This window comes from Mercenaria mercenaria, chromosome 15 (assembly GCF_021730395.1).
Source record: "Mercenaria mercenaria strain notata chromosome 15, MADL_Memer_1, whole genome shotgun sequence".
In the NCBI taxonomy this organism is placed as follows: domain Eukaryota; kingdom Metazoa; phylum Mollusca; class Bivalvia; order Venerida; family Veneridae; genus Mercenaria; species Mercenaria mercenaria.
In genome coordinates this window covers 41874975-42019153 of record NC_069375.1, presented here as the reverse complement: position 1 = coordinate 42019153, position 144179 = coordinate 41874975, and the positions used below count along the sequence as shown (strand labels likewise).

Genomic DNA, 144179 nt, shown 5'->3' with positions numbered 1-144179 from the left:
TAGTGGCCACTGTGAAACTATACAACGCAAGTAATAAATAATTCATCATTATTATTAACCTATACCGGGCCAAGGAACTTCAAAAAGTAAATCTTGAAAATATCAGAATGTATAGTCAGCGTCAGGACAAAATATGTCTACGTCTAGATTTTAAATATATTACGTCAAGTTATTTAAAATGTGTTATTGTCAGCATCTTTCGGTGATATTCTTTTGACAAGGCTTATTATAAAATTAAAAAAAAAAAATAACATCAATTTTCAAAGTCAATAGAAAAAAGTGGACACTCTTTGGTTTTATCAACAATAGGTGCATAGAGTATCTGCGTTTCACATTTTTCTCTGTAACAGTCTGAAATATAGGTATTGTTTCACTAAAAAATATTGTTATACAAGTAAATACCGTTACATTATTTGCCCAAACGGTCATTTAAAGTTATTAATTGTAGCCCTGGTTATATTATGTGATAGAACTTTGTTCTTAATGGTAGATCAAACATTATATTCTTTTAGATATATGCAATGCAGCGCACCATCCTACATCCGTCCCTGTAAATATTGTGGTGTCCTTTTTATTGAACTGTGACGTGATATGTAATTGTCTGCCTAACTGTTGTATTTGCCAGTGTTATTGTTATCAGGGTGTGAAAGAAAGGAATTGTGAGTGAGAGTTCACTAAATTTCACGTGCCTGACCCCACATAACCTTGCTAACCCCGCGAAATATCTAATTCCCGCCATACTAACATCTTTTGGGCATTCTTCTCCAGCTGACTGATTTCAGAATCAGTCCGATTAAATAAAAAGATATAAGTTTTACAACTTATTTAATTGTTATAAAGTGCCTACTTGGATACAGGATTTTGGCAATTATTGTTATGTCTTTATTCTCGAATCAGTTGTTTTAATTTCGATTTCGTGTAATGGTTATCGAATGTATGCATTTAGAATTTTTCATGAGTATTGTGTTCATATTTTTATAAGTTTTAGTATTGTTAAAGGCTCTTACAGTAATCTTTCACTGTCTACCACCATGATAAAATAAAGAAATACCAGAACTCCTAAGGCTGTATCGTTTATAAATGATTCCGGACAACCTTTCTCATAACACCAAGAAATAAAGTAAAATGTCAATGAAAAACAATTAAATATCCAAACTTAGAAAAAGCTGCTTCGTCAAAAACTTACTGGATGTACCATTTTGTGCAAACGTATGGATTTTAATTGAAAGCTGGAAAATATTACACACTGTCTGTTTCAATACACTTTCTTCAAATTCTTTTTATAATTCTTCAGTTAAATGGGTTTCTTCTAACATATTTCTGTGATAAACCATATTTTTGTCTGTGATATCTGCTTTCATTTCAGAAAATTGCACTTGGAAAATTGACAGAAGAAAGAAAATTAAGGAAATATATTAACAAGCTTCGGCGCTCAATGATTGCAGTTTTTCTTCCATACTTTAAGCCCATGAAATCGACAATGCAGTTTCGATAGCTTTAAGCAACAACGCACTTAAATTCCACAAATGGAATGTTTTGAATGTTTTCCTCTTACAGATTTTATTACATCCATGTGTTTTATTATATGTTGATCCTTAACAGTTTCTGCGGTGTAATCAAATTTTTTCTATATGATGCAACTTCCGCCGTAATTTTTGTAAAACGTCACTGTCAATTGAATTGTTCCTTGCTGTTAAAACAATTATCTTTATTAAGCTCCTGTTCTGGCCGAACATTACATTCATTATATTGATACTGAATGATGGGTCTGTTTTTACGGCAGTGCAGACATAGTTGATATTAGGGAAGCAATGCTGAGAAGTTTTGATTAAAATAAAATCTCCGAGGTCTAGTTTAATGATATTGCCAGAAAATTGAAACGCAAAATCGGAAAAGATTTTAGGATTTTTTAAATCTTGAGCATATGTCAACTAAGAAATAAAATCGCTTGTCTCTTATACGATTTTCAATACTACTTAATCACTCGTTCTCTGCTGAAGGATCTTTTACAATATTCATACCGAAAGAATTGCCTTACATTTCGGACAACGATACGTCGCCGCGGAACACAGTCTCAAGCCGGTGATAGGAACGTTAATTATGTTGCAATTTTCATAAACTCTTGTCAAACCGATTCTGCTATTATATTGTTCTGTTGCATTCCATGTTTCATAAGGATCTTCTGACAGCTTTTGTGAAGGTAATGTTTCTTACACTCGCCAAAGTTTATAGGTCACCCAAGCAGAGACAGATTATATCATTCTCAGGCTAAAGTAAAATATGTACAGTTTGGCCGGGACAGCAAACATTTGCTTATATCATAATGTTTTGTTCTTGATAAATAATCAGTTTGAATTTATGCTCCCTAATATATATAATAGAAACGGAAACCACCATATCCGGACTTTTTTAAAACGTTCGGTAAAGTTTTGACATAAGATAACATATGTAACAGGAACAGATGCTGTTTGGATTTGTAATTTGCCGTTACAATATAAGATAAATATTGATGACAAAAAAGATGGGAATGTATAAATATAAGAATCAAGGAAATAAACTTTATTATTGAATTGCTTCAATGGCTTTTGTGGGTCAAAAAAGTAACAAAGTAAATCTCATGGGAAATCAAAGTCGAACTAGCAAAGCAAATGTATAGCCAAAACATAAGCAAGACAAATGAGAAACTTGTATAGTAAGCTTAATCAAGCAATGGTTATAAAGTAACATAAAAAGCTTCAATTTGTGAATTATTTGATTTTGTTTCTAATCAGTGAACGACGCTATTACATTATGACAACTCTAAGTTATGATCTATGTATAACTGAACGATTGTATCATTGCAACAAACGATATACATTGCATTTCACATAAAACCCTATAAATATTTACAGTGTTCATGCATTTAAGAGCCGTCTCTATAACAGTAACACCGCCTTAAACCTTTTTTCTAGTAATTAAAACCTTCCTTGATCAGTAACTCCTTATTTTCCAGTAGACTTGTTTATGGTAATATATTCCATAGAAACATTTTGTTTGAACAAGTGGACAAAAAACTAATGAAAGTAGAAAATGTAGATAATGCGGGACAGAACATATGCCGATGATATAATGGAAATACAAATTGCAATTTGATGTTTGAACTTTTCAGTTCTTCATTGAAATCCAAGATACGTGTCACAAGTGCAAATAAGAACCATTGCGTCCAATTAGTAAATACATTTTGAACCAAAATACAGAATATATAACAAGATTCTCAAAAATCTGTTTTTCACTGTAACACTCGGGAATGTATTCTAAAAAAGAACAGAGTGGGAAATCTTATATGTAGAAAACGTGTCTTAAAATCGCAATGCAGAGTACTTTAGACCATCTCTCAAGTGATATTATTATTTCGATCCAGCTTGTAATAGCTGGAACAAAATCTAAAGTTCAAAGTTAATCCTACATCGTTTATTTGATTAGTAAAAGATATTTTGAAGATTTTTAATGCCTTAACTCCACCGAGGTTATTTACATACCAGTTTTACTTGAAACAAATAAAATACTGTTGATACTGTGAAACATAATTCCAAATGATTCCAAATAATATGTTTATGAAGATATCTACCCTGAAATTCCAAAACTAGGCCGCAGCTTATTTTAAATTTTCGTAAGGATTTGGTGGCTTATTATCGAGACCGACTTATTTTTAACTGCAGCGAACTTTTGAGTACATATATCCGGTAATGGTTTAAAGGCCGGTGTATTTTCGAGTACCAAATTACTGCAGATACGAATGTCATATATCTCTCTTTTTAGTAAAAACACTGACGTATTTCTGACATACCTGTTTTGCCATAAACATAATGAAAATAATCCGATGCTAACAGATAAATACCCATTAAAATGTTTCGTCGGGTCTAACAAACAAATACACTTATGATTTAATCGCCAAACGGGTATAAATAACTTAAACTATATGTAATAAACACCGCATTGTCATGGATACTATTTCTGATACAAAAATGTGAACGGCCTATTTTTGAGTGCGGCTTTTTTGCCTGTAGTGAAATGGTGGCTTTTTTCGAGACCGTCTTATTTTCAAAACCGGCTTATTTTCGGGATTTCATGGTATATTAACTGTATAACTAATCCAATGTTTTACAAAACGCCATCCAGTATTTAGGCAAAAGAGTAGCAACGATTATGTATGCAACTAAACAAAATGCAATTCAAATAGAAAAAAAACTTACGGCTAAGTAAAGTTTATGAACTGTACTGAAAATGCTTCGGTAAGCAAACTTGACGATTAATTCTTCTGAAAAGAAAATGTCCGTCGTTAGTAGATGAATTATCCAAAAGTTTTTACGGTTATGACGACATTTGCTTAACTGTGATCAAGGTTTAGCAAACAACATACGCGTGCATTAATGCTGTCAAATGAAGCATGTTAATTTAAATCATTAATTTTTGTTATCGTGCAGGAACTGCGGTTTAAATTCGGTCTTTGATGTTTTGTAGTGTAATGATAACTAAAGTGACAGGAAATGAATTGAATGTTTATTTATTTAAATGCACTTGCAAAATAGTTTCAGATAAAATGATAAAGGTTTTGTTCACCACTAACCAACAACTGAAATATGATTAAAAGTAAATTTTCTAATCTACAAAATCTGATCGAAATTATTTTTCCAGGTTAGTTTATTTACCGATTGCATGTGTTTCAATTTGTAGAGGAAACTTGTGGGTAGATATTAAAACAATGCAGACCTTTATTTTATCTGGGGACCATATGCCGCTTTTCATGGAATGTGCATCATTGAAGGTTCCTGGCATGTGTAAATATTGAGTTATGCTCAACCCGGGGCGAGGGAGCGTGGACGGTAGCTTGCATTTCCACTATCTCCACGAACAGACTTAATCAAACCGAGCATGCAACATTTTCATTTATGTGTGTTGAGCGACCTGTGTTTTTCCACGTTTTTATTTTATCGACCTCAAAGAGATTTCAAAACACAAAAGATTGCTACCTCAACACCCTATTTAGGGAAGATGACCACAAGAAGAGCCACATTTCTACATATGGACAGGTTGTACGAGTTTTAGGAGAAATAATCGCAAAGAAGTTAACGAATTGTGACTGAAGATGGGTATGATGTGAATGAACAGTGAAATGATTACTTGAAAACTGGGGAAAAAAGTAGTGTATCGTGATCCGATGAAACAAATGCTTACCTTGAACACCCATGATAATTAGCATAACCACAACTTCCACGCATTTCTATCATAATCTTAATTATGTCTTGTATTTAACAAATTGTAGCAAAACCAAAACGCTCTTCTGGTAAACCGAGATTGCTTGCAGGTCATATGAATAACTGCATTTTTGGGACTATATGTACCTGCCCTTCCCGATTACAAAATCTTAAATCGTCTTGTAGTATAAATTCTGATTTTCTAGTTGAATTATTTTGTGATTTATATTTCACAGTAAATTTCCTCTTGAATCTTTGGGCCAAGAATTGATCAAATAAGAGTACATAAATAATGATTACAATTCGGCGAGAGAGAATATTTCCTTTGGGATCAAATACATGCCGATGATGTAATTATTAATTCATTGATACTTTGATATATCACTTTTCCATTTTTTACTTGGAGCCTTGTTCACTTTTATTAATGCAAATATGAACGAAAGATTTCATTCAATGAGAAAAGTTATAAGACGCAAGTTTTTCATATTTGCTCGAGGGTTTCATATATCGAGACATCGAGACGTCCTTTAGACCGTTGAGGCCGTTGAGGCACATGGTATTGGATAAGAAAATTAGCCTATGGGGTATATTTTACTCGTTTATAAATGAAGAAATATCAAACTCTCTGAATTCGGAAAAAGAAATATGCGAAATTGAAGCATTTCTCATATCTGTTGCGAAATCACTCAATGCATTGTCAGCTAAAGTCGTTTGACGGGAAGTATGCATGTGTTGGTACTGACACTTTTAATATTACATAATGGCTCTATCATATGATATAATTACTTCGCTGTGTATTAAACGTTAGCCTTTGAATATGCAAACACAGTGAAATAAAAGTTAGAAACAAATACATAAAAGTACGTCATATTCCAAGGAAGTCCAAGGGGACTAAATGTATCAGCTGCTTTTTAGTAGAATAGTCATATATATATATATATATATATATATTCAGCAATACAGTTATTTATGCACACACATATAATTATAAAAACAATGTGTACATGTATTTGTAAAATACAAAAAAAAACACAAATAATATATATCTGACATATAAATTTTAGAATGTTAGCAGTATATTGTGATGTAAGAAGTTCGGTACAAGTCCAGTATTAAGGATCCAGAGCGCTTGCGTTACATGTCATTAAATAAACCGTAAGTGTTTCACCAAGATAATTAACCAGCTGCCCAAGTAAACAATCGTAGCAATGAAACCCTGAAATAAGAAACTGCCCTATCGTAAGTATATAACCTATCAATTATATGCTACAATGGAGATAATTAAAGCTTCAAACAACCTGATACATATATCTGTAAAGAATTACAGTTTCTGTAGAAAAGAAAAAAAAAAGTTACCAATTACCATCTTATTGAAAAACATAATTAGAACATTTGAACAAAACGACATTTCAAGAACTGCTAATTGCCAATGAAAATAGCATAACGTTGTTTGAATATATGGTAGGAAGATAAAAGTTAAATAGATTTCTTCTTTTTATCTATAAAATGTGTTGAAATAATAACAAATGGAATTCTAAAACGTTCGACTAATATTTTAATATCACAAAAGCAACGAAGACGAAGTTACGTTAGCAATATTCACAACAGCGAATCGAAAATCTGAAGTTTGAAAAGTTTGCTACATTCAAAGTTGGATGAGTTCAAATGATTCTCAAGAAAGCAAATAAAAGGATATCTTCATATTGGGTCTCTTGTACAATTGTACATTGGTGTAAGGATGCAGCACTCTTAGCTTTTATTTTTTTGTCCTTAGCACTGTCAGCCCTGTATAAAATACAGAATCATTTGAACTATCTATGCAAAATGCTACAGACAACTTTTGAAGAAAGCCCAGGTACATTCAAAGAGCTATAAAAATAAATATGTATTTTATACTTCTTTGGTACATTGTACATATTTTGTTTCCACGTTTTACTGTCGTAGCGATATCCCTTAGCAAAGAGAACGACGTAATTTGACACCATTTTGAATAGATACTAGCATTAGGTCATTCCCAAAACGTAGGGAATCAAATAAAACACGAATAGCCCAAAGTTTGTTTATCTAAAGTTTTAATACCACTGTGTTATTCAATATCAGGAGTACGTTATAAAAGCTTTTTATTTTCGTGGTTTGAATTATTCTTCCGTATTCCGGATTCGGGTTTTATAAAATGACGCTACACCATCACTTTCTGTGTTATAAACATTCAGAACTACCTTAATGACAATTACCAATTAGAATTAGAAGTAAATGCAACTGCTTATTTAGTGTATATTTTTTTATAATTTCTGCAGCTTTTTAACGAACACTGATTGTTTTTATGGAACGAGTTTAGTGAACAATGAAATCAGTTCATCAAGCGTTTCATAATGTGAATTTTCCAACTTCATTTTATAGGACATGCTCAATTTTCTTTCTTATTATAAACCAGAAAATCTGTGGAAATGAATATTTAATGCGAAATGCTAAAAGGAGATTAATATGATAACAAAAAACATCACTTTGTATCAATAAAAGATTCAAATGGAAAATTTTGCTACGATATTTCCCGAATGTCATGTAAAATTTATAGATATTATATTCCAAATCTGTTTCAAACGTAAATTAGCCTGTATTGATAAAACATTTAAAGGTCATATTTCTTTTAAATTGAAAAGGAAAGGTGCAGAAGCCTTACTTTTGGTTATTCAAAATATAAATTACATAATAAAGGCCAAAGAGAACTTTCCTTAAAACAAAAACAATATTTGGGTTTCAATTTTAAAGATCGCCATGTCAAAAGTCACTCGCATCCTTTTCTTTAGATACATGAATAACATAGCTTTTCCTTCTTACGTTGAGCATTTCACTAACGACCGATATTCAGGATAAGTGTGTCTAGGACAGGAATTTACTGTGCTGTTCTACTCTGCATATACATCAAAATAGTCAGGTTAAAAGTGCAGTCTGGAGCTTTGTTACTTTTTGTATTAAATTTCATAACATTATCTGTTGAAGATACTTGTACTTTTATATCATTATATTATCAGTTCAAAATGGATTACTAATATATATCAACAAAGGGTAAAACATTTAGCGGCATTTAACAGTAAATATGAAGACATATTATCTGTGACCCCTTTAACCTAAAGAGTGATGCTCTCGTTAGGAGGATGGATGGAAGGATGGCGGGAAGGACTGGCGATGTCACACCCATCATGTCCGCCCAATACCTTAAACATCAAGGATAGATATCAAACAGGGAATGCCGGCTTTCAAAAGCGCAGCCTCTCCCAATCGCAACTCCCAGCACCCGAACGTGCACACGACCAACACACACACACACACGCTCGCACACAACACAAATACACACAAACACGCGCGCGCGCGAGTACATTCACATCATACACATACAAAGCAAACACGCAGACAAAACGAACAAATAAAGGAACACAGTGGGGCATCGCCTTGGAACGGTCAATGATAAAAACACCACTGGGGAGCATAAACCGGTTTATGGTGCATACCTAACCTCAGTCTTATCCTCACTTTGTTCCAAGTCACGGGACAGTGTAAAAAAGTATTCCCCGCCAGGTAAATCCCTAACACACGCAATGGCAATTGAAGGCGTGGCATGTAAATCATAAAAAATTGCTCTTGTAAATATATATAAAAAGTAAAAACGCATGTCCGCAATGCTTTTGCAGAAGACATAGCATCAAGAGAAACATCCTCAAGGGCCTGAAAGCCTGGATTGAGATATTGAAATAAGCGTTTGCCTATTGGTTGCTTGTAGTACGACCTCGGTCAGGATTTCATACAAGGCATGCGATTTTAAAGCCAAGGTAACTGTTACAAGAAAAGACAACGGTGTTTTTTATAAGTGTTTCAATTCTATAGGGTAGCGGTTTAAACCCCTATGGTTGTGGCCATATTTTTGCAAGAAGAGTATAAACCATTTAATCCGAGTCAATGCCTTCGTAATTAAATTTTGGGGGAAACAAATTGTTTAGAAATTTAGTATTTCCTGGTTAAATATTTTGTGAAAGTTCACTTTTTTTAACACAATAAGGTTTAAGTTTTAAACTCTGGACACTTGTTAATATTATTTGGTTAGTGAGTGGACCAGGAATCACAACTATCTACTGCATGTCGGAACCATGTCTATTTCTGTAGTCAAAAATTATTTTAGTTTCTTTTTGTATGTGGTCGCTTTTCTTTCACACTAAAAGAACTACATAATAACTTTTAAATTTTGTACACTTTGGAGTGAAATGGTTTAAAAACCATAACCCTTTCAAAACCCTTTTTTGTATTGGAATGTCATAATAAAATGTTTTGAAAGTAAACCAAAACAAAATTTAGTCAGTATTTGTCAGACGGGCCTTGAGGCGATACTTTTTTTTAATATTTACTATAAGAAAACACAGTTTTGTCAAAGTCAATGTAACTAAATTTGCTGTTTGGAATGGTCTGTGGTTGTAAATACATTCTTCCGTTGAATTTACAAGTTTCTTGTTCTTCAAATAAACCAGTGTTCAAGCTTAATATAACCCAAATAAATTCTGAAAATCATGGTTTTCTTTTATTAAGTTTAACTCAAACGATTCGGACTTCTAATACAATATAATCACAACATAATCAGCTTTTGTTAAACTGAAAACGTAATCTTTACTTGATTGACCTACACCATTTTCTTCCCGAAATGTTGGCATAGACAAAGAGCTCCAAGAAAGCTTACTTTTGGTGACTAGTGACAGATAACAAATCTGATGAAATTACAAAAGTGAATCTTATTAGCACAGTTTCTTGCAAACGACAGTAATTCGGCGATGCTAATTCCAAGAAATAATTCCTTTCTGATTAAATCATACAGTTTTGCATGGTCACTGTTGCGGACGTCTCCACGTTCCTAATACAAAATTGATTGAAAATAGATAGCTTTGGAAAAGTTGGACTCAACATCGAGAAACAACAATTGAACCAGATTAGGGTTTGTTTAGGATCAGAAATTATCAAATCATTTTTCTGTGAAGAACTCCGACAAAGAGCTGTATTATTCATGATATTTATCAATACTTTTGATAAAGAGTTTTCATAAGTTGTACGATAACGGTTGTATAAATATAAGTTTACCATACTGTTTCGCCAGATAAAAACGTAACATTGTTATTAATCGATGCATTCTAAAAATCAAGGTTTTCGACAAGAAACTCTAAAGCTTATAAAAAAGACTTTTTAGAATATAATGTGTTTTCAGCAACTTAAAAATTTTTGTTTACCAAATTGGCCGTCAAATTTCCGAAGGATTCCGCTTCAAGAACGCACGCGCAAGCAACTGTCGTGTGAGAAAGTCCATGCTTTTTTTTTGTGTTGTTTTTTTTGTTTTGTTTTATATTTTTTTTTGGATGGGGGTATAAATGTGCTTCCGATTTTGCAAGCAGCCATTAAGCATAGGAGTTGTAAGAAAGAAGCGCAGTAATAATTTAAGTGATACCTTCTAATTTTGAAAGCGAGTTACTGCTTCTTTTACATGTAATACACTTACTGAAGACTGAGAAGATAAACCAGCAATATTGAGAGACTATTTATAAGCCTAGATTACAAACCTGTTCAAAAATATACAAATAGTCCCTATAGTTTTCATTAATTTTTCTCAAGGTATTTTTAAGTTAATCTTCCCTGTGATAAATTTTTGCAAATCAGAAGAAATACATTTCAATAAATCTTACCTTACAGTGTCAGGGTAGAAAAGCTTACCATATTTCAAGATTGCAAATTTTGCAACTGGAATAAATTGCCTATACGAAAACTTTGAAAGCAAGGACTGCATAAAAATAAGAAACACCGTTATCTTTATCTTTAAACTTATAGACAAGCAAAGACAAAATAACCAAAATGACTTTTGGAAGAATGGATCGCGTCAGTTAAGCTTCTGAGCGAATGTAATTCTGATTGTTAATTGTTTGGTAGAACCGTAATAACGACCGGAAATTTCCATTCTATTACGTATTTTTTCTTATGTGATTTCTGCATTCTCCTGCTTGACGCAAAGCCAGATGCTCGTATCAGCTACATTATAGTCCGAAGTATGTCAATCCACTAAACTAGAATATTTAGTCTCACGGACATTACCGATTGCCATTATATATAGTCTCACGGACATTACCGATTGCCATTATATATAGTCTCACGGACATTACCGAATGCCATAACGGGTCCACTGCCTAACAATGTACATTTTGATGTGTACACCACGGAAGAAATTAATTACAAATCGACGAATAACAATGGAACACAAGGGTTACAAAGAAACTTTTATTGAATTTAAATACGTCTTGTTTTAGATTAAGATGTTACCAGAAGATTTTCTCCAAGGAAAAAACAAGAAAGCAGAAGCCTTTAACATTTTATTGTACTTGACAAGACAAAAGGATAGCTTGATTCGACATTCAGAACAGCTTAAGAATATAAATACGAATGAGAATACGAATTTCATTAAGTATAAAATTTGATACAATCTTTAACGCCAATAATATACAATACATATTATATTTAAGTATAAAATTTGATACAATCTTTAACGCCAATAATATACAATACATATTATATTTAAGCTGTGTCAGCAAATTGTTATTTTTAATGAAGAAGGCAGTGGAGTTAAAAATACAAATTTCAAGTAGGGACTATCTATTTTAGATATATGTGTAGTTTACTGCATCAAAGAATGTAGACTGAAAAAAATATTAAAATATCATTTTCTGAAAACGTTATTTGACCTGAAAAAAATGATCCCGGGTAAAAATGTTTGAAAAAAAATGGAGACAACTCCGCTGAGACTTTACGGTAGGTTTAGGTGGCTATTGACCTAGTAGCTCATGCAAACTATGCACTTTTTACATCTAGGCAGGAAAAAAGCATGCATAATTGCCTCAATGATTAACAATCTGAATAGAAAACTGTGTAAAGATCAAATAAGATAACGTCCTGGGGAAATTGTGACATTTTCTGTGGTGAAATTTGTCAACAAACAGACGAATTTTTTGAAAAAGTCAAAACCTACAGAATTTTACAAGGTAAAATATGTTGAAAAGGTTACTGCTGGAAAGAGAACAATCTCTACTACCCATATATATGCGTCAAAGTATGAGAAAACTATCTAGAAATATGAGAAAATCAAAGAAATCAATTTCATGACTGTTAGATGCATGACTGTCTTATCATGCATAGCATTTAACAGGTTAGATAGGTTTCTTTTCCATTGCACTGATATAACTTGGACAGGATTAGGATTTACAAACGGTGTTCACTCAACAATTTCTCTATATAAACAGAGTGTTTCCCTTGTGTAAAGAGGGCTTAAGCTAAGTCTCTAAATGTAGTGTTTTATAATAAACCAGTGCAAGCGACTGGCAGAGAATTATTTTATTATTTTAGAGGTCAATATCTGAGATCATGTATCTCTTAATTTACTTCGCATTAAACATCGTTTTGTAACACTTCCAAGTGTTGTAGTAGCCTACAAGTAACAACTTCCTGATAAAACCTACATCCAGCACCGCACATACTAACCTGCCAGGGTTTCAAATGGCCGGGATAGCCGTTTTATTGTAAACTAATGCATTATTAGGTCACTCCCATTCTAAATGTCAAGCTTCAACATTTTACAGAGGTTACAAAGCTTTATGCAGTATAAATTATTGAAATTATTGAAGATTCTAACACCGAGATGTTTACATATTGCTTTTTATCTTGCCTCCTACAAGTTTCTTGCATTTCTATTGGTCAATAGACGTCACGTGGAGACAGGATATATTCCAGATATGAATTTTGATTAAATCAAAATGGCTGCCGCATCGCTGGCGTAATTAACTCAAGTCAGATGATTAATTAGTTCCAGCAATAGTATCGTTTCTGAGAGTAAATTTAGTGTTTTCTTGCCGATTTAATTCTATCTAAGTAGAGGCTCATGAAGTTTGACAAAAGTTAGCCGCAAAAGCGGAATAACTCTGTACGGGAGACACGGACGTGAAATACTGTTTTAAGTTAAATCATCGTAAAATAAAGAAATTGACATGTTTGTTACTTAGCAGTTTGTTTTAGGATTTATTAATTTACGTGCAAGATAAATGATATAACAGGGAATGCGATGAAAGCCAAAGTATCAAGACATTTGTGACATTGTGAAATCTGGTGATTTTCGAAGGGATGGAACAAGAAGTCCTTTTGTGTTTCTGATCTAAACCAGTTCATAACCTGTGTAAATGAGCTTTTGTGTTTTGTGCTTTAACCAAAATACAGGTCATTGTGTATTTTATGGCTGGTGTAAATCAACTATAAACAAAAACATGATGACTAAACAAATGATTGCAGAATTCCAGTCTTCACTGTAAGTAGCTTTGTTAATTTACAAAATGTGTCGATTATAGCATGTGAGTAAAGGGTAGTCGGCTTCGCTCTCGCCTGATATGGATTTCCTTGACAGCGTATATCCCGTATCATGTCACCAACAAGCTGTGTAATTAATAATATTCTGTTGTGATTCAAATGAGTCACACAAGTTCTGATCAAAGTGGTGTTTTCCATCAACTGTTACAGAATATTCTTAGGTTAGTATGATAGCAAATTTTGAATTTTTTTCTTATCAATCGAAAGTTCTGTTCTGTTCTGTTCTGTTAACGATGCTATGGGTATCATTGAAGAAATATGATAATGTAAATGACAAGTATTGTCAAAACTTGTAAATCTAGTGCTTTGAGTATATTTAAGATTCCTTTTGTCTGGACATTTAAATGAAATGTGACACTTAATGGAGTTTTGACATTAAGAACATGGAACAATGGAAAATTCTTGTATTCACCTACTTTCACATTAAATTTGATTAACATGAACATGAAAACATTTCTTCAAGTCAGCCGTTCAAGATTTTTCTTTGAATTAATTAGATATTTCTCCGATTAAATTAGATTTTTTTTAACAAAATTCAATAAAGAAAAGCATTACAGTCTCCCCGATCTGCTTTAATAGCGTAATATAGGATACTTTAGTGTACTAATTTTCATCACACTAGTTAACAAAAAATCATAAATCCTACTACAACATAACTTGTATAAATGCACATCCTATATTGCCATCCGTCCATGCGTTACTATGCTATATTGATGCTTTGTCAATGTCCATATTGGGGGTTTTGGTACAATTAAACGTTCTTCTTCATATATAAACTACAGACACTATTCCTATAGGGAGTTTAGTTCTCTTATATTTTGCTGAAATGTGAACTTATTTGTCTTTGGAAATGTTATATTAAAGGTATTTATTTCTTCTAATTTCCTAAGTGTTTCGTTTCAAGAAATGCCAGTAGATATGCCATAGATCTACAGGCTATTGATAATTAACATGAAATAAACCTGAAAATAATTGCTGAATAAGCAAAACAAACATTTCAAGGACTTGATAAAGCTTATTTCCAGCAATGAAATACATATACTACTAACCAGGTGCTAGGTAGTTGACCAGTCAATATTGTAATTTCACAATAATAATGATTATTGTATTTCAATCGGTATGCTACTTTAAACTGCTTTTGATTATTATCTTTTTGTGACCGATGGATAAGTAGGTGTTACTAAAATTCACTATATAAAAGAACATCTCGTCTTTAAGAATTAACCTTGAGCTCAATATACAGGCAGGATTACTAGTATAGCCAAACTAAAGAATAAATCATATCAAACCTTCATGCGTAGGAGTTCAATAAACAGGATTATTATCACATGTTTGACGTCATGGGAGAGAAATAAAGCCATCACATAATTTTGGTATTACAATGGTAATAAAGCTTCAACGTTGACGTCTTTTTAAGTATTGGGGGACGTTGGTCTATAATAGAAAAAAAAAGAACATGTTTCAGTAGGAAAAGCTAACATGTGTTAAAGAGAATATTACAATTATGTTTTTTCTCGCATTTTATTATTTCATTGAACTAATTGAACTAACTGATTAATAAATTCAATATGAAAGGCATTCATATATTATCCTCTATTTACTAAACCAAATCATCTTCATTATCACACTTTCAGGAGAGAACTATGACTTCAATATAAAAGAATATCACCAAACCCAAAACAGCTCATATATCAGAACTTTAAGAGTTAAGTATGAGTTTATAATACATGAATATTATAAATAAAAACCAAAAATAATCTCATATCATGATATCAAGATTTAACTATGATCTCAATACACAATGATATTGACTTTAGTAAAGTGTTACAGTTTATTATGAGCTCAGTGTGCCGGACCATTATCAACCTAAAGAACTTGTCAAATCAGATATTCAAGAGTTAACCAGGTGTTCAACAATATTCAGAAATGTTACTAAAAGACGAAATATCTCGTGTGAAACTTCAGGAATTGTTTAGGAGCTCAATACGTAAAAATATAATTTCAGAAAAAGAAAGGGTACCAGTTATTTAACATTTAACATATGTATTATTTGTCATCAGAAATTCGTAAAAATCTGAATTTATTCTTGATATAATTCACCCTCCCATTTACAAATCCATAAATCATCTTCAAGTAACATCATTCGTTTAGTTAGTTTAAATTAGAACATACCAGTAAGCGTATTTGTGATACATATTTCACAGAGAATTCACGCTTGAGCTTGACAACAAAGAGTTTATCAAAAATGAAAATATAGTTACTGATAACTAGTGATTACTGTGAATAGTATTAAAATTCAAATATATTTTTTTATCTTTTAAAAGTCAAAATATATATATATAAATACCAAAACCATATGCAGGTCCGTTACAAAATGTTTTAGCATGAATCTATGTTTCTTAGTTTTTCGCATGCCCCTCATATCGACTACATTACTATCACATTGAAGGACATAATAATGATATCTTCGCAAAAGAAATAATATTTTATTGTCTGGATTCTTTAAGATGAGTTAAAGGGATAAATCTTTAACAAAGACCATTATCTGACATGATTTATCTATTTTTAAATTGCAAGAAACGAATATAACTCGTTTTGCTTGTGACTGATGAACAGAATACTGATCAATGAATGGGGTTGTAATAAGTAGGAAAAACTTGTCTTGATTTTCAAGAAAAAAGTCTGTGTTTTCCATAAATATTAAAATGTTGATCTGAAGGTGAAAATGTCGTGAACAACGGAAAATCAGACAAAGTTATGTCCTTAAACAATTTAATGAATTTTGTAACAATTCAGCGTATATAAGCAAAGTTTTTGTTTTATACTATCAGTCATATTTTCACGAACATGCAACACAAAATCTTGAGTACATTTTCCTCGACAATGAAAATATGTTTTATTTACTTTATATGATATGAGTTTTACTATATTTACTGCTATGTTTGTATTTCTAATATAGGGTATATTATATAAAATATTGGCCATCTTGATATGATTAACCTCTTTAACTCCTCTTACATAATCACTCAATCACATGCATGAGAAAAAAACAACATATATTGGTACAGATAATACATAAAATTTCAGGTTATGCAAAACAATTGAAAATTAATGCTGGTTGCTGATATGTAACATTTAAGACTGAATATAATAAATTACTTAAGTCTTTATTTGATCAATTTTCAGCATATTATTTACGATTTTCTGAAACATCATATAGAATTTCCATGAAGCTGCTCTTGCAGATAGTCCAACCTATCCAGTCATTGATAAAATTTAATCCCCAATTATACTTGGAACTTATCTCAATGCAAAACAGTTGTCAAATACACGATTATTGTGTGATGTCAGAAAATGTTTTAAGTCTAATAAAATAAATTTAGACCCAGCTGAAACTTTAACATAATGTTATTTGTACCACATCACACATATCATCATATATAGAAATTATTTGTCAGGAAATTGAATTACTTACGTGGTAAACTTGAAAATATGAAGTCTCTAAATCGGAGTCATTCCTATTTTGACTCGTTACAAATCTATTCATTTGTATTGTGTAAATTCTGTGTCATTACTTATGTCTTTATCGGTTGTTTTGTCTGTGTTCTGCAGGACTACATATACGTACAAAAGGACTAAATGTACTCCAGACAAGTCAGCCATGACAGTGTATGAAAATGTGAACAGTGCCTAATATAAATATTGATGGATATCAAACATCGTTCCTGACAGTTGGTTTTTAGTCTTGATTGACATTAATTTTGTGACTTGCTTGCAAAATAATTATCATCATAAAAGCGCATTTACTTGTCGAAATATTGCATTAGTCAAGTTTTCATTGTCCTTAAATAACGAGACATTTACGATTTGTCTGGAAACTTTCTACGTTTACTTAAAGACACATCTGACAGTTTCCTATATGTATATAGGCAAAACTTTTCCTACGGACAGAATTTCTTTAAACTTTGTGTACTGACTGAGAATCAAGTTTAAATCGGAAATATGTATTAAAAACAATAGGTACCAGGGCTTGATCTTGAATTACCTACCCTTGAAAATAGATTTTCAGTATTTTATGACTTTCAAGGGCAGACAATTTATGACCAAGGCTGGGTACCTATGATTTGCTTTATTTCATATTTCTGTTTTCGATTTGATTCTCTGTCAGTAAACACGGTTTAAACAAGAAATTCTGCCCGTAAGAAAAATTTGCCCCATGTCAATATAGACACTGTGGCAAACATGATAAAATGATACCTCAAAGTCCTGGTCTTTCCCATGACCGGATTTCTTTAAACTTTGAATACTGAATACAAATGCTGACTTAAACAGAAATATGAATTCAAATGCACAGTTCCTTAATCTTGAATTATATGCCATTGCAATTGCATTTTTCTAATTTTCAAGGGCAGAAAATTCATAATCAAGCACCGGTACCAATGCATTTTATTACGTATTTCTGTTTTAAACTTGATTCTTAGTCAGTACATAAAGTTTAAAGAAATTCTGTCCGTAGGACAATTTTTGCCTATATACATAAGGAAACTGTCAGATCAGATGTGTCTTTAAAGAAGAAGACAAATGAAGTCATAGATCACAACATAATCTCTGGATGTTACTTAATCGATGCGTAAATAAAATTAAAGAGAAAATCGCAAAAGCTATTCCAGTTCGAGCATTTAATACACTTAACCATATATCATTCAAGATTTTGATGTGCTTCATTACAGAGAGCATTTAGTTATTTTTTCTGATGTCAGTTTTTAATAATTTTAAGATAGGTATATCGAACAATAAAATGAAAAACAAAAGTGTTCTTCAGAAGGACCAAGTCTTTAGAGTGTATAATACAATATTGATAAACATGTCTTCCGGCCTATTTCCGTGTATGACTTATATGACAGACGTTGGATCTATCACTTTGCCTTGTGGAAAACAAATGTTTTTACAAGTGTAATATATGGACACTTTGAAATATCTAATCAATAAATGATCTCACTAGCCTGATAACATACATTATGCGTTTGTTTTCTAACTTTAGCCGTAGAAATTGCAAGTTGTAAATATACAATGCAATAAGAGTAGAACTCGAGTGCTAGTCTCGCAAATAATGTCTATACAGGAATAATAATGCATGAGAGGCAAGGGCCGTGATATGGCCTAATTATTGGTGTGTGGGAATTTCGCCAGAGCAACCAAAGTACCTAGAAACTGACCCTAACCCTAACCCAAACCCTGGCTACTCTGGCTGCTCTGGCTAAGTTCATGCAAGTTAATTGTTGTCGTCATGTAACAATACAGTGCAAGAAAATTTTATATTATGCTGTTCTAAACTAAACTCGAATGACCCAATTTGTGTGTAATACGACTGTGCTTTTCAATATCGTCATTTAATTGACAATTACTTGTTTGAATTTGGAGTAAATGCAGCAGCTAATTTGATTCAACTTCTCCTAGTTTCCATAGCTTTTCAACGAACACTGATTTTTCCAAATAGTGACTGAAATAAAACGAGTTTAATGAATGATAAAAGCGGTTCACTAGGCGTTTTATATTATGGCTTTTGCACGTAAATGACTTAAAGAACCGCATTGAATTTCTAAATATACGTTTTAAAGAAAGTTCTACATGTTCGGGTCAATTTTTGCTCTATAATGTAGGATTTGATTAAACACTGACTTTTTAAAATTCCGAAGTTGTTTAGGTTTTTGGAAATTCTGATTTTAAAAACTTGGACCTAACACAAGGTTTAAAATAGAAGCATATAGTTCTATAACAATTTTGATGACATATTCGCGAATAAAATATTTCTACAATGTAGATTTTAATGAAAATTTTCAAAAAAGTAAATAATCATATTGTCTATTTTAATATAATGTACAGGTCCATGTGCTTATATTTAGATGAATTTTAAGCACGTTTGACGGCAGTATTTGTAATCATTTTACATATTGACATTTTTGTAAACCATTAGAAAGATATTTATGTTGCTATTTTCAAATAGACATTTATATACACAATGAGTTTTCCTTTCCGTTCACTGAGTTAAACGCTTCATTCTATATTATCCGGAAGAAAGGTATTCCGGCTTGACTTCCGGTTTATCAAATCAGATGTGAAGAACTTCAAATTTCGTTTTTTATAGATCACAACTCTCCAAAGTTTCCGAAATATTAAGTCTGGATACAACCACAAGGACTTCTATATATATTTATATTTACAAGTGTAAACAGATCTTTACACTAGAAACGTACGCTTAATGTGATTGACCATTGCCCATTTTATCTCGAAAGAATGGCATAGACTAAGGAACGCAGTAATAATTGCTTTTGATGATCAGTGACAGATCTCAGATCTGATAAAAATTACAGAAATTAATCTGATTAGCTAAGCTTCTTGTGAACGACAGTAACTCGGCGACACTAATTCCAAGGAAGAATTCCTCTCATAATTAAATCCTGGAGTTTGGCATGAACACCACTGCGGGATTTCTCGTTGTCTTTGATTATACAAAATTGATAAAAACACACAGTTTTGGAACAAATTTAAGGCTCAGAATCGAGAAACAGTTATTGATTCTGATTAACATGAGTGTATGATCAGAAATTATTTAAATATTTCCTCAATGGAACACAGAACAGAAAGAAACTTTATTCTATATCATAATTATTTGTCGGGATTATTTTCAATAGCAAAGATTTTCATACAATTTTCATTGCCATTTGTAAAAGAATAAGTTGACCAAAGCACATATCCGTGGTTATTTGACATATTAAATATTACTTCTGTGGAAGAAATACGAGCCATTGTTTAACTCGTTTTTCTAGGGCTTGACCTGTATGTCACTTTAGGTTATTGTACGAAAAATACAAAACATAATATTTCTATCTCTCTTCTAACATCAAATATCCGTTAACTGTGATATTTCATTCAAAGTTTTTAGTTTTGATCAAATAATTTGCTCCACGTCACATAATGGCATCATTGGACAACAAATTGTCTCTTTCTTTAACTCTTAGCCTGCTAAATTTCTAAAATGGACTTGTCCATCGTTCAATTAGGATAATGCCATTATTATTAAAAGAGGTGTTCACTGAATATTTACTGACTGAATAGAACAGATGCGCAGGCTGATCTTGGTCTGCACTAGTCGGAAAGGCAGAATCACTTGCCGCCAGCAGGTTAAGGGTTAAATACAGCTGTAGAAAAGTGTAACTATAACTTAAATGGAGTAGAATTAATAATATCTTAGCAAGGTACAAAATACTTCTTAAGGAAACACAAGATGAAAAAAGGCAATTAAATTGTTTTTGCAAGAACTGGCAACATGTGAAAGTAAAAATTAATACATTCCTAAATGTTGTATAAGAACGTGCACAACTCTTTTGACAAAAACTAAAATACAGCTTCAAGTTCGTTGAATTTAACAATAAAAGTGAACTGGTCAAATGCCTAATCTAATTTCAGGCGAATATTAACTTAGGGGTGTTGCATCTTACATTACCGCACATGAAGAGACTCAATCAAACCGAGTCTGCTATTATTTTGCTTGGTGGCACTCTATGCTTTCAAAGGATCTCTTTACAGAGTTTACTAACTAACGTAACAGCAATCTTTAAGTGCCGTGTGGCGGCTTTAAAAAATATCTCCCCGTACTTGGATTCAGTGCTAATTAATTTCCTGGTCCTTTGGGATCAAGGAATGCATTCATTTTTATTGTATTAGAATCCCGCTTAGGCCGGTGCTTGGGGGTGAGGGGGGCGTGAGGGGTGTTGCACCTTACATTACCTCTCACGAACAGCCTCAATCAAACCGAGTCTGCTATTATTTTGCTTGGTTGCATTCTAAGCTTCATAAGGATCTCTTTACAGATTTTATTAACATACAGAAAGTACGATGTATGATATTTTTCATCTTTAATATTCGAAGAGATCGAATACCATTTTATCGATGGGAATTTGAATGCCCAACACTACCGAGATGAGATTTTTGCAAGGCACGTCATCCCACTGTATCAAAATAATGCCAATATAACTCAACAGGATAATGCCACATGCCTCACAGCTAGAGATACTGCGAATTTCCTCAGGACGAATAACATTGCATTTATTAATGACTGGCCTGCCAAAAGTCCAGATCTGAATCCCAGCGTACACCTGTGGGATAATTTGGACAAGGGTGTTAGACGTCGCCCTATCCCACCGTTGAATGTCAATTAACTTACACAAGCTGATTTCAGGGGTGGATCAACATTCCACATGAAGAAATCAACACATTTGTCAGTTCTATGCGCCAAGTATGCCGGACAGTCCTCGATACTCAAGGTGGCCATACCCGGTATTAATATGTGATATTAGTGTACGACCCCTACCACATTAAATCAATCATTTCATCAGTTTTCTGTTAACGTAGAGTGATAAAATTTTACACACAAATTCGCTTTGAAATACTCAGGCAATACATTTTAAAAAATAACTTTGCTACAAGAAGTCAGGTTTCCATCAATTTACTCAAGTTGAATAACAATTGTTTAACATGCAGAGTGCACCAACAAAAACAGTCTGGTGGATTTAGTATAACAAAAGCTATTTGTAAAACACATATGCCTCCGTCATAAGTGGTGTAAAGCGATAGAAATTCTATGTACAGTTACTAGAAAAAATGCTATATTTCTGCTATAGTTTCAATATATGAACTGTGAAATTTAATATATGTAATGATTTTAATGACACAAAGTTCCGTATCAACAAATTCTTCATCTAACAGACACACGTTAAAGCATTAAACATTTTCATTCGATAAATGTATAATTTAAACATTCTTGTGGTCTAATTTTAGTGTTAATTCAGATAGATACACAGAGCAGGTTTAGCAATTTGATGCTGTACAATGAGTAATTGATAATTTCACACCCAACATCCATATAATCAAACGCATGATGAGCCGATTTTGCCGTTCATTAATCTCATTTTATTAAAACGATCAGTGTTTGTTGAAGAATTGCATAACATATGAGAAGTTAAAGTAAAGGAACTGGAGCATTTACTCCAAATTCTAGCTCTAATAATTTTCAAATAAACGATGCTATAAAAGTGCACAGTGATATAAAATCTTAAGATCAACAACAATTGATTCAGCACTGCTAACTGAATTTGAACAAGAGGGTCATGATGACCCTGGATCGCTCACCTGAGTAATATGAGCTACATGTTTCAAATGTCAAAATGATGATAAAATATTAAGAAAGTCAGTAGGCCACATTCACGGCCAATGAAATTCAGTTTTACGATTTGTGTGCAAAATTGTGTATGTCATCTAAATTTCAAGGCTGAATCTTAAAAAACAAGAAAATAGGTCAGTAGGTCAAGGTCACAGTCAATTGACATCATATTACTTGGGGTCATCAGGTAATTATAATTAAACAGTCTTGAAAATAGGATCAGATGACAATTTAAGTATTTTCCCTATATAACTCACATAATAACTAAGTGACCCCAGGGCGGGGCCTCTTTTAACCCCAGGGGCATAATTTGAACAATTTTGGTAGAGGACTACTAGGTCGTATGGTTTCAGACAAGAAGATTTTTAAAGCTTTTTCCTAGATAAGTCTATATAAAATTTGGGACCCCCAGGACAGGGCCTCTTTTCACCTAAGGGGTACAATTTGAGTAATTTTGGTTGAGGACCATAAGACAATGCTACAAACCAAATATCAAAGGTCTAAGTGTTGTGGTTTCAGAAAAGAAGATTTTAAAACTTTTTTCCCTATATAAGTCTATGTTAAACTTGGGACCCCCGGGGCGGGGCCATATTTGACCCTAGGAGGATAATTTGAACAATCTTGGTAGAGGACCACTAGATGATGCTACATACCAAATATCAAAGCCCTAGGTCATGTGGTTTTGTACAAGAAGATTTTCAAAAGTTGTCCCTATATAAGTCTATATAAATCATGTGACCCCGGTGCGGGGCCATATTTGTTTCTAGGGGGATAATTTGAATAATTATGGTAGAGGACCACTAGATGATGCTACACACCAGATATCAAAGCCCTAGGCCCTGTGGTTTTGGACAAGAATATTTTCAAAGTTTTTCCTTTCAGTTGCCATGGCAACCAGAGTTCTGCATGGAATTCAATTCTTTGAACAATTTTAAAAGGGAGCACTCAAAGATCATTCCTGTGAAGTTTGGTGTAATTCTGCCATGTGGTTTTCAAGAAGAAGATTTTTTTAAGAAATTGTTTACCGCTGACGCACGACGCAAGACGGACGACGGACATCAAGCGGTCAAAATAGCTCACCTTGTCACTTCGTGACAGGTGAGCTAAAAAAAATACCTATGAAGTACAAATTTAAACTAGACTTTACACACGATTTAACTTTTCCCCATTTATAGTATTTGTCATCATTTACATGAAAGACTTATGCTGGAGGGAGTCCCCAGAAGCCCCTCCTTGTATTGTTTTTGCACGGACGGGCTCCTAGGTGGGAAACAACGACTTGGACTTCCGTAAGCCAGCTGGATGACTTACTCGCATGAAATTATTCTACACCCCAAAAAAACTGTTGACTCATCAAACGTAGTAGACAAGTTATTCGAAGCTAGTGACCATGACCACTGTAACAGGGTGACGCTACTAAACTGAGTTGGAAGCAGTTTAGGTTCGTTGAAATGTGCATACGTATAGCTCTAGCATTGCTCCTTGTTACATTTGCGCCCTGAATCCATATGTCTGGACTGAAACCTGACCTTTCACAATTCATTGCATACATTTTCAGATGTTTCTTTACTTTCATCTGAAATATTGACTGCATATAAAGTAACTGCTGGCAATATCTACCGATGCTTTCATTCCATTCATGCAGAGAATAGAGTTAGGTTTCCCTAAACGCGCACAGACAAAACCCCAACTCTGATGTTACTGCAGGACTGATCCTATAGCTTCTTCATTACAGACAAGTTCGGTCACAAACTGCCTTTATAGATCTTCCAAGAGACTGACTTGGTAATGTATGACATAAACATGTTACAAGAATCTGTCTAAGTAGTAACTGATCCGATTTCCTAGTTACTATTCATACATGGTGCTTTTGTCGTTCGACGCAAAGATAATAATTGTTCCTTTCTCTCCTATCTTTTATTGTTAAAAAGTTAAGGTTTCCACGATTTCTGTCAAGGATTTGATAGGCTTTCGATGTCTATTGATAGTTAATAATATAAGGGTTATAATCATTTGGCATCATAGAAAAGCCAACAGTTTAGTATAGTTTCTTTTAAATAGTCTTCTTAATAGATGTTAAGTCAAAAGTTTATATCGAGAAAAATCTAAGGTTACAACACACCAAACAGCTGTTCTTCTTTATTCTATATAAAATTGATATATTTCCAATGGCTGCAGCTTACATCAGACAGCGTTTTATATATGAAGTGGAAAAACACAAACACTATTGGGGGATCCGAAACGGAACAACGTTTTGTATATGCAGATCTTTTGGAACCTCGCAAAATCGTTCTAAATGCCCTTTTTGATGCTGTCTAAAAGTGTCAGTTTATGCCTCATGTGTCAGATGTTCCTGTATGCCAGAGCATTCTACCTAGACATTTCAGCTATATTTTGTTAAACCTATGGGTGCGTGGAAGGGCCATCAGTCGCTTATATGTTTTCTTTTTGATTTTTACGTTACAGAGGCGGAATGATATCACGCTCACGCATATATGCTGTCAGTTAGTCTTGATACCGATAGAATAATAATAGTTTATTTTTTTCTTCTAAATTTCTACCTTTTCTTCTTTTTGTTTCATTTTTACCATCTCCGCAAATTCCTTCTTAGGTCTGATTGTCTATGGCTTGAAAAGAAAAGGGATATAATCATACAAAATTTAAAAAGTCTCAGGAGATATGTCACATAAACAGAACGTACGGTTTCTATACAGACTAGCAATAAGTGTATACTGACATGTCTGGTGTATGCCTTGTTCTGTACAAATGCTGTTCAATAAACACAACGTACGTTCTCTATACAGACTAGTAACAAGTGTATACTGATACCTGGTTCTATACCAATGTTGTTCAATAAAAAAGATTTTAACCCTTACCCTGCTAAATTTCTATAATGAATTTGTCCATCTTTCAATTTGGATAGAACCATTAACTGTTAAAAGAGGTGCATACCAAAAAGATACTGACTGAATGGCGGACAGTGCAGATCATACACTGGTCGCAAAGGCAGAATCATTCGTTCGTGTCCAGCATGTCACAAACACTGCAGAAGGAATGACGTTTGTTCTAAATCTCATTTTATTTAGTAAATCAAACCGTATTTCCCTTTGACAATCGATGGAAAAGTGCACAGAAAGAAACTCCGACGCTCGCATGTTTCTGTATGTTGCAGTCACTCGTCCTATAGTTCCTTCGTTACAGGTAAGTTTTGGCAAGAATTGAAATTTTTCTAAAAAATTGAATTCATGATGTATAGAATAAACACGGAAATCTGTAGGCGATATTTTGAAATTACCTACCGGTCCGATTTCCAGAAGTTACGATCAGACACGGTGTTTTTGTCGTTGGACGCAGGGATAAGAAATTTTCTTTACTAGTTTTTTCAGAAATTAATTAGTTCACTAAGTTTAATACTACCATTCAATACTAAGCCAGGTTCCTCAGTCAAACTTCACATATTTATAATTATTTGAAACCTCATTCTCTCAATGGTATATATAATGTCTAGAAGCCTCGATACATGACAAATACATGTACCTTCAAGTATGAAGAGTTTCATTACATGAAATGCAAGTAATAAAATGGGGAAATGATATAACAAGGTACAAAGGAACTAATGATTAAATAATCTGCACAGGAAATTTCTCCAATCGGATGATTATCATTATCTCTATTTTCTACTTCGATCAATTCTGTGTTCAAGAAGAAAATTTCTGTGAAATATAAATCAGGAATAAATCTACTGGAAAATTAAAGTTTACTGATCACGCGATGGGCTAATTACAGGAAGAAGATTTAAGATTTCGTGATTGTGTCTCTAAATAAACTGGAAATGTCACAGATTTCTGAGTACGTAGGATAAATAGTGTAATATTTTACAAGTTATTTATGTGATCTATACAAAGCCGATCAATTATTAAAAAAAATGTTTTTTGACACAAACTTCAGATTGATAATATGAGCCGCACCATGAGAAAACCAAATAATGCCAAAGTAATTATATTGTGTGTCTTCTTTTTTATGATGCTAACTAATTAGAACTTTAATGCTATTAGCTAACTTTTGAAAAAAAAAATCAATAGTTATCGAAAACCTATCAAATCCTGGTCAGACAAAAGTGAATAGTCCTTGACCAACAGTTATGTGTTTTTCAAATATACCGCATTCCATAAACAATCAAGTGGCAATTTCACTTACATATGCCATGACTAAATGCCTAGACAAGCATATTGCCTTACCGGTCAGAAAACTATACACAACTATGTGCGATATTTATTTCCAGACATATATCTACCATAGTGCTTGAAATTATTCAACGTACAAGCAATGTCTGGCTTACAACTAGATGGTCTTTTTGATAGTTTAAAAATAATTTTCTTTTTTTTTCTATTTTTTTTCTTTGCATTTACCATCTCCGCAAATTCCCTCTTACCCCTGATTATGTATGGTTTGAAAAGAAAATGGGCAATATTATATGAACAGAGCAATTATATACGGTATGCAAACAGACTAGCGATAAGTATGTCCTGACATGTCTGATTAATGTCCTGGTCTATATCACTGTATCAAAGTGTTTGTTTTTTTATTTTCAGGAAATTGGGATTTACAATGATGCATTTATGTCATAAAGACTGCAAAAGTTTTGCGTCTGGTGAGAAAAAAAATACATTGCTTCTTTCAGATGTTGCTTTTTTCAGATGTTAATCCATTTTTATCCACTACCATTAGCAATTTGTTAAGTCAATATAATATACAATATACGCACAAATACTACCTAAAATCCATAAAATATTAACAGTGTTACCTGAAGTACGGGCAAACGCTCCCAAATCATATTTTTCATTAATGTGTTAATTTTAGTTTATAGGTATTATGAATCTACTCTCTAATTTTCACCTTATCCTCCCATTTGAGAGATAATTAATCTTCATATCTCCACACGAAAGTTCCATTTCAGTCGAAGAGGATCGCATGAAATCGGTATATGATTAAATATGTTGGAGTAGCAATTGTCATAAAAATCGCGAATGAAGATGCTGTATATGTGGACCATTTTCTGTTATTTAGGAGTGAATAGTTAATTGGATTGTTTCATCTTAACCTACCGTTCAGAGGCGCTTAAAGCATTTACCCCATTCCTGTCGCTTTGAGTTGCCAAAGAGTATGACGTGTGTTATGTCACATAGAATCTTCCTCTCCATCACATATGACAAAGCAGTTCATACACAGACTTATCGGAAATGATAATTCAAACGCGTATTTGTCAGATTACCATTTGAATATCATGTACATAACTCACATGCATACAATAAGGTTTAAAGTCGAAGTAATGTAAATAATCTGAAAACAATCTTTCATTGGAAACTATTACTAATTATTTTCCTTGACAGCAAAACATGTTATAAGGAAAGGGTGTGACAAAAGTATCTTTTGTGTCTAGATATTTGTTAGTTTAAGCTCGTTTCATAGTTTTCAGCTAGATAAAAATAAACATTTTCATATTAGTTGAGAAATGCAGGCGCCAATGGTTACCCGCGCGCATTGGCGCGCGAATACGGAGAACGATAAATTGATGCACATTAGCGAAAATCTGTAAATTGATCCTTTGGAAGCTTAGAATGCAACAAGCAACGAAGACGGATATATTCTTAGTCTTTAGTTAAATGTTATCAAATTATCAATGGTGGGTGCACAAGGTAAGTCATTTAGGTGCTATTGTCTTTCTGGTGTATGAATTGGACATGATAAAAGCTAGTGATTTGTTGTTTCTATTTCACTGCATGTAAAATAAGAATTATTTGAAATTGATTTACGATAAAGGTCAAAATTTAGGGAACTTCAGCCAAAATGATACGAAAAGCGGCGTGGTGGGGGGGGGGGGGGGGGGTAGATTCTTTGTTATTTAAGCATTTCTTAGATATTGCTAAGGAAACACTTGCTTCGATATCTTTGGATATCGCGTTCCGTTCACGAAACACGGAGAGAGTAAATGAATCTCGTATAATTGTGTCCGACAACATGATAAGGGTATAGTGTTTCCAGTTTTAGGCTGGTATACTGGTTGTTACTGTTACAAAGCTTCGTCACGCCAGTAAGAATTCTCCTCGCAGTTTTAGTTTGAATTGCTTCCAGCTTCCGTTCAAGTTTTTTCGTAAACTTATCCCAAAAGACGTCACTGTGCTCAAGAAGTGGTCTTATAGAAGATACATAAATGCGTTCGACCGATTGTCTCTTGATGATAATTTTCACTGATCTTAATATTTCTATTTCCTGCCACGATCGAATAAAAATGGATGATATGCGAGGGCGCCATTTACCATCAGATGATAATATAGTTCCTAAATGTTTATGTTTTTCTACTGCTTTTATACGAATATTGTTCATGAATAGGTAAGGGCTGTGCGGTTTATTAGGTTTTCTACAAATGAAAAGAGTTTCCGTTTTAGTCGCATTAAATTCAACTAGCCATGTTTTAACTCAATACTGTACTTGCCGAGGTCACAGTTAAGTTGAACTTTGGATCGTCTTCTACCATATATAAATTTGTGACACCGACGTATAATCGAATGTTTTATTTAATGTCTTTCACTATGTCATTTATGTAAATGAGAAAAAGAAGAGGTCCGTGGATTATGTATGTATTAATCCGTGAGACCAAGCATGGTCAAACGATTTTGAAATACCACAGAAAACTACCTTTCCTTGCCATCATTCAAGTACATTATAGTTATAAAACTAGAGCCACAATCTCACTGTCATAGTTTGGTCTCCCGGTAAATCCCGGTTCAGTAATTCGGGATAAACCTTGTTCAACCTTGTAGATCCGGCGTACAACCTTGACGAATCTTTAAACGTCCGGCAAGATCCTTGAATTGATTTGTTGTAGAGTCTCCAGAAATGAAATTCGAACTGAATGGACTAAAGAGATTTTGATCTATTTAGATGACTTACCATGCTTGTGCACGCAATGTTCCATTTATTTACCAACACAAATTAATAGACATATAGGTCGATAATTTCCAGGATGATAGTTATCTGATTTTTGTTTAGAATTGGCCCTTTTCCATTTGTCTTGGCAGAAGGATTCGCTAAAGGAATGTTAAAATATCGCGACAGAGACTTTTGAAAGTTTCATGAAACATCTTTTAACAGTTGTGGGCTTACCTGATCTTGGTCAGAAAACCAGTTGTTTTCCTTTTTAATGGCGTCGATAACATTTTGCCTAAATATCTGCGAGTAGATAAAAGTGTTTAAAGGTTGTTCAATATTTGACAAAGTTTTATTTGACCGAATATCATATATTTGACTGACTACAAGAAATACTTTTTTTTCAGTATTTGTTGAAGCAGTCAAATCTTAGGTTATTAATGATGGGATTTCTGGTTCTGATATTTTTTGGCAGTTTTAAACCTCTCCTTGACAGTCAAGTAGTTATCATTAATCCTGCTCTAAGTCCAACTTTGCTTTTTGTATGTATTTTGTTGCCTCATATCGAACTTTTCGAAATTTTAAAAATAATATAAAATATCTAATACTATTCAGCATATTTTACCAACCTGTTTTATGAGGTCTGTTTCGTTTTCTGATATGTTAACTGATCTTGCTCTGAGCCAAGGAACGTCGTTTGGAGGGATAGTTACTATTTATTCGGATTGATTTCTTTGCGAGTCTGTAATGGTTTTGTTTATATTTATTATAATGCTTTATTTTGCATATTATCATTTGTAAGAATAGAATCCCAGTGAACACTTCCTAGAATAGAACTGAATTCACTAAAATCCCTCAGGCCGTATGTCCAAATATTTCTCTTTAAGCTGTCATCCTTTCATTGTTTACGTTTTAAGACTAGAGCAATGGGTCAGTCATATCTAGAAAGGTCATGAATAAATGAGTAATTTACAAAATAAGCACTGTTACTGATTTACCAATAATTAAGCTATTACAGTGTACGAATTTTCGTATAATGGGTCAGTTCAGTAATTAATTGGACAAAATAATAAGACGAAACTGATTTGTCGATTTCATGTCAATAAATGCCGGACAGATAGGTTCATACTCACATCGCATGCCGTTATTATATGTACAAATTTGGTGTTATATGCCCTGTCAAAACTCTCTTATATGAGTAACTATCAAATTTCATCTTTGAGCTCAATTTGTGACCTTGACCTTTGATCTTCAGAGCCGGTTTAAGTGCTCTCCATCTACGAACATGCCAAGTTTGAAATCAATACCTTGCATGGTTATTTAGCTATGCTCCGGACACGACATATGATGGTCAGTTTTGACCTTTTAGCGCAGTTTTTGACCTTGACATTTAACCTACCGAGCCGTTACAAGTGCTCTGCACATCATCCTATCGCCATCTTTCTATATGCCGAGTCTAAAGTCAATACCTTTAATGTTTATAAAGTTATGATGCGGACATAAATTATTACGGACGGACGAAAAGACGTACAGACGCACGCAACAGCACATAATACGTCCGTGATTGTTTTGATTTTTTTTCAAAATTGGCGTATTAATAAAATTTGCCGCAGTTGGCCGCAGATTGACCACAAAATAGCAATTTACCCAGAATTCTTTCAGACAAATATTTTAAACAGATTGAATAAATATTTACGTTTCACTCAAAATTATTATTGTTGCACTGAACAAAATTTTGTAAGATTGAACAAAAATATTTTTACTTTGCAATAAATATAAATTGAAGAATAAATAAATAATTTAAAAACATTGAATAGATATTTTGTCGCATTGCAGATCTTTTTTTAATTTTACGATAAATATTTCAAAAGATAGAAAAAATATATGAAAAAATCTGTTTTACAATAAATATTTTATGACATTGAATAAGTACATAAAGAAAGGCAATAATTATAGAAGATATAATATTGCAACACATTACACGCCATACCCGAGGGTGAAATCACGCACAGGAAAATTAAAATAAGAAAACATTGTCTTAATCAATATTTCGTAATATCGCCGTCGTATTCCTTTACTAATTCAAATATTTATTCAATTCCGATAGAAGTTGACAGCTTACTTTTATTTTTGATTAATTTTGGTAATTAGGATGGGTGACGTAATGGACTGGTAATAAAACTCGATAATGCGGTATCGGTAATGTACGGAAATTATTCACTTTTGCGGTACACAGTCAACCACGCGATTTTGATGTCACATGTTTTGTCTGCAACAAAATGGCTGCGCAGCGAAAAATTTCCGACATGTTTATAACTGCGGGTGGTGGCGATGTGCAACATTCGTCCACACAGCCCAAACAACATGAAACTGACAACCCCTCGGCCCTGTTCCCATTGCCCCAGGGTGTAAAGCGTCCAGCAGGTAGGCTGGACACTGTAGCCCATGGTAATGATTCCTTTCAGAGTGTGTTGGAATTTTATGAGTTGTTAGGCATAATTGATGGTAACAGAGCCCGTACATCCTTTTTGCAATACAAATATCTTGTAAATGTTAACAGGCGGAAGTCAATGAGTGAGCCTTCTACTACTAAGTGAATACACTAATGACATTCCAGACTTCTGTGTAATGGCTCAACTGCTGCTCACAATACCAATGACTTCTGTGCCCTGTGAGAGAGGATTCTCATAGCAGAATAGACACGTTACAACATTTACAAACAGAAGGAATGAAAAAAACAACAGAAAACAGAATGATTATTGCTCATGCTGCCAGGAGACCTGACTTCGATGAAAAGGAGGTCATTGCAAGAGCATACCTGCTATCAAAGTCTTCTGTTATGAAATAACCTCTCTTTCATCGAAGTCTGGTCAGTGATTTAAAACACTCATTACACAATGCCATTATTTTAAGAAAGAACAAATAATAAGAAACTTGTTTATTTCTTTTATTTGATCACTTTACTTTTGTCACCCCCACTTTTCATGTTTCACCCCCGGTTTTGTTTGGCTGGAGGTGAAAACCCCCCTAGCCAAAAAATGTAGTGGGAACACTGATATTAAGTCCAAGTTTAAGAACATTTAAGAACAAGGGGACATTTAGAATTGAAACATCTTTTTATCTTGTATCTCCATTTTGAATTATTAGGCTTATTCGTCTTGTTTACCAGTTGATTATGATAACAACAAACTTTCATTAGAAGCACGTGAAAACCATTTAATAAGGATCCACAAGAAACATTTATATGTTTCTCATTACGTTTACAAAAAGTATAATCGTTCTTGATTATTCAAAAGTAAACTTAATTAATAATAGATTATATTTTATTTTGCATTTGTTATAAGGACTATGGAAAGTACACAATATACATCTAAATATGACAAATAAAATTTATATAGTAAAACAATATAAACATGACATTTTTATCGTGAAAGTTCGATCCAAATTTTTGAAGAAAAGTAACTGTCGCGTTCTACCTGCCCAAACTCGTCCTGTGATTGTAGACTACAGGTGGACTAGGTAAATCCTTACTCTCTGAAATGTTAAGAGTAAGTTTATAATAAATACATGCAAGGAAGATGCGATGATATGACGGCAAAAATAGAGCTTGTACGATGCTACAACAACGCAATACCCATTTCATGCCTTTGTTCCATTTCCATTGTGATATCGTACCATCGTCATCATCTAACATCATCCTGTCCTAGCTTGCAAACCATTACATTGCCTTCCTATTTGACATGCGCCATAACGAATTTTAAGAATATTTTCTTTTAACATAAGGGTCAGATGTCAGTGTAATGGTACGACTACAGGCTTCTATAAATACCAAGACTCTAACCATAAAGTTTCTTATTTATTAGCTTATATCATATACACGTCACACCCATGGGCATGGCTTAATTTGAATAATTGCAGTAGACAAACAAACCCTAATATTACGCAAAACATTTATGTTTTAAAATTGTACCTGCTGTTAATCCCTTTCTTTACATATAAGTTAAACTCACCATGACCCCTCTGGCGGCCAAGTGTTTTGACGAATGAAAATATGTTGAACAATCTTCGTAGAAGGTCATTCAATGACCATTTGTTTGGAATTATTTAAAAACGGCAAGACGTTTCACATAGGAAGATCTCCACTATAGACACATGACGAAAGAGACCAAGCCATATGGCGGCCATGTTTTTAATAAATAGAAATAAATTGAACACTCTTGGTAGAGGGTCACGCAAGGACCATTTGTGTTGAATTATTTTTTATATAAATCGGGCCAGCACTAAATACATATAAGGAAAAGATGCCACCTCCCTTGACGGCTATGGTTTTTAGACGAATTGGAATAATTTGAAAAATCTTGATGGAAGATTACATAAGGACCATTTCAGTGATATTATATAAAAATTGCTTAAGAAGAAGATGCCGTTCGAATACTTTTTTTCATTTTTTCGCTCTGATGGCCCCGGTGTGCAAAGAAGCAGACTCGTTTGAAGAAATTCGGTAGATGACTACCAAAGGAATATCTTAGCTCCGTTTAGTGGATTTTGAGATGTCATTTCAAGAAGTTGTTGATGACGGACGGACGCACACACGCACGCGCGAAGACGACTGACACAGCATAATCACAATATGTAACAACGGGCACTTAGTGCTCAGGTGACCTGGAAATTATCATTTCCAAAAATAAATTACGAATAATACAATTGACAGTTTATTATTTCTCTTATCAGGTCTGAGAGCAAATGGATAGGCGTTTGTAAAAGAAATACACACATACATACACACGCATACACACGCACACATACACACACACTTCTTTCGTTTTGCCTAACATTAAGTTCTGTAAACCTTATCAATCAAATACAGTCGGGACTGTCATGTGTGACAGTCAGTCAAAACTTTGAAAGAGGTCACAGATGTCAGGTAGTCTATTTGAACACATGCACTACAAACTGAATAACTAACTGCATAAGTTCAGAGGCATATTTCACGTTAAGGCTTAAGATTCAGACAATGTCCGACCTAATACTATCCCTAATATTGCACTGAAATTAGATTATGAGCTCATCTGATTTTTTGGAAAAAAATGATGAGTTATTGTCAACACTTGATCGGCGTCGGCGTCGGCGTTGCCTGGTTAAGTTTTATGTTTAGGTCAGCTTTTCTCCTAAACTATCAAAGCTATTGCTTTGAAACTTGCAACACTTGTTCACCGTAATAAGCTGACCCTGTACAGCAAGAAACATAACTCCATCCTGCTTTTTACAAGATTTATGCCCCCTTTTGTACTTAGAAAATATTATATTTCTTGGCTGAGTTTTATGTTTAGGTCAGCTTTTCTCATAAACTATTAAAGCTATTGCTTTAAAGCTTGCAACACTTGTTCACCATCATAAGCTGACCACGTAAAACAAGAAACATAACTCTGTCCACCTTTGTGCAAGACTTATGGCCCCTTTTGGACTTAGAAAATATCAGATTTCTTAGTTAAGTTTTATGTTTAGGTTAGCCTTTCCTCTTAAACTATCAAAGCTATTGCTTTGAAACTTGCAACACTTGTTCACCATAATAAGCTGACCCTGTACATGCTAAATACTACCTCTAGCATGCGACCTAGTTGCAAAGATCATAGTTTAACATAGTTTAGTTTTCTATGTTAATACATCTAAGTAGATAAATAAGCTGTGAGTAAGACCACTTGAAAAAAAAAGACTATCAAAATGGTCTTTATACACATCTACACATCTTGATACTTCGTTCAAATGTATGAAATTAGACAAATTGAAAATTAAAAAAATATATATATATTATGTTAAAATATTGTAAAAATAATAAATTCTAATTGCATTACATATTAAAAAGTTTTGCCTTACCACATTTCCTACATTTGCAACAGCAGCAGTACCTAAAACATGAACAAGATAATTATAAGAAACTTTAATGTAAGGCGAATTGCTAATTTGTTAAGTAAAATTATTTTCTGTAACACACACACACACACGCACGCACGAATACACGCACAGACCATTGAGTGAAAAACCTTCAAAACTCTCGGTTAAAATGTATTTTTAGTGTGGAGCCTTCATTTATCAAACATTGTTCAAAAGGCGTTTTCATAAATAAAAGTGAAAACATTAGGAATGACATATATCGCACAACAGAAATATCAGGCAGACTGACATTCAACCGTCTTGTTCTTTCACCAAAACTTGAAGTCAAATAAAAATCTTCAAAACAATGCTACGAATATGATTTGAAAAAGACATTGAAATAAGGACTTTAAGAATGCGAAGATAAGTCATCTCCTTACAGAAATCTGACCCGTGATAAATCTTTCATTCATTTCAAAGGTCTTGGTCAAGGTTGTTGATGTCCCTTTAGAGCGGCATTTAGATATAAAAAAAAAGATAAAAGAGGACCTGTAATCTGCATACAAAACGTTTCATTGAACGGATCTAATGAAAGTTCCGAATGACATCATCCAGTCTCTAAACTAAAACTGCTTTTATATGCTCAGGCTTCTGGAGTTGTCGGCACCACAGATAACAAATAATGATACAACTTGAACACGAGTACTGAGTAATTGAGTAACCATACGTACTTGTATCTCATATCCAAGTGACAGAATGACAGCTACAAAATGGTATATTTTGCTTATATATTTGTGAAGATGATTCACTGCTGAACAGATTATCATATAGTATCTTACTAGTAATGAAAGAAAATCACGATTATACTTTTGTAACGCGTTGCTGAGTCATAATTTGTTGGATAAACTGCAACGCAGCTCTTATTTCAGTTAGGATGTCCCACCACTGTAAACTTACTTCAGCGCGAACTGTAGGCAATGGACTGCAGACGAATACACTAAGGGTCTTCTCAAAATACTAAAGGGCAAGAAAAACAGTATACGAAATGAATGTATACTCAACAACTTCACACTTGTTTCTTTTTGTTTATATCTGCTTTGTTTAATGATTACTTCAGTTAAATAAAAAAATAAAATGATAAATTAGCCGTACAGGGCGCAATAAAATACCCCCCCCCCCCCCACCACTTCCGCCAAAACAAAGATACAAAATGAATGCATCATAATCTGAATTTCATTATCGTTTTTTTAGTTATTGTCGCCTATTTTCGCAACTTTCTTTTCAAACATGAACAATAGCTACACTAAGGAATATTTCACATAGTCGGGCTCATCTGGTATCAAAATATCTTTTGTCAATTTTTAGCCAACCTGAATACGGTGTACTCAATATGATTTTTAAGATGTACGTCAATCCGTCGTCCAAAACTGGCTTTTTATACCTTAGCATCCGCACTTTAGAAACAGTCTTAACCAAACTTATATATAATGTTCATGGTCAAATGTCATGTTAATGTAAAGAAGGCGTAGTGAGCGGGAATTTCAAAATCAGGTTGCATCCTTGATAACATGTTTAAATAATAGCAAAGGCTGATCTATATCCCAGTATAGTATTAAAAAAAGGTCAAATGCACACTTTTTACGCACATGGCGTCGAAAAATCACGTTTTAACCAAGCCCTAAATAGTTGTGACGTTGTCGTTTTTACGGCGATTAATTTAGTTTCTGGGCATCCATTAAATTCATAAAGTACTCATTTTTCATTTAATATAACAGGTCTGTTGAAACCTATACGATGATGTAATTTTTGAATATGTACTCCGACTATTTGACGAAGGAATGCCTTCTATATGCAAAAAAAAAAACAACGCCATAATCAATCTTTCTACAAAATTATTGTTTTCGAGCGGAATGACTAAGAAGTATGTAAAAACTGTCCAATAGATTTCTTTTAAAAACTAAAATGATCATAAATATTTATTTTACTGAAAAATGAGCTGTATTGTCTTAAATTAAATTTTCCCCTATCCCCCTTTTCACGCGAATATTTTGTATATTAAAATTTCGGAAATAACTGTTTGTATTTTAGGAAAAAATAAGTTAATTACAAAAAGTTTACAACAACATCAATTTCAGTTTCAACTTATTCTAATTTTGGAAGCCATTTTCCGATTTCTTTCCGATTTTTATTGTCACATTTGTATATTTGAATGCATGTAACACACATAAAAAACGTAATGAAACAAATCTTATTAACATTCACTGCACTTCCTTTCCTCCGTACTTTTTTTAATTTTCTGAAAATGTTCCTGAAACGCTTTTAAAATAAGATAATAAAATTCCATAGCTACCGGGTTCATTTTCACGCTACACTGCTATGAAAATTGGGAAATTTAAGCAGCACAGTTAAATAATTACGTCTTTTTCCCGCGTTTTTCGACAAAGTTCACATAGTTTGATTGTATAATTTATTGTAGCCTGTATTTTTAGGCTTGTTGCATTAATAAATAATTTTTCGTATACAAATGTTCCCGGAATCCGGAATGTTAGTTCGAGCCCCGACTACCTACAACGCTCCATGAAGTGGGAAAGTTGCCAAATGCCTACGAAGAGTGCTTGCTGGTTAGAAACTTTAGATACAGGTTGTGTAAGCAAACGGTCGTGACATTATTGGAAGGCTGGTGAGAAACGGCGTAAACCCAAAACAATGGATATCAAATGCATATGTGCAATAATTGATTTATTTCATGTCCATTCACTTTTAACGTTTAACGTCATGTCGTTTTGACTGTGCATATTTCGACCAGCATAAAATACGCCCGTGTTCGTCAACATTTTATATTTTTACAAGCACTTAACTTTTTTCTTGTTCTGTGTTAAAAAGATATACTTGTATCAGTTTATGCATGAAACAAAGAACAATTAATTATGAAAACAAAAAAGCTAAAATTCATTGTTATCACTGGTCTTCTGTTTATTCGCATTTTTTTTTGACAGTGCCTTTTTAAAATGGAATCTGAGATGTCATGTTTCGGTGGACCCGCGTTCTAAATATTTGCGCAAAATTTTGGGAACGGCATCGATCTTTCATATTTTATACTTCAGTTCATTCACATCAACCGGGTTCGTTTCATCCTTAAGTTGAAAATGACAGCGATTTAGCGGCTATACCCAGCTATAATATTCACATTTTATAAAAAAAATAAACATACTGATGTAATTGATGGAAGTTTTTATCAGTGTTAAATATGAGTACTGTCAAATGCTAACAAAATCTTAGCCATATCATTACTCTAATCATAAATAAATATTGTTTTTCTTTGCTCAAATGCGTTCATTCTAGCTTTGATGGAAAGAATATATCAGGAAATATATTTAAAGTAGGCAGTAGTTATATCCACTAGGAACTACAAGTAAATATTTTATTGTATAAATATGACGAAAGACTGGATGTGAAATGAAATCTTTAGCATACAAGCTGTTTACCGTCAAGCGTTGTAAGCGTTGATGAAATTCGCATGCGGTTTTAAGTTCATCACGAATGCCTAATATTTGTTAAAGTGAATTGATTATATGAATATTCGTACAAAGACTATACTGATTTTCCTGTTATAGTGTTTGTGCATTCCTTTAGGATACGTTAGTCTTCGGCATAAAAGTGCATGTGCCATGCTAGATATGTAATATAATTACATAAAACGCAACTGCGTGTAAAAAGACAAATAATTCAATGCTATTCGCCTTAAAACTTATTTAATAATCTTGCGCCAAAAGACAGTTAAATTCGTATAAATTGATACATGTATACGTACGTTGTCACAGCGCCTATAATGGGTGTCACTATTCCTGTCACTATACCTACAATAGTACCAGCATCTGAAATGTACACATGATTATTAATAAGAATTTACACTTCAAATTAGCCACATAAAAACAATATCTATAAATAGTCTATGGCTATCTCATATGAATTTTCTGGGACAGGCCCATGTCTGTTACTATTTTTAGTGTCCATTCCAGGTAGGTTTTTACGATGATTTTATTTTTCGTGGCCGGATTAAAAAAAAGTATGTCACAGATAAGAATAAATTGTAGGCATTTTTTGGACATAACATTGTTTATGCATGGATTTTTAATATTCAAAATTAACATTTTGAAACTACGCTGACAGATAATTAAATGCATACGACTATCTTATAAAGTTACATTTTCAGAAATATACAAACCTTACCATTGTCGTTAATGTATAGAAGATATCGAAAAAATACTTATATATTACATTTTTGTATTCATTGACATAGGTGATTACACAGATTCACCCAATTTCAAAGGGGAGATCGAAAGTGTACGAGTCACTGGCTTTAAAATGTGTAAGATAAATGAGCACAAAAATGTAGCAATCATATCGGATTCTGAAAAGCAAGTGAAATAATCTTATAAATAATCATGGAATAACCTGAGACAAAACAGATATTAGAAGTACATTCTCTTCTAATAGGTCCGTTCTGTAGATCGTTGAGAAGCTGGACGCTTGTATAGTAAAATAGTTTGTTTTATCATGTTGACAAAGGAAATCAGAAGTCACCTTAAATTCACAGTTTTCAGACAATGTGAAAGCTTTTGCAGGACCATAGCCTGACATAGTTTTTAACACTGTGGCGAAGCCATTCGTGTCGTGTGCAAGTAGCTATTAATTTTAAGTGAAATCCAACCTGTTAATGCGCTATCCTCAGAGTCTACGATAACTGTAATGGTACCAATTTTGTAGTCTGCAAAAATAAAACTCTAGCTTACAAGCATTACACCAATAACGTAGTAGATTTTTTCACGAGCTTATTTCATTGAGGATCTATCTTGATTCTTATACAGAGGGTCCTCTCAACTTTGTGAAATCGTTAAATAAGGTATTTTAGCGGTCTTTTTCAAATTGTATCCTGTACTGTATAAAAGTTATCATATATGTTTCTATGATGAACAATCATATAAATATGTTCTTTATATTTCTATATAGTATTGATATCATATTGGCATAAATGTGTTACAAAGTAAGATACTGAATGTAAAATGTCGTCTAAATGTACACAGTTGTTGGTTGTTTATTAACATTTTAGAAACCGGAACGTACTTTCTTTACACCATTTATTAACGCCTGTCAACTTATTCGTCATTTTCAAAAAGTCCTAAATTGTTTTGCACTGGTTAAAAGGGGAAATTTTGTTACGTTAATATTTCAATTGTGTTTTGTTAGGTCGCTGATAGGTGTGACAAGAATCATTAAATCATTTAAAGAATTTGTTCTAGAAAGACGTTACTGATGTGCAGTAAAACCTCGTTATTGCAACTGTCTACATTTCTGTTAAAAACTGGTCGTAACTATGGTGGCTGATTTCTGCCATTTCGCGTTTTCGCCCCGCGACCCCGCCGAGCGAAAACACGAGAATTAACAAGTTAAAATGGCGGGGGCGCGGGGCGAAAACTCGCTATTTAGCGGGGGCGCGGAGCGAAAACACGATAATTAGTGGGGTCGCGGGGCGAGAGATAGTAACTGGTATGTCGGGGGCGCGTGGCGAAAACACGATAATTAGCGCTGCTTAAACGCCGAGTTTTCGCACCGCACCCCCGACATTCCAGTTCCTAAATCTCGCCCCTCGACACCGCTAATTATCGTGTTTTCGCTTCGCGCCCCTACTAAATAGCGAGTTTTCGCCCCGCGACCCCACCAAGCGAAAACACGAAAATTAACAAGATAAAATGGCGGGGGCGCCAGGCGAAAACTCGCTATTTAGCGGGGTCGCGAAGCGAAAACACGATGATTAGCGGGGGCGCGGGGCGAGATTTAGTAACTGGATGTCGGGGCGCGGTGCGAAAACTCGACGTTTAAGCAGCGCTAATTATCGTGTTTTCGTCTCGCGCCCCCGACATACCAGTTACTAAATCTCGCCCCGCGACCCCGCTAAACAGCGAGTTTTCGCTCTGCGCCCACGCTAAATAGCGAGTTTTGCCCCGCGCCCCGCCATTTTAACTTGTTAATTCTCGTGTTTTCGCTCGGCTGGGTCGCGGGGCGAAAACGCGAAATGGCAGAAATCAGCCACCATACGTAACAGAGGGGTTGTTTTATTACCAGGTTTGATTTATGCATGATATGGGAAATTTTAGAATCGTAATCTACTCAAATTTCTGTCTTAGTGTAAAACTAAATAGTGTCTTATTGTTTTGCTCAATATATTCAGTTACCTAATGAAAGAAGAATGTTTCATACAGTGATAATTGTTGGGCAGGACAGATTTCTCCGCCAATGCAAATGTTTTGGGTAGAAAGTGGCCAAAAATATAGACATCTTAAATGCACAGAGAAAGCTTGTTATCAACAACAACTGTTTTTGACATGTATGCATGAGTTATGGTTAACATACTTCACCACACTCGTGAGGTTTAAATAAATTCACTTCAAACATTTCAAATTACTGTACTAAGGGAAATAATTAAAACGATAAGCAAAGAAAAATTAAGCATTTTGTCCACTACAATTCCTCTCAATGTCCTGCGTCATTAACTAAAATTTTAACAAATTTGAAAACCCTTTGATAGTTTTGGAAGTATGCCCTGGAATAAGTGTTATAGGAAAAATAAAACATGGGAGAGAACTAAAAATAATCAAGAAAGTATTACAGTTCATGTATATTGAACTGCTTAATATCTTCCATCTTTGAAGGAAGTTTCGGCACTTAGAGTATTAGACCCCAGGGCGCAAGTAAATTTGATAAAGGGATATACAAAAATGAAAGAAAGTTAGAGTTAATATTTTTGTACCTCGCACTTAACCTCATTGTTCTCCATTTTTGTTTACAAGGAATTATATCCCTAAAACTCTTGAGGGCTAGGCCATTTTAACAATTAAATGCATGTTTCAGTTACGTACGTTGTGTAAAAGTCGTCGATTATATGACTGAAAAATTGTTGAAAAAGACGTTAAACCCGAACACACACACGCACGCGCACGCGCACGCGCACGCACACGCACACGCACACGCACACACACACAATTGCATTGAAAAATCTACAATTAACACTTTATATGCCATGGGTTCTGGGGCTATATTCATAAAGCATCTTAAGTATAAGTTTTGACTCAAGTTGAAGATTTTCAGTCATAAAACAGCTAAAACTTAAGATACGTAAGAAATGACTTAAGTCAGAAAATAAAATAGCGTGGTGAGTACAATTAAAGTGTTGTTTTGAGATAAAAGCACTTTAAACATACTTGTGCATGTTGTATCTGTCTGAAATTAATGTTGTTTTTTTAATGTTTTCATCCACAGTAAAAAACAAGAATTACTTATTAAGTTGTTTTATGAATAACAAATATACTTAAGTAAAATAATTTTCTAACCTAAGTAATACTAAAGTAAATAATCAATTTCTTATACTTATACTTAAGACGCTTTATGAATACGGCCCCTGATGTCATCGTTAGTGTATTATCATTAAATTTTGCCTGTAAGCTAGTCTCTGGAGTATATACCCGTCTTTCAAACATATGTAACTATTGGTGTTTTATTTAGTGGTTGGATTTGCTCAAACGTTTTACCTGCATTTCAAAAAGGTGATGCACATCTCGCGTAAATATATTTATATGTTGCCCGTACATCAATATTTTCTCTCGTTTTAATATATCCCCAACGTATTTCACTTGGATTATCAGTTACATTTTATTTGGACTTAATAATACACTCTTTGTTTCACAAAGTTCAGCCAGTATCGACTCAATAAAATATTAAAGACAGTAAAAGATGTTTGCAAATTGCTCCGTATAACCAGAATGGATAATGGCAGGTATAGGTGTAAGGTTGGACAGACTATGCATTTCCATGTATAAAACGCATTGCAATTGCCGACACTATTGTGTAAAGTTTTATCAAAGTCATTTCAACAGTTTGCAGTCTTTTGTCAGTAAATAAAAAGGGAGATATTCTTTTTTAAAGCAAGTAGGTAGAGAGTTTTTTTTTTTGTACAATTACTTGTCATTATATGAAGTTATAAAAATAGTTATAAACGTGTTTGAGTTAAACTCCGGGCAGAAATTATGTGGACTGACGGACTGAAACTATTCCCTTTTCAGCCGCGAAATAAAAATGATTTCATTAAATTTGAAAAATACCCTTGTATAAGAATTTATGCAAGATGATCGATGCTGTATGAAAATGATAAAAGTTTTAAATGGTAAGTATTTTAAACTACATCAGTACATGTACAAGTGTTTTTTAAACATATACATTTGTCTATTTATCAGTTTGAGAAAGATTGACAGAATTTCTTTAGTTTTTAATGTTTAGCTTAAAACATAAAGTTTCACTAAACACAAAATACGTCACGTGGATAGTTTTTTATCTGTACTGCCGACATCCGCAATAAATAGATCTAAAATATATGCAGTTAGCCACTAACATAATTTATAATTTGTACAAAGTCTGTTCTGATTGCGATACTATGTATATGAAATGAGACCTACTGCATTGCGCTATATCATATGATCCAATACTTTCTGTGGTAAGGTCTGGTGGACAAATGTTACATGTTGTTTGTCCGCCATATGGCTGAAATGTGCCCCTGATGCAAAAATAACAGTTTCCATTACTTGCGTATGTTCCAGGAGGACATGTAACTGCAACGGAAATGACGACGACTTGAATTATAAATAAAGAATTGAAACAATTACATAAGACAAATAATTCAAATTGTATTCAAAAGTAACATCATCGATGCCCGTTTCGCGAATAATTTATATATTAAAAATTAAAAAAGCTTCCACCATGGTTTAAAACTATTCAATAAAGAGATACACATTAAAAACTGATGTATCATATGTAAATGAGCTAAATGTAAAGCTTTTATCTATCATTATAACTTCGTAACCATTTGTTCGATTAGAGTCTGTAATGCGACCCTATGTTTTGTTCACATGTGATAACTCAGGAGACCGTTCAAATTTTGTTTAACTTGTTCCCTTTCTTCTCAAAACATACATAATTACAGCAAGGAAAGAATTTGCTGAGATTGTAAAAGTGAAAATGTAGACATGTAGAAAAGATATTATAAAGAATTATAAAAGATTATGTAGTCGGTCGCCATGCTAATTTAATCAAGGCGTACGCAGCCTGAGTCAGGGAAGCATATTTCTGAAGAAAACACATTAAGTAAGATATTCATTGGTATATGATGCCTTATTGTCATAATCAGTCTATAACTATTGTCTGGTAAGATTTTGTTGTTTGTGTTCCCGTGTTTATAATTTTTTTATTACAATTATATAAGTATTTTAATATGTAATTTGTAAACGCCTTTCTGTGACAGACGCTGAGGATAGAGAGTCAGAATAATTTGTATATTTGATATATTAATAACGCAACACATAAGGTGCTTGACTCCCGTTTCATGCTAACATTGCTATAATTTAAGTTAATTACGGCAATAGCTGGATCCCAATATCACATATTATGTTATATATAATAGTAAATGGGAACCAATTATTTGTTAGAACAAGTACTCGTTGTAGAAAACTTTGTTCGAATTTGGACAGTAAGAAACAAGTTCTGTAAATAGCAACAATCAAAGCGCACTTCTGTTAGGGTATTGATAGGTAGACGGATGCCAGCCGAAGATTCAACTTACAATTTATTTAAGTACCTTGATAAGTGAGCTATTGCAGCTACACAGTCAGGGCGGATAAAGAAGACGTTTTGACACTAAAGAAGAGTTGCAGTATTGTAACTAAAAGGCGAGATTTAAAATGTCAGCACTTCTTCTCCACGCCCTTGTTCTCCAATAAAATCCTTTGTAACTTTAAAAGTTATGCCTCTGCTAATTCAATAAAGGGGCATAATTACAAAAGTAAGCAAGCTACAATTACGGTTCTTGTACACTTCACTACGTAACGGAATCTGTCATGGTGTAAACTGTTACAAAACTATCAATAGATTTCAGTAATGCTCTAGTCAAAGGTGTTATGAGTAAATAACAACAGCTGTCGGGACAGTGCGCCCGACCAAAATGTTTACCGTAATATTATCAATTATAAAAATGAGTACTGAATGTAAACCGCTTGTTATTAACTTTTAGAGGCGGGTATAGTTATCGGAGTTAGACTAGAAACTGGGGTAAGATATAAGGAAGCGTGAGAAATGTAAAGGGAGAGGTTAGGCAATATGTTATAGGAAATCAAAGAAAAATAAGAAATTCATGTTAGTATGAGGAATAATAAAAAGTTTTTTTTTATAGTTTAGGCGGAGTGTGCAGTTGAGACGTACTATAGAAGCATAAGAGATAAATGATATGATAAGTAAGTGTAAGAAATGTAAAAAAACAATTATTTTGGTGGAGATTGGAGTAAGGAAAAGGGAGATGATGCGGAAAAAGGGAAAAATATTGTATAAAATTTAGTGTAAGAAACGTAAACGTATTTTTGTGTGGCTTTGTGAGTATGGGGGATTTAGAAACCGTAAGAGATATAATAATATGATTTTAGTAAATGTATAAAATTGATGTAGAAAACATTCTGGGTGCTGGGAAAAGGGGGTGAATAAGGACTGTTGGTGACAGCATCTTATAAACAATATGAGATGTAAGCTAGTGTGAGGAGTTTACTGGGTGGGAAGGTGGAGGTAGAAAAAGTGTAGTTAGGAGTTAGATCTAGAGTAAGAGGGATACCGACGAAACTAAGAAATACTACGAGCTATAAGAAGCGTGCCATAAAACTTCAACCAACTTTATTAATAATTTACTTCAGTGACCTTGACTTATGAGGTACCTGGCCCTTACCAAAAATATGTTTATATACTTTGATTAAACTTAACTTCTACGGAAGCGTGCGGGTTTCATCTTTTTAAAATGGCCATCGTACAACAGCCCGCCTTATTTTTCTATTAGTTAAACTAAAAGGAGAATATTAAAATAAGCAGGATTGTTCTTGATTACTGTTCTGTCTCTCAATGGTCTCTGTTATTAAGGAAAAATTTAACAAAAATCCCTTAAAGAGTTTGGCGCTAAACTCGGGACAAGTGTTAGGAGTAAATCATAGAAAGAGAGGAAACTCCAAAGTAAGTAAGATAGAATTATGAATATTATACGCTTTACAAACACTACCAGTATGACAAAATATTTCTAGTAATAATTCTAGTTATGCTCCGAACAAAATCGGTCGGAGAAAATCAAGAAGAGAGTTAATATGAAAGGCGGGCAAGATAGATCTATGCAGAAAATGCAGTTTTCTGCCAATGAATTCCGTCATTGAGAGAAGTTTTAACAAATTCCTTTAAAAGTTTGGTAGTTATTCATCAAACAAAAGCGTCATGAGAAAATAAAAATTAAGAGATTATTTATAAAGTGAGCACTCGTTTTCCTGTCAACAGAGAATTTCACTTGATCTTGAATAGTGACCTTGACTTTTGACTGACAACCATGGGGCATGTGCGCAATACAAAGTCTAATCATGGGGAATATTCCTGTATAGTAATGAAAAAAATGCGCCAATGCAATTAAAATTTATGGAGTGGAAATAAATGTTAACTTGACCTTTATTAGTGACCTTGACCTTTAACCGACAAGCATAGATCACGAGGACTCAGATGGAGAACATTTGTGTTTAGTATATAAAAGTTACAGAACTGAAAAAAAATCACGTGACTTTTAATAGCGACATTGACCTTTGATTTTGTGTTTGTTGTTTTGTGTTTAACGTCCCACCGGCACAATTATAGGTCATATGGCGACTTTCCAGAGCTTTGGTGGTGGAGGAAGACCCCAGTTACCACTCCGTGCATTATTTCATCATGGGTTGGCACCTGGGTAGAACCACCGACCTTCCGTAAGCCAGCTGGATGGCTTCCTCACATGAAGATTTCAACGCCACGAATGAGGCTCGAACCCACATCTGATTTACAACCAGAAGTATGTGCTTAATCTACATATTGCCCACTATTCACATACCACGCAGTACGTTTTGTGAACCTAGCTGAAATACTTTTCAGTAATTGCAGGATGCAGATTTGCGTAGGGACAGAGGGAAGGACGGACGGAGAGCATTCCTATAGTCGTCTGCGGTGTTCCACCGGTAGGGAACTAATTAATTATGATCAGCTTAGACTGGAATTACTTTACATATCAGGCCTTTTTGTTGATGTTCATTTTAAGCATTCAACAACGAAGGTATGCCCAACACGCATTTACTTCGCAAATACCTCTGAGCCTAAATATAAGCTAAATCTATCCGTAGTTTCTCGGGGTAAAACTAATATGTCTCGTCTTACTATGTCTCGGATTCAATGATAGTTCTATCCCTCAAATTGGTGGATAGCTGCAATAATAAGCTACATGACCTTATTGTGTCGTGAACAGTGTTTCAGATAATCATCTCGCAAGGGATCCAGAATAATTCCTGGTCACAAGTTTCTATCGACCTGACCTAAACTGACTTTGATAAAGCAAAAAAACAAGACCCCATTCAAAAACCTGAACTTATTTACTTTCCAAAGCTGATGAACTTTAAACAAACATGTAGATTCACCTTCCTTCGATGTTTAATTGCTCACCCTACTATTAGAAGAAGTACGTTCATATTGGTACTATCTATAGATGTCTATTCTGACTGGATACAACATTTCGTTGGTTTCCTTTAACACTCGTATAAAGTATAATGCATGACCCAGGGATCCAGCTATGATTGTAATTAACCTAAATTGATCAATAAATATCCGAATTATCATATACAGTAATTCAACTGATAAGATGCAAGTGGACTAGAACACTAGTTGGGCTAAAACAATTAGTTACTAATACATCGAATTACAAATTATTCTAACAAGGTCAAGACTATACTTTGCAGAGCTAAATTAAAATATATATATATATATATATGTAAAATAAAATGTCTGATATCATTTTATTAAACGAATATTGAATAGCTTGCCGGCCAATAGATAAATCATCAGGTTTGCAAATTCAGTAAGCAATTCAGTAAGTGTATACTATAGACCAGCTATCAAGTGATATGAGTAAACGAAGACGTTTTACAAAACGACATATTGTACTTCAGTTAGCTCCGACAAATTTTTAAACATAAAGCAATTTTGTATGTTGAATAATTTACTTACTGCATATTCCTTCAACAGCAACCTGGCCTTTATCGCAGATCACCGTTCCGTGGATGTTTAGGGAATTTGTATTAGCGGTAAACCATATACCATTTCTCCGAACAGTTCTATGGACTGTGTCGTCAACGTGGAAACTGAATATTTCACTAGAGAATTTCTCCATATATTCAGCGGTTCTTTCCATGACAACCACTTCTGCTGAAATACCTAAAGAACAAAATAAAATCAAAGCTTTCAGAAACCTGATGGGGCGGAGCAATTGTTTTGCTATGGTTATGCAGGTGAAACGATATTTTTAAATGTTATATTTGTGAAATTTGTGTAAACTGACTTGAACACTAGGGAATTTGCATGTTTTTTTTTCATTTACAAATATTCCTAACAGTTTTTTTCTAAAGACAAATTTATTATTGATTTAGGGTTTATTGTCGTTCCTGAAATACAGCTTTCTGAAAGACTGAAATTGTCCTGTGGATACGGAGAAACGTTTCAACAGCTCACCAACAGCATATAGGACTGTTACACCAAACAGGAAGTGAGTACTCAGTGTTATATGTGAAGAAGTCCAAAATGTATTTGCCATGCTGTTGATGAAATCTGGTATTATGAGTCATATGAGGACGTGGCAGTTATATTTTTGGCTTAGTGTTATTGCTTATTGTATTGAGAAAAGATCTAGACCATTTTCATTGTGAATTTCCAGGTATTAGTTTTCTTCTTTGAGAAAATGTCTACATAGGCGTAATTGGTCAAGAGCTATTTTCATGGGAGCATTTTCAGAGGGTGCTGTTTTTTCAGAACAGATTAATTTTCTTATATGTAACATAGCATGTCAATGTTTTTCTAATTTTGATAAAAAGGCATGTCATACTAAATGACCATATATGGTTTTCATACCAGCGAAATGCTCTAAAGTACTGAAAATGAGGTCTCAAGATTTCGTTGTTTATATAAAATAAAGAAGAAACTAATTGGTAGAGTGTAACCTATTATAGATCTAATAATAGTGAGGAAATGTGACGTCACCGATAAGGTGTGCTATCTAAAAATAGCACATTCATCTATAATATATGAATGAATGATGTTTTTGTCTATCATTCTGTTCATTTTGTGACACATCCCACTTTATAAAACGTTTTTGAAAAAAAAATATACTCACTGAGAAAGCGTTAATTAAAACACAAACGTATTCACAGAACAGAAAAAAATTGTTCTTCTTAGTAGCCGTTATACATCGTCATTAAATTTTGTAATGTATGTCATCCGTTCGTGTTTATGAATTTAACGCTTATAAATTTTGTAAAATGCAAATAAATTCTATGATCGCATATTTTGAATTTATTGAAATTTCGAAATGTCTTGAACAACATGTATACTTTCAAAATACACTGTCAAACATAATTATTTGCAGCTACATACATGTATTCAGTTCTTCGTTGAAATAATAGCACCTTTGAGGTATTCGTATGTTCTGTTTATTACAAATGACCCCTTAGTGTGACATGTAGATATTTGACTTTCGATAATAATTTTTGGATGTTGCTTATCTTATGCAACACCATACTTTTCTATCAAATCATGCACAATTATGTATTTTCAATAAGGAAATGTTTGACGGACCCCGACCACAGCTGACATCCCAACCACCTCATTTATAGCAATCATCTGTTGTTGTGAGAATCAGTTGTTTAAAATGAAATAGAAGTTATGATTTTGACTGTGCTGATATATGCTTGAAAGTCGTGAATCAAAAGTATTTTGTACTAAATGTTTTAACCGCAAGTGCTTTTCTTCGGCGTTTCGAATCCGAAAATATTGTGCTTTGTTAATACCAAGACTATAAAATTGTTCTTCTGATGCTAGATTTTGATAATATCATTTGCAGAATATGGTGCAATGTGCATGCAACGTACTTTTTAAAAGTTTTTTTTTATTTGCTTACGCTGTTTGAAAAGACCTTGGTCTCCTTAAGGTAATATGCGCCACCTAACGAAAGTCATAGGACCGTTATGAAATTTTGCCGAATCAAAATTGACAATATTTCCGATTGATTGGTATTTTTTTTCATTTTTCTGTTATTCTCCATTTTGCTGCTGTAAATCTTCAAACATGACCACTAACGTCATTTTTTCAGCAGAGCGCAAAATGACGTACTTGACTGGTTTTTCGAGTATCGTTTTTATATACAACTAAAATACGGCAAAAATTCTTTATTTTCAAGTTTATATTAAAATTATCTCTCCAATGATATATAATTTGTCATGTTTATTTCAACGTCACATCAGAGGCAAACGATTTATGAACGCAAAACACGCAAAACTGACGTCGAGCTTTACCCAAAATTTTGCGTGAAGACGCCTATATTTCAGAAACTGCCAGATAGATTTTTGAATAAATTTGAGCAAGCGTGCAAAATTTCAATCGCTATCGATTCCTTAAAAGAAAAATGGGGGTCACCGTTTTAGATTTCGCTCTATCTACCGTGGCGCTACCCCTACCCCCAGTAAAAAATTACAACGTTTTTATACTTATTTCGTAAATTTTCATTAATTTTAATTCCATTTCTGTTTCTGTTTGTGGATATAATGCTATTAAATTCCAGAAATGATAAAACGAAGATATGATTAAATGAAATTATTGAAATAAATGAATGATTTCAGGAAGTTGCTCTCCTATACATGACACAGAAACACAAAGAGTCCTTTTCATTGAAACAGGATACAGTCGACATCGTACTTGCGACCACCTCTATTAAGCGAGTTTTGTATTAAACGACAGGTCAAAATCCCTCCCGAACGTTTTCAGTATATAAATTCATTCCATTAAACGACTCTTTTATTAAACGACTAGCGACCGCATAAATGTAGTCCCGACAGGTAAAATACTCGACAAAAGTATCTAATAAGCGACCGGGTACCAAAATTCTACTGGGCATTTTTTTATCTGTGTAATTAGCGAGTACGTTTGGTACGTGACTGAAGGCACTTTGTATCAGTCAAACTGACAAACAATCTAGCCATAATTTTCACGGTTTTTGGACTTGGAAAAGTTTTCACGGTGTTAAAACAGATTTTGAAACCATACATGCATGTTCATAATAAGAACAGTCACATTAACAGTTAGAAAATAACTTTCATTTTCATCTGACTGAAATTCATTAAGAGACCATTCCATTAAAAGACCACTTCTTACCAGTCCCTTGGGTGGTCTCTTAATACAATGTCGACTGTATACGTATCGGTAAAGTGCATTTTAGCCGAAAGTTGTATTCACCTAGAATACGCTGATTTTTTATTTGTAGTTGCAGTTTCAATTCTTAAGCAATTTTGATAAAATTAAAAATATTTGTCAAAACGCTAAAACCTTAGCAGAAAAGTGAAGCACATCAAATGTTAAAGTTCTAAGCAAAATGTTTGTAGTCAGTCTTAAAGAGATTCTATTACTGGATATTTTGGTGTTCATCTAAGACTTCGTTTTAAATCTATGTTCAGGTTTCGATGGAGGCCTTGAGAAACAAAAATCAAACAACACCAAAATCATAGAAAGAAAGAGTTGTTTGACATGAAAATTGAACAGCATGTAAAACATGTATATTACTTTACGAAACAAGTGTCAGTGTACTGATATAAACATTGAATTCCGGAAAAGGGTTGCCTAAAGGGGCTCCACTTCCGGACAGTTAAACGCCTTAAAAAACTCACCATTTTCAAAGAACAGTTACATGTTCGTTTTGATGCATTTGCAATAGCGTGCGAGTGGTGAAATTTCGCATAACAAGGTGGAACACAGTTTTCAGCAATTGTTTATATTTATTTCTTTACAAATGGCATTCATTTACAAAGGGAGACAACTGTTCCTGATTATTTTAGGTACAAATGGCATTCATTTTCAAAGGGAAACAACTTTTTCCGATTATTTTAAGTAATCTTTGAGAAAAGTTGTCTCTCTTTGAAAATGAATGCCATTTGTAAAGAAAAAATGATAAACAGTTGCTGAAAACTATGTTCCACCTTGTTACGTGAAATTTCACCACTCGCACGCTATTGCAAATGCATCAAAACAAACATGTGTAACTGTTCTTTGAAAATGGTGAGTTTTTAAAGGCGTTTAACTGTCCGGAAGTGGAGCCCCTTTAGGCAGCCCTTTTCCGGAATTCAATGTTTATATCAGTATACTGACACTTGTTTCGTAAAGTAATATACATGTTTTACATGCTGTTCAATTTTCATGTCAAACAACTCTTTCTTTCTATGATTTGGTGTTGTTTGATTTTTGTTTCTCAAGGCCTCCATCGAAACCTTCACGCAGGTTTGCTTCATGCCAGTACTGGATATGCCCATGTCAGTGTATTTTTATCTTACTTTGGTATTCTGTCGAACGCATGATACGGACAAAAGGAACCGTTCTAGAAAATAATTCTGCACGTGACTTGTGTGCACAAACCGTTATCTGGAGAGGAAACAGGTAAAAGTTCGAACTTCCCCGCCAGAAGTTCAGCTTGCCAGTTCGGGTGAGGTAGACAAGATGAAATGGTTTATAAGAAAACGCAGAAGACGTGCGGTCTTAATAAAAATGCAGTTATTTCGATAAATGAGTGCAGGTTTTACATAGGTTCTATTAAAACAATAGATTATCGGGGCTAAAAGTGCAGTTTGGAAATATAAAGACAGATTCTTTGTTCTTACACATTCTTTTTTTATATTTTAGTTGCTTTGTCATTCATGATACTACAGTGACTGTTCAATATCTGTCACTTAAACGTCAAAACATAAATGAGCCGCGCCATGTGAAAACCAACATAGTGGCTTTGCGACCAGCATACGCATCCGCGCAGTCTGGTCAGGATCCATGCTGTTCGCTTTCAAAGCCTATTGCAATTAGAGAAACTATTTGCGAACAGCATGAACCATGACCAGATATAATCCGGTATGCGGTTGTTTAAAATGCAATAGCGTTTTTATTTGACGATCGATTAAATTCAGTTAATTTATTTATTTTTCATAACTTTATATTAGATCAACATAAATCTAACAGTATTTTTATGATCATGAAGGTTTTGTGGACCTAAGAATGGCTAAAGTACTGTTCACCTGCATAAACAATAAATGTTGTTGTATTCTATATTTATTTTAATGTGTTCTGCCTTATTTTTCTATATATGCATTTAAATATGACAACTTTATAGTCTGAGTAGTTTAGTTTTATAAACAAATGCTTTTTAATTCTAAGATGGGTTCAGGGAAGGGGGCACTTAGAATTATCGTTTTCCACCCGTATGTCTGTCAGTCGACCTGTCCGTCCAATGCCGTGTTGTGCATATCTCAAAAGGTGTTTAACCTAAATTCATCAAACCTCAAATGATTTTTATTCAGCATGTGAAATTGCGTACCTGGTGTTTCAATTGGGATGTCACACAGCCAGACAAGAGTTATGACCCTTGACAACATATGCATTTAAAATGCCTAATTGACAGAAGATTATGAAACATTACAGGAATATGATTTAGCATAATGAAGCTGTGTACCTTAGACGAATATTTTTATCAATCCGGAGTTATGACTCATGGTCTTTGAAAATAATGCATAAAGGGCATACATCTTTGTGTCACATGTATCTCAAAAAGTATTTGACTAAGTTGTTATGACACTTTACAGGATTGTGTTATAAATGTGAAGCTGCATAGCTATTGTTGTGTTTTGTCGTTTCGCTTAGCCAGATTGTCGTTGGCTTAGTGAAAAATACACATAAAGTTCTTCAAAGTTTGTGTTGCATTTATCTTAAAAAAATTCACTAATAATCATGAAACTATGTATGTGTGAATTTGTGCACCTAACATTTGCTAGAATTTCACGCTGCAAAATAAGAGTTGTGGCCCTTGATTTTGTCAAAAATACGCATTAAGGACATAATTTTGTTTTCCGTGTATATCAAAATGTAACATACATACAGTCTAAAACTTAGAAGATCATTATATAGCACGTGAAGTTGTGCACCAGGTGTTCTGTTTGGGATTGCACTAAGCACGACCAGAGTTATGGTCTTCGACAACTGATTGAAAAATATACTTAAAGAGCTTAAAAGTTTTGTTGCCTATATCATGAAATATTTCACCTAGAATCATGAAACCATGTAGAGTGACGCGAAGTCGGTGCGCTAGTGTCCTATTGACAAATGTTTAGTTAGTGATACCTTTATAAGCAGTATATTAATGCACGTTCTTGTACTTATGTATTCAACTGTTTCTATTTAATGTTTCAGGATGACATCAAGAAGAGACTATCCTTGTGTCTTATGCAACAAACGAACCAAACCGCTTGAGCGCAGATTCATAAATGGACCAGGTTATAAAGGTCTTAGGCGGTATCTCCTCAAGTTTTACTTTATCCAAGTGAATGAAATGATGTTACGTGTAACAAATATAGGGCCATGTACTACAGGGACACTCAAAACAAAGTTCCAAAAAGACAAGTCAATATTGAACCCTCCAATGATGCCATGAAATCTCCGAAGCACACCGTCAGTTTTGCGTGTTTTGCGTTCATAAATCGTTTGCCTCTGATGTGACGTTGAAATAAACATGACAAATTATATATCACTGGAGAGATAATTTTAATATAAACTTGAAAATAAAAAAATATTTGCCGTTTTTTAGTTGTATATAAAAACGATTCTCGAAAAACCAGTCAAGTTCGTCATTTTGCGCTCTGCTGAAAAATGACGTTAGTGGTCATGTTTGAAGATTTACAGCAGCAAAATGGAGTATAACAGAAAAATGAAAAAAATACCAGTCAATCGGAAATATCGTCAATTTTGATTCGGCAAAATTTCATAACGGTCCTATGACTTTCGTTAGGTGGCGCATATTACCATAAAATAATCTGTATAATTTATTTTGTATATTCTCTACGTTTGTTCCAATATATTTATTTAACTAGTTATTGTTTCCGCAAGTTATTTATTCTGTTAAAACGAGTGCGTCAGGCACCATGTCTCTTCGAAAATTACTGAGAGTGATACATGTATATAGAAAGCAATTCGCGCATTGCATTATGGTATAACTGATATATGTTCTATAAATAGAACACAAGAACGTGCTATTATCCGCTTCCAATGCATTGGGGAATTCGTCTCGGCTAAACGCATAATTTGCATTACACATGCACGGTAATGATACCTATAGTTTCAAGGGATAATAGCATTGTAATTCGGTCAGATAGAAAGCAGAAGCACACGATTCGTGTCAAATCTCCGTTATGGTTATTTTTAGCACACAAGTTTATTTTAGCACACAAGGCTGTATTATTGCGCTTTTTAATAAATATTGCCGATATTAAACACATTGTTTTTATATGATACACATTTTGTTTGGTATGTCTCGGCTAGGTTAAGTATGATTAGTGTAATTACGCAGAAAGATTGTTAAGTGAAGGAGGTAGAACTACTTTTACGCACTATTTTGTTAGGCGTTTTGCATTAAGAAATGACTTGATTTTTGAAAGTCTGTATTAACATTGAGGCTGATATTCCGCCCCAAAAATCGTATAAAATCTTTAATGCGTAATGGGTGTCTTTACTATCATAAATGAATAGATGTAACCGTATATATTTTCACCTTACAGAAAATTCAATATTATCAGAAAATGGAGATGAAACTTTCAGTGATATGGTTTCCCATTATAATTGTTTTTTATTACAAAATCAAGCACATGTTAAAAATATGAAGTTACATTGCAGACAATTGTTTTAATATAATATGATAACATATGTTCCTTCCCGCAGGCAATCAATGGATTTTGGTTTTAATCAATTTGGAGATTTATTAATAGACCTATGTAAAGCTGTAAATGTATGCATAATGAACGGGCGATCAGGTTCAATTATGGATAACGGAAGGTACACGTGCATGACCCATAACGGGGAGAGCGTAACTGACCTAGTGTTAACACGTTATTCTCATTTCAAGTTTATTGTCGACTATAATATTCATAATCATATGGAATATTCGAATCATGCCCGATATCATTCGGAATAAAAGTAAATCAACTTAAAATTAATGATACCCAGCCTCCAAGGGTTTTCCATAGATGGGATTCTAGGTTTAGGGAGCAATTAAGAGATGATATAGACTCCGATAAACATTTGCTGAATGAAACAGTGATATTTATTTAGTTGATGAGAAAGTTAAGTTATACTGGTATACGGAATATATTACAGGTAAAGCTTATAGGTACTTCGAAAAAACCTCTTTGTGCGAAAATAAAGGGTTTATTGATAATAGTCAAACAGATAGGAACAAATGGTTTTAAGAAACATGTCAAGAAAAACGACGGCGATATATAGAAGCTATAGAAAAGTATACATGTGCGAGAAATGAATATATTTTTCTTTTATGAAGCAGTGTAGAAATTGACTTCAAGTATTATGTTAAAAAATCAAAGAGGCAGTTTCAGCTGAAACGAGGTTGTGAAATAAACGATATGAGGCGAAAGAAACCGCGCTAATTATGGAAAATGTTTCAAAATAAAGGCCAAAAATAAAAGTGAGTCAGTGGCAATGGAGACTTTTATACTCATTTTAAGAATCTTGCGGCTAATAATAATGATGTAAATCCTGACGTAGAGGATTTTTTTAACCAATCTGATAACCAAACGATAGAGACTGGAGATATTTTGGATAATATTGACACGCCTATAACAAAAGAAGAAATACAGAAAGCTTGCTCGAATTTAAAAAGGAACAAAAATTGTGTTGTAGATTCAGTATTAAATGAGTATTTGACAGAAACAATTGATATTCTGATCGATTCATTAGAACCTAGAGATAATTTCCCAATGCTTTGGACGCAGGATGTAATTGTCCCTTCATTAAAAAAGCCAATGGCAAGAAATACAAATAATTATAGGTTTATAACGTTAACAAGCTGTTTTGGAAAGTTGTCTACAAACATACTGAATAAAAGAATTAAAACTTGGTCATTGGCTAGTGAACGGCTTACCAATGCCCAGTTTGGATTCAGACAAGGTCATAGCACCAAGGATGTTATCTTCATTTTGCAGTCTTTGATATACATGTATAAAAGCAAGAATAAGCCTTTATATGCGGCTTGTATTGACTGCCAGAAAGCATACGACAAAATATACAGAAATGGTATCTGGTATAAACTTATAAAAGAAAGCGTTGACATGAAAATGTTAAGATTACTCAGCTCTATGTATCCTGCGTTAAACCCATTGACTCCTTTTCTGGTTTCTTCGGTTGTGATATAGGCTTATTTCAAGGGGAGATAACGTTGCCAATATTATTTTCTCCTTTCGTAAATGATTTGGAAATGCATTGCAGGAAAACATATTTTTAGGGATTAATGTAGACCAGATATGTATCTACCTGATTTTATTTGTAGACGATTGTATATTATTAAGCGATACGCTCAAGGGTCAGCAATCACATTTAGATTTATTATATGATTATTGTGAACGCTGGAAATTAACAGTGAATATTAAGAAGTCAAAATCTTAGTTTTCAAAAAGAGTCATCGGCTAGCCGCGAATGAAAGATGGACTTACTCCGGAACAGACATCAAGGTGGTGGAATAATTATTTGGGTATTTGCAGTGAGTAAAAGCGGCTCATTCAAGCGTGGAATAGACACAATAGTGGGAAAAGCTCTTGGGGCGATTAGCTTGTTACAGACGCTAACAAGAGGTATGGAAATACCTATAAATATCAAATTCAGTTTATTTGACTCTTATGTATGTTCTGCAGTATACTTCTTATCAGAAGTCTGGGGATTTTTAAAAGCAGAAATACTTGAGAGACTGCATAGAAACTTTATTAAGTGGGGTTTGAATGTAAAACGAATATTTTAGCCATATATGGCGAAAGAGGCAGGTGTCCGTTGTGTATAACATGGACATGTAGAATACTGAAATACTGGTTTAAGATTGTAAATACTAAAAACTGTATTACTGGAAATATTTATAGCGCAATGTTAGAACGTTGTGAAAACGGCGAGAAGAATTGGGTGTATAGTGTTAAAATGTTATTGAATCATTTAGGTTTTGGTGAAGTGTGGTTGTTTCCCACGTCAGTAAATACTAACTGTTTCATGTCAGTACTCAAGGTAAGATTGCTGGATAATTGTTGTTAATGAATTGCAGTTATGTGTAGATGAAAGCACTGGTTTGATACTGTTTAAAGAATTTAAAGACTGTTTTGAATTAATACGTAAAGTGGCATTATATCTAATTAAAGCTTTCAGGAAATAACAGGAGGTATTAAATCGTGCATGAAAAACACTCTCGCATAATTACATATAATTACATGTATCACTGACTAAATTCAGACATGTATGTGATATTGAACCAGCTTGTAATTACTATGCATGCTTTATTTTTTACTTTGTATTGGTAATGTCAATATGCTATATATGCATACGACTTGATTAAATATCTGCCCTGTTCTGTTCTATTCAATATTATGGGTTAGTTCATACCTGTTTCAATGAGGTTTTCATTTTGTGTAACATTTCTTTGAAGAGACAATTCCATCTTTGTTATTCTCAATTCATCATCTGCATTTGTCGATTTAAGCTCTTCTTTCAACGATATTTCCACTAAGCAGGTTGAAGATGTTGTAGATTTAAAACAGTCCGTGTGCAGCAGTTTATCAAGAACGGAGTTCTTTACCATGTCGTGATACTGCATCGGGATCAGTTGGTCGTACTCAATACTTGACTCAAGCAGAAGACTTTGAGGTTTAACAGATTCTATGTAAAGAATAATATCATCTGTTTTATTACTTCCTTTGCACATTTTCATTTCATGTCATAGTTTATGTATGAATTGAGATTATTTTTACATACTAGAAGTATTAGATACACAAAAGGTGAACACTTTATGAACACACATAGAACATATAATTTATTTGGGATTTCAACGTAGGTCCTTATCCACACATTTTTACCTGCGGCCTGAAGGCCGCAGGTATATAGGAATGCAACAAGTAGTGTAGCACATGGAGACTGGGTGATTTCACGTGATTTTTTATCGATATGCGATTGGCTTATCGCATTTATGGAACGCCGTTTTTGCAATATAGATGGAACTCTATATGATATAGAAATGCTTGTGACCTGAATTCCTCATTCATTATTTCATATAATTTATTCAAACTTTCAGCAATGATCAATATTGATACCTAGTTGTGCATAAGGGACTTTTTTTAATAGCTCTTTAATTTCCTGGATTACGGTCTTGTGTTGTTTTGCTCTATATGTAAACGAAGTCCAGGTGAATTAAGGCATGAATCACATTTGTGATAGCTCTAGTAAAGTATTTCAATAGTCAAGGAATGTGACCAGTTCAGCTCAAAGTTACGTTATACATAAAAGAGAAATATAGTTATTTTTGCTCAGAACAATAACTTTTAAAATAAAGAAATACATATTTCATAGATCCACTTGTAAACATGTAGAATGGAATAATACTTCCTACATTAAAGCGTAATGGTATGATAAAAAAAAACAAGCACACTATTCACCAATATGTGTTACTTTTTAGGCTGAGTGGTCACACATGCATCCATAACAATTTCTGCTCTGTATAACTTCTGGCCGCAAGAAATCTTTCGACTTGTATTTGTTTGGCGTGTCTCACATTTCATTTCCCTTCAGGAAGAGACTCAATCAAATCGAGTCTACTTTGTTTTGCTTGGATACGTTCTATGCTTCCAAAGGAGTTTTTCTCGGATTTTATTGATTAGACGCCATTCAAGATAAACGAATATTAATCTCACATCATAAAATTAAATTAAGCATGCTTTTCTCAAAAATCGCACGGTCAATGATTATGACACAATAACTCATATGTCTGACCTAGTAACATATTTATGGTCATTATAATTCTATACAAAGCGCGTGCAAATAGTCTGACCAATCAAAAACCTAGCTACTGAGTGACCTAACTAAAATTTCTAATTATAGACTAGGTTACGATGCACAAAAATCAGATCCAAATACCGGATTTGATAACACGTAATAAACTAGATCTACTGTATAGATTCTGAATAAAAGTAACACGTGAATACAATTCCTAAGATGAAACTTAAACGTCGATTCCTTTACTCTATTTAAATGAGAGTTGTCCTCTACTGATCACGTGTTTTTATTATTATTATTATTATTATTACTGGAATGTAAATCTCATGTTTATGTTATGCACATACTGAGAATTTAATTATATTAAAACTTGAAACAAATAATGATATGTGGCAATGTACGGAAAACGTTAAGAAAGTATTTTATCTGATTAAAAGTACTGTGGCAAAAGTGAAGTTTGGAAACATGTTAGTAACGGAATATGCACTAACGTTTGTCAAATAATGTCATTTTTAACCATTCAAAGAGGGGAAATCTAATTTATAACACAATACTATTGCCTAAGAGATTGTTTGCTGAAACAAAACATTTTGGCTTTCATACGATAAATCGATAACTTTCGAGAAAGCTATCATTTATTTCTGAAAGCTAAAGCATAGAAAAAGTTCCTTCTAGGGCACATCTGTATAAATATATATTGATCATCTTGTAAACATTGGGCAAACCAAATAATAAAGCCCTAGGCCTTGTGGTTTCAGACAAGAAGATTTTTTTAAAGTTTTCAGTTAAAAAAAAACCTATATTACCTCCTGTGACCTAGTTGTGCTATGGAGCGGCACTTAACTATCTGTTTGAAATGTTAAAATTTCGCACTCAAAACGGATACTCTACCACTGAGTTTTTGAGGCGGTTTTTATGATATCAGGTTACAGGAACCCTTGCCACTACCTTATTAACATATTCGCTTTATTTGTTTCTGTTTAACATCCTAATGTAGTGATTTGATACGCTAACAGTCTACGTTCTCGCACACAACAAACATAGTGGTCGTTGATTATGAATTTGTTTCGCACAATGAAAGGGTCGCAATGGGGTTTCTTTTCACATATTGACCATGTATTTGAAGGAAACGACATATGGTAACCTTTGTGACAAATAAGATGTTTGGTATGTTTCAACAACGCCACTTTTCCATCCTCGGGTTTAGTGATATGTAATCTGCGGAGCGCATCCAGCCAGAGAGGTTCCTTAATTGGGAAAGAATAATTTTATCGTCAAAGGTTATTCCTAAGGCCACGGAGTTTGATCGGCCAGCTTTTTATGACAACAGTTTTCGAGACCATTTGCTCAGTCAAGAGTGACTTACCAATTCTAAGTGTTCAAAAGAATACAGACAGCTTACTGCTTTCATCAAAATCAAGCTAAAACAAAATAGTGTAAACTAAATACAACCGAGGCAGAAATTATTAGACGAAAATATTGACAACAAAATTTTGGCGTGCAATAAAAATTAGAGCTAAAGGTGATGAATGTACCCGCACCCACACCACCACCCCCCACCGCATGCACTGACACAGTAAATTGCAATTTGACGCACACAAGATTGCATAATTATTTGGACTGTATGTATACAGTATAGTAACAAAAAAACAAAGTCCCATAACTATGCAGAATATTTATCTAAAAGAACGTGACATGCACCATGCACAACTAGGGTTGGTACTGATCACTTGTGTGAAGTTTCATTAAATTTTGTGCAAGGGTGCGCACAAGATTGCATATGCAGACTGTCTGTACATAGTATGTTAACAAGAAACAAAGTCCCATAACTCAATTTTTGTTGTTGAAAGAATCTAACATGCCCCATGCACAACTACTGTTGTTATTGATCACTTGTGTGGAGTTTCATTAAATTGTGTCAAGGGGATAAGGAGAGATAGTGCGCACAAGATTGTGTCTACGTATATAGCATAGTAACAAATAAAAAAGTCCCGTAACTCTGCAATTTTCTTTTCTGAAAGAACCTAACATGCCCCATGCACAACTACTGTTGTTACTGATCACTTGTGTGAAGTTTCATTAAATTGTATCAAGGGGATGAGGAGAGATGGTGCGCACAAGATTGTGTCTACGGACAGACGGACGGACGGACAGACAGACAGACAGACAGATAGACAACCTGTAACCAGTATACCCCGCCCCCTTACAACTTTGTTGTCAGGTGGTACAAAAATCAATAATTTGAGCTTGAACAAGAGCCATGTTAGACATGGCCAATCCCCCCGCCGGGCATATTATAACTGAAGGCTAAAGTTCCTTGCAAGTTAGTGTCTGAAAGTATTAATTTTGGGGAAAGCTTTGAAGAAACATTTAGTTGTGGTCCGCATCAGGGGTTTTAAAGATGTGGAAGAAAGAATAAGTCAGTGGTGAGGTGGTTTACTGCTAAATTTTATTAATTTTCATGAACAGTATAGCTATGATGTTTTTCTATATGGCTACTGTAAAAAGAAGGAATGGAAAGCTAACAGGGAACACGAGTGCCAGAATGTCACAATATATGCCCGTCACAGCAAATTTCTTTACTCTTGCAGCTGTATTTGCAAATGGAATTTTAATTTTGTGGTTGTTTAGTAATCATTGTAAGTCTTTTGTTTTTCTAAGTCCACAAAAAACTCCTTACCAGGTAGAGATATCTTAAAATACACGTAAAATTGAAAAGTAACATCCATGTTGTACCACAGAAAAGTGGTCTTGTTTTTTCCCTATGGTCAATTATAAAAATGTTACAATATAAGTTATTTATAGTAACAACTAAGGGAAGTTAATCTTAAAAAAAAAAAGAAGAAATGCTTCGGACAATGTCATTCTTGTATCTGACCTTTGGCCTCTAAGTGTGACCTTGACCTTAGACCTAGGGACCTGGATCTTGAGCATGACATTCTGTCTCGTGGTGGTGAACATTTGTGCCAAGTTATATCAAAATCCCTCTATGCATGAAGAAGAAATGCTCCGGACAATTTTCTTAAGAAAATAGGATAAAGGGGAATAACTCAAAAATAGGCAAGGCAGAGTTATTGTTCTTGCACACTGCACTTCCTCCCAATGTGTTCTATCAGTGTGTGACGTTTGAAGAAAATCCCTCCAGTACTTTTGGAGTTATGCTCCGGACAAATTTTTTAAGAAAATAAGATAAAGGGGAATAACTCAAAAATAGGCAAGGTTGAGTTATTGTTCTTGCACACTGCACTTTCTCCCAATGTGTTCTATCAGTGTATGAAGTCTGAAGAAAATCCCTCCAGTACTTTTGGAGTTATGCTCCGGACAAAATTTTTTAAGAAAATAAGATAAAGGGGAATAACTCAAAAAACAGGCAAGGTAGAGTTATTGTTCTTGCACACTGCACTTCCTCCCAATGTGTTCTATCAGTGTATGAAGTTTGAAGAAAATCCCTCCAGTACTTTTGGAGTTATGCTCCGGACAAAGATCGTTGCGGACGCACGCACGCACGCACGGACGGAGAGCATTTCTAATATCCCCTTCGCCTTTGGCGGGGGGATAAATAATGGCTTCTGTTGTGTATTGGAGAGTATATTTTGCTTGTTATTTCATATACACTTACCAGAGCACGGCGCAGTTAAATTTGCTGGTAACCATGTGAGACCTGTCTGCATTCCACATGTCAGTTCCAAAAATAGGTCAAACCAGGGCCCCAATATAAAACCATCCTTGCAACGGAGTGAACAGGTTTGCAATCCCGATTGACGATTTTCCGTACAATGATGATACGAGTTATTTGTAGCTGTCAAGCTTGGACATGCTGTTAAACAATGGAGATTTAGATTAAAACTGATTTGTTTGTACAAAAGCGAATAAAACTAGAGATACTTTTGAAAAAGGCGCATGTCTCCCACAACTGCCCCTATGGAAAATATCTAGTTTCTCTAGATGGTCTAGACGAGTGGATCCAATTAGATGATCTGGACGAGTGGACCCAATCAGTAATTCAAGGGCCATAATTCAAAAGTGCCTAAGCGGATTTGGCTAGTTATCGAACTTGGTTGAGGTCTTATGGTCAAACACATTTTGTTCAAGTTTGGTGAAGATCGGATAAGAAATGTACGACTTAGAGAGCGGACAAGAGTAAAAAGACTGAGTTTTCTTTAATTTAAGGGCCGTAACTCCAAAATGCCTGGACCGATTTGGCTAGTTATCGAACTTGACCGAGGCCTCATTGTAAAACACATTTTGTTTAAGTTTGGTGAAGATCGGATGAGAAATGTTCGACTTAGAATGCGGACAAGAGTAAATAGGCCGAATTTTGGTAATTCAAGAGCCATAACTCCAATACACCTAAACCGATTTGGCTAGTTATCGAACTTGGCCGAGATCTTATTGCCAGACACATTTTGTTTAAGTTTGGTGAAAATCAGATGAGAAATGTTCGACTTAGAGTGCGGACAAGCTTTGTGACAGATAGACAGACACACAGACACACAGACACACACAGAGACTGGAGTAAATCAATATGTGTTCAACACCACTGTGTGGTGGGAGACATAATTAAACGATTAAGGGCAAACAAGAGCAGCTTGTGAATAGACATTTGCCAATAAAGACGAAGTGGAGTGTGAACACTTAAGACGATCGATTTATAAATTGGGTCATCTGGAGATTTTTTAACTGTTGAAAGTGCGGTAGAAAAATAGTTTATAGCACATCTGAGCACAAAGTGCACAACGTTAACTTTGCGGTGGCAGTGTGTCCGCCGTTCACCATTTCACTGTTAACACTCTAAATGGTTACAATTACAGGCCCATTAAAATGTTGTGTTTAGAAACTCCCGGTAGATTTTGAAAGTCGATCATTTTGCTGACTAGGTCAAATCATACGAAAACCTTGTTAACATTCTACATTCCTTTTAAAATAATCTATATAAGACCTGGTTAGAATGTGTGAACATCAAAAGAGGGCATCATTTCAAGGAACGAAAGCACGGGACCTGGTTAAAAAGTTTTAGAAGGAATTGTAATTCTCTAGAAATGTAAGCAACTAGAGCTGCTTTTGAGAAAAACGCATGTCTAGCACAACTGCCTAATCATCTTCTCCATTATGTATCTGAGTCAACCATGCACCAAGACCTGTAAAACTGGCATCAGTATTTTCGGTAATTCAAGGGCCATAATTCCAAAGTGCCTGGCCCGATTTGGCTAGTTATTGAAACTGGCCTAGGACTTATTGGCAAACACATTTTGTTCCAGTTTGGTGAAGATCGGATGAGAAATGTTCGACTTAGAGTGCGGACAAGATTTGTGACAGACTAACTGACTGACTGACCGACTGACGGACACACACACAGACAGGAGTAAATCAACATGTTTCCCGCCACAGTGGTGTGGGAGACATAAATACTACAAAAATAGCAGAATAAAGATTTAGTAAGTAAAGAACAATATGTAATATGCTTACAGTATATCATTTGCAAAATTCAAAAGTAGGATACAACGTAGAAACTATGCATCAGATTTTCCTTACAAATATTTCTTTCTCATGCAAACATATAACAATCTTATGAATATTTCTTTTAAACTTATCAAATTCAAATATAGTGTAAATACTTAATGTATACACTTATACAAGTCATTTTACGCTATATTACTAGTATCTAATAAAACATTTGCATCTACATCTACTTACGAAAGCCCGGTGGTGACTTCCGATTTCCGAGTTCCGACTTCTCACTTCCGACTTCGCACTTCCGATTTTTTATACTATAAGCATGCGAAAGTCAGAAGTCTGAAGTCGGAACTCGGAAGTCAGAGGTCGGAACTCGGAAGTCGGAACTCGGAAGTCGGAAGTCGGAAATAGGAAATTGGAACTCGGAAGTCGGAACTTTGAAGTCAGAAGTCAGAAATCAGAAGTCGGAAGTCGGAAATCAGAAGTCAGAAGTCGGAAGTATGCTTTCCATGATTGTGTACAGTAGGAATACTATTTCCAAAACTAATGCAGATATTGAATTGAAACTTCACATGTGTTTTCGGGGTTATAAAACTAGATGATAGCATCAAGTCCCATAACTCTGACTTGCACTTTTGCCAAATTATGCCCCATTTTGGACTCAGAAAATACTGATTAAAGTTTTGCGTATAAGTACATATATTATAACTATTTCGTAAAGGCATATTGCTTTGAAAATTACTTTTTAGCTTGAATATTAAAAGAATAGTCTAGCTATTCTACTCCCTTTGGCTTCGGAGTCGGCGTGGATAAAGTTTTGCATGCAAGTACATGGCTATCGTTTAAATGCATATAGCTTTGAAACTTATTTTTTTTCTTTAAAAGTCAATTACAAACCTCACTAGGTCAAGTCCCTTAACTCTGACATATAATTATGCCCCCTTTTGGACTTCTTGAATTCTGGTTAAATTTTTACATGCAAGTTACTATCTCCAAAACTAATGCAGATATTGAATTGAACTTTCACATGTGTCTTCGGGGTTATAAAACTATGTGATAACACCAAGTCCCATAACTCTGACTTGCATTTTGGCCAACTTATGTCCCCTTTTGGACTTCCTGATTAAGGTTTTGCGTGCAAGTACATATAGCTATTACTTTAAGGCAAATAGATTTGAAACTTATATTTTCTTTATCTAGATTAAATACCTATCCCACTGGTTCAAGTTCCATAACTCTGACATGTATTTTTGCCCCTTTTATAAGACAAACTAGTCGTAATATCCCTGCTTCTGGGACAACAATTCGATTAGTCGAGCATTTGCTGTCTTACGAACATCTCTTCTTATAACTCGAATGCATTTTCCAAAGGTTTAGTACTTCCGTATGCGTATAGTATGAACAGTCTAAAGTGCGAAGTCGGAAATCAGAAGTCGGAACTAGGAAGTCGAAACTCGGAAGTTGGAAGTCGGAAGTCGGAAGTCAGAAGTCGGAACTCGGAAGTCAGAAGTCGAAGTCAGAAGTCGGACGTCAGAAGTCGGAAGTCGGAAGTTGGAAGTTGGAAGTCGGAAGTCAGAAGTCGGAAGTTAGAAGTCGGAAGTCGGAAGTCAGAAGTCGGAAGTCAGAAATCGGAAGTCACCACCGGTCTTTCGTATCTACTCCATACCACTTTATTTCCATATTAACATGAATGTGAACTCTCTGTAAATTTCAGTTATATCCCTCTTATATGCGTTAATTTCAATAAAGAAGGCTGACAATACTCTTGTTCCCCTCAAACAAGATTTCAGTTGTACTTTGGAGATATGACAATTTTACAGCAGAAACTTTCAACTGTAATTTTTACAACTGTTTTTAGACCTGCTTGCCTTAAACCTATACATTTCAACTGTATTTCTGGTCATCTTTCCACTAACATGTCTCTTACAGCTGTAATTTCAAAATACAAGTATTTTACAGACGTTTGACTGCTGTTAAACATGTCCTATTTTACTACCTGATCTACATAAATCTGTCAGAAAGTTTGTCTTTCTATCAATTCTCGGTCAAGTTTATCACTCGATTATCTAGGGTCAATAACAAGGTCACTGAGTTAAATCATAGTAAAACCGTCTTTGTCTTCAATTTAATGTATTATGTTGTCTGGGATTAAAAACTAGGTCACTCTGTCAGAAAGTCTTTGTTGACCATCTGGAGACCTAGTGGGCTACATTTTTTACCTAGTTTCAAACTCGTCCGATATTTTGTTAAGACAATACGATTGTGCCAAATCTGTGATCTCTGATGTGTTCATTGCGACGGCGAAGGATGACGGACACTGGGTGATCAGGCTATCATCATGTCCGCTTTGTCTTAGGTGTAAAACGAACACTTCAGAAATGTGTTTGTCGCCCATGACAAAGCGAAAAGGCGACAACCCGCAAACACCAGAAATCTCATCTTTTCGCTTTGTAGCCTTCCTGTAGCGCATGCGCTATATAAAATATATCTCATAACAATCGTTTGCGCATGTACTACAGGAAGGCGACAAAGCTAAAAAGCGAGATTTTTCTTTTGGTGGGTTGTCACCTTTTCGCTTTGTCCCGGGCGACAAGGCGAAAAAACGAGATTTTTAAAAATCTCGCAATTTCACTTTGTCGCCTTCCTGAAGCGCATGTGCTGTATAAAATATAAATTCTGTCACATCTCATAACACTATTAGTCTACTTAAAGTATCACACCTTAAGTTAACGAAACAGTGCCATATAATTTTCGTAATAATGATAACCTTGAACTTTCAGCACGCCGTACAGAAATAGTCTCAAAATCTGTATACCACCATAAGTTATGGAATGAATTAAAACTTTCAGTAAGAGAATCACCCTCCTTAAACATATTTAAAGCAAAATTGAAAAAATTGTTTAAGCCTCCCATTGTACCAAAGAGAAAATGCATGTTCGGTTAAGAATTAAATGTAGCATTCTTAACTACGATCTTTACAATAATCACTTACGAAATGAGGCCTTTTATGGATGCGTAAATGGAGAAGAAAATGCAGAATATTATTTCTTTATTTGTAAAAAAACTCTGAGGAAAGACTTCGATTATTTCAATTAACAAGACACTTTCATCCTTTAAACACAAATATATCACTCTTTGGAAAAGAAGAACAAACAGAAGAATACAATATTTTTAGCAGTGCAAGCTTGCATTTAACAATCAAATCGGTTTAAGTAGTACAATAAATTCAATAACCTTATAAATCTTTGTTTTTATTTCTATTTGTTACCTTTTATATACATTCTGTTATGAATGAAATTGTCTACGTATGTTCTGATTTGCTTGAACAAAGTATGACTTTATATATAAGTTTATATAAGTTTTTATAAGTATCAATTTATATTAAGTATGGGTTTCTTTTGGAACGGGATGAAGAGGCAGCTTCAAGACACAATATAGTAGCTCCATTACAGAAATGTATTCTTTGATATGCTTTTTTTTTCTTTTGTGTTATTGTAATTTTTTGTTTGTTTGTTGTTGTTGTTTTTTCTCTCTCAAGTAACTTGCTCGCATTAAATCCGTTTAGTAGAGTATAACATTCTTTCTATCGGAAGGACTGTATGCTGATGTTGAAATAACTCGTTGTCCGATCCTTTTGTTTTTTGTTATGTGTTAAAAATGTATGTGCTGTGTGTATCTTTGAAACAGAAAGCAATAAAATACTATTAAACTAAAGATCTTACAACAATGGTGTGCGCATGCGCTACAGAAAGGCGACAAAGCGAAAAGGCGAGATTTTTCCTTTGGTGCATTGTCGATTGTCGCCTTTTCGCTTTGTCCCGGGCGACAAGGCGACAAAACGAAATAGTAAGATTTTTTAAGCGCCGTTTACGGCGCGTTAAAAAATCTTGCTATTTCGCCTTGTAGCGTTGTGGTTTTTCGCTTGTCGAGTTCTAAATCTCGCCTTTTCATCGAAAAGCGAAAAGACGACAACGCGCCAAAACCAGAAATCTCGCCTTTTCATCCTGGCGCCCGCAACAAAGCGAAAAGTCGACAACGCGCCAAAACCAGAAATCTCGCCTTTTCGTCCTGGCGCCCGCGACAAAGCGAAAAGGCGACAACGCGCCGAAATCAGTCACAATAGCGAAAGACGTTTTTGCGCTATAAAAGTACCTGCCTAAGGCAAGAATGGTCACTTCTTGTTTCCGCAGCTATAAATGCAATATTTAAAATTCAGTCAATAATAAAAAATCTCGCTTTTTCGCCTTGTCGCGTTGTGGTTTTTCGCTTGTCGAGTTCTAAATCCCGCCTTTTCGCTCTAGCGCCCGCGACAAAGCGAAAAGACGACAACGCGCCAAAACCAGAAATCTCGCCTTTTCATCCTGGCACCCGCAACAAAGCGAAAAGGCGACAACGCGCCAAAACCAGAATTCTCGCCTTTCGTCTTGGCGCCCGCGACAAAGCGAAAAGGTACTTTATTCAATGTCTTTCTATCTTAAAAAGGTTACGACTCTATCTTTAGATTAAGTTCCAAACTCTCTTAGAAAGTTTAAATAAGAATTTAGTAAAATGGGAATATGCAAAATTTGACAATTTTCTATTTAGAAATGACCTAATCAAACATTCAAACAAGTGAAAAAAATTGAACCACTATCATCGGACCACAAACAAAAAACAAAGAACGGTGACGTTCCCATACCAGAAATTGCTGCCCGATCATTGCATGGATATTTTCACATGGCTGTATCTTTTTCTTTATATTTCATTTTTCATAATTTTACGCTAGTTGTTATTTAACTCGAGCTCCTACGAAACAGAATTGTTGCAGATGTGGCATAATTCTTTTTAAAAGTAAATACGTCAAAATGCTGCAAATGAATTTTTGATGTCACAAAGACAGGCTTACTTTTACACTTCACTAGTTACGTAAGCATTTCCCCTACCTTGACACTCATCCATGACACACATCTTACTTTCGGACATTAGACCGAAACACGTTTTTCCATATTCTGTTGGTGGTGGATTGTTGCAGAGTCTCTTCCGTTGCCTAGAACCGTCACCGCATGTGACAGAGCATTCGGACCAAATTGACCATTCTGCCCAGCCTCCGTTAACTGAAAGTATTTAATGCCTTCGAATAGATAAAAGTATGTTGTTCGTGCATGTTTTACGTGTGTACAAGTTACTCGTTATAAAAATATTTGATTACAGTTTAGTCATTTGAAAGCTTACAATACATAATAGTGGAAGCTGGCTGAGCATATTTCAACAACATTGAATTTACCAACCTGTTGATACTTCGCACAGCACACCTAGAAAATCTGCCTTGCATTCACAGGCATAGCTGCTATTCTCAATCTGACATTCGGCTCCATTCATACAGATATTGTCAATGCAAGTATCCGATGGTTGTTCACATGATTCACCGGACCAACCATACGAACATACACAGGAAATATTTCCTCCTTTGTTGAGACACCTGTGGCCGTTACATGACGACGTATTGCATCTACCGTGCGTTTGGATCGCTGAAATATATCTACTTTTAATATGTTTTTCACAATAATTCTAGCGGATATTTTGCATATTTATAGAGTCATGTATCACATGTTAACATAGAAAAAAATATATTTTTCAATAATTAATGGCATTTTTGTCTGTAGAAACAATACATACATGTCATATTATAATAAAGCAAGTACAAACAGTTATTTACTTACATAATTCTGATTTTATTGTTTTTACATCTCAATTAATCAAAACAACTATAACTATGTATAAAAAGTCAACATGAAGATAAATCAGCACAGAAAAAGTGCTCTTGAGAAATGTCGAAAATATCTGAAACTGAAAAAAAAGTATTTCCTAAAGATATGGCCAAACGATTTACAAAGACAAAAGAAATCGATTATTGTCAAAGACGATGTAATAATTGTGAATGCGGAACAGGAAATGTGAAGGCCCCTTTAAAATCTAAAAATATAGAAAGCATTCAAAGTGACTGCTGTTCGAAACATAGTGACAATGTTTTGAATTACTGTGAATTTGTTTGGACACTACAGGGACTAACAAATATGGCTATAATTATAAATTACACGATGGCATTATCCCTTCCGCGAAGTGGCAAGGAACTTCTAGTAAAAGATTATATTGTTATTATCCACCAGAAACAGAGTAGCCATGGGACTGTTAATACACCCCTGTTTAGTTACCTGAATACATCGATGAAATACCTGACGACATTGTTCTTGACACACAATTCAGTGAGGACATTGCACAGATGAAGCAATCGATGAAATGTAACGGATTTTACCAGCCTGTCTCTCATATTTGGTATTGTTTAAATGGGATTAGATTTATGATTAGTTATTAACTATAGTAATACGACATTTTTCAGACATCTAATAGGGAGAAAAGTGGTAGGATGCATGGACTGACATGGTGGGGGGTGGGGGGGGGGGTCACAGAACTTCGAGCATCTATAGTTCATACATGTAGCACGGACTAACAGCTATGTTTTCGTTTTTAGATATTTATCCATTTTAAGTTCGTATTTATCTAGCACTGTTTCCTATATCAATCAAGAATTATCCGCAAATTCAAGCTCACCTCAATCAATACCGTTTTTAAGCTATAAAAAATGATTCATAAACTTTGATACTGTTCGAAACATAGTGACAATGTTTTGAAATACTGTGAATTTCTTTGGACACTATATGACTAACAAATATGGCTATAATTATAATTTGAGGACGCATTGGTCGAGAGGGCTAAGACGCTTTCCTACGGAGGTGAAGGCCCCTGGTTCAAATCCTGGCTACTCCCATTGCGGTGTGTCCTTAGCCAAGGTACTTTATCACGATTGCTTCAGTCGACCCAGCTGTAAATGGGTACCAGCAAATAGCTGAGGGTAAGGTATAAATGGTTTTAACTGTTCTTAGTATAGTGTCGCTCAAAAGCTCTACAGAGATTATGTTGATTGTTTCACAAAGAGACGGTAAATAAAATTTACCTTTACCTTTACCTTACACATTGTCAAAGAGATGGCTGATAAGTAAGGTATTACTGCATTTTCAGGTACTTTAAAATGGCCGGAAACATAAAAATATGTTCATTTTGAAGACTTATTCAGGTACATTTTAATGAATTCCAGCGACATAAAGTGTTTTGTCGAACAAAATATTTAGTACACAAATCATGTTACTAATACAGGATATTATGGCTATTAAAAGTTTTGCGCTAAAATTGCACACAAACATAAAAACATGAAAAAGTCAAGAAAATTAACAACATACATCGTCTTTCTCTCAGCCATGTTGGCACTGAGTCAGGGTCGCTGAACAGAGTCAAGATTATCCGAGTACATAGTGTGATTAAAGTAATCGATAACCAACCAGTTGCATTAACTACTTAAAAACCATTGCAAGGTATAACATTGTACGCGTTATTATATAAGCGGTGTATATACAGACCCGTCGTGTATGTACACGACTAAATGTATGCGTTTTATTCTGTCGATTTCGAGGGATTTTGCAAAGTACTGAACAGAACATATTTTCAATAACAATGATTAACAATGATTAACGAGAAATTTCATCGGTTTATACATAGTGCAATAATCAAACATAAATGGTCTAGTGTTCGTTTTAAAAGACGATGACATTCAACTTTTCAAAACTCCTATGTACAACTGATTGAATTTCTATCTTCTCAACTTTTGTCGTAAGTTTGATCAAGAAACTGTTTTAATCGTACCATAAAATAACAAAACCGGACTGATTTCAACATTGTGTAAAAAACGCTCCCTGATATTGCTCGACAAAATAAAAGGAATCAAAACCTTGAGTTCTGGTAGTGGCGGGTTTGTAGATTTATTTTCCTTTTCATTGTGTACCTCAATGCCATTCATTCACAGCTAAGATAAAGCTGAGAATACTTAGATTTACATTTAATCTATTACAAATGTCATGTCACCTGTATAAAATGTACTTTGATGAAACTTAAACAACAAACAGTTTGCATGCAAATAAAAAACAAAACTTTACTTTGAAATACTAACATTCGTAATATCCGTCCCTTTACTTTAAATAGCTGACTAATGAATTATCCTATTAATAATATACTTTTGATCTATTTCTTACATTCTTTTTGTAACTAAGTAAATGACTAACTATTAGAAACAAATACAAGTATGCCTCAAATCTAAAATGAATTCTTGGTAACCTCACATTAAGTTATCTCAATGGCCAGCTGGAAATCAGTGATGTAACAAAGTGAGTATCAAGTTTAATTTGAATTAGACTAGAAATGAACAAAGAGCTGAGGACGCACGTAAGGTGTGGCTGAGGACGCACGTAAGGTGTGAAGGACGGAGAGCCAGAGTACAATGGATAAACAGTTTAATTAATATGCCTCCAAGGGCTGAGCAATAAAGCGTTCTGAAACTTTTGCGTTTTTATGCTCATCGAAGGGGAAGCATACAGTCGCCGGTGGAGAAGAGCTATAGAATATGTTATAGCATTTTCATTCAATGCTTTAACTATTTCATTTCAGTATGATGATAACCGAGATCAGTTCCCAGTTTAAACTGTTCAATATTTATGTCATAGCGCGAAAATGCGTGTTTCATATAGCCACCTATGCCCAGTTGGAGAATAATGCCTGTGCCCACTATTTCCCATGTATCTCCCTCCAGGTTCGCCACTGGGTGGAGTAAGGACTTCATCGAAATGGCGACAATTTAAGCGAGCTACGTGTATTTCATATCAGAGATATGCGTATTGTGTTTATGCAAAGAATAATATTTTTGTACTTCATAACTGCCAAAATAAAAGAAAGGTAAATGATAAATGTAAAAAAGTGTCACTTCTAAAATGAAAAAATATTAATCAAGTAAAAATGATTGTCGGCTTTAAAAAAAGGAAATATGGATAAGAAAAACAATCTATGGTATATTAAAAAAAATCAATACATTTCAGAAAACAAACACAATTTATTAATCGGACACAATGTTTCTTAAATATGGTGGTTAACTTACAGGTTAGATGGTATTAAATGCCTCCGCTACTATTTTCTGGGTAGAAATCCCAAATTATAACATTGTTTTATCAGCATTTCTAATCTTTCACTTCTTGCGAGACTACCCTTGTTTAGAAGGCCTGTCTTTAGGCAATCAAAAAAAACACAAACATATCGGGTTGACCATTTTGCAATGAAACCATTGTCACGTTTGCAGACATTACTGTTTACAATCAAGCACCGATAAGGTCAGTGTTAAGTGCTTTTTGAATATGTATTAATTTACTTGTTATAAAATAGTAAAAGTATGTCATAGAGTCCTTGCTTTTTGATGTAAGTATTATTAAACTTAACTTTCAATTAACATGGTGGATTCTTTAACAAATAACCGCTTTGTAAAATTGCACCAATTGCATACATAATAAAAGTACCTTACGGATTTGTAGTAAAAAATAAAACGTTTAGAAATTACAAAGGGCTATAATCTAGAAAGTACAAACAAGCTTAGACGTGTTAACTAAGGACATACCTGTGCAATTCTCAACGCTTGTGCTATTCGCAAGAATTGTCGTTGCTTCTGGTGGACAAATCTTACATTGTGTCTGTCCATTTTCATCTTGATAATACCCTTTTGGACACACAGCGCAACTTTTTAATCCATCAATGGATACTGATCCTTGTTCACAATACTCTTTTGGGGAAATATAATATATAATAAATATAAAAAAATCACAAACACCAAAAGTCCAATTCGCAAAATGAACAAAATGATGTTATTTCCACTAATTAAAGGTATTTATTTTAATCCCGAATCTAGCCTGCATGTTACTGTTATGTTTTATACAATATTGTAGATAACTTTCAAACAGTGAGCACAACAAGAATGCATTAAGATTACATCGAGTTATCAGCCGTTATTCATCAATAGGATGTGTACTCTCGTGACTTTATAATATCATTTATGATTATAAGAAGACCAATATGTTAGTAATTCAAATAAAGAATATATTAAGTTTATCTTGATAAAGCATTTCTACATACTCATTTCGTAATATTGCCCTAAAACGTATGCAAAGAGTGCAGCATAACGAACCAATTCTTCCTACATATGTTGCAAGTATACATACTGTAAAGACAGACTTTATTGTACTTTTATTACATAGACAAATCATGACAACTGCCTACTTTCAAGTCGAATACAGATATACACACCTTTGCACTCATGTACAGAGCGTGATCCAATATCTGTCGTTGAAGTTCCCTCAGGACAGATTTGACAATGTGCTATTCCAACTTCGTCTTTGTACGATCCATAAGGGCACTTCTGGCATTTATCCAAGGTTTTATTTAAGTAGTAGCCAGTGGAACACGTTTCTGCAAATAATTTTGTATTAAAGAGTTAACTATTTACTGCCTGTTCCATCTTTTCATAACAAGAGATTTCCTTGATCTCTCTTTGAATATAAAGCAGTGTCACAAACTGACACCACAGAATGGCATTGTGTTATATGCAATTAATTTTACTAAATCTGACCTCATTTTATCATACCTTATCATTTTCTAAATAAAAATACACTAACATAATAAACTTTACACAAATTCAACAGCAAAACAAATCCAAAATATTAGGCAAATACATACTAAATACATACTAATATTAGCATTGGGATTTACGGTGACATATTATACAGAATAGTTCGGGTCCGTGTTACCTTAACGTCAAGCAAAAATGCTTTCCTGCAAAATACCTAAATATGAGTTAGAAAGTACACAACCGAACGAATGAAGTTTTAAATAATCAGTAGTGATCCTTAAATTCTTATTTCAGAAGCATAAAAATTGTATAGCAAGAAGCATAATATAATTAATGTTACTGGTAGCTGACGCAGCCCTGTTAAAAGCCAAGGACAAAGTTCAATGAATATCATACGCAGGAAGAACTGGTTCTAATCATAAATAACGACTAATATACATTTGTCATGTATGTATAGAATAGACAGTATCCAGACTGATTCGTCCGGGCTATATGTATATGCAATTTGGTGCGCTGTGTTATATATGTGTTCAAAGATTATAGTATGTAAGCAAAGTTATATCTTTAAACTGTTTCAGAGTATCATTTGTGTGGAAGTTCCTTTGCCGAGAACAGTTTTACTCACATAGCAGTCATTGATAAAGCCTTTTCTTGATGAAATACATTGGGTTTATCAATTTATCAAGCTTTGATTTTTTATGTGTTTATATAAGAGTTAAAACTATAAATTTAGAGATGGTACCTAAAAATTCAAATTTATATCTGATATTACTTTCTGTTAAAAACGTAATGCCGGAATACCTCAATTATATAATTGTTTAACTTTCATACTTCATTTTCCATGCTGAAAGGCAACATTTAATCCAAAAAATTTGGTCCTACTTGGAAAAGTGAAGCCAGTGGCAGATATCTAGGACTATTTAGTTATCTGAACAAAGTATGCATAGATTTGGATGTGTTTCCCAAAATATAGTTTACTTCAAGATCTATGAATAATCATTCAAACAAAAAAGTTAAGCATTATCTTTCATTTCCAAACGAACTTTTCGAAGACATTTCTTTTATTTATTACTGCCGATAAATACAGGTATGGTATGGTCATAGGAAAGAAAACATTATTCGTGAGTAAAAAAATAAATAGACTATATGAATTTTACGACATCGAATCCCTCAGCATTTTACAAAATTCTTTTGTCAAGAATAATCAAGGCCTCAAAAGATATGAGTTAAAACAGTGCGATATACAAATTAAATTCTTTCTGATGGTCACACCAAAACCGTACCAAAAACTTTGCCAAAAGAAATTATTTCCCTTTTTATCACACGCACATTGTGTTTACAAATGTACCTAATTTGCATATTGACCGAGGTGTGCGGAATCGTATTATTTACCTTGCGGAATCTGCCGTTACAGAAACTTCTGTTAATATAATGCAGACGTTCTTTAGTATAAATAAAATGGTTGTGTTAGTTAAAAAGAAATGACAATCACTTTTCTTTAGCTAACCCACCGAAACAACGGCTTCGATATTGCTGTCAAAAGTTCCCATATTTACTGCACGGTGCTATGTTAAAATATTTATAGTGTGAGATAAGCGATATGCACTTCAGTTTTGCACTTGATTTGTTGTTCTTGTCGCTGAATACGTAGGCTATAAAAAGTTGTGGTTTTTTCCCATTTTCATAACGCGGCTAAAGCCATTAAGATATCTTCATATCGACTTTTGTCGTGTAAGTACACGACGAACATTTTGATCTCGAGTCTGTTAATGAGAAGTAATGAAATGTGTAGCATGCATCATTTTCCCTAGTACCGGCTTAAGTAAGGTTCAATACCTGTCACAAACATTCTCAATCAAACTAAATCTTCTGGCTATTCTATTTGGTGGCATTCCATGCTTCCAGGGTAGCTTGTTATGCATTTTCTTGAAAAATGAATATATTGGTACAGGGATCATGGTCAGCTTTTAACGAGAATTTGCAAGAATTCTCTCCCTTTAATAATTATTGACTGTGTTAAAGCAATTCCCTTCAAACTGGTTGCCTCCCTTACATTAGCTAAAGTCTTGTCATTCATGACCCAAGTCAATAATTCTTTGTCATGGATTTTGCATTGATCTAAATTTTGCTTTTACTCCATAGAAAGCAACAAGTAGCCAGTTTTTTGATATAAATCATGCTGTTTTATAGATCCATATAGAAATATTATTCTTGTAAAAATATAAAACATTTCTGTAAAAAAACATTATGTTAGCTTATGATATTACGAAATTCGTGTTGTCATGAAACAGAAAATAAAACATTTAAATAAATTTCTTTTCTTTTCTTTTGAAACTTTGAATCCCGCTGAACACTGAAATCCGAAAATTATTTCATAAACGAGCTTTCCCACAAAAACATGTATAATAGTTTTCCTCGAGAAAAACGAAACTTGTGTGAAGATACATGTATTCCCATCTTGTCTGATTGTTCTTGTCCATATAACGGTACTTTTGTTTAACCTTCATGCCTAGAAGTTTACTCTTTAAAACATGATAAAATAAAGTGATAAACTAAGCAATACTGTATTTTCACGTTGTCTACTTATCTATAGTGTCTAAGTTACTTGTATAAACAATGATATACATAAATCAAATATGCCATTCAGATATGTGTTTGTACATACTATACAATTCAATCATGCAATCAAATTTATCGTGTAAATTAAAGTCTTTAGCTGTAAATGTGGCTATTTTGCATGTTTTCCACGAACAAAACCGTGACAAAAAATGTAGGTTGTACTAAAGAGATAATCCTACCGTGCAAACTCATGGAAAGCATGTCAATTTTTTTTCAAGCTTGGATTTCATTTCTAAAATAGACATGATTTTCGCGTCTGTTAATTTCACCCTTTCTTTGCACATCGTGGAAACCATGCTGTGTCTTTTGTTTAAATAAATGTACACATTCTCCCCCTCCTCTAACCAGCTTTCAATGACCGCCTAACTTGCATATTACACTACCCCCCACCCCTCCTCTAACCAGCTTTTAATGAGCGCCTAACTTGCAAATTACACTATTTCATAAGAAAATTATTCTCTGAAGTAGTTTTTTTCCTGTCGTCGAATGTTTCAGTATTCTAAAGATATTTAGTTTTCAGTCGGAAATTATGTAATTTATGTTGATTCATATTGTTCTCAAACATTTTGATGATAAAAAATCAAAGCTCTGTTCTATTCTGTTCTTTTCATTTTTTTTCTATTTTTTGACTAATTAGACAATTATGAACGTTATTATTTCAAAAGTGTATATTGATTCGTACGTCAGTTGTTGGTATATGCAGTTCCGTAAATTAACACGGTTTAAGTTAAATCAGAACTTTAAGAAATTCACAAGTTTTTTATTTCTTGATACACTTCGAAGTAAAATGGAAGCAAGAAGCTTTTACCCTATTACACTTATAATTATATTATTGTATTGTTTATAAAGTCAAGAATACCTACATATGTGATAATAAATTGTAAAATATTTTTGGAAAATATAATTTATTTGCGTCTAAAGTAAAAGAAATTGAAAAGTTTCGTGTTTTCCACTATATGTTCAATATAAGCGATGGTGATACTTTTAAAACAAAATTGGAAGCAAGAAGATGTTCAGTTAGAATAAATATTTTCACATTAAATTGAAGTGAAGAAATTGAAGTTTACTGTCATATCTGGTAAAATATTCACAAACTAAAAGACATATTTGAAATTAATCATTGAAAATAAATTTCCTATATAATCTATTGCTCAAAGTAATATCAGTAGGGAAACCAATATTGATTATCGGATAGTTTTCAAGGGGGACAACCTACTATGATAAGCCGGTCAAATATAATAAAAGCTGGGGATGGATCAATAATTACGTAGACTGGTCCCATAACTTTTTTCATAGTATTTGCAACATGTTGAAAATGGTACCATTTGAAAGAGTAAACCTTTTTCTATTGACTGACTTGATTAGAATAGCATGACATAGCACAGTACGTACATAACTAACTTTTAGTTCAGTTTCGTTTTTTTTTCAGGCAGCTGATCAATATGTCAAATATAGTGATATAGTTATAGGTTATTAGCTTTGTTTAGGAGCGCAATATTCTTCCGCTGAAGAACGAGTGCATATTTCCCGATGCAAAGATAATAACCTTTTTATTACATACGCATCTACACGTATAAACATAATGTAAATAACATAAATGTGTTCAATAGCCTGAATAGGATTGACAATACTTAACTAAATAGAAAAAATAGTGCAACAACATACACTGAATTACGTCACCACCCGATATGAAATTCAGGCGTCAGTGTATGGAAAAATATTGACGTTTCCGGTACCAGTGTAATTTAACGGGGAATAGAAACGAGTATGTAATAATATAGTATATTTTTTAAATAACACTGAACCTGAATCAAATTACTTGAAATACAGAGCTCGGAGAGAGGCCAGCGTCCCTTACCAAACGGCCACGGAGACCACATTAATATCTAGTATCTGATATATGATTCTAACCATGTCTATATGTTGCTAGACGGAATACAACTCTCAGTTAGTATTACGTATTTAAAAACAAATAACAAAGCACTTTAACAACTTACTACACTGGAAACCAGCTAATAAATACTCTTTCTGGCACGTGGGTGTTGCATGATTGCCAGTGTCCCAGGACATTATATCAAAATCATGTAATCTTTGAATCCCAGCAAGTACGGTAGACACAAACCATTTCCGACAATCTTCCCACACTTGCGAAATTGTGTCTTTGTAATACACAAACGAATCACGAGAATTGTTTACTTCAGTTTGAATGCTTATTTTAAGTGTGATTTTCAATGTATGGGTAATGATCTTCTGCTGACTATGGACAGGATCTGTAAGGTAACAATTTAAGATATTACAAGTAAAACATCGCCAAGTACAAATAATCCGATAACTTATTTGAAAAGTGATTTTGATAAAAACATTTATGTTCAACACTAACAGCGGTAACTATTTATGACTAAATTACACCTTGCACTGTCCGCAGTTGTATTACTAGTGTTGAAAATTTAAAAACGTCCGAAGGAAAAACTGCTTGGAAATTATGTCTCAACAAATTATCAACGGGACGTGTGCCATTATATGCTCTCCATAGTATTAAATGTAAAACAAACACTATTTCTATATTGACAACAGATGATGCTAAAAACCAACAAAATATTATTCAAAGACAACGAAACGTTTGCCTATAAGGTAATATACTTAGGTTAGACTAGTACACACCTAGAATGGATTTAGTTGGATCTGTATAAAAAGTAGACAATTCTGTCGTACTGGTCAAATCCGTATTAGAAGTGCATTCAATGAGTGTGTTATATACTTTGCAATTTTCCTTTTCGGGACAAATTGAGGCAATTTCATTTTCAAATTGAATTTGGAACACGGATTGGTATTCTTCATACAAATGTAATGCGTTGTCAGCACACCCTTGTCCGCTGAAGGACAATGTTGCCTCAAGTGTATATTCTGGTGGTTTCACAGCTGTAAACATGAAACATTAACAATTGAGTTCAATGAATATTATTTTGTAGGCTCCCTTTATATTACATTTCGATTATGCATTTTTCAAACAATCACAAAATATCAATTGTTTAAAATTAATGTTGCACTGTTTGTGGAATGAAATATGTGTAAAGCAACACAGACTGCATAAATTAAAACGAAAGTCTATAAAGCATTGAATGCCTAGGTTGTCGAAAATACAAACCTAGCAGAAACAAAACGTCTACGTTTTGTACTTAATAGCATATAATGTACAATTAAACCCCAGGTATAAAAATACATGTATAATGATAAGTGGTTACACCAAATGTCAAAGAAATCAAGCTAAAAACGAAATAGGACCAAAGAGTTTATACTCAAGACAAAGATATATTGTAAGTGCTTTATAATAATCACAATTAGTTCGACTATAAGATTACATCAACATTATATCAACATAAAAATATTTCAACAACCACACACCTAGAAACGGGAGTATAAAAACAGAAAATTTGTAAACAAGAATTCAAATATATTCAAAACAATATTTACCAACACAGTCAGGCATTTGATCATACACCCATTCGTTGTTGATACACAAGATTTGCCCTGAAAACTGGTATTGAAAGTCAAATCCTTCATCACAGACAACTGTTATTTCTGACACTGTACCATTGCTTTTGTATATAACTGTACCGTTTACAGGGTTTTCGACATTCAGAGGGCATGCAGTTTCTGAAATAAATAAATTTTAAAACAAACACTATAATCGTTTTAGGCGGCTGGCCACTGAATAACACATGGCCCATGCACATAGCTTTATTTTATTCTATGAAAAGTATTTTAGGTAGTTCTGCACGTTTGGATCGATTTTTTTTCTACAATGTAGAATTTGATAATACTGTGATTTTTCAAAACTTCAGAATATACCTAGAAAATTTAGCAAAATAAAAAGATAGGGTCGTGTGCTCGATTTCTTGCTAGACTGATTTGAAAAATGTGGACCTCATGCAATATTTCATAATGGGAGTCTATGGGAAAATCATAACTTTCATAACATTTTCGCGAATAGAATTGTTTCTACAATGTAGAATTTGATGAAACTTCTCACAATTGTGAATAAAGATATGGCCTATAATTTGATGAAATAAAATGTATAGGTCAGTGTGCTTATTTTTAAGATATTTGACCATGATTAAAGTGAATCGGACATTTCACGCTAATTCTAAAACCTCATTTTGAACTATTTAGCGTGTCGTATGTTTCAGTACCATATTTTGACTTTAGAAATATAGCAACAGTGCCATTGTAATGAATTTACTCACAGGTTGCGATTAATTCATAAAATGATTTTCATTTCCGTACGCCAAATCCAGGCTTTATTCTACGTTTCCCGGATAAATGACGTTACGCCATCACTTCCGGTTTATCAAACGTGCAGAACTACCTTGAAGGCATACACTATGATCCTATATGCATGTACTTCTAACCGGCCAGACGTCAAATTCCACATTTTCGTTTTGCTACAGTCATTTATGTGAATATCAACAACAAGCAGGTATTTTAAAATGCCAAAATTGAAGTGCCATAACTCTAGTAAAATTCAGTCAACCGAAACTTGCTGTTGATATACACAACTAGACATGGCAATAATCACTCCTGTAAAGCCTACAAACATTTAAATTCTCTGCACTCGGAATCAAACCATTTCCTGTTATCATAAACGATACTCTTCAAAATGAGGAGAATTTGTGACATGTTTAACAAATAATGAATCTCTAAATATGTTGGTTAAAGAATCAGCCATATTTATTATATATTCTACTTTTTATGTCTAGAAGCCTTTCAACTAGACCTGACCTATATAACTCTTTTTTGTCGTTACTAACTACATTTAATATATTCACCGTTAACATAATTTCTAGTAGTAACTGCAGCTTTTGGACATGTTATGTGAAATGACAAAAGCGTGGTCATTTAATTCATTAAAAGTGAGTACATCATTATTTTTTTTCAACTAAATTTAAAGTTCATTTAACAAAATATAATCTTTAACATATATATCACCATTTCTGTTAAAGCAGGTGTGCAAAACCAAAGTCTTATCCTAAACAACCAGTTACAATTCTAAGTATTTACAGCATATTGGACGTATACATGTCTAATGACTGGTATTTTAAGTATGGCATGTTGTTTACTGGTAATAAGATTAAAAAATCACTTACAAATTATGAACTTCTTGTAGAATCACTTTTTACTGGTATCTTTAAGTATTAAACTCCTGTTTGTACACCAGTTGGCATAAACTGACAAAATAACTTTGACTCTACCGATAATTGATTTTGAGCGTGGAAGCCATCCAGACAGTACCCCCAGTGTTTGTGTTTATTTTTGTGATTTATTATTATTTATTATACCTCACATAAATGTCCAATGCAAATTTTCCATTGGTTTAACTTGAACAATATATCATTTTCCCCATATTCTACGCATCCGATATGATCCGTAATGTTATTGTTCTCTTCTCTTGAGAAGGAACACTTAGAATTGGTAAGTCACATTTTTTGAGCTGGCCAATCAAACCCCATGACCTTAGAACGTTAAAATTATTCTTCCTTAACGCGCTCCGCAGATTACATACATGTATTACTTAATCTGATGATGGAAAAGTGTCATTGTTGAAACATACCAAACATTTTATTTTTCACAAAGGTTAACGTACATCGTTACCTTCGAATGCATGGTCAATATGTGAAAACAAACCCCATAGCGTCCCTCTCATTGTGCGCAACAAATTCACGCTTCGAATGCCAGGATATCACACTCATGATATTTAGGACAGATACTACTAAATTAAAGTCATGAACAACTTGATCAATAACCATATTGTCTTGTGGATTATTTCTGATTTAGATAGTTTTTAACTTTTTCGTAAAACAAAATTACATTTCTTTTATATTTTTACGTTTTGTTTTAACAAATTTTGTGTATTGGAATATTATAAATTTGTATGTATTATGAGTGCGTTGTAAACGTAATTTTAGATCACCTGTCACGTAGTGACAGGTTGAGCTTTTGTGATCGCCCTTTGTCCGTCCGTCCGTCGTCTTCTGTTCCCAGTTTTTTGTGAACATGATAGAGACCACAATTTGCAATCAATTTTAATCAAACTTGCACACAGCTTGTATTGGCATAATATCTCGGTTCCTTTCGAGAACTGGCCAGATCTCATCATGGGTTCAAGAGTTATGGCCCCTTAAACGGCCAAAATGTACTATTTTTGGCTTGTGAACACGATAGAGACAACATTTTGCAATTGATTTTAATTAAACTTGCAAACAACTTATTGCCATAATATCACGGTTCTTTTCAAAAACTGACCAGATTCCATCATGGGTTTTAGAGTAATGACCCTTTAAAGGGCCAAAATTTGCTATTTTGGCTTGTGAACTCGATAGAGACCACATTTTGCAATTGATTCTATTTAAACTTGCACACAACTTGTATTGCTATAATATCTTGGTTTCTTTTAAAAAATAGCCAGATCCCATCATGGGTTCTACAGTTATGATCCCTTAAAGGGCCAAAATTTGCTATTTTTGGCTTGTGAACACTATAGAGACTACATTTTGGAATCAATTTTTATCAGACTTGCACCCAACTTATACTGGCAAAATACCTTAGTTGTTTTCGAAAACTGGCCATATCCTAACATGGGTTCCAGATTTATGGCCCCTTAAAGGGCCAACATTTGCTATTTTGTCTTTTGCAGACATATAGAGACTTCATTTATGGTTTGATTTGATACAAACTTGCAAAATATCTTTAACAACAACATATTTTGGATTCCATGATGAATCCGTCAGATCCAATCATGGATTCTGGTGTTACGGCCCCTGATTGATCCCTGAAAGAGACAAAATTTGTTAAGTTTTACCTTGTGAACACGATAAAAATTACATTTTACATTTGATTTTAACCACACTTACACACAACTTAAGTCACTATAATATCTCGGTTCCTTTCGAAAACCGGCTGGATTCCATCATGGACTCTAGAGTTACTGCCCCTAAAATAGGCAAAATTTTCTATTCTGATCCTTTCAGCAATATAGAGGTTTCACTATAATATCTCGGTTCCTTTCGAAAACCGGCTGGATTCCATCATGGACTCTAGAGTTACTGCCCCTAAAATAGGCAAAATTTTCTATTCTGTTCCTCTCAGCAATATAGAGGTTTCATTTATGCATTGATTTGATACAAACTTGCACAGAATGTTTATCTTGATCTCTAGGCCAAGTTCGATTAATCAAAGGAAAAGCTCATTCACACCCTATAGGCCACATTTATGATCCTAACTTCATGAAACTTGGTCAGAAAGTTTATCTTAATGATTTCTAGGCCAAGTTCGAGACTGTTTGGTCAAAAACTAGGTCACCATGCAAATGAAAGGAAAAGCTTGTTAACACTGTAGAGGCCACATTTATGATCATATCTTCATAAATCTTTGTCAGAATGTTTATCTTGACGATTCCTAAGCTAGGTTTAACAGCTGAGCGATATAGGGTAATCATGACCCTCTTGTTTACATATTGCCAAAAGAAAAATACAAAAACGACGCTGAAATTAATAATATCAAATAATCTCTTTTCAATCGTCGATTTATTTATTTATTTATTTTGTTGGGTTTAACGTCGCACCGACACATATATGTCATATGGCAGCTTTCCAGCTTTAATGGTGAAGGAAGACTACATATACGTTCCATTAACGTAACATTTGGCAAGTTTAAAGTTTCACACTGATTGGCGGCGCTAAAGTCAAAACTTCGGTACAAAAGTGAATTTTGATTCAGCTGTCATGTAAAAGAAAACTACTTAATGACTTGTTGGTCCTTCGGAACGCTGACAACTGTTTTTGACTATCACTCTAAGCGTGAATATAACTTTCTATACCATTAAAAAGTGCCTATTAAAAAGATCAGATTAACTTTTTTTAAGGATTGTTGATGAATCCGTAACTGCAGGGCGTATCTTCCCGGGTCAAATATTACAGGTTTTGGAAATTTTATGGACTGGTCTATCATCTTATGGAATTTCCTTGGCTTATATATTTTTGTAAAACTGTTTAAGGCTCAAGTAAGCAGGTTTGTATGCTTATAATTATCAATTAGATGTAATTAGAGCATTTTTGTTCAGAATGAATAAGAATTCTTTCTGTGTTCGAATGTGCACTTACTTTGAACTTATGACATTTTGTATTGCCGTATGGGCGGTCACTTTAACGTATATATAATATGATTCCTTGATGCTTACGTAACGAAATTAATGGTAATTATTTATTTATCATAACGTGCTAACTGAGCCGCTTAAAGAGGTTGCGTAAATCACCAAATGTAATTGCTAATCAGCTGCAATCATTACCATACCATTGAAATGAGTCGGTTATAATCGTAGAAAAAGTAATCGAGTGTAATGTTATTATAAAGTTTATATACATTCCCGTTTTTGACGCATTTGTTAATGAGCTTACTACCTGACGGAAATGATGTCCAATATTTTCAATAAAAATGCAAAATTTTGCCTATGTGTATTGCAATGCCTCATTAAAAACTATATTTTCAAGTATCGTATCCCGTAGATAGCTTGAGAGCGACTTATAAAAAATTCATGTAGTAAGACTCGTAATAATCGATGGATTATTGTCAGTGATGGAAGGGCTCTTAGTTTCATGCAAAAAAAATATTAAAGAGTTTCACTGAACATATTTATTTATTTATTCATTCATTAGCAGAAAATCTGCATTCTTATATGTTGCCCTTTGCAATAAAGGATTGTAGACACTAAATATGGAAATGGCGCGAAAACAAAAATGGAAATTCGCATAATGCCAGGTCCAAATATTTCCCATGAGTTTTTGCTTTCCCCTTATTGAAATCACGTTACAAGTCTTTGCTGGATATTTAGGGAGCATTATTATCACACAGTGATGAAAAAATCCACATTAATCTGGAAATCCGGATTTAAAGGCTTTAGTGTTAAGCTTTAAGATCGATGTAGATCCGTTGCGTTTTCGTTTGTGGGAATGGAGTGGGGGGAAAGGGGTCGATAATACTAAGTGCACGACTGAAGTTTGGAATCCGGGACTTAACGGACAACATTTATGAAGTGCTATCTTCCTTCTTTTGCGATCGATTGTACAGTCGTCCGCAGTTCGAAACATTCATTAAGATTACAACTATTAGATTAGAATTGTGAAGTAAACTTGATAACAAGGACATTACGTGCTGATAAAACCTAATTCTGTGTCAAAACGTAAACGTAATACATACCTTTAACATTTATTAAAAAAAAGTGTCAGAGAGGACGGTGTACGTAGTATTTGTCTTTTACACATTTCCTCGTGTTATAATTGTACTACAAGAGTAACTGTGTCGCTGTAACACGTAAGAGCTTCGTTACCGCCTTAACAGTTATCCTTGAGCCAGATATTTCTATCCGCACTTTCAACCTGTGAAGCATTCTTTCATCGTTATATATCTTACGGTAAAAATTAGCTGTTGCAAACGGTCACCACGGCCACCGTTGACGGACCTTTAATGGCACAGTGTGTCTCACATGGCCCCAGGTAACCGGAATGTCTGCGCGGTATGACGTTAACTTTATTAGTGCAGGTGAAAGGATGCCGAGGGGTTTTTATGTACTGGAAAAGCAACAAAAATGATACTTAAATTTGTGAAAAATGTGAAAAAAGAAAATACCAAGATATATATGAAGAGAAGGGATATTATAAAAGGGTCAGGTTCGTGTGTGCATTCTAGCCACAGTCGCACTTGAAGAAACCTGTCTTTATAAGGCAGAAAAAAATGTTTTCTTGTGTATTTTTTTTTTGTTGTTGTTGTTTTAGTTTTTATTGGTGTTGTTTTTGTTGTTGTTGTTGTTTTGTTGTTTTTTATTGCCTTACGTTTAAAAGAATCAAAATACTCGATAAAACCGACATGCGGCAATTTGGAAACTTATGAATTTGCTGCGAACTTATGAATGACAGTCTTGTGCCAAATCTACCACGCTAGACAGGGCGGTTATCAAATTATATATTAAGAATTAAATGTACTGCATAGATAAATCTCGGGAACTTTAATGGTTTTATCCCGAAATGGCATATAGACACCTTTAACATTTATAATAAAATCATCAAGTTTTCTTTTTTTAAATGTCAAGCATGTTATTAAAGCTTCTCAAGCTTTTTAGTTTAAGATATGAATAACTATGTGCCAAAACATGACGCTCGACAATATGACAAGACATGACTCACGGCAATTTGACTCAACCCGATGCTATGTTGTATTGTCGCCCTTCGTATCTTGTGTCGAGCGTCGTATCACATTGTTACGTGTCGTGTTGTGTGTCGACCATCTACTCTTCTAGGTTGAGGAACGACATGCGATACGACGCGCGACAATATGACACCTCATTCCTGATGGAATTCATCGCCACGAGGGTATGAGAGAAGAGGCCTGTATCCCTTTTAATGCTGAGCACCAAGCAATGGAGCTACTGGTACCATTTTTTACGTCTTTGGTATGACGCGATCGGGGATCGAACCCACGACCTCCCGCACTCGAAGCGGACGCTCTACCACTAGGCTATCGAGGCGGTAAACTCTTTACGTTGACACACGACATGCGATACGACACACACAATATGACATTACACGCGACTTGAGACACAATAATTTGACACGATGCACGACATTGATATCGCTGCGTCGTGACGTATTGTCGCCGTCGTGTCGTGCATCGTCCATCGTGTCGTGCGTCGTGTCTCGTGTCGTTTCATACTGTCGCGTGTCGTGCCTTGCGTCTTCGGACGGGATATGACAAGAGCTAAAAAGGATTCAGTAAACATAAGACAGTAGTGATTTTTTCTACGGCAAATTGAATGAACACAGTTTTCATTTTGTATAAAGCCAACTAGTATTTAATATATTTTTTTCATTTTCTTGCGAATATATTTTAAAGGGTAAGTTGTAATTTCCGCAACTGTTCCAGACAGAAAATTCATTTTCAGTGTATTCATGGTTTAGACAATAAAGTCAGCTACATTTTAAACGAAATTTCAGCCGAGTCTCTTATTTTCATCGCACTGTATAATTATTTGAATGTAACTGATTAGGATTTTTAAAACCCGTAACACAACTTCGAGAACGTTTAAAAGCATGCATTTAGTGTATAAATCGTGGTAATCTACGAAATACTGTCATATCCTACCGCCGCCCATCGCCTAATCAATCGCAATGTCATGCTATCAAATCGCAATGGTTTCTTACGGAATATTGTTTATTTCATATCCTACCATCGTCCATCACCTAACTACCAAATCACGAGGGTAGGATGGCAAGATAGTAGGAATGGTTGGATGGTAGGATAGAAGAATAGCGATAGTAGGATAGCGATGGTATCCGACTAGCATACTACCGCTATCCTATCATCCTACCAGTCTACCTTCCAACTTTCCTAACATCGCTATCCTACTACCCTACAGTCCTACCATCGTACTATCCTAACATACTATCATGGTTGTGTGATAATTAGGAGTAACATATATTAACCCTTACCCTGCTTAATTTCTATAATGAAATTGTCCATCTTTCAATTTGGACAGTACCATTAACTGTTAAAAGGGGTGCTTATCAAAAATATACTGATTGAATGGTGAATAGTGCAGACCATGATCAGACTGTACGGATCTGCAGGCTGATTACTGGTCGAAGAGAAATAATCACTTGCCGGCAGCAGGTTAAAGGTTAATAAAACTTTAGTGCCTTCAACATAAACAAACATGTAAATACCTACAAGATATGCAGCAATAAAACTAGGTTTATATTTATTTAAATTTACAGTTTCACGCTGTTGAAAAACTGTTTATTCCATATCCTACGATCGCCCATCGCTAAATTATCAAAGCGCGATGGTAGGATGTTGGAACTGCAAGATAGCAGGTATGGTAAGATGCTAAGATAGCGATGGTAGGATAGTGAAATAGCGATGATAGGATAGTAAGATCGTAGGATTGTAGGATAGCTCTAGTAATTACTATCATCATACCATCGCTATCCTACCATCCTAATATAGATATCCTGCTATCGTACTGTCGCTCATCCTATCATCCTATTATCCTACCAGCTTGTAATCCTACTATTCTATCACCGCATAAACAAAAGATGATTTTTAATGCTATAGTTCATTTTCGTACGGTGGCACAGAAGGGACATGGAAGATATATTTTCTTCAAAGTAAGATCCTCTCCCAAATTTGTTCAAATGGTGGCACTTGTCTCCTCTCAGGGGCAACTAACTGTTATTGCCATTCAAGATTCAGCGGCCCATAAATACAATCAAATTCAAACAGTCTAGGTCAAGTGAGTAACTTCGGAACACTACTATAAAGCCCTCTACTTATACTAACCATAGTTGTTACCATTCATGATTCAGTCTGTCATATGTATATTACAGTGTCAAATAGTCAGTTTCAGATAAGCGACTAAGGGTATTTTTGCCCTCTTGTATTCATTATTGTGTTCGGAAATAGATACATATTTTATTTTATACATAATGAAATAAAACGAAAACTGATAAAAAATACATTATCTTAGTATAAATTTTGGGGAAGTTAGTTCTGTTCAGTGATTAACCGTTTATAACAACCTGATAATGATCGGGTACGGGGCTGCTAAATACAAGTAATAATAATGATGTATTAATTCAAATCACTAGGGGCAATAATGTTGATGAGCTATAGATTTCCGAGTGCGTTACTGCAATATTGATAAAATGCTAGTAAAAATAATTTTAAAATTTCATATCTGTAAATTAGCTTTTTAAATTTTTATTTCACGCCTTCGCTCATAGACTACACTTTTTAAAGGAATAATATGGAGCAAGTATTAACTACATTCCTTAGTGAATTACGACAAGGAAGGTACATTTGAATATGTCTTAATCATATTAAGTGGAGAAAAATATCCATAGCTTTCAGATAAACGTACAATTTGTATTTCATTTTAAGCATGAAATAGTATTAATTTCACTTAAGGTACTAAAAAAACTCTGTTGAAAAGCTTAGACTTTTAATAAAATAAAAGTATAATATGAATGAGTGTGAAAATTGCTTTTGAAGTCAGTTTGTTCATTGGTTCTTGAAAATGCAACATTCTTTGTGGTCAATTAGAATTGCTAATGTCATGTTAAAATTATGAATACTTCAAAAACATCATATTAAACATTTTGCATTTAATACGAACGTCAGTATTTTTTACGAAAGCAGATCAATAGCGATATAATCCAGGGCCAATAACCTCAAAGTAATAAAGTCATTTATTGATAGAGATACCAGCATGATTATCTATCAACAACAGGGTTTATCTATTGAGTAATCTCGAGATTGCGTACGCTAACTGACGATCCTTAAATTGTACCTGCTCAATCTTGAGATTGTGCATATCCCTAGAATGGGTACAACAATTATGTTTCGTTTAGAAATAAGAAAGTTATCGCTGCTTTTCGAATGTCACTGCTCTCGGTTTCGGCATTGACGCAAGTCAACGATATGTAACCTAATATATTGCTTGAAAAAAAAGTCTTATTACACAGCAATGTCGCCACGATTTCTTAGTGCTAACAAGTACAGACTCCTTTTGTCTTTATTTTTGGTCAGCAATTACTTTTAATTTGAAATAAAGCATTCAACTCAATATGTTGATTTTCCACTTACATTACATAGGAATATCTACTTAATGCATTTCTTATGTAAACAACACGCGCTATATTGAAATCCAACATTTTAGATACTTTAAATCCCCACTAACGCCGAACATCTTTTTAAAGATATTTCTTTTTACAATATTAGTATGGACGTAGTCAAATGAATTTACCTCACATTCATATATTTTCACATCTTATTTTTTTTTAAACCCCTTGAAAAAAAAATACAACGATATACAGTGTCTATACGATCTTTACAATTGTACTCCTAGACAGCGAATGGTGGAAAATGGTAATGCGTGGTCTGAATTAATTACAAACACAAGGAAAATCTTTCTGTAACAATTTTTTCACTGATATATTGACACATTTACAAATTTCCTAAGTGTATAGTGAAATTAGTCACTAAAACTTCATGCACCTTGTAATGAAATGTAACTGCTATACCCGGCAATCTGACTAAACTAAAATAATTGATTTCTAAACGAAGATCTGCGAATGACCTCTTCACATTCATCTTTCTGTCTATTTGGATTTGGATTTCCGACATTGCTATTTCTATTTTTGCAAATCTATTTTTATTTGAACCAATCAGACGGCTCGTTTCAACAAGCATTTGGTTGCATTGCTATGTTGCTACCATGCATGTTAGCTGGAGCAATGTCTTCCATAATTTCTCATTATTATAACAAAGTCAAGTCCTTATCCTGCATGATCTTGTTTGTTTATTTGATATTTATTTGGTTATTTCGTGCGTTTTAGGAAGTGATGAACTCCCTTAATCAACTGCCACTGAGACATTGGCTATTAATAGATTTTCATTCACTATAACAGTCAGACCAGTGCTGTCGATTATCTCCAAATAAATGGCATAAAGCCTACTTACAAAACTCTTTATTATCTCCACCCGTTTTACTTACTTTACCTTTCTTAAGAGATCACCTGTTCACGAAGACCAGCATTTTCATTTCCCAGTGGAGGTCTAAGCAGACGAGTTTTGAGTGTATATAAATATCCCAGCACCAACCAATAAATTAGACAAGCAAAGGAAGTAAATATCATCTCTAATTTTCAAAAATGAAATCGAAATAGGGAAATGGTATTTACCGTTACAAAATGGTTGTTCACCAACTCCCCAGTCCCACATGCCTTCTTTCTGTCCACTATCAACACAAGTTATAAAAGAGTTGCCTGCTACCTGCAAATTTTTCCGGCATGTGAGTTGGCATTTGGTTCCTAGTATTAGAGTAGGTGATGAACAATCGGATAACATAAAGCTGTCATTAAATACCAAGGCCGGTTGCTCACATGTAACAACTGAAACACAATTGTTTGCCAAATAATTTCATATACAATTTGGTTGCTTTTAACATGTCAGTCCACATTTTTTTGTAAATCTAAATAAGGAAATCAAAAAGTTAATCAGTAGTCTAAAACAATTCCAGTTGTTGTATAAAATAAAAATTTCATTACTGTCAACGCAATTCTTAGTAGAATATTTAAGTATATTTTATTCTCACTGCAAAGTTATGCAATGGTACGACAAAAAGAAGACGATTAACATTTCTTCTGTATAAAACTTATAAAAAGGTGTACCTTTTATGTGCAAATCCACACTACATTCTGCAGACTTATTTGTTTCATTCAATGCCATTTTGTATACCACTTTATGTAGACCCGATTCTAAAATGTCACCTGGATTCGGGCCCTCGGTTTGATATAATGCTACTATGTTGTTAACAATGGCAGCTGATGTTGGAAGCTGCCAAATTACTGCCACCGATGTTTGTTGTGAATCTGTGTAGAAGGCTTGAGGCGAAATACAGTGGACAGCCAGAGGTTCTGGAACTGAAAAATGTAAAATGAGACTGTTACGATCTACTTGTAAATAGTTTTCTTATCTAATGACATTAATCAAATACTTTGTCAATTAAGCCGGTTTTACTTTTATTTTGTTTTAGGACAACATGCCTCGGTTAAAACTTGAGGAGCCAAAAAGAGTAAAAACGTAGGCATATCACACTGGTGAAAAATTCAGTTATAAAAGTTCAATAAAAAGTATATTAATATCATTAGAATATATCATAGTATCATTTGGCTCATGGCAAAGTGAGGCAGAAATCATAGCAGTCATATTGATAGCCTTGCCAGGCCCGGGTCCAGGGTCTGGCCGAGAAGGCCGGTGCCCCACCCCCAAGTTGGCTGAGAAGTGAACTATACTCATCAAAGCTGCACCCAATTATTTATTATTATTATTATCAAATTTAAACCCAAAAGCGCACCAGAGGCCACTATTTCATACCAATATTTCAAAAAATTCCAGGGGAGCAGTCCCCTGACCCCACTTAAATGAGGGGGAGCCCCCTCCCATACATCAAAATTAATACCAAAAATTCACCAGAGGCCATCATTTCAATTTTTGCAGCGGGAGAGCCCTCTGACCCCCTTAAAATAAGGGGGTTCCCGCTACAGTACCTCAACATTTAGACCAACAAATGTACCATAGGCCAACATTTCGTATCTGTATTTCAAAATTTTCCAGGAAAGAGAGCCCACTGAATCCACTAAAATAAGCGGGGAACCCCCTCCCATACCTTTAAATTTAGACCAATAATGAACCAGAGGTCACCATTTCATACCTGTATTTCAAAATTTTCCAGAGGGAGAGCCCCCTGACTTCCCCCCCCTCCCCCTCCTATAACGAGGAGGTTTCCCTTAGAGCGCCTAAAAAATTTAGACAAAACATGCGCCATAGGCCGTCATTTCATATCTGTATTTTAAAAAATCCCCAGGAATAGATTTTTATGTATCTGACTTTATTAGACTAGGATAAATCCCCAATTATCATTTTTATCAATATATTTTTTTCTTAAATTATGAAAGTAACTGTGATAAATAGGCCTCGGTTAAAATTTGTGTCTGGCTACGGCACTGGTGGGCGATAAATAAAAATAAAAACCACAACAACTTGAGCAGCTGACCAAATACAACGTCCAAAAGGGTATTTTTTAAAGAAAAAATCAAGCTTAAACAGCTTTTACACTCAAAAATGTACCATTCTAAAATGTTTTGTATTCAAACATCTCAGTATATTTTTGTTTTCTGTATGTGTAGCTTGTATGCATGACATCATTCGCCTTAAATGAAAAGACAGACTTAACATAGTAGTGCAACTAACACGTACATCAGGCTCAAGCCTGCAAATTGTAAGGGCCTGGGACTTACAACGGTGTTGCACTAACAATTTAACCCTGAAACTGCACTCAGAAATGCTCTGATTATTTTTATAACTTCATTGTCCAACTGTGTCAGAACAGGACTAAAATTTCACATCATGTAGAAACACATTGATTGTTCTTTATGTTGCCATTCTGTCTTAGGGACTGGGGTATAATCATTGCGGTTGTTTAGGCTACCACTGATTAAATGTGCGAACTTTGTAGATTCTTGCATGTTTTATGCTCCATTTTATATTTATCGTTAATCTTCTTATCTTATTCACCAAGGATATGTATTATTTGTGATATTTTATCTATCTATTTCAAAGAAGCAATGGATCTGCAGACATATTTTTCTTTATAAATTATGCATGTCCTGCAGCTGATGTAATATTAGTAGACTGCATAATGTTTATTACAAAACTGCTATTAAAGTGTAGATATGCAGTGATTATATAAGGTCTGCATCGTGCATACATATAAAATTGGCCGAAACATAAAATGATAAATGACAAGCATCTCCAATGGCGTATGGTCACACTTGAAAGCAAAATTTTCAAATTGATAAATAGTATGTTCACTGGTTCTCGGAATATAACTCACCAAGGGCAATGAAACAGACAAAGAAATCAATCGAAATTGTCGTAGCTAAAGTTATGTTTCAGTTTCTTTAATATTGTTTTCTATTTTGCCAACTGTCAGTGCCACCAAAAATGTTGCAAAAATATCACAATCCGAAACAATTAAAACTCAACTTTGGTTACCCTAAAACAAGAATCTTTTGTCAGCCGTTGTGTATACATCTGCATTTTTTGTGAAGATAACATTTGTACTAGCTGTTTGAAAACAACACAAACTTCTGATAGTTAGTAACAAAAAGATGCAGTTGATTTTAAAGCAACATAAGAATTGGAAATTTCAAATAGAACAGAAGCTTTAAAACTGAAATATCAAATGTTTGTGTTTTGATAAAGCATATGCCCTGCTGTTTTATTGTCTCCAGCATTTGCCCTGTTGTTAAGTTGTATTCAAGCATTATGCAAAACTCTATTCACTGTAATGTAGCGTTTTTATGTTTTTACTTCCTCGAGTTGCGACCTATAACATTTCACCGGGACTTACAGATTTTAAAGTTATGAGTGACTAACACATTTTACACATTAAGTGTTGCTTTTATAGTTTCCTCTGTGTTTGTATGTTCGTCACAATGTACTCAAAAGGGATCTTCTTATAGATTTTATCGGTATGCATCAATATGACATATGCATTTTGTCCAAGTTCCATGTCTGGTCATGATTTCTTTTTTAGTTATGGTTTCAGGATGGAAATTTATATTACTATTCTTCCAAGTATTTTCAGGGGACGTGTGTTATTCAATATTGTCTTAAACAAAACTAATAAAAATTGTGGATATTTATCGTTGATCGTTGTCCAATTGAATATACAAACAACAAATCTATTACGTGTGATAAACCAGTGTTTTTTATTCTTGCATCTGTATCTGCTTTGATGCATGCCATATCATATTTCGTAGTTTTTGCGTGATATTTCCTAATGTAAAGTTTTGGCTGCTCTAATTTCTACGTACATTAAATATGTTTACAATGTTTAATTGTTTTTTTCTTCTGACGTATTCCAAAGATAGTGATATGTATGAGGTTATAGGCACATGATATTTGGCCCCTTAACCTTAATTCTACATGAAAACTGTTTCATCTGTACTTGTAAACATACCAATGTACCTTGTAGCCAAATGAGAATTAAGATATAATATATATGAGTCATATTTAATTGAACGTAAATTTAACAGATGGACAAAAAACAATTAGCAAAGGCTTTTAATGATAAAATCCCACATACTTCTAGATTAAAATATCAACAATTGCAAACAAAGCACAGGTAAGTAATATAAGAAGGGATTAAAAATAAAATTTAAAAAAAACAATGAATAGTCAAGGTTAAGTAAAGGTTAAATAAAAGTAATGAAATGGAATATAATTAGACTGTGCCTTAAAACAGAAAATTAAAAGCTGCCGACCTTAATATGACAAATTGTAACTAACGAAGTTAAAAAGATGGTAGAATTTCAAGGTTTATAATCTCTTCCTAAAATTTGCTTCTGACTAACTTACATGTACAAAAAGTAGATCTTGACCATAACCCATCTGCTTGGCAAATCGTGTACAGAGGTCCTTCGGCAGTAAACCCAACATCGCAGGTAACGAAACACAATGTCTGATACGAATATGTAGACTTGTCGCAAACTATCTTTCCATTATTTGGCGCAGATGGAACCATACAGTGGACGACTGAAACAGAAATAATTATGTTGTTTTAAATTCGTATCTATCTGGAGGTGTACTAGAATATCATTGCAATTTTTTATTAGCATTATGGATAACGATGCTGCAAACTGTCGTCTGGTATATTTCAAGTGACAAATTAATAATCGAAAGTGCACTTAAATTAGGTTAATTATTCTGTTCAGCAACATATCCATGACAAGTTCAATGAAATATTTTAATATCAACTTTGTATAGTGTTAAGAAAATTGTTAAAACACAGTTGCACTTACCATACTTCCCAGTATTTAATTGCTTTTTAGCGACATTATCTTTTATTAATCATTAAGTATATATGCACACATTCACAGATCTCTTGCAAGGAAAACGTTTTTACTAGATCATACTAAATTTCTTCTGATTCAATATATTAATTATTTCGCTATAACGGCTACTTCAGGTTAACATACACTGTAGTTTCAAATCAGATGATTTATTTAGGACTAACCTGAAACACCTTGTGACTAAATACAGTTTCCTATAATTTTTACAGTTATTACGATGATGTTGTTATTTCTCGAAATATATTCTTCAGGCCAGCCATCAATGACTTTTTATTTTCTTAATCAATAAACCAATAAACATTACAAATACTTTCTTATCGCTAAGGTTTTAGATTAACATGATTTAAGGTAGTTCTGCACGTTTGATAAGCCGGAAGTGATGGCGTAACGTCATTTATCCGGAAAACATAGAATAAAGCCTGGATTCGGCTTACGGAAATGAAAATCATTTTATTAATTAATAGCAGCCTATGAGTAAATTTATTACAATGGCACTGTTACTGTCTTTCTAAAGTTAAAATATGATATTAAAAAATCTGACACGTTAAAAATTCAAAATAATATCTTAAAATCAGCGTGAAAGTGCGGTTCACATTAATCATGGTCAAATGTCTCAAAATTAGGCACAAGGACCTATACATTTTATTTCACCACATTATAGGCCATATGTTTGTTTACAAATGTAGTAAGTTTCATTAAATTCTACATTGTAGAAAAATTTCTATTCGCGAAAATGTTATGAAAGTTATGATTTTCCCATAGACTTCCATTATGAAAAATTGCGTGAGGTCTAATATTTTCAAATCAGTCTTGCAAAAAATCAAGCACACGACCCTATCTTTTTAATTTGCTGAATTTTCTAGGTATATTCTGAAATTTTGAAAAATCAGAGTTAAATCAAATTCTACATTGTAGAAAAAATTTCGATCCAAACGTGCAGAACTACCTTAAGACTAAGACTAACAGGAACACATTTTCACACAATGTACCATGATGAACTGTGTAAATGAACTTTGTACATCTTCATACCTTCACATGTGGGTGCAGGTGACCAGACGGGTAAGCTATGTTTATTTGACTGACAAATGACGTATGCATATCCATGCATTCTGTATCCCGTATTACACCTGTATGTACATTTACTTCCAGGCATTGACCCATTTGAACACACGTAGTGGCCGTTTTCTACTGCTACCGGTGCAGTGCATTGACCATCAACTGGCATGTAATAATACAAAGATAAAAGTAATAGTTTATAAATATGTAATTTTATGTTGTAATTTTTTCTCATAGAGAATAAAACGGCAACGATATTAGATGGGTCATTTCTTTATACGTGTTATATATCCTTTTTTGTTTTAGCTTATACAGAAATTTTACAGAGCAGAATAATGTCTTAATAAATAGCGCTTTGAAAGAAGTTTTGGACGATAAAACGGCAATGCGTAAACCTCAAATTATCTAGGTCAGACACTACATGTTAAGACCTGATTCTAAACTAAAATCTATCAGTTTATGACTACGCACCTAAATATGCTTACTTTTTTCACTCTTCATATCTATCGAAAAAAAGAAAACAAACTAATCGTTCTATTGTTTCAACTTTTTGCACAAACATCAAATGCCAATGAGATATGCCTGCTCATACATATCTACTGCAAATCAGGTTGACGACCAGCTTACCCATCCCAGTTTACGAAACTAGTAACTAGACATCTAAACATACCGTATACTTGGAATGCGAAGTAACAACTGTCTTTAAGCCCATTTTTATCCGTGGCAAGGTAAACAATGTCGTATCTGTGTCCTTCCGCCGTTCCATTGAAATAAGAACCATTCGTATCACCAGTAACTTGATCAATTCTGACAAAATATTAACAGATCTAGTAATTACATTGCTGGTCCGTCCCGTTAGAGCCATCGCCGCATACGAAAAAACGATACTACGAAAAGTCGAAATAACGAAACTGCAGTGGTGAAAAATTGCAATCACGATGATGAAAACACGAAATTATGATGGTGAGAAGTCGAAACAACGAAACTACAATGGTGAAAAGAATTTCGTTTATTCGATTTTACAACATGTTTGTTTCTTTGTCTCGACATTTCATCATCGTAGTTTCGACGACCATCGTAATTTTGACTTTTCAAAATCATAGTTTCGACTTTTCACCAACGTAGTTTTGACTTTTCATCATCGTAGTTTTGAGTTTTCAACATCATAGTATCGTCTTCTTGGTGCGCATGCGCACATCTCTATACCATTCACGAGGTAGGACGTTATCATGTCGTCTGAAGACGGAAGTATTTTGTACATGTATAGAAATGCAATTGATTAGGTAGATATTTCGATCTTCATGAATTGGAGTCTGAATCACTTAGCATGATTTATTTACATACAAAACAATGTAATTTTATTGAGACTACAATCGTGACATATATTTCATTTAGCTTGATCAAATGAAGTATCTACCTAAAGAATTGTATGTATATACATGTACAAAAAAAGAGTAATAAAGTACCTTCTTCAGACAACATAATTACGCTCTCCCCCCCCCCCCCCCCCCCCCCCCCCCCTTGTAATCGTAAGCAGACCTGTGCGCATAGGCATCAGGAAGGCGATACAACGAGAATACTCGAAACTACGATGTTGAAAAGTCGAAAGTACGATGGTGAAAAGTCGAAAGTATGATGGTGAAATGTCAAAACTACGATTGTGAAAAGTCGAAACAACGAAACCACGATGTTTGAAAAGTCGAAACAACGAAACCACGATGGTGAAAAATCAAAAGTGCGATAATGAAAGAACGGAATAATTTCGACTTTGAGCCATCGTATTTTCGTTATTTTGACTTTTCACATCTTAGCTTCGTGTTTTTACCACCGTGATTTCCACTGTTACGTTATTTCGACAGTTTAACATTGCAGTATCATTGTTTTGTTGTTTCAAGCTAACGGGACACCGTTTACGTTGCTAATATTACTAACTAACAAATAAGCATTTTTGGCAAATAATTCACCTTTTGGTTTTATCTAAAACTCTTATGCGTTGTTTTTGTTTGAGTCTTAAGCCAAATAAAGAAAACTATATTCAGCTTTACCTTGGTACATCTCCGTTTTGGTCCGTTGCATTTGGTTCCGTCCAGAACACTTCTACACTTGTTTCTACATTTGTAGACATATATATTGATAAAATTTCTGGTGGTGTACATGGGTCAGTAAATTCTGGAGGGGCATATTTGTTAGTGTCGTTGTTTACAGTAGTATTACCTATAATATAATAGAAATGTGTGGTTACCACACAGTTGATAGGAGGTCTAATAGAAATATCATTTCAGACATTATTTCTTAACACTGATGAAAAGGTTAAACTTTGTCATTCGCTTGCCGATTGTCCTTAGAGTATTGCTCTTTCGACATTTTTTCTTTTAAATTCGATAGAAATAAACGTTTTAGTTTGTCTATAATTAATGTGGTGTGGACAGTCATGCGGTCATTTTGTTTCACTTTAACACTTTAAGGTTTGGTGAGAAAAAACAGTTAGTTATTTTTGGTTTTATGCCGTATTTGATCTAGTTCCAACACGTAATCTTATAAAAAGATTTAAAATTCAAAAGATTTTTATTTAGTAATATTAACATATAAACGTTTCTTGATCCGTGATAAATGTTTCATACGAACATGAAAGATAAGTACAAAGACGACATGGAAAGTGAAACTATAATCAACAACATTAAATTGAGGAAAAAAAACATGCATTAGAGAATGGATGGAGTACATCTTATAAATATACAAATAAAAAGGGGAAATACAGTTGTGTTACATATAAATATCATCCAGAGATTCCATTTTATATGGAAAATGAATGCAACGGAAAATTACTATATGTTAATATTTTGACAGTTAGAATATTTGATAAATCTTAATATATATTTTACGACGGTCTATATCACGTGCACTTGACTCATATCAGACAACATTTTATTGGGAAGGCCTAATAATAAGTATTTAGACATTAAATTAAAGACAACCCATTGAAGTCGTTTCTTGAGACTGAGGTGCTACGGCGTTCAACAGAAAATATATCTAAAGACATTATTTTATGTTATTTTGTTTTCGAATATACAACAACACAAGACAAAGAGCAATTCTTATAGACGAGGACTCGAACAGACAAAGGCAAACACATATTACAGTTTAAATGTTTTCCAGCTTCAAAACAAAATAGTAAAATAGAAAAAGCTTATTTTGTGTTCAAATGCTTCCACAAACGCTACACCTAAAGCTCATTGTCCTTATGTCCTTATAATTCTGGAAAATATGCACTTTAATATTTTTCAAATACCTTTAAGCAGCATGAAACAGAACGTAGTTAAAAATTGTGCTGCTTAATACTATATTCACTGTTTAGAGATAATAACGTAGCATCAAGGTATGTGCATTATCAAACGTACTCACAGAAATAGTTGCAAGTTGATGAACTGTTTTGCTCCAAATTGATGAAACTAGTTTGTTTGATTGGATCATCTGAAGTAAGAGAACTGGAAAACCTGCCTGAAGAAATGTCAAATTATTAAGAAAAGGTTATCATAAAAAAACAAGCGTATGCACTATTCAAGGTATAAGTCAATATACCATGTACATTGTTTATATGTAATCTGATTTGTTTTAACAGGCAACTTAGGTATATATTGCCTATATAAACAGTCTACAAAATATTTAACTGCTCATTCAACAAAACTAATGTTTTCTTAAGTCATAGAAAAGGTACATCTAATTTTAGGGTAAGCAGTTTAAAAGTATGACACTTAAATTGATTTTTCCAGATTTTGATAGTGGAGGAAAACCCCAGGCGCCTCTCCTGACGGTAATACTTTCAGGCATGAGCTGACGACTGGTAGAACCACCGACCTTCCTGAAGTCTGCTCAATGGTTTTCTCAAAAGAAGCAATTTTGGTTTCATTCTTTTCCAAATGAGGTTCTAGCCTGAACTGTCTGAAACTAACTATTAACTTTTTCTCTTTTATATTTATAAGGAAAAGGAAAAATCAAGGGCACGACTTCAAACCATTGATGTTCATTTTAAAAGTGTAAATGAAACAGACTGTACAGGTAGATCCAAATATACGTTATCACAATATACTTTCTGTTAAAATGTCATAAGTACCTCATTACAACAGTAGAAAGATGCTAATTAAACAAAGGACTTCGGACACTATCATATGCTTCTAGCCTACATTTCAAATGCAAATTTCTGCTTAAGTATTTAAACAATACCCAAAGCGTTTCGAGTCAGTGATAAACCAATGTATTAGTTAATTTATTACAGCAGAAACTGATTTGTATCTGTTCCTATCAAGATGTTTTTCTTATTTTATCTGGGCCAGGGTATATTTTCTTGAAAAAATAAAATGTTTAAATTTCCGTGAAAATATAATGTCATCACTTTACGGAAGTTTTAAATATTTTAATTCCAGTCGAAAAAAGTGACAAAATCTGTTTATTTAAGGAAAAAATTACATTTTAAGATTTAAATCCTATAAATAAATAAAAAAGGGAACGATATTTTTCCAAACAACCTGTACTTGATTTATCTATACACTGTTCATAATGTAAAGTTATTGACGCATTACATTGTGTGAATAGGTATACATGTATTAGTGACCGGTCAGTTATATTACAGTGGTTCAGGTAGTTATTTAAGTACATGTACATGTCTGTATAGCTCTGTTATAAGTGATGGCAGCTATTTGTGTGATGTATAACATTAATAATAAGAAAAGTCAGTAATCTTATCAAGGCCGTAGGGTAGGATTTTGTTTAGGATAAGCACCAGTGGCACACATAATATTTGAGCCGCGCCATGAGAAAACCAACATAGTGCAATTGCCACCAGCATTGATCGATCCTGACTAGCCTGCACATCTGCGCAGTCTAGTCAGGATCAATGCTGTTCGCTAACGGTTTGTCTTATTCCAATAGACTTTGAAAGCAAACAGCATGGATCCTGACCAGACTACGCAAATGCTCAGGCTGGTCTGGATCCATGCTGGTCGCAAAGCCACTATGTTGGTTTTCTCATACCACGGCTCATTTCGCTTAAACATGTAATAAAAATGTATCCGAAATGACAGTTCTATCTGAGGCTTGCCTAAGGAAGCTGGATCGGAAAAAGTTAAATCCGGATAAGTCTGACAACAACCCATCTATAGATAATGTTGTCTATTCAGGGCTGAAGTTGTGGGCAAAACATATTCGAAAAGTTGAAGCAGGTCGCTGCTTAAAAGTTCCACCTGAAACTCGGCTGGACCGTTTAGTTCGTGTTCGCGTCTAGCCTTATTTGTATATGCCATCTGCATGGAAAGCGACTTGACACATTACTTTCGTGGCATCACACTGAATGTGAAACCGTCACTGATATGACATGCCAAGAAGCTACTGTTCTTGACCTATGCATCACAGGCATATCAATGCCAAGCTTTATTTCTGTTGGATAGACTATAGTCAGGATCAGATAAAATGCTGTGCACATATTGCCCCTTTTTTTGTTGTGTTTAAGCCTAGTCCGCCGCAAAGAAAATCTTCAATTCAGTTTTTACTGAAGGAAGAACATGAAGTGATGAATGCGTGTCACATGTAGTATGTGTCTAAAAGAAATAAATATAAATGCACATAAAAAGATGAAGAAATAAAGAAATGAAAAAAAAATAAAAAATACAAAAAAAAAATAATAAAAACAAAATGGAAAACAAATTACATCCTGGTGTGCGCGTCGCGAGGAGGGCATGCAGAAGATTACCTGGTGTGTTGCTAGTATTTTACAGCACACATTTGCCAATCTACTACAACAAACAAACAGGATATGCGAATGAAAATTTAACCCAATGAATAATAATGAATTAACAGTATTTGCTTCTCTCACTACTCTACATGTATAACATGCCTATATGTGCCCATTCAAACATTTGTATAGTATTTTAGTTACAAACAGATGTAAAAATATGTGACTATCAAATTATTAAAAATGAATATAAAAAGTATTGGTTACTTTACATTTGGGAACACCCTGTAGTTATATTTTTTGTTTAAAAGTACAATTCCACCCCTTGCATCAACACAATAGTCACAGAAAATGTGTATAATTAATATCTACATATGCTGGTCAAATATGGTTTTGATGCACGGGGGGGGGGGGGGGGGAACAATGTTCTTTAAAGCAAAATAGCTTTTATATGTATATAACAGGGTACGTAATTCTATTTAGAGCAAAAATTACCATTTTATGAAAAAATATTGAAAAATTTGACTTTAAGAAATAATCTCAAATATGTATTTTGATGGTATATGTAATTAAATACTTATTTCTTAGTGGTTTATTTTTCACTCTTGGAGTAGGCAAATTCATATAGAAAGTGTCCGAAGTCCTTTAAATATTAGTATTCGCATGCACTGTTGGCTAGATTTATACTTTTATTTTTTTTAACTCCTTATTGATTTGCCATTATAAACGAAAAGAAAAACAGAAATATCACCACTCTAGTATCCGATGTGCAACCTTGAAATAAAATCAGACAGCCTTTGTCTAATACTTAATACTAGTACTGTTATTATTTTGTAAATGTATTTTCTTACCCTTAAGAGTATTTCATTGCAGAGAATATCTGTTACTTTATGCAGAATGCTCGGGTCAGCTAGGGTCAGTGTGTATTTCAACGTGTACCTAAATCCATATCCACGGTCTAGGCTACCTAGCTGGTAAAGCTTATATTATAATTTATGAGGTAGCATTCCATATTTGGGGGATAGCTTGTAAAAAGGGGTTGTTTTCATGTTTCTCTACGATTCTCTCTATGCTTTTCTGAGATTCTGAGGTTACGAAGTCGCAAATATTTAGAGAAGAAGAACTTTTCTTTTTGAAACAATTGCTGTGCATATTCATTGTAGATGTAGATTAAAATGTAACTGGAGTTATGATTTGTATATGTACAAATTATTCCAACACAAAAAGGGAGAATTTTTACTAACAGTACACAGACTGAAATCATTGTATCCCCGATGAATTATACGCTCATCGTCGTCTCAGTCATATTGTTTGTAGTTTCAAAATCATCAAAATAAGATTTAATCCATTTTTCATCAAAGTCTTAATCTATGAGACAGAGTTCTTATTTGCTTATTAAACATTTAACAATGACTACACAAACATAGTATTACGTAATCTAGATTCATGTCGTGGGAACAATATATCTATTTGAAGATACGGCACCGGCGCTAAAAGTTACTGACTGACGGACTGACACTTCTTCTGTGAGATTTAAACCTTTCTTTATATTCTGACTGAAGTGAAATATTTAATTATAAGAGTGAAATGTATTTGATATTTTCCCACAGGAAAACTTTATTTGACATGGCACTACACTTTGCTCTTTCATACACGACTACGCAACTCGTAAACACATAGCATCTAGTGATCACAAGTTGAAAGATATTTCAATCTTACACCGAAACAAACAAATATCCTCTATTCATTTACAGTTTTAAATAATTACGATATGTGGCTTATTTTGTGACTGACTTCTGCCATGTTTGCGGTGAGAATAAAACCTGTAAAAAGATCCTTTGGAACAACAGAATCAAGAGAACACGACAAATACAGTGTTCTGTCATCTTATCGTGTCGACGGGGCGAACTCACAACAATATGATAGATCGACAAATAAAGGGTGCGAGAACAACACTTTATGCCCACCGACACGAGCTGTCGAAAACTAAAATCTGTGAAATAAGCGACCGTTTTTTGTTTTTCGACCTGCCAACACGGCAGCACAACAACACGATTGGCCGGACAGCTTGACAAAATACGGACATCAGAAAGGTACTTTTATACCCGCCACCCACCCCCCCCCCCCCCCCCCCCAAAAAAAAAAGGAATGGGCTTAAAATATCTTTATTTATACCTTTATTTGTCGCTATTTCGTACATTTATATATTATTGTTTCTGTCGAGCTGTCGAGCTGTCGTTTTGTCACGTTTCCCCTCCCACGCTGAAGCAACAAAACGACTGTTTTTTTGTATTTGTCAAGTTGCACCTTGTTATGACTCTTAAGAATATTTGCCATGACAATACCTTGCCATGGCATATATTTGCCATAGACTTGCCATGGCACATTTTTACCATGGACATATTTTTGCCATGACAGTTTATTTTTGTCATGGCAGGGCAAAACTTCCCTGGCAGTTCTTTGGGATAATGATATAATAAGTTACCAGTTACCTAAAGATATGTCCAAAAATAAAGAAAACATGTTTTTCAGAAAATTGGGAGGAAAATGCCATGGCAAAAATGATAAAATTTCTTGCAATGGCAAAATTATTTTGGCAAAATTGTTTTCGCCATAGCAATTGCAATTTACCAAAAAAACCCTAGTACTAATATGAAATAAATTCGTACTAACTTTGAAACAGGTTAGTAAATAGAACAATTTATAACAGTTTTCATTTTTGTTGAAGCACATATAAATATAGGCTGAATTTGCCTAATACCGGCGTGGCAAAAAGAAATCGGCGTCATTAAAAGTATATAAAAGTGCCCTATCTCTTGGACTAAACGTGTTTATGGCTCGAACTGCTTAGAGAATATTATGACATAAACATTCGCCACATGCTGTCATGTTTTTTAACGAGATATATGCATTATTACAGGCGCAGACGGGCACCTAGATAGAACACCCGACCTTCCGTAAGCCAGCTGGCTTATTCCTCGCATGAAGGAATTCTGTACCCCAAGCAAGGTTTCTAAACCACAGCGGTAAGGTCAGTAGCCTTTACTTTCCTGTCACGGAGGTCCCATCAAACAATAAAAACAAGATTCTTTAATCTTTGACAAATCTATAGTTATAAGTCATATTTCTTATAAGCAAACTATTTCTTTTGACTCTCGGCTATTCTACAACAATCGGTCAAGGCCGGTCTTTGTTCAGGTTTTGAGTTTGTCAACATGCTACATTCAAATTACGGATTTTCTTTAAACTTGGACGAGTTTTGTTCTCTGAATTTTTTTTTTCTCTTCTTCATAATGTTAACATTTAAAACAGTACATATCACAAAACTGGATAAATTATTTGCGAATATTCTATTACAATATTATTTTTCATTGTCTCGACAAATCTATAGTTATCCGTTCATTTGTAATTATCTTTGGCAAATAAGCAATTATCGGACATCGGGTCATGGTCAATATGTAGATCTAATAAGACACAGCTGTTAGAATACAGTTATATACAGAAAAGAAATGTATCTAGAGATAAACACCAGAAACTCTTTTTTTTGTCTTTGAATAATTCTGATACCTGATCTTATGATTCTTGATTTAATTTTCAATCGAATTGATGCGTTTCTTTTTTAACTTTGATATTTTAATTTAATTGATATATTACCTTCACATAATCCCGTGAATAGCAGGATTGTGGCGAACAACGAGAACAATTGGATACTCAAAGCCAAACCTATTTCCATTTTACATCAGAATTACACTTATCCTTCTAGTTCCTCATTGATGCATTTGAAATAGTTTCTTCTTAAAACAGCAGACAGGTTTGCACTGTCAAACCTTTTGAACAAGTAATGATCGATACTGATAACATTAAAACGACGTGTTTATTGGTAATACTTATAAGATTACTCTGAAAAAAGAGTGTTTGTTTTAGGATTTGTTCTGACTACGCGACTTTCGTTTCCAAGTTTAGCCTGTATAGTTTCATTTTCATTGCTTCTAGGAAAAGCTGAAGGTCGTCTGATGTCATTTTCTGTGTTGTCAACAACTTATGCCTGGCGATATTGCAATGTGCCTGCCGTCCTAAGGATCTCTATAAGAGCATAGCAATAGTTTAGGAGATACTTGAAATTTATAGAGTTGCTGCAAGTATGATTTAATTGCACATCAAAAAGAGCTATAAAAATAACTGTTTAGATTACATGAATGTCACGTTTGAAAAGAACCTTTGTATTTGTTTGTTTTGCTGGGTTTTAACGTCGCACCGACACAATTAGAGGTCTATAGCGACTGTCCAGCTTTGATGGTGGGTGAAGATCGCAGGTGCCCTTCTGTGCATTATTTCATCGCGGGCAGACACCTGGGTAGAACCACTGACGTTCCGTAAGCCAGATGGATGGCTTCCTCACAAGACGAATTCAACACCAAAAGTGAGGCTCGAACTTATATCGGCGAGGGCAAATGATTTGAAGACAGCTAACTTACCCATTCGGCCTTGGAGGCCCTAGGATCCTTCGGAAGCATATAACTCAGTCACGCAACACAATAGCAGACTCGGTTTGACGAAAGAAGACAACTTCGACTTAACCAGAACTCATAACCTATTACTCAAGAAATCTTCATTTCACTTTCATCAAAGCTTGACTATAGTTTTGTTTCCAAATTCACTTTTGGTGAGTTTTATGAAGACTGCTTGTGAATCAGTAGGTCAAATAAAGCAATTTTAATAATATTTTTAGGAATCTTGCGGCAATATAAACCCCGACACTATTGCTGAAGTTTATTCAGATTGCTTTAGATGAAATGCAACATCATATATGTTTACAAGAAATGTGTGGGCTGAATTTACGACGGACAACAAACTCAAGACAACGAGTGGACTAACGGGTGGACTAAGATCAAAGGCGATCATAATAACTTATTCTTGCGATACTCGGTAGAGCATGGTATTTGTATATTTCAGTTGCTAAAAATAAATTCGGTTTGATTAAACCTAAAATTTAAAAAGAATATGTCTAATCATATTTTTATTTTTGATATGATAAGTGTATAAATGTTTAAGTCGGGTGAATCTAAAAAGCACGTACGTTCTACGAACGTTATCATTTGCATTATTCATAAACTTGAAATATTGATAACCGTACTCTTGCTGAATTGAATGGAATGTGTAACGTCAGCATAAAATGTTAACATATAGATATATAAACACAGAAAAGGGCTTTTGCGAAATGTTGAAAATATCTAAAACTGAAAAGTACTGAAATAAACTGGAAGTATTTTCTAAAGATATGACAAATCTAGCGGACAGAATTTTACCAGATTTATGATTATGTAAGCTAGAACTAGAAAGAAAGTAGTAGCACAAGAAAATAATTTCAACACGTGCTTGTTTTCAAATTCACCACATCCACAAAAGTATTGCTTTTTATTACCCCAATCAACTAAAAAAACATGAACTTTTTCTTCTTTCTTAAACACAAATAGCACAATGTTATAAACAGTTTCGTAATTACTTTTCTTACAATTAAATGACTGGTTAATAAAGTATCTGTTATATAGAAACGAGCATTGAAGGAGTTAAAATTTAAATTAGATGTGTATCTAGTGGACACTGGTGCCCCAACTGTCTGTCACTGTACGGTCATGTGTTACTTGCTGGTAATGCAAGACTGGGAAAACGTAAGGTATAAATTAGGGGTAAGGATTAGCCAAAACATCATCAAGAACCCAAGATAAAAGTAACTGAAAAGTAAAAAACATATACTATTTTTTGGGGGGGATAGGGAGGGAGGAGGTGCGGGCAGCAAGGTAGAAGGTAAATTCAAAATTAAACTCATGTGCACAATTTCAGATGCTCAAAAACATTCTTATAAACTTCATCTCGGTAAAATACTTCTTGAGACACAAATTGTAGGCCCTTAATGCAAATTGACTAAATCTAGGCTATAATTGGAATGAATAATACTCCTATAAGATTTCCTGAGTCTGGGTCATACACTTTTTGAGATACGTGCGACACAAACTTTCTTACTTGTCTGTTTGTTTGTTTATCTATGTAAGTTAGTTATGTGTGTGTGTGTGTGTGTGTGTGTGTGTGTGATTGTCTTTTGTACGCGAGTGTCTGCGCTGCTGTGGTTTACGTTGAAGGGTAACTTTTGAATATTCATCCTTGTTCCTCTTTCCCCTCCCCCCCCCCCCCCCCCGCTCCCCCTACACACACTCACACACATTTTCTGTATTTTTCATAAAATTAAAATGTACTTGTTGGATTTTTGAGGCAACCCGTCTGTAATATTTTTCAGCTGCAGCTTATTTTTGTTGTGGAACTCCTTTGCAAATGCGTTACTCTGTGGCTGTGCTGTGGTGCTCTGTGCTTCCGAGTTATCTACCCTTACCTTTTATCTTTTGGCTGTCCAAAATGCTTTAGATTCGTGCAAGATGATTTCTTAGACGCGAACTCCGAACGACAACTCCTTCCATAAAACACCATTACATCCACAACCTTTTAAGGCAACATTTGCTCGACAAAAATTGTCAATATATAGTTTTCGCACAAGGACGCTGCATATCCGAGAACTATACACATTCGTCGGTGGATCGTGGAAATTGCTGACTGTGGGTATGCACAAAATATTGTGATGAACTCCTTCAGAAGATTGTGGAATGGAGCCTTAAACACTTGTTAAACATTAAGGCAATGGAAAGTGTAAACCAAAACGTAATTCGTTTTATATCTGTTTGTCAAGATACCCTTTAAATAGAAATGCAGTTTTCAACAAAGTTTTCTTATGTTGGCATTTATACATCAGATGCCAGTGTTTACAGTTTCTTTTATGTGATAATGTAAATGTTTTGTTTCATTGATATTTCCATACTTTGTATTAAACAAGTCATCTGAATTGATAGTTAACTTTCAATTATTATTTGATAAGCATGTTTAAGCAAATCATTAGATAAATGACTCACATAAATCTGAGTTTGCTGACTCAGGTAAAACTGTCTTTGCGTTGTTTCCTGATAAGCTGTGACTGAGTTCAACAATTATATCTAACAAGTAATTTTCTCTACAATTTTGCATAGATATTAATTAAGACACCATCTACACCGGCAATTTATTATATTTCCAAAATAAAAAGGATAAAATAGCCAGATTGATACATACAATTTACTGATTGCTTTTATGTGAATGTGAATCATGAATAAAAATTTCAGCCGTAATTTGCAGTAACATTTCATGTGTGCTCAAAATATCAAGCTGATGATCAACTTCAAATCTCACTTACCAAACTATGGATTTTATAAGCTAGATCAATGTCACTATATATAAAAACTAAAACATGAAAACATTTCGTACTTGTTTTTTGAAAAATTTGTCAACTGGCAATACCCCCTTTAACCCTTCCTGCATCTTTATGAATATTTTTCATATCAGTCAACAAACTCCGGTAAATATGCAAAAAAAGCAATTTTACTTTGTAATGTATAAGCTTGAAGCTAGTAAACTAATATAACGAGCTTTACAAACATGGTGTTGGGCAAAACAATCAATTATCTGAAATTCAATATATATTTTAAAAGGTACTGACTCCCTGATCTTACGACAACAAAAAAAAAACAATAAGAAAATAATATAGATATGATGAAATTGCTATATCTATATATAAGAAGACTTTAAAACTTAGTTACTAACAAATTATATGTTATGGAAACACATAAGAACGAGTTGTTTTTACTTAGATTTCCTTCAAAATTGAAAAGCGTTTGTAACAGGTTACGGGAGGTACACTGTCTTAATTTTAAAGTTTATACTGAAATGTCGTTAAGAACGACTTCCTCCGTGGTGTATTGGTCCAAGAATGCTCAAAATGATGCTAAAAGTGAAACCGATTTTATACAAAACACAGTATGTTAAGGTTAAATATAGATGGGTGACTACTTTATGATTGACATGTTATTTAGAATAGAAGATGATGAACATATCATTTCAATAAGTAACACAAAAAGAAGCTAAAAGCTGGTATTTTAAATATAAGTAACATTTAGTTGTGTGTTATCTGTCAGTGAACACGCTATAGGAAAGGAATAACCTTGAAATTTGACTTTCTCGACCGAAAACCTTCATTTGAAAAGAACGTGGCCTCGATAATATAAGCTGGAAAATATGAGTATATTGGATTCTTAAACCATTTTACTGCAGACATAGGAAATACAGATCAATTATAATTGCACTTTCACTAATCTTACCGGTCAGGTATTACAACATCTGCTCATAAATGTGACATTTTGATAGATGCAAATAGTAAGTGATATTTAATTTTATTATTGGCTGATGTAAAGTTATTTTTACCGTAAATAAGCTGATAAAACATCTGAAGCTGTTTTTAAGGGTAAAACAAACACATATAAATATATTCAAATTGTCTTTTTTATAAGCTATTGTGTCTGAGTGGTTTAGTTGCAAGGGAGGTAACGGTAAACTTGCTTGAAAGTACTTGCCTAAGGCAAGAGTTGTCACTCTTTGTGGTCACAGCTTTTAATTCAATATTAACATTTTAGTTATATACATGTATAAACAAGTTTATTGTATAATCACCCCTTGGATATGGTGCCTGTTTTTTAATTTTGTCTTTTGACAGTTCCTGTGATATGCAGGCTCCATAACCTCAGATTCCTCTTCTAAATTCCAGTTTGTTTAGTTCCGCCCATTGTTTTCTCGTTTGGGGCAAACCCATTATTTTATCTGGGGACCATACGCCGCTTTTCACGGAATTACACGCCACAACACGTGTATCATTGAAGGTTCCATGTGCACCGCCGTATGAATACATCTGCGGATGTCTCTAAACTGCTTTTTGTACTTTTAGCATGTGTAAATGTTGAGTTCTGCTCAACCCGGGGCTAGAGGACGTGGACGGTAGCATGCATTTCCACTACCGTCCATGAACAGGCTCAATCAAATCGAGCCTGCAACATTTTCGATTTTGTCGTGTTGAACGATCTGTGGAGTTTCCACTTTTTCTATTTTAAAAAATCTACATTTATGATTTTGGTTATTTGAAGGAATTAGAAATCAATTTCTGTTTTTATTTAATTTACTTCTATCTTTAAAAAAACAATTAGGTTCTATCTCTATATGCTGTACCTAAATAATATGGTCGTTCGAGATCAGTCATGTCCAAGTCGGTATTCAATGTATAATTATACAATTTAGCATTGTATTTACAGTTTTTTGCGAGTCTGGAAACACATGAAAAGAACGCGTAAACTTATGCGAGACAAATTATACTTTACAAGCTCTAAGCATAGTGGCGGCCATAAAATGATGTTTGGTGCAGAAAGAAAACAAGAAAATAACAACAAAGAACATGTGAAATTTTAACAAGTCAGACAGTAACAGAAAATTCCAGACAATAACTAAGATGAACATTTCTAAAAAGTCAGTCTGCTCGATACCAGATCTTTCATCTGAGTTATTAGTTTCGAAAAGCACCTAAGCACAACACACTTGCTTTGACCATAAATATGCCAGTTTTGACAAATAAAGCAATACATTAATACACCTGAAAGTTGTGTATATCGTCAGGCAAGTTTATAGCTCTATTTCTTAAATTTGCATAAGAAATGTATGTTTTCCAATTTCTTCAAAACATTAGAAAATCGGGATAATCTCAGAAAATCAGGGTTCACTGGTAGAATTATTTATTCGTCACACTGCGTTAACACGTTTTTGTTTTTAAATTAGAGACGCAGTCTACTTAATCGGGGTTGCAGAACACTAACGGTATGGCTGCAGCGATAAATTATAACATAGAGCTTTAATTTTTTCTTTATCTCCATTTTCAAAAACGTAGGTTGACTTTTCCATAAGCTGTGGCATTATATTACAAAATAGAAAGGCTTACCAAGTTCTGTTTTCTAGAGTTTCTTCTCTATCTATGTTATGTGTACAATATATTTATCTTGATAATCCGCGGAACTATTTCCTCTTTTCTTTTTTAATTCTGTAATTCTGTAATGTTGACAGTTCTATTTTCACTTTCAGTTTGCAAATGTATGTTTTTTAACCTATTTATCACCTGTACTGCGTGGAGAAGTATCATAATTATAATGATAACATTTTGAAAAAAAGACATTTGATCACCAATATATAAATGACCATTGCTTCCTTCTTCGAACAGTCCTCCAGCTTCGCCGAATAGAGTCCACGCAGATCTATCGATTATACAGCTATAAAAGACCTGCATTTTTGTTCAAAATAACAATCTTAATTATCTAAAAGGAAGTGTCTAGGGGTACGGATCCGTACCTCTAGACAAGTCTGTTAGGGGTTTTCTAGGGGTACGGACCTCCATTTTTCTAGAGATTAAAGGTCATTTACATTTTAATTTTGTTGAAAATGAAATAACAAATAACATTTCATCAGAATTCACCTTAAACTTGGATCTAAATGGTTTACTGATAACAACATTCATCCGATTTGTTACATTTTCTTTCGGAACGTAAATAACCGAAGAACACCAAATAAATCACGAAGTTTCGAACGGGCAGAAAAAAAGATATGAAGATTAAACAAAATAATTTTAAGTATGTTGGGGTAAAACCATTTTTAATTGATAATTAGCCCTTTTTCACACATTTGGTTGCCGTTACGAGATACATGGGACGTTTTCACAAACAGTTTCTTTTACTTAATGTCGCTTAATTGATTATTAAAGTTCCGTGCCGATTATCATTATACAACAATGTACATTGTTAAATAACAAAATAGATTGGTGCATATTATTATGCCTAATTTATTTATTTATTTGCTGAATTTCAAATAGAATTCATTTAAGGGATAGATTCATTCATTAATCTAGCTGTTATCAACAGTTTATTTGATAACAAACTATATAATTCCTATCGGCACAGAACAGTGTATTCATTTGTAGTTCCTCGGTTATTTAGGTTTTGAAAGAGAAGGTAAACAATCGGACGAACGCTGGTATCTGTAAACCAATTAGATCCAAGTTTTAAGTGAAGACTGGTTAAGACTTTGTTGTTATTTCATTTTCAACAAAATTTAAGATATAAATAACCCTAAATCTCTAGAAAAAGGAGGTCCGTACCCCTAGAAAACCCCTAACAGGCTTGTCTAGAGGTACGGATCCGTACCTCTAGAATCAGATTCTAGAGGTACGGATCCGTACCCCTAGACACTTCCTATCTAAAATTCATACCTGTACATCCTTTTAACAACATTGATTTCACAGCTGTAGATTTCACTTTACGATACGAATACGAATAAACAAAACAGTTTGAAATATGCAAATTAGATATAGAGCTGTTAAAAATGAAAAAGGTCCGCTGTAAATATAGCTTAAATTTACAGCTATAGAAATGTTGTAGATGTTGAAAAGGGTGCATTATTTTAGGGAGATGAAAGCAGTGGTACAAAAAATTAGGAGGAGGCGTTTTTTAGAAAGGGTAGCAATTACTACAGAAAGGCAAAGTAAATGAAAAAGTAAGTAAAGAACAGTATGGAATATGTTTACAGTATAGAAACTGCGAAATTCAAGATTTACAAAGTAGAAACTATGCATCACAGATTCATATTAGAATCTTGTAATTATTTCTTTTAAACTGATTAGCTACAAATATATTGTGTCTGATACTGGCGATACCCTCTTATTTTCAACCAGAAAAGCCTACGGTAATTTGGATCTGGAAGCTAAAGAAATGTTTCGGCAAATCTTTGTCCATTGAAATGAAGTGAAGAGTAAAGGAACGAGGTTGTATGACTATGTTACAAACGTACGTATGAAGTTGTTAAAGATACGAGAACTTACTTGAAGAGACTCCTGTAAGATTTAGATACAGACGAAGCGTAAGGCATGTTTAGCAAGAAAGGTATAAAATGACAAGAAAGAGCTACACAAACTATTCCAACGACAAAATATAGATAACTCTCAGATATATATTCAGTATAGGATTGACAAGACAGTAGAAATCTGAAAGCTAAGGTATATTGCGTAAGCCAAGGTACAGAGAAATACAGACAAGAGTAGACTTCAAGAAATTATTTAGCAAAGAAATTACAGACACAGCAACACGCCTTAAACCTTTCCAGTAATATCAAGAAAGGTAGCTTATGCCCTTCACGACGACAGGCATGATTCCAGCAAAAATACCTTGAATCGGGAAATTAAAATGCATCAAAACAAACATGTGTAACAGTTCTTTGAAAATGGTGAGTTTTTAAAGGCGTTTGACTGCCTGGAAGTGGGGCCCCTTTAGGCAGTCTTTTTTCCGGAATTCAATGTTTATATTAGTATACTGACACTTGTTTTGTAGTTTTTGTTATGATAGCATGTATATTACTCTATAAAACAAGTGTCAGTATACTGATATAAGCATCGAATCCCGAAAAAGGACTGTCTAAAGAGGCCCCACTTGCAGACAGTCAAACGCCTTTAAAAACTCACTATTTTCAAGGAACTGTTACACATGTTTGTTTTGATGCAATTGCAATAGCGTGCGAGTGTTGAAATTTCACATAACTAGGTGGAACACAGTTTTCAGCAATTGTTTATTTTTATTTCTTTACAAATGGCATTCATTTTCAAAGGGGGCCAACTTTTTCAGAATATTTTCAGTACGGAACAGTAAGGCAGAACATGTAATGGTCAGGTAAAATATTGGTAACGATGTTGTTCGTTTATGAAATATTTCTGTGTTTTGGTGATATACTCCTAAACCTTAAACATCAAGAAAAAAAATATTTTTATGCGTATTGACACATTTATTATAGTCTTTCTAAATATCTGTAAAACGTGGCCGTGTTAATGATTGGCATTAATGCTAATTTCTATATATGGATGAACTGCAGAGATATTTTGGTACTGTTTATCCAAATGTGATTCCAAGGTCATTGCAAGGCCACAAGGTCAAAACGTACTTCTAACGTATTAAAGATAGCAAAATGGTGCGTATATTTATAATATTATATAGATGACACTGCAAACGCATTCATTTTCCATTTCGGACAGCAATAAAATATTAATTCAAGCTTTGCACTGACTATAAACAGAACGTTGACTTATTTTACACTCATTGGGAGTTGCGTGCGACAGGAAAGATAATATAGTGTATTTTGAGAAAAATGACGACCACCAAAAATAAATTATGCATAGTATGTGAGATTTCTCATATCAACTGTTTACTGTCATGTATAGCTCTACAACTAATGTATTTTAACTTAATAAGGAAAGCGCAGATCTAGGATTGCGGGTTCATGAGTTCGATACTCGGATGAGGCGTATGTTCTCCATGACGATTTGAAAATAGACTTCTTCTTCTTCTTTTCGTTCGCGACTACACTGTCAGACCAGTAGCCTCGATGAAACTTGCGGTTTGCCGCAGATCCTCAATGCCTCCATACAGTTTCTGGTGGATTGAGGTATCTATCGGCTAAGTCGCAGCTCGCTCCTGGTCATGCCTTTTACATCTCTGAAGTATATGCTCCGCAGTCTGATCTTCTTCGCCACATGGACAAGTTGGCGATGATGTCAGTCTGTATTTCTTGTACATGTGAGCATTGAGCTTGTTGTGCCCTGAGCGGAGCCTGACTATCATCACTTGTTCAGACCGATCAAGGAGATGAAAAGCATCTTCCTCCATCCTTGGTCTCGTTAGTCCCTTTGATGATGGTGACTTTCTCCTTGTAACTCACAGTTCTGTTGGTTGTTCTGACTGAGCTCCTAGCTTAGCCAGTTTGTCTGCCTCTTCATTGCCTGCAAGTCCACAATGGATGGAATCCACTGAAGTGCTACTTTGCAGGTTATACTCAGGCTCTGCATTCTCCTGGCTAGCTGGGGAGCTTTATTGTTGATCAGAGCTTCCATGACAGACAGTGCATCTGTGAGAAAGACGACTTAGGAGCTTTCTTCTGCCGAGTCTTCAACCATTGAGACGGCCTTCATGAGTGCTTTCAGTCTCTGCCTTGTAATTGCTGCAGTGTTTTCCTGTGGCTGCATGTAGTGTTTCTCTCTTGCCAGATGGGTATTGAATGAAAACTCCTGCTCCTCCATCTTTGACGGCGCATGTGACTGATCCGTCTGTATAGACATGAGTCCATGATTCTGGAGGATTGTCTTCATTGATCATAGGAAGTGTGAGGCTCATCCGAATGTCTTCATCTTCTTGCTTCCCGCGGTCAAGACGAGGAACAGCAAGTCTCACAGTCACTGAGGACAGATCATTCGCTAGTGGGTTTATAATGTCTTCACTACCTAGGGGAGTCGTTGGTATGCTCAGCTCAGTTGTGAAATCTCGGCTGAGTTTCTTTGCCTCATGTACGAAGCTGCTACGTTTGAGCCGATTCTTTGTGTAGCCCATTGGCTTTCATGGGATGGTCTTGAAAAGACCTGAACTTCTCTGCTTGAAGCAGAACATTTGCATGTCTTCTGTCTTGTAACGGCTGTGTGCCTGTTAGCTTCTCCATGAAGGAGATAGGTGTAGACCACGTAGCACCTGTCATGATACGCAATGCTTGGTTCTGAACCTTGTCTAAAGCCTGTTGGTTAGTTTTGGCAGTAGTGGACCAGGCAGTTGAACTATACTCTAAATGGGGTCTCACTGTTCCCTGATATTCTGTCTTGAGTATTTGCTCATTTGCTCCCCACGTTGTTCCAGCAAGTTTGCGTATCATGGCAAGCTTCTTACGGGCCTTCCCTTCTGCTTGACTAATGTGGGGCTTCCAGGTTAGCCGTTTGTCAAAGGTCACTCCGAGGTATTTTGCCTCGTCTGCTTCAATCGGCGAAGTATTTCCCATCTTGATTTTACCCGCCCTCTGCTTTGACGACAGGGAGAATAGTGTGGTGGACGATCTCTCTGTATTGATCGATACACATCAATCTTCAGCCCAAGCTGAAAGCTTGTTGATGGCTTCTTGCATCCTGTATGTGGCTGTAGTGGCATGTTCTTCCTTGCACCATAATACCAGATCGTCAGCCTAGAGAGCAGCCTTAACTCCATTCGGTAGTTCAGACACCAGATCATTGATGAAAAGCAAGAAGAGTGTAGGGGATAAGACTCCGCCTTGTGGGACACCATGACGCAACAGGAACTTCCTACTGCTGGCATGTTCTAAACTGACTCTTGCTCTCCTGTTGTGGAGGTATGACTTAATCCACCTCAGCATGTGACCTCCTACTCCAGTCCTCATCAGCTTGACGAGGAGTCCATCAGTCCAGACTTTGTCGAACGCCATCTGCAGATCAATCCATGCTATTGGAAGGCGTCCTCTATCTCTTGTGATAGATAAGTGGTCGGGTCCTCAGTGAAGCGGAATTGTCTGAAGCCAGCTTGTTGCGTTGCGAATAGGTTGTTAGTCTCCATGTACCACTTCAGGCGTACATTCACAATCCTCTCCATCGTCTTTCCAACACAGCTTTTTAGGCTGATTGGACGGTAGCTTGCAGCCTTCTTTGGATCCTTCCCTTTCTTGTGGATGGGGATCATGACCGCCTCTTTCCATATCTGTGGAAGCAGTCCTTGTGTCCAGCTGTAGTTGTAAATTTCCAGGAGTTTGTAAATTGCTTTAGTGCCTAGATGGGTCAGCATTTCATTTGTGACTCCATCTGGTCCAGGATACTTCTTTGTCTTCAACTGCCTAAGAGCTGTCTGTAGCTCATGCAGTTTAAGGCCCTGCTTCATGCATTCTGGTGTCACTTGGCTTGTCTGCCTTTCCCTTTTTTCTCTTCGGGCTTCCCTTGGCCGTTCCCTGTTGATGGGGATGTTGGAAACATCTTTGTAGTTAGAGGCAAAAGTGTTTGCCGCTTGTTTACCCGTCAATAGTTCACCATTCTCTTCCAAAGTTACTAAGCCTCTTCCTGTTTCTTCATCGTTCAGCTGTCTCGTCAATCTCCACAGCGTTTGGCCATCTCGCTCTAGGTTGAGCGAGGCTGTTTTGTTTCTCCAGCTCTTCCTCTGTGCTTCCCGTTTGTGCCTGAGGAATTTGGCCTTGGCTTGCTGTAGAGAGAGGTTACTTTCTTGTGAGGGATTGTTTTCTGCTTCCTCCCTGGTTTCTGATAACTTTACCTGTAGATTCTCCAACTCGTCACTCCAGTAGGGCTTATAGTCCTTTCTTGCTCCCCTTGGAATGGCGCTGTATGCAGCCTTAAGTATACTGGCGTTGAAGTCTTTGACAACCCGGTTGATGTCTCTACCTTCCACTCTGATGTCTTTACAGAGCTCATCACTCAGACTTTGGTAAAAGGTCCACCTGGCCTTCTTGTAGTTCTATCTGGGGATGTTAGGTGAAGAAGAGGCGATACGGTCCATAGTAAGTTGGACTGGGCGATGGTCGCTACCTCCTAGTTGTTCACTGCCTTCCCGCTTGACATGTCCATGTATGTCATCAGTACATAAAGCAAGATCAGGGGTTGATGTTGTTCGCCAGCTTCTGGAGTAAAAAGTTGGGGGAGCATCTGGCTTGTTGATGAGGTTTAGTTTGTTATCATCTTGCCAGTTCTCCACGTTTATCCAGGTGGTCATATCCCCAGCTTTGTGAGTGACTGTTAAAGTCTCCAACAATGATGAACCTGGTTTCATCAGTTGTAACTTTGTCAAGGGACAGAGCTTTGTCACTTGGAGAGTATATGTTCACAAGTTTCAAACTGAACTCGTTCTTTCTGAGGCTCAGAACTTGGAACTCGGAGTCATCCATATGCGTGTTGGTCTGGACAGCGCTGATGTTGTTCCTGACCAATGTCATGATGCCTCCTTTTCGTCTGCCAATTCTGTCACAGCGGAAACACTGGTATCCTCTGACTTTGAAGGATTTCTCTGGCTGTAGGTGAGTTTCCTGAATGCAACAGACATTGATGTCTTTCTCATGGAGGATATGCTCAAGTTCAGCTTTCTTGTCGAAGACACCCTCCGCATTCCAATGCATCAGCCTAAAAAAGGTTGATGCGGATTGGTTCTTCTCCTTGGTATGTTCCTCCTTCTTCTCTTTGCATATTGTGGATTGAAGGAGGGACCCCCAGTAGCTGTGGGTGGACACTGTCGAGGCTCAGAGCCCGGCACTGAATCCCCCTGGAGGGACCTCAGAGATTCAGCACCACATTGTTGAATACCGGATGGCTGTGTAGTCATAGCGATATTACATGGTGCTGTGGTTCGTTAAAACAGTGCCAATGGCCCAACACCTCTGTCTTCAACTCTCTAGGTTTCTTTCGGGGTTACCTCACCCTTAGTTCCGAGTTAAAACCCTATCCTGGGAACACAGGAGCTATTTGTCCCATAGCTGGGGGTTTGTTTATAGGCATCAGGGCGTGTCCACACACCGGTGGGCCTGGCATGCCACATGTCTGGGGGCAGACCTCCTCCGAGTCCCCTGCAGTTCTGCCTGAGGCCGCAAGGTGCTCAGTTACCGTGTGGCGCCAACTCGGAGGCACTGCAAAAGGGCTTGTCTGCAGAGAGGCTATGTACTGGCAGGGAAGACTTACGCACTCGGCTCCTTTTTCACCAGAAGGCTAGCCAGCGGTGGAGGCTGAAAGCAGAAGGTGACAAGCACACAACACACAGCACACCACACTTGACGCATCAGCAGACCAATTGCCTCACAAATAGAATTGAAAATAGACATTATGGAGTAATTTCGTCCCCCACCTCTGCAATTACTAGCAGGATGAGGCTAGGACTGGTAGACTGGTTAGGTTCACTGACCGCAGTTACATGACTGAACTACTCTTGAAAAAAAAACGGCACTAAACTCCAAGCAGATCGTTCTAATTTTTATAACGAAACTTGTTACAGAACCTATATTTTTACCTACATTTTATATAGAAATAAACACTTTGTACGAAAATACATCTCACTTTGTAAGTAAATTTATATACACGGTATGCTTCTCCAGCATCTAAAAATGATTTCAATACTGGAGATAAATCATTAATATATTACACATTTATGTCAGTTTGTCCGCGCGGAGATAGTTAAATAGGATCATTTTAGAGGAATATCTGAGAGGTTGGGCACATTATACGTGTACATTGTACATGTACTAAACGAAGCAACAGATCTGTCGGATCTATACACAATTTCTTTGATTTGCTTTTTTTCGTTTACTATTGATCAGACACTATTCATCCTTGAAATTAAGTATCACATTTAAATCACAATTATTGACACTATTAATGCAGTATTTGCATTATTTTGTTCTTAAAATTCACATTTCTATTTCGATTCTTATTATTTTCGATATGGTTTCAACACTTTATCTTCCTAATCGAATCAGATCATAACAATTTTTAGATCTGACACTTTGTTTCCAGACAGGATGTCCTGGATAGCATTGTGAAAACAAAGGTATTATCTTGGCACTGAAACATTAGTCAGTCATTCAGATGTTTTACGTGTCTATTTCATGAATGGTTGGGCACATTATACGTGTTCATTTAACGTGAAAAGGCTTCTTCAAATACCCATCTTTTAATTTACTTCATGCTTTGATTAAAGTGAGTTTCTCTCATACAGAATTCAATGACGAAACATGTAACTGTCTCCAAAATCGGCTTTGATTTCAAATAATTTAAGTTTCCTGGAAACAGAGAAAGCATTTTGACACAGAAAATTAAATTATGGAGATATACGAGCTGGTTTTCACCCTTTATTAGCTGTGATTATGCCATATTTCAATGTTCTTACACAGGCTAGTCCCATGTGTATGCTGTACTTAAAATCCAGGCCATGAAATCATTTCGGAGATTTTTTTCAGTTTATTACATTACACTTTGACATTGATATTTCTCTGTTGTCAAGAATGTTTGACTAATGTTTAACAATAATTAGAGTTTTCCATGGATAATTGGATGAAAAGTTCATTTATAGGGCCCACAGGGCTCTGATATGATCTGTAATAAAAGAAGAATATCCATTTCAGTGTGTGTTTCTTTTCTTTAGATCTGTATCTATGGTTATCCGTCTGTACATTATTTTCAAATTCTGTATCTAAGACATTTGAATAGTATCTCCTTTTCATGCATTCTTTTAATCAATCCAAAACGTGACAATCAGCATGTATACGGAATAGCTTTCCAACAGGAAAAAATAGTTGACTCTTTGTAGAAATATCAAATCGATATATGATTTTAAAATCATTACATAAAGTATTTTATCTAAAATTCTGGGACTTCATTTTATGTATTAAATCTGTGAGTATTTTTATATTCCAATTGTCATTTTTACATTCTAAACTATGATTGATGTGCCTGCGGTGTCCCTGCTAACATTTTTATTGAAAGAATTCGTGCTTATCCGGATATAGTGCTGCAAACATCAAAGAAAACAAATACGGCTATGGTACCCCACTGCTTTATTATGGACGACTACTTTGAATTTGAAAAACAAATGTTAAAATTCGTTTGGGATTTCTAACAGGGGTGCTTTTATTCTTCTACCTTGTCCGTCATGAAATGGTTCTATCATTTTTATCAAAATTTAGTCATCCTACCCGAATGCAGTCTGACTGTTCCCATTTATTTAAAGATAGCGCGCATTTAAATAAAATAATTTGAGCTGAAATAAATACGCCACAAAACAACGTCGGTAACTTGGATAACCAAGCCTAGAGGTCATCAGACGTTCTATGGAGATTTCAAAACAGTAATTAGCAAAGCAAACTCCCCAAAAAAATAGAATGAAAATCCATCCATCAACTCTGGTCATTTTCTACGAGACGTCTGACAGAGCTTCGTGAGACTCCATTGATTCTCTAATTACAGCTGACATACCATGTCAATAATTATTGTGACTTTACTGCTCCTGATACTGGTTTATTCTCGTTGAATGTTTGACTTAGATAAAGTGACAATCAAACCTCTTGACTCACTCCAGTTTTCTAATGTGATTCCTATGAGTTAGAAATTTTTGGCAGTATTATACTTCCATAGATCATCTTTTTCTTGTTATATTCTATTATCACTGGTTTCCATTAGCGGGAAATGTTTACAACGTCCCTACTGAAGGCTTCTGAAGTATTATGGGACAGTCATTATGTGTTTGTTTTTGATCATCCTGAATTCGCTGCCTCCAAGTGGTTCAGGTCGTTAACTTCGAGTGACTTGCCTCTCAACGAGGTGGGTACAAAACCTTGCTTTGCATGTAGGATTCTTCAGGTGAGGAAGCCTTCCAGCTAGCTAACGGAAGGTCGATGGTCTACCAAAGTGCTCATCCATTCCTAAAATAGTACCTGGAGGGTCACATTGTGTCTTTTGGCACCATAAAAGTTGGAAAAGTCGCCATAAAATCTAAATTGAGTTGGTGTGGTTAAAACCCCAATAAAACAGAGAACCTCGTAGTCATCTCTCTGTTTGTGTGAATTTTGTCCAGTTTAAAGAGAGAGACTTATTAATTAAAACGGACTGAACGATGTTCGTACATATAAAGATTGACAAATGGAATAAAATAACTACGTATAACTGAAAAAAAAGCAATGTATTTAATATTTTTTTGGGTTTAACATTGCACTGACACAATTATAGATTATATGGCGACTCCTTAGTGCATTATTATAATCCTGGCGGGCAGCTGGAGACATTCCTTGCATGAAGAATTCAACACGTTGAGTGAGGCATAAACCCATACGGGATTCGAAGTCAGCGACCTAAACCACTCAACCATCTGCCTCCCCCCCCCCCCCCCCCCACCCCCCCACACACACACGCGCGCGCGCGCGCGCGCACTCAATGTATTTAAATTCTGCACACAGCCGCGTTAAATCTATGACACAAATGCTTCTTTTAAAATTCCTGTAAAGTAAAATTTCCTGAACAGTGTCACCATTGACTAGTGCTCTAATCAGGCATGCCTACAGATGTCAGTACATACTAATCGAACTGTGGTTGATATCTGAGAATGAAAGTACATATGTATCACCTAAGAGTGATTTTTATTATGTTTCTGACCGTTCATGCACTGTTTAGATGTCAGTCTTAGCAAACATCATATCATTAGTTAGTGTCATCAGTGTGTTTATTGGATATGGGTCAATCTCATGACTTACTGGCTGACGTGAAATTCTCCCGGTACATTCAATCGTAGCTGTTACGTTTTAATAATTTCAGGTCGTTCAGCAATATATTTATGTTGTGTCAGTGGACGTTTTGTTTTTCAGCTTGAAAATTTCTGCTTGCTTGGTTCCAATACACCCGTTATCATAAGTTTGGTATTGGTTACAATGTCTTTGTTCTAGTTTGTTCAGTTCGGTCCATGTTTTTTCTTGTTAAGGGCTGGTCCATCTTGTAAATGGGGTCCATCCCTCCCTTTTAAAGGAATTGCCCCTCTGTTTATCATTAAAGGGTTTTTCCGGTAAACCGCTGGTTGACACATCTCAAAAAGTCTCTCAATTGTGTTTTGGTACTTGTCCAAAAATGCAGTTGTTTTTTTTTCTGCTAAAAACCTAAGGCAAAATTTGTGTGGCGGTACAAAAATTTTCCCAAAAAATTTTTCATAAACAAGCTAGGTAAAACCCGACCCTGCAGAATTTCCCTTTTTTTGTCGTGTTGGGATCTGTGGACGCTTTCTGTTTCACCCGGGTTTTTAGGTTTGCGGGGACAAACATGGGTTTTTCAAAATTTTCCCTTTGATTTTCTTTAAATGTTAGCTAATCCCAAATAAAGTTTCAAAATTATTTCGCCCATTTTTTTCTTTTTTTTTTTATCTACAGGGCAAGAATTAGAAACAACAGCATAAAATAAAAAACAAACACAGATTTTTCCTTTTTTATACCATCGTTTTCTCTTTAATATTTCTTATCGGGATTTAACAGTTGGGAAAACAAAAACAAAAATAAATTTTAGATTAGGAACCCGTTTCAAAGTCTCCCGTTAACAAAATTTTGGTTAAAATTTTAAAATTTTTGGGAAAAAACACTCCCCAAAGACCAAATCGAAAAACTTTTTCCACCAAAAATTTTTAAGTTTTTTGTGATTTGTACGCTTTTTGTTTTCCCCAGAATAATTTGTGGGTTTTTTAAATTTTTTTGGAAAATTTTTTGTCCTAAACCCCGAGGACAAAAAAAAAAATTACAAGGAAGAAAATTTTAAAGTAAATTATCTTTGGCGGGAGAAAATTTTCCCCCGGGGTTTTAAAAAAGTGTATTAAATTTAAATTTTTACTTTGATATAACACATTCCATTCTTTATTGGGAGTCTTTTTCACTTTTTTTAAGGGAAACCCGGAAGCAAAGCGTCCAATTAATAACAAGCTTTTTTAAAAAGACAAGTTTTTTTTCATCTGACAAAAATTTTTCAAAATTTTCCCCGATTCCAGACGTGCACAGCCCCCTGAGACCACGAAGTATAAATTTTAAATATAGGTTTTTCAAAGAATTCTTGGCGCAAACGATTATTCGTTACTCATTTATAAAAAGTTTATCAAACTCACTTGATTTAGAAGAAATAATTTAGGAAAATTAGATCATTATTCAGTCACCTAAAGCAACGTCAAATTCTTTTGTGGAGAAAGTAACTGTTAAGTTTTGGTAAGAAATCTATGAATAATCTTAGATGAATTATTCCTGTCAAACACGACGGACCTAGGTAATTCATCCGATCTTCACAGCTGAAACAAGTATTGAGATTGAGCCCTATCACAGGCTGTCATGTAGTTTAAAAACCGCGAGGAGATAAATGTCTGCCAAATTACTTTGAAAGTGGATCAGCAGAAGTTTGCTCTACATCCATCTTGGCAAAATTAGCCTCGTGGCCGGAAGACCATTTTTGAGAAATAGTGATTGCTTGTATGTTTTTTTTTAACTACTTTTAGATATAACCAGTAAATAAGGAATTAATCTTATCCTTATTCAAGTTTCTCTACGGATGTGGACTACAGCAATTTCTACACTATTGGGAAAAATATATGCAAGATGGTAGGAGATCAGGATAATCCAGGCGTGTGTATGGACAGTTTCTGAGATACAATGTGTACTGTCTTAATAAAGAACTTTCCTTTCATTTATCAACACAATAATTATTTTCCCGATTTGGAAGTTGTGACCTATAACATTTATTGTCAATATCAAAGTTGAAATATGGAATGACTAAACCTTTGTCTTTGAATTATGAGCGGTTTATATTTGTCTTTTAACAGTTTTTAGACAATGTGAGTAAAACATTTCCATATATTATAATTTAAAGAAACTATTATATTCACATAGCCATATCGTTGTAAGGCATCATTCCTGTTATAAGGGGTACGGTAACTTTAGCATATGTGCGTCATATGTGCGTCGAACAAAAACAAGTGAATTATAAATCTTTAGAATTTATGCTGCAAAGTTTTATTCTAGAATGTGCCAATTCCTGTTCATCACCGCAGTGTTCACTAGTGCATTTAATTGTCAATTGAGAGTGAATGCACGAGGTCATTCACTTTTACTTCCCATAATTTCCATAGCTTTTAAACTTTTGTTTTAAGTGAACGGTGAAATCGGTTTATCATTCTTTATATGGCTTTTGAGTGTGAAATTACCAATTACTTTTTGTACTGCATTGAACTGAATAGTTTCAATATCAATGAGGACAGTATTATATCTAAAATACCTAAAGAAAATGTAACAAAATAATTCATTTCTAAAAGAAAGCAAAAAATTTATTTCTTGAAAGGCATGTCAACTGAATAGATCTAGATAAATAATTTTCGTATGCACTATGATTGTTGATGCAGTGGGGTGGATCATATCAAATATTGCCATCCCATCTTTAAACGTTTATAAGGCTTTCATATGCGATCAAAACACAGTTATATTAAGAATTGAATATGGTGTTCCTGTAGCATAAGATAAAAAAACAAAAACGTGTGTAAGGAAAGGGATTTGTGTGCGTGCGTGCGTGCGTGCGTGCGTGTGTGCGTGACCATACTCTATAAGCTCATGTGAAAAGTAATGCTAACAAGAGCATTCTAAAATTGTGAAGGCCGTAAAAATATAATGCATACCTTCATCTTTTATGAAGGGATGTGTAATCTTATTTTAAAGATATGTCAGTATGCTCCAAACGGAAACACATTGTATATTTGGCACATGACTAGAGCATAGCATTTACCGAAATAAGCCGCTGTTATTACTACTACGTTAATAAGCATATTTGTAAAACATTTTTGCCAAGTCCTTGTTTTTACAGAAAATGAACAATTTGGGCAAATTACGAGCATAATCACCACAGAAAACATCCCCTTTGAGCTCTGCCATTTTATCTTAAAAACACGTCTTCGGGAAAAAGTGTCAGTAACATATTGATGATCATTGACAGACCTCGATGAAATTACACAAATGAATCTTATTAGCAAAGCTACTTAAGAAGGACAGTAAATCGGCCATGGTAATTCCAATGAATTCTAATCTCCTGATTAAATGGTCATTGTTACGGTACGTCATGTTGTCTTTAATACATAATTGATTACAAAATGTGGTTTTTGAGTCAACATTGGACATAACAGCGAGAAACTACGATTGTTTCGGAAAATAATTTATGAACGTTCAGAATCATAAACGCACAAAGAATTTAAAGAAAATCTATCCTGTTTGTCAGGATTTTTATTGTAGAAATGGTGTTTGTGTGATTTTCAAATACAGCTGTATCAGAAGAAAAACATGTATTAAATATCAGAAACTGCCTTTTGTCATTTCGGGTCTTATACCTTATACTGCATATTCAGTTTGCTACTGGAGGATACAAGGCAAACATAGGAAAACGTTGTAGTCATCTCTACAATAAACCACTACGTCTTTCTATTAGGTTATGCAATGACATACTAGTATGTAAGAATAGCGGCATTTTGATCATTCCTTCGACTATACAGTTTGGTGCGGACACGATCCATGTTTGTCTTGACGACGATATTGTACGTAACAATAATAATGTCAACATAAAACCTGCTTATAAAAAATGCATTAAAATATTGGTAACAACTCATTTATTGGACACTGTTTCTTTTGACAATATTTTGATAGTATCATTGACTGAAGTTTGGACATTAGCTTTATGGAACAAACTGGGAAAGGCCTAATTCATTCCTTATAAAATATTCACCGGCTGCAGAAAATAAAACTGAAGAGATTGTAAAAATAAGTTTGTCTTCCTATTTGTACTTGATGAATGAATTTTTATCGACAAACTTACTTGACATTTGATTGACATGAATTTTTTTCTCCGAGGATGTCATTACAGCTATTTTTAGCATCGTTACCTATGATATTGCTGCGACAGCTTTTAAGGTCGTCAATCAAATTTAAGAAACATTTAACGACAATTTTTATTTTAGTATGATTTGTTAGAAATTTATATAATGAACAAAAAGGCCCATTTCATGAAGTTAGAACCCTACTAGAAATGTATGTTTTATTAGAGTTATTAAATTTTGGTATTACTCCCCTTTAATATGAAACTGTTTAAAAACTGGACTATTTCTTTTGATTTCAATATAATTTCTACTTTGACATTCGCATTTATTAGACATTCAGATACTTGCAGCAATCTGAACCAAAGTGTACACAGTACAGATTGAGTGAAAACACGTCCTTCATTCGGTCTATATTTATGTTTTAATATAACGATGAACCACAAACGTGTCTCCAATAAAGCTTTTTTTTAGATAGATTATAACTTCGAATCTAAAAAGAAAATCATCCTTTTAACAGAAGAGATGAAATTAACGAAATGTACGTGAGCAGCTGTCACGATTTATAGGAAACACCCCTATATGAGCCGTTAGAAGCGACAAACTTTAATTCTACTTGTGTAATCATTTTAAAGTTTTTGTCAGTTTATTTCATTACAGATGGAAGGTGTAACAAACTTATTTCTATCCGAAGAAAACTCTTAATTATTTGGTTTAAAAGTACAGAATAGGGCCCTGGCAAAGTAAGTAGTATTTCTTCCATATCAAGATTTTAAGATTTTATTTCAAATTTGTGACTCATCTTAAGTTTTACATATAAAACAAACTTACTGAACATTTAGAAAGCAATATTCACAATAAAACAAAATATTTAACTATGATGGAATGTAAAAGGTATATATCGATCACAATTTGGCCATGACACTAGAGTTACTGGAGAATGAGTAATTATTTTAATCAACTTCTTATCAGTGCAGATTTAAAAAAAGTCTGATGAGCTACACTGACGTATTTACAGGTTGAAATTTCTTTACAACTTCACAAAATAAGACAAGTTTTAATAAAATTGTTTTGCTCTTACCGTTAATACGCTCTCCAAATTTTAACATTTTTGGGTTTCTATAGAAATAAGTCTTTAGAAACATATTTTTGCAAAACCTGGTACTCTCTAGTCACTACTGCAGTCAATTATATTGTTGTGTTTAAATAATGTAGCTACTGTTTTTTTAATATAAACTCTTGAATATATGCTTTAAATACTGGATATGGTCAGTAATGTGCGTCCGTGTAGCCGAAAGAAGTCCATAGTAAACAGATCCTAATTCTTCGTGTAGAACGGGTGCTTTTTCGCACGTTTATACTACTAAAATGCATGGAATGATACGGTTTTCATACTCTAACGATGGCAAGCCTTGCAGATCGGAACTGTAATTAGGGGCTCATTATGCGGTAAAGAGCAAATATGCATCCTCTTAGGGTAGCTGACCACCACTGACTAGCATTTCACTAGAAACTGTTCAACCTCCTATTTCTTTCTATTTTTCTTCAATTTATGACCGAACTTTGATGAAAAATAGGTGTAGGAAAAAGTGATTTTTTATAAAAATACGTCAATCAGATCTGAGTTGGTCCTTTGTTATATGAAAGACAGGATTTGAATGAGTGATCTTTGACCGGGCCAAAGAAATGCCAAAACGCGTACACTTAAAACCTTTTTGACAGAAATTAACTTGTTGATAGAAAGTCCTCCACTTGGAACATGGACTCCTAAATTCAGGTTAGAACGGAATAAATCAAATGTAAATTAATGTTTCAGTCACTGTTTAAATACAGTTAACTGTGTTTATTATTGTTTATTACATTTGTTTATTCTTAAAATGAGTCAACTAATAGGGATGAAGTATCTGACTGTTTTATTTCTTTCGAATGCCAACAGAAATTGAAAATCTATTTTGAACCAACGCAAATCTGCATAATTTTATTGTCTTTATGATACATTTTCTTGTTAGATCCATATAAGTCATTTACTTAACAATAGATTACTACATTTTCTCATTCTTTTGAGTTCATGAAGTTCATTCAATATAGCTGTGTAATAAATTTCCGTTTAATCCGGTTTGGTAGTGGTAACGGTAACAGAGGAGCGCTAGGTGGTTTGCACATTTCATTACCTCCAAGCGTGAGGCGAGTTGCACATTTCATGTCCTCCAAGCGTGAGGCGAGTTGCACGTTTCATTACCTCCAAGCGTGAGGCGAGTTGCACATTTCATGTCCTTCAAGCGTGAGGCGAGTTGCACATTTCATTACCTCCAAACGGGAGGCGAGTGGCACATTTCCTCTAATTGCCTCGCATGAATAGACTCAGCTAAAATAAGTCTGCTAATTAGTAGGCTTGGTTGGATTCTATGCTTTAAAAATCAAAGGATCTTCTCTTCTTATAGATTATATATCAACGACAATGTCATTTTAAAGGGTATACAAATGAGTACTTACCGCTGACATGTATGATCGTGATTAATAGAGGCCTGATAGACACCTTAAAAATGAAAATACGTGATACATAGCGTCCTATTCATTAAGCATGTCCTTCCAATCGTCATGACAACTGTTCATTGTTCATCGGATGGTGACTGGGGTACAGGTCAATCACATCACTGCCGGTCAACGTGATTAAAAAGGTAGGATTTGTTGGGGGGGGGGGGTGATAGCTATTATTTGTTTGCTTCTTTGTTTCTTTTCTTAATTTTATCTTAAACCATGAAACTTCCTTTTTGCGTCATAGAAAAAGAAGATTATACTTGCTTTTTAATGAAAAATAATTTTTAAATCTTCTAGAATAGATAGGATATTGCCCGTTTTATACATTTGCGATTTTGTTAGAATCGAGGTCTTTATCTGTCAGAAGAGTGTAATGAACTGGCTTCTTGTAGGTCACATAAATAACTGATCCAAATTTAAACTATCTTTTGTAGTCCTAAATTTGTGTTAATTCCGTTTTATTCATACTACTCTCCGAATCACAAAATCCTTAATTTTCTTCCAGTAATTAGACCTTGTTACGAGATCAGTAAATTCTAAGTTTTCATTACTTATTTGTGATTCATATTTCACAGACATTTTCCTATTGATCCTGTGGACAAAGAAGTTATAAAAGTAGTAAATATGGATAATGATTATTATTCGGCGGGAGAAAATTTTTTACAGGAACAAATATAGGCAAACGAATAATTGATATATTTGCACTTTGATATTTAACTTTTCTGTTCTTTTCGGGAACATTGGTAGCGTTTATTAAGGAAAATATTAATGAAAATTCCAGTTAATGAAAATCTTTATATTATGCAAATTTTTCACTTCTGACAATTTCTTACATTTATCCAGACAGACTTCGAGACGTTCTGTAGGCCACTGAGGGCACATGATTTGGAATAAATATTGTTTGACTAATTAAGCTGGCGTATGAGGCTATTTTCACTCATTTTGATAAAAGCACATCAAACTCACTGAATTCAGAAGAATTGAAATAGTGTAAAAAAGTAGAACATAGCTTCGTCTATGTTACACAATGACTTGCTACAAGATCGATCAGTCCTTTGTAGAGAATATCAAATGATTTTACTGTAAGTAAAACAGTTAGCCTTTGGATATGCAATTATATGAGCCGTGCCATGGGAAAACCAACATAGTGGGTATGCGACCAGCATGGATCCAGACCAGCCTGCGCATCCGCGCAGTCTGGTCAGGATCCATGCTGTTCGCTAACAGTTTCTCCAATTCCAATAGGCTTTAAAAGCGAACAGCATGGAGCCTGACCAGACTGCGCGGATGCGCAGGCTGGTCTGGATCCATGCTGGTCGCATACCCACTATGTTGGTTTTCTCATGGCACGGCTCATATATACTCAGAAGCACTGAAAATGAATTCACACAATGTGAACCGAGATAGTCCAAGCGGGCCAATGTATCTGCTGATATATTGTTGCTGTTGCTTTGTAAGAATACGGTCTGATACATATAGAACATAATTTTAGAAAGAAATTAATATACATATTTTGAACATGTAACAGAAATATTGCCAAAAATCATCTCTAAAACTCAATTTGTTATCAGTAATATATTAATGATTCAGAATGAATGCATATCATAAAACAATATTTGAGTTAACACCAGCTAAAATGCTTTTAACTCGGTTAGAATACGCTTTCAAAATATAACTGGATTAAATGATGATTCAATTACATGCTAAAAATCTAATTTAATAGCAAGTGCCTTTGATTAAAGTGAAACCTAAGCGATTGTATGGACAAGTACTGAAAACATGTATGCATAATTTATCAACATTCAAGTTGATATATTTCATTCATAATTTTCCATGGACCCTAACTTATGAGATTACTTTCAGATTCGTCCGAACAATGATACGGACAAAAGTCACGATTTTCATTGCTTGGAGAATTTAAGACAGATAGACAGTGATCTTAGTAATCTCTAAGCGTTTATTAGATTTGCATGAAGAATTAAAAAACAATCAAATCGTGAAGATTTTCTTGCAACAAATTATTCCAATTATTGGGCGTTATATTCATATAGCAATATCTCATTTGAGACTTTGATATGCTAGAATTATGGAACGTTGGGGATACATTTTCATATCAATAATGCAATATCGTAACAATTTGCACATGCAACATTAAATTTCAAACAATGGTTTTACAGTAGGACTACATCTTGCGAATGCATACTGCAATGAACTTCCTAAGTTGATTGAAAATATTTTTAGCAACTGTGTCAACTGATAGGAACAATTTCTGTACATCTAAAGTTTTAATACTACTGTCACGTTCAATATCCTTTAATTGACAATAATGCAGTTAGAACTGGGAATAAATGCACTAGCTCACCTACCTAATTTCCTGTATTTCTTCAACGAAAATGGATTGTTTTCATAAAACGAGATAAGTGAACGGTTAAATCGGGTTCATCAGGCGTTTCGTAATACAGTTGTTGCATGTGAAATTTCAAGTTACATGCCAAAATAACAGGGAAAAGGGATTGAGATTTTTGGCCATTAAAAAAGAATGAAACAGTATATAAAACCGCCATAATATTTTCCGAATTCAATTTGTATGTTATTGGCTTTTTTATCAAGAAATATGCACAAGTTCTGTGGCGGAAATATCGCGTGATTTTAGGAACATAATATTACTCCACTAATGAACGAGAGAATATTTCTCGATACTAGGCTGATAATATTTTTATCACATACATATCTACACAGCAATATTATATAGATAATACAAATTTGTTCAATAACCTGAATAGACTCGACAGTACTGTGATAAATAAACAAATTAACACAACATTACAAATTTAAATAACGTCACGCACCAGATACGTAATTCAGACGTCAATTTGGATAAATATTGACGTTTCTGGTTCCATTGTAACTTAAAAGAGTAAAAACGTGTACGTAATAAGTACAAATAAAGATATGTTATTTGGAGTTTCATCAAAATCATGTTATTTATATTTGGAATCATCCTTGATTTGATAGATGATTTAACGGCCATAATTTAATTTTGAAATTTATGATTGAAAGACTTAGTTTTAATTCTAAAATTTCATAATTGACAAAAGGCAATTATTTTTGAAACCTCATTAATCTGTATGATGAGCCACCTCTTTATTATTGCCTGAAAAATGTGTAATTTTTTTATATAATCATACACATCCGTATCTGGATAAGGAACTGTTCGTCTTCAAGAGCAATATGTTGCATAAACAACTGAAGCATGGTTGAATGGCAGATTTGGCAAAACATGGAGCTGTAGCTTCCGCTTGGACTTGCAAAGTATGTTACTATCAAAAAGGTTTATATTTCAAGAAGATGTTTTCAACAAAATCCGGTCATATGTCAATACATCTGTACATGATTGTTTTATTTCTTATTTCAGGAATTTAATGAGACGGCGTTTTTAAAAAGCGACTGTTCCCATTGGATCATTGTCTCTGTGTAAGGCTGGTCTTATTCACAAATATCTGATCCTACCGAAACTTACAAGAAGGAATTTTTGAAGGTTTCAGCTCGGCAGTATAACTAGATCTAACAACGAAATGGATTCTTTAGTATTCTAAAGCAATAGACCAAATTCCTACGATTAACAAATCCCATATTATTAACTATTTTCAAGATGTGTTTGGAAGCCGAATGTTTCTGGTTATATTTTAGATAGGTTTATCGTACGGACAAGAATTTGAAAAGAAAAAACACTTTCATGAGAAATGACAGTAAGATTGTTTATTTACACAAATAAAATGCAAGTGTACGGAATGTGTTATAATTAGAGATGAGAGTCATTATATTTGTGAGTGTCTGAGATGGGCGCAGTGGGGAATAATAATGCCAGTCACGGTCATTATAAAGATATTTTTGCATCTTTACTTCATACTCACATTTATAAAGCTGTCACAGATTTATAAAGCAGTATATATATTATATACGGAAAAAGACAAAAACTGAGAACGTCAGGAAAAGATAATGTGGTATGTCGTACTATAAAATGGCAAGTGCATTGCAAATAATTAAACTGTCAAGGGCAATTTGAAATTATTAAGTTTATAGTCACACCGGCATAATTATAGATAACATTATAAATGACAACTTATCTGATATGTATGATGGAGGAAGACCCTAGCTTCCTCCCAGCATTATTACCGACATGGGTGGGCCCAATATTCACAATACTTATCAACAGCGGTGAGAGGCAAGTGCTTCCATGTCAAGGTCGATCTTAAACACTCGGCCACTGCATGGGGCATTCAGTTTAAACTTGTGTTTGCTGTAAAATTAGATCACAAAGCCTTATCTGTTAAAAAAGGCGTGTATTACTTTACTTTTCAAAAGTAGTATAATAATTGTTTGGCGAAAACTATACCCATTTGTTCGTACGTACGAACAAAATTCCAAATTGCATTTAAAAATGTGAGAAATGAACAAGAATTTGTAAATTTTTTTGGAATTTTGTTCGTACGTACGAACAAATTTTGATTTTCTGTTGCTGTGGTCTGCGATTTCTTCAATTTTTGCTGTGATTTTCACCGGTAAAAACGCCATATAGTGGCAAAAAAGAGGGACAGACCGGAAGATCCTCTTTTATTCCGGAAGCAGATTTTATCATATCCAACAGTTGCTACAGAAGCTTCAAGTTACTGTGGGTTTTGTCAGATGCGGGACTGAGGGTCATAAGGCTTCAAACGCGTTAATGTCTTGAATTGTTCAATCGATAAAGGCATCAAAGATACCATATAACATGGTTCACTAAGCAGATTGAAAACTTACATTGGAAAGACTTGTTACCGGAATATAAACGCGATTTTTGCTGTTCAAACCTGTATTAGTAATGTATGAAATGTGACTGAAACTAACAAGAAGACATTTTGTATAGCCGCACGGCGGATATCAGTAACTGACTAAAAATGATAATTCTTTTGAAGTACCGCTAAATGTTACATGGCGTTCTTGATACATCGCACAGGCAGACTAAATGCAAGGCGAATATGTTTCCCGTAAGACACTTGCACTAAACTAAAAGACTGACATATTGTTAGCAGGAATTGCTTTATAAAATATTTATGATGATAAGTTGAATCACACGATTTGGAGCACAGGTAGGAAAGGTGTCACAGGAAGTGAAAATATCTAAAGTGTATTGAAGTTTTATGAAAGATTCAGGTATTTTGTACTTTTATTTTGCTCTTTCATGAGTGCAGAGGTTCATTTTGACAGTACATCCAGGTTGAGACACCGCCTCGGTAGTCTAGTGATAGAGCGTCCGCTTCGCGTGCGGGAGGTCGTGGGTTCGATCCCCGACCGCGTCATACCAAAGACGTAAAAAATGGTACTAGTAGCTTCCTCGCTTGGCGCTCAGCATTAAGAGGATAGTGCTAGGACTGGTCAGCCCGGTGTCAGTATAACAGTATAATGTGACTGGGTGGGGTATCATGTCACGTAGTGATGGGCCGACAATCGGCGACAATCAAATAATCGTCGGCGTTGCATTCATGAGCGCGATCGCCGACTTTACTTTTCCCTGACCGATTAATTACTTGGCACCCAAAACGGATACTTTACTTGTTTCTTACCTTTTTCTTTCTTTACGATTCTTTGGGGCAAATACGCCAAGGGAAACTACTCTACGTAAAAATGGCTTCCTCCAAAGTCTCGGCAGAAATTAAGGTCATCTGTGATCACCCAGATTTTGGAAGATATATGGCTTTTACAAAATTAAGCCGGGAAAACCATCAACCTAAAATCTTGACATTAGTATGGCAGTATGCATAGCATGCCGTAAGACTTAGGCAAGCATATTAGCAAGGGTATTTTCAATATTTTATTTTGTGGGATTGAAATCATTCCAGTTGTTATCTAAGAATTAATAAATCGTTAATACTTTTTTGCTCAAAATAAATTAAATTTAATAACACAATATCACTGGATAAATCCCTGGTGAAATTAAGACGAGTCCCTGATTTGAAGTTTACTATCTTCACAAATATTTTACTTTTACGCTGTTAACTTACTCGTTTATGAAGGGATACAATAGAAATAGGATATTTGATGTCTGTGTGGTTCATTTCTTAAGTAATGACATAAAACATACACTGTGAGGTGAATTTATAGATATGCAACTAGAGTAACCGATTATCCGATTATGTCCGATTAATCGAATCGGTTGGCTTGTTCGATTATGCCGATTAATCGGTTGACAAATCTAACCGATTTGCGCATCACTAATGTCACGTGTCTACGGCGTGATATTCCAGTGATGCAGCACTATAAAGTTGGGCATTGTGCTCACTGCTACAAGTAGACACCGTCTTTTATATGACTGAAAAAAAATGTTGAAAAAGACGTTAAACCTGAACACACACACGCACGCACGCAGACACACACATCCAGGTTGACTGTGACAATACGTATAATCTAATATTGTTCTACTTTAATTTCATATACGGAATATATTTCACATGCAATGATATAGTTAATAAAGAATTAGTATAAATTTATTAAAACTGCTTCGGGAAAAGATAAGAGATGCAAAGCGAATTATACGTAAAATCCTTCCGACAATAAAATATATCCAGGAAGAGCAAATAGCTCGCTTGTTCTTGCTTTTGTTTATGTCACCAGTCTTACGTCTTGAGTTAACGCAAGCAGTATTTGAACTACGTTCAGTGGGAACTACGTTCAGTGGGAAAGGAAGTTAAACAGATATCCATTAACTATACGATATTTACTTAATACTACACTAACAGCCAAAGTTGTAACGATGATAATGTCGTAAATATTTTATTTCAGCTCGGCCAATTCACGATTCAGATTTTTTTATTTGGTTGGTTAACCAATCAACCCAAAAGGCGATACACTTTTTGACTGGTTCCTCTGGGACTGACGACCGCATTCAAAATCAAGACACTGTTTACATTCATCTAAAAAGGAAAATAGTATCTATATATTACAGAAACTAATATTAACATAATAATAATAGCCATCTATTACCTATATATAATAGGTGATTTCATATTGGCATTCTTATTTGGCATTTGACTGTTGTACTGGCCTCGGTCGCGTGACAAATTCAAAATGCTACCACCTAATGAATAGCATTACAACATTGACAAAAATGGATAATATAAAAACGCTAATACGAAAATAAGCCGTCTGCCATTGCCCTCTGTCCAACAATTTTAATCAAACTTCACTGAAACACTGCTGTGCCATTCTCCTATTTCAAGCCATTTTAAACACACTTCACTGAAACAGTGTTGTCTGTCCAGCCATTTAATCAAAATTCACTGAAACAAAACTATGCCATTGTCCGTCGCCCATTACCTTTTATCAAAATTCACAAAAACATACCATTGCCCTCATTGCCATATTTAATCAACTATTTCATCATAGTTTGATTACACTGTTATTAGAGGCACATGTAGGAGAACTGAATTTCGTAGACATTCAGTTACACAAACATAATTAAACTTACCGCTCCTCTAAGACTTTTCAAAAGTTTAAATTATGTTATTTAAGGATAAAAATTTAAATGTTTGTAATGTGAATTTGACTAAAAGTTATACCGGAAGGAAGAGAACTAACTTAAAGCATATCAAATTATTATTTCAGTATTTCCCTGAAATTTTCTTCTATTTTTGTTCCACACAGCATGCTGCATTTTGCCCGAGACGGTAACGTGCACATCATAACTAGAGCATGCAGCTAAACATTTAAGAAGTATTTGCATGAGTCATTGATAATTAATTTTTGTGCCATTGCCGAAGACACCATTGTATCACATTTTTGGGGAATGAAGTATCCAATTATATCTTAAAATAATGACTTTAACTATGTTAACCAACGTTCAAAGGACGTATTGCTAAAATAAAATAAGAATAAACCTGTCACGAATTGGTCTTTATTGCTACTCGACTAATTGTGAAACTTTTTGTATTCCCATTTCCTCTTAGAAAATACATATAAAACAATGCATGACTACTTTCATAAACGCTATTCTAAACATTTGATAGTCATAGAAGAACTAGACATTTGTTTATAGCAAAGTACGATATATTCAGCCTCTCAAAATCCATCGCCGTATGTGGTTCTGGGACGATCTGTGTACGAATAGAATTGGAACCACTGCCTTACCCTTGCATGATCGTAAGAGGCGACTAATAGGGTCTTAACACTTGGTTTTGCTGTAACTCTATGATTTCAGCAGGTATGCAAATTTTGATTCCATACCTCATGTTTTTATTTCGATGTAAATGAGAAGTGAAACCAAAATTTGTAGTCCTGTTTGGCGCCATATAACCTATACTGTGTTGGTGCGCCGTAAAACCCAAATAGATAAATAAATAAATAAATAAATCCATCATAACTAATGATATAAAGAAATGGCGGGGGATTATGGCCAAATAAATTATTTATCTACAGATATATTCTCAAGACGAGAAATTGCATAGAATTAAAAGTCTACATTTGGCTCAAGAAAATTGGTGCTCTGATATCGTTTTGTAAATAAAACATGTAAAGCTACATTTTCTTAATTACTATGTGTTTCGTTTTTATTCTGTACAATGTAGGGTTAACGCACGTTTTTTTTTTTTTTGTGTGTAACAACATCTGCAGAATCCCAAGGGATTGGTTGGTGCACGAGCCCTACCAACATAGCCCGAGGGATTCTGCAGATGTTGTTTCACGAAACAAACGTGTGTTATCGCTATTCTTGCATAAAGCACAAGTAAAGTGCTGGAAATATCGAAAAAGCAAGACTATTCAGCTGACATTAGTCGATCGAAGCCGGCCGTTTAAGGTTGTTATTGACACATGTTTTATTTATGCATTTCCAGGCCTACAGAAACAGTGCATATTTTTATACATGTCAAACGGACATTCTTGATGTGGTAATTTCTTTAATATTAAATATATGTAAAATAAGTACGACTCCCCCTTTTCCCGATATATCTGTAGGAACTTTAGCTTTAGAAGCTCGGAATTATGAGAAAAGGGCATACACGGCATCCTGTCTTTACACAACTTGCAGGTGTAGTGAGGTGCCGACAGAACACAATTCTGCTTGGTTTAAATTAATAGTCTGTCCCTTACGCTTTTTTAAATGTAAACATTATCGTGTAATAGAAATTGGTATCGATACCTATATTCTTCATATCGTTAAAAATGAAATATCTAGGCCTATAACGTAGAACATTGTGCTTTGCACCCCACCCCATCGCGGTCAAAGTTTGACAAACACAAAAATTTGAATTTTTTCAATATCGATATAATCAACATAGATTGGATTTATAAACTACATCAGTAGACTGCATAGATGTGTAAAGTAGACACAAACATTTTTTTAAAGTTTAAGTTTAAGATTTAAAGTTAGCATGTCAACTTTCCCGACTCAAATTAATTTGAAAAACGAAATTGTATTTTTGTAAATGTTGTTTGCCTATCATTTTCAGGGATTAAATCGCGACGTGTAAACTTACTTTGAGTCAAATACGCGTAATAATACAATAATACGGAACGTCAATGCAGTCGCGTATCAAGAGAAGTAGCACTTATTACAAGTTAAAGTAAAGTAAGGTTGAAAAATGCGATTTTTAATAAAAATGCAGATGAAAACATTTCATAAGTCTCGGACCTTTCGACTTCGGCCAAAATTGATTCGGGATCCATAATTTGCTTACGTTGGACCCGCAACAGCATATTCAAAACGTTCACCATCAGCGCGTGCTCACTAGAATCTCTTTGCTTGTACACTTTTTTCCCCTGTTTGTGCATGCCCGAATTCGGCAAAAAAACAAAGGTTTTATGCAAGAATGTATAACATAAAGTTGTAAAGAAGAGTAAACATCCACATAAATGTGAAACGTTATCAATTGTAGTGCGATAATCCGTGTAATTATATACTTTATGTGCTTCATACAAATCCATGGACATCAGAGTAAAGGTTTGTGTATGTAAGCTCAATAAGGAGATTGCAGATCTACGGACTGCGTGGTCGTAAGTTCAATACCCGGGCGGGGCATGTGTTTTCTTTGATAAAAAGAAATTGTGTCTGCAATCATTCGTCCTCTACCTCAGATTCATGTGGGGAAGTTGGCAGTTACTTGTGGAAAACAGATTTGTACTTGACGTACAGAATCCAGGAACGCTGCGTAGGTTAACTGCCGTTCGTTACATAACTGAAATATTGTTGAAAAACGGCGTTAAACCTATAACAAACAAACAAACAAACATAAATATTTCAACATTAAAGGAAAATTTTATTTACATTTCGTCATCCACTGAAACAAGTTATATGGCTTTTACAAAATTAAGCCGGGAAAACCATCAACCTAAAATCTTGACATTAGTATGGCAGTATGCATAGCATGCCGTAAGACTTAGGCAAGCATATTAGCAAGGGTATTTTCAATATTTTATTTTGTGGGATTGAAATCATTCCAGTTGTTATCTAAGAATTAATAAATCGTTAATACTTTTTTGCTCAAAATAAATTAAATTTAATAACACAATATCACTGGATAAATCCCTGGTGAAATTAAGACGAGTCCCTGATTTGAAGTTTACTATCTTCACAAATATTTTACTTTTACGCTGTTAACTTACTCGTTTATGAAGGGATACAATAGAAATAGGATATTTGATGTCTGTGTGGTTCATTTCTTAAGTAATGACATAAAACATACACTGTGAGGTGAATTTATAGATATGCAACTAGAGTAACCGATTATCCGATTATGTCCGATTAATCGAATCGGTTGGCTTGTTCGATTATGCCGATTAATCGGTTGACAAATCTAACCGATTTGCGCATCACTAATGTCACGTGTCTACGGCGTGATATTCCAGTG

At 34.5% G+C, this 144179-nt stretch overlaps 1 protein-coding gene across 1 annotated transcript; it reads right to left on the bottom strand.

Annotated features, from left to right (window-relative positions):
* Positions 1-48817: 48817 nt before the first annotated feature.
* LOC123557018 (sushi, von Willebrand factor type A, EGF and pentraxin domain-containing protein 1-like) lies at positions 48818-109418 on the bottom strand. The gene is made up of 16 exons (XM_053524202.1): positions 109262-109418; positions 103285-103380; positions 101928-102096; positions 100553-100689; positions 94579-94830; positions 94090-94299; positions 82775-82957; positions 81965-82222; positions 81301-81573; positions 76363-76524; positions 75680-75841; positions 71421-71660; positions 71076-71246; positions 64319-64516; positions 59317-59589; positions 48818-49032 (listed from the first exon to the last, which is right to left on the bottom strand). Exons 1-16 carry the CDS (start codon positions 109338-109340, stop codon positions 48818-48820), a joined length of 3078 nt encoding a protein of 1025 aa, XP_053380177.1. The 5' UTR covers positions 109341-109418.
* Between the last annotated feature and the right edge of the window lie 34761 nt (positions 109419-144179).

Coding starts and splice junctions, on each gene's coding strand:
- LOC123557018 (XM_053524202.1), bottom strand. CDS start 109,340: ATGGAAATAGGTTTGGCTTTGAGTATCCAATTGTTCTCGTTGTTCGCC. Junction 102,097..103,284: donor ATCAACTTGCAACTATTTCT/GTGAGTACGTTT, acceptor ATTATATTATAG/GTAATACTACTGTAAACAAC. Junction 81,574..81,964: donor TCCAACTAAATCCATTCTAG/GTGTGTACTAGT, acceptor GTTACCTTACAG/ATCCTGTCCATAGTCAGCAG.